General features: G+C 38.3%; 1 protein-coding gene and 1 long non-coding RNA gene across 3 annotated transcripts; one reads left to right on the forward strand and one right to left on the reverse strand.

Moving 5' to 3' along the window:
• Positions 1 to 50,914: 50,914 nt before the first annotated feature.
• On the reverse strand, positions 50,915 to 80,717 carry LOC132686526 (uncharacterized). 2 transcript variants are annotated; one of them, XR_009613731.3, is made up of 7 exons: positions 80,362 to 80,717; positions 76,320 to 78,838; positions 74,575 to 74,743; positions 62,562 to 62,716; positions 59,981 to 60,168; positions 58,304 to 59,820; positions 50,915 to 53,668 (listed from the first exon to the last, which is right to left on the reverse strand). It is a non-coding gene; the product is annotated as an uncharacterized LOC132686526 (long non-coding RNA). The 2 variants fall into 2 exon arrangements; XR_013553039.2 differs by lacking the exon at positions 50,915 to 53,668 and having other exon boundaries at positions 56,813 to 59,820.
• Positions 80,718 to 81,852: 1,135 nt separating this feature from the next.
• On the forward strand, positions 81,853 to 121,294 carry RRP15 (ribosomal RNA processing 15 homolog). Its single transcript, XM_060644377.3, has 5 exons — positions 81,853 to 82,032; positions 93,969 to 94,243; positions 96,726 to 96,823; positions 99,210 to 99,411; positions 120,787 to 121,294. The coding sequence occupies exons 1-5, from the start codon at positions 81,888 to 81,890 to the stop codon at positions 120,928 to 120,930; spliced, it is 864 nt and encodes a 287-aa protein (XP_060500360.2). The 5' UTR covers positions 81,853 to 81,887; the 3' UTR covers positions 120,931 to 121,294.
• The last annotated feature ends 602 nt before the right edge of the window (positions 121,295 to 121,896 follow it).

Consider the following 121,896-nt stretch of genomic DNA (forward strand, 5'->3'; position numbering starts at 1 on the left):
CAGCGTTAAGCGACCTGACCATATTGCTAAGTCTACCCTAGCAAAAATGAAGCAAAGTTGAAACACCTATTCATAATATTTAAAACACTGAAACTTTGCCTCAATTATTTTGAACATAGCATTGATTTCATGAGATACATATATACATCTTTATATATATATAAAGATGTTATAGATTAAACAGATATTTATATATGTATATATGACTTACATGTATATAGTTTATTCTCAATTTTTTTAACCTAGTTTACTTAATAGACCATTTTGTCAAGATGGTGAGATCAGATTATTAGCCAAGAATTTTTAAAATATTCTTATTGAGTGTGGGCATTTGGGGTACTTAGGTATAATTGGATAATTATTTCTATGACTCCATTCAACCACCAGGGTAGAAAAGTCCACAAAAAAATGCTTTTTATTGTTAGAAAGAGGGAGGGAGAGAGAGAGGAGAAAGACTATTTCTCCTTCATCTCTCTAAATATTCTCTTCTGCAAACATAAAATAAAGAAGCAGATGTGCACATTTGCAAGCCTCCATTATTCCCTAAAAGCTGGTTTTGTGATGATGAGACATCCTGATATGTACAATTGCAAATGTGGAATACGAGCCCATATGTCAGTGGTACCATATTCCTACCACTTTTGTGAATTACTAACTCTTAAGCAATTATGTCAAATGTTCTATTCTTTAAAGACTTAGGTGTAATACAAGCTGCATCCAAGGACGTAAGGACATGGAGCGCATACCTCACTGTTTTTAAGGGATTAATTTAAAAATTCATTACAAGTGTGAAAATACAAAAACCTAAAAGCATAATTAAAAGTGAGTAATAGTTTCATGGGGCACCTGAGTTAAGCGTCCGACTTCAGCTCAGGTCATGATCTCATGGTCCGTGGGTTCGAGCCCCGCGTCGGGCTCTGTGCTGACAGCTCAGAGCCTGGAGCCTGTTTCAGATTCTGTGTCTCCCTCTCTCTGTGACCCTCCCCTGTTCATGCTCTGTCTCTCTCTGTCTCAAAAATAAATAAACGTTAAAAAAAAAATTAAAAAAAAAAAAAAATAAATAAAATAAGCCCAATAAGGCAACATGTATAAACATCTACAACTTACTCTGAAATGCTTCTAAAGAAAAAGGTGAACATGGTCAAATGTTACTTGTAGAATCTAGGTAGAAGGTATATATATCCACCTACCTATTTTTTACTGTACAATTCTTTAAACTTGTCTATATGTTTGAATACCTGAAGATTACTTTTGTAATAATATGTTGAAAAAATAAATTCAAGAATATATCATTGATTTCTTTTCTCCCAAGTAACAAAAATCAATGTTGGAAAAGAGTTACAATCTTGGTATTTGACCTGTTTTCCGGAACTATAAAAACTGTAATAGTTCACCCCTAAAGTAATAAGTTCAGGCAGTTGGAGATACCCAACAGATGATGGTAACAGGCCATTTGAAATCATAGGACATGGGGGTGCCTGGGTGGCTCAGTCGGTTGAGCGACCGACTACAGCTCAGGTCATGATCTCACGGTTTGTGAGTTCGAGCCCCGCGTCTGACTCTGTACTGACAGCTCGGAGCCTGGAACCTGCTTCGGATTCTGTGTCTCCCTCTCTCTCTGCCCCTCCCCGACTCACGCTCTGTCTCTCTCTGTCTCAGAAATAAATAAACATTTTTAAAAAAAAGAAAAAAAAAAGAAATCACAGGGCAAACTCTGATGGTATCAATGATGTCATGAAGAAAATGTTTTCTCTTTTACCAGATCACAAAATCTCCCATAAGCACCTTCCTCTCTAGAGCCCAGGTATGTTTATATGGAGAAGGTGAGGTATATTTTTTCCCCTTCTACTCACTTAGTGACTGCAAACTAACTACAGTCTCAGTTTTCCCTGTTTCTTTCATTTTAAATTAAGATCAGGGAGTATATTGTTTATTTCTATCTGTTCTGTGTAAATAAAATGGAGTGTGGATTTGCATGAAACGATAACCTCTCATATTCTCCGCATTGCCTTTTCCCGTTTACAGCAGTTTTTAAAAAACGGCCATGGATTCATTCACAGCTTTCTCATCCAGAGTTGAGGTCTAAGTGCCCTGTCCTTGAATCTGGGCTAAACAGCACTTGCTTGTAACCAGTGCGATGGGTGGATGTGAAACCATACGATTTTGAAGGCTAAATCAGAAAGGCCGTGGAGTGTCCCCTGAGTCTCTTGGGACAATTGCTCTGGGAGAATCCAGTTGTCTTAGTACCTCAAGAATGTCATGCTATAGAGGCCACGGGGGGGTACTATGGCTGACAGTCTCCCAGCCACCCCACCAAGGTGCCTGGAAGGGGAATGAGGCCTTTGTGGATCTTCTGGGCTAGCCCATCTATCAATTAAGTATCACTACACGATCTTTGTCACTAAGACAAAGACCGGAAGAATTGCCCAGCTGAATTCCTAACCTATGCAACATAATTGACTGGCTGTTGTTTTAAGCCTCTATGTTTTGGGATAGATTGTTATGCAGCAATAGTAACTAAAACACTAGAGAGAGCTGTTCCGTCAGTTCTGATGCCAATTCATCTTTTCTAGTAAACATGAGGGCTCATAAAACATGAGCCCTCACAAAACATGAGGGCTCACCAACTAAAAGCCAAAGTCTCCAACATGAGCTTTCACTAATCATCGGAGAAAAAAATAAATCTCTTTTCGGTCATTCTATACGTCATACGTGCCTGAGAGTAGTTCTATTCAACGTTAAACTGAAATATCTGACAGTCTTAATAACTGCAAAGTATGGCATTGAGATTAAGCGATATTCAACAGTTGAGTTTGATGAAGTAATTTTTACCAAAGAATTCATTCAGCTTTCTCTTTGAATGTATTTATCATTAATATTGTGGCTGAATTTATAAAATTATCTGGAAAAGTTCAATTTAATTACCAGAGACCACTGAGCTTCTTTGTGTGTGTGTGTGGGGGGGGGGGGGGGGGGGAGGGGCGGGGGAGTAGAATTGTTATAACTTTTGCTTCTTTCATACAACACAACTGGAATAATCTTTGTTTACTATGAAAAAAGGCAAGAAAGTGAGTCTTGTTCCTGGGTGTGTGTCCAACAGTGACCAGAAAATGCAAGGAACTTTTGATAGTCAAAAAGAATATTGTGAAGAACTTACGTTGGCTGTAAGGAAGAACAACCTGACATGGAGAATATTTCAACATGATGCTGGAATCCATAATAAATTTTGATCAAATTTCAGCCAATTGGATTAAGAAGAAAAAAAACAACCAAGCCATTTACATGGTGGTACTAGATCTAGAAAGCCTGTTAATGATTTACTGAATTCTTTATTGACCTGATTAAATTTACCACACAGTTTGATATCAACATGGGTGTCATTAAGTACTAAAGAGAATCTATAATCTCATTCCATGGAGATGTTGAAAAATGTAACACCTGCCCTCCTGTCTCAAAGAAAGAGGCTCTTTTGAAAGAGAAAACAATAAACAACGTTGATGCATTCAGTTTTTTCTTGTTCTTCTAGGAGCACCTGGGTGGCTCAGTCGGTTAAGTGACTGACTACGGCTCAGGTCATGATCTCACAGTTTGTGAGTTCGAGCCTCACATCAGGCTCTGTGCTGACAGCTCGGACCCTGGAGCCTGCTTCAGATTCTGTGTCTCCCTCTCCCTCTGCCCCTTCCCCACTCACACTCTGTCTCTCTCTCTCTCTCAAAAATAAACATTAGTGGCACGTGGGTGGCTCAGTGGATTAAGGGGTTGACTTCGGCAGAGGTCATGATCTCACAGTTTGTGAGTTCAAGCCCCAAGTCAGGCTTTGTGCTGACAGCTCAGAGCCTGGAGCCTGCTTCGGATTTTGTGTCTCCCTCTCCCTCTGCCTCTCCCCGACTTGTGCTCTGTCTCTGTCAAAAAAAAATGAATAATCATTAAAAAAAATTTTTTAATACAAAAACATTTTTAAAAATTAAAATAAATAAACATTAAAAAAAATTAAAAACCAAAATTTTTCTAGTTCTTCTAACCAATAACTAAATACATACGTAAAAATTGTTACTATATGTGTATACATATATATTTCCAGGTTAACAGAAGCAGATATATTGAACTTTTTCTCCTTAACTAGTATAATGATTAAAAAATTCAACACACATTTATTTCAAGCCTACTGTGTGTCTAGTGTTATAAATAGGGACTTCTATGTTCTCTATCTTATTTAACATTGCTATTAAATAGTCATTTTCATTTTCCTTGTAAAAAAATAAAATCTAATTCCTCTGTTGCCTGAGGGAAACCACTTAACCTTTATTTTTCAATTTTATTTAAAATTAAGATGATAATATTTACCTCCCAAGGTACCGTGAATACTGATTAACTAATGTTGGCAAAAGATCTTGATCAAAAAATATTGAAGCCCTAAACCTAATATTATTATGTTTTTCTTCTTCACAGTCCTCTTAATATTATTTTTCTTTTTTATTCCATTTCCTATCAGTAAATTACATTTAACTCAAAACAATTTGGCATTGGCTATACCTACTAGCTATTATCAAGTTCACTTGGCTAGAGATATTTATGCTCATGTTTGTATATACATACCAAAGTGTATGTACTTGTTCACAAAACATAGGTGTATTTAAGTGAAAATGATATGATGAAATTCTTAAAATATTTAGGATAGCCCCAAAGCACTGCAGATGTTTTAGAAATACTCAGAATAGTATTGTTCTTACCTTTCTGTGGTTTACTTCATAATAATTAAGCAACAATTTTATATTCTTAATCCAAGATCAAAGCTCTTTCAAGGCTATAATTGAATTGGGTTCTTGTCTGAAAATAATATTAAAGTTTTCAAATATAGTATATTTTATATGGCATTCATTTGGTACATGCTACTGTTTGAGTCCTAATGCCTGTAGCAATGAAAGAACCTCAGAAGTTCTGAAATAAAAAGGAAGTAGTTTGCAAGTAAACAGAATGAGTGTATCCATGAACTTGTAGTATGCTTCTCTTTAGGTACTGTTATATGTTATATATTTTTTTAATTAAAAAAAAATTTTAATGTTTATTTATTTTTGAGACAGAGAGAGACAGAGCATGAACGGGGGAGGGTCAGAGAGAGGGAGACACAGAATCCGAAACAGGCTCCAGGCTCTGAGCTGTCAGCACAGAGCCCGACGCGGGGCTCGAACTCACGGGCTGTGAGATCATGACCTGAGCCAAAGTCGGCCCCTTAACCGACTGAGCCACCCAGGCGCCCCATTAATTTTTTTAAGTTTATTTATTTATTTTGAAAGAGACAGAGACAGCACGAGCAGAGGAGGGGGAAAGAGAGAGGGAGAAAGAGGGAGAGAGAGAACTCCAAGCAGGCTCCATGCTGCTAGCACAGAGCCAGACACGGGGCTCAAACTCACAAAACTGTGAGATCATGACCCGAGCCAAAACCAAGAGTCAGACACTCAACCAACTGAGCCACCCAGGCACCCCATATGTTATATTTTAAGTGAAAAAGAAATGAAAAAAAAAAAAAAACCCTCTCTTTTAACTTCAATGTCAATGTCAACCTCAGTCCCTTCCCTTCCCTTTCTTTTCTATTTCTAGCTTAAAGATCTATGAATTGTGAGGTGATATTGCAAAAGCACTATCTTTCAATATAAAGCAACATATGTGCCTTGATTTCTACCGTATTCTGAGATGTAAAAAATTAATTCAGAAATGTGCCTGCTTTATCAGACTCAAAGCAATTCTGTCACTACTGTTAATATAACAAAATATTGTATATATAAATCCTTATGAATCCTCTAAGATACAGTACAATACTAACACAGTAGACAAAATCTGTAAGGAGCTTGCAACCTATATTAAAGTTATAGAACATATATAGGAAGCAAAATACTATTAGAATCAAAATGGGTTGATGTATTATAGCATAGGTTCAAAATTAGGACAAAAGAGGGATGTTTGTATGACCTTGGACAATTGATGAAGCCATCTTAAATCAAGGCAGTGATATTATATTAGAAATAGAAAATGAGACAACAGAAGTGAAATTGTTTTAAACCTCTATACAAATGGTAGATGTTACTATAATTATATAAATCAACGTGAACTTAGGGGAAAACCTGTATGTTAAACTACTCCATGTTTCAAAAGGATGGGATATGGGGAAATGATGCAAGTCTCTATTCCAGATGGGAAAGTTTTCATAGAGGGACATTACAGTGCTTCAGACCTAGCATATTGCATACTTCATGTCCATGTTTAATATGCATGCACAGGAATATCTCATGCTTTCAGGGCAACATCTCCAGAATGGGAATAGAAGGACTACCATGGAGGAAGCTCGGGAGGATCTTGGTACTGCAGGAAGCCATGTTCATGAATGAGAGGGGTGGTTTGTAACCCAAGGGTTCCTCCAATTTCGGGGGCCCACCCTTGTCTATGACTTTAGAACAAACACTTCTGCACAATGATATTTAATCAACTAATGTGGAATCTAAAATAGTCAAACTCATAGGAGCAGAGAGTAAAATGGTGGCTTCCAGGAGCTTAGACGAGAGGAAATCAGGAGAATGGACAGAAAGGTACAAAGTTTCAGTTATGCAAGATAAATAAGTTCTGGAAATCTACTATATACCATAATACATATCGCTAACAATACTGTATTGTGCATTTAAAATTTCCTAATGATGGAATGATGATCACTTAATATAATATTATATCTGAATGGTGAAATATTTTAGCAATAGTTATTTTTGTCTTTGTAATGAGATTTCTTCTAAAAGGCATGTATATTTTGTGAAAAATCATAATTTTCCAAACAATTTGGGAAACTAAGCACATAGTAAAGAAAACTTGGCTAGGATTAAAATGAGTGAAAACTTTAAAAATGGGCTGTCATTCTTCACTTCCATAAATTAAAAATAGTAAAATCTGATAATATTATTAAATATTATGAGGGTTCAATGAGATAGGGATCTTCATACATTGCTAGGAAGACTTTTACATGACTGATCTGGAAAGCAAATGGGCAATATGATCTAAAAAGGTACAGCCCTACACCCTGTAATATGGGTTCTGGAACTCTATCTTAAAAAAAAAAAATCGGAGTTTTATTATATAAGTAACAGTAAAATTTTGGAAACAGGCTAAAATTCAACAACAAAGAAATGACTAATGAGTAATCGTATACCCATTAAAAATCATATTTGAAAGCTAATAACCTGAGAAAATGCTGATTACTCAATATGAAATTTAAAGAAAAGCAGAATTCTAATTTGTATACACAAGGTTTCAATTTTATAAATCATATACTGAGCGTGTGTGTGTGTGTGTGTGTGTGTGTGTGTCTATGCATGCATAGGGAAAAAGACCATTGGTATAAACATATCAGTAACTATTTCTCTATTTTGTAGGATTGTGCTTAATTATTATTTTCATCTTCATACTTTTCTGTATTTTCAAGGTTTTCTACAACTAGAATGGGTTAAAAATCTCTCAAAAATTAAGATTTTTTTTTTCTCATTAGGAAGTAACATGTTTTGTCAAAATTTATTCTAAGAACTAATACTGAATTTGTGGGAAAAATTATGTACTAAGAAACTTATCACAGAATAATTTATAATCTTAAAAAATGAAAAAAATATATATCTGTGATGCCCATGAACAAAAAGGATTACAAGTTATGTGCGACATCTCCAAAGAGAAGGTACTGCATGAATTTACACCAAGGACCATGATAATTAGCTAAAAACAAGGAGAATGCTTAACTGGAAAAAATAATCATCAAATGGCATGCAAAGTTTAATTAAAATTGTTAAATAAGTACAAATATATATGCACACAAAATATTAGACGAAAACTTGCAAACGCTAATTGTTATGCTATTTTTGTGTTCAATAATGAGTGAACTTTTTACTTGTTTACCTTCTTTTCAAACTTTTCTGTATTATGCTTATTTCTTTCATTATGATAACACCTATTTAGAAGACAAGCCATGACGTCTGAACCAGGGAAGAACGACGAGCATAGTCATTCACTTCAATTCTGGTTCTTCTTCTTAATCTCTCACCATGTGGACGAACTCACATTTTCAGCCTCACTTTGAGAAATGATGTTTGTCGGTGTAGGATTGTGGACTTTAATATTGAGTTTACAAGGTATTGAGTTAACGTGACTCATTTACTTCACATTTCAAGATGTGTGTATGGTAGCCTCCTTCCAACCTTCTCTTATCCTCTTGAATCAAATATACTGATGTTCCAAATGTCTGTGGAGCCTGCCTTTTGTAGGAATCCTGCATCAGAAACCATTTTTAAGGATAACACACATGGGGCTAACCTTAAAAATCTCCATCATTTATAATAACATCTCATATATGTTAACATGATGAGATACAGAGTCAATATTTTGTGAGATAATTTTATTCTATGGTTAGGTTCTTATTTAAGTTATCAAATAATTAACCTTCACAATAAAGTACATGTATGTACTATCTTTTTCTTCTATAGAATTCAGGCTCTATTGAATAAGCAAAGTTACCATCTTATTAAAAGGAGATTTTCTCTGACACTTGGTTTTATTTCTTCACTTAAGATAATGAAATTGTTTTGAGAGTGTTCCACTGGTTGGGGTGGAGAGTGACAGGGAAAGAGAAAAAAATAAATAAAAGAAAGCAACACATATTTTGGGAATTTTCCCATATTTTGGGGATTTTCCCAAATCCCTCTTTGCAGGATTTTCTATATCCTGCAAAGAGTCCATAGAATGGGTGAGTTGCTCAAGCGAGGCTTTGGATCAAGTCCTTTCTTTGCCAGGTTCATACACATTCTCCATTTCACTTCACCTATTGCCAAAAAAATGGGGGAAGGAAATAAGAGAGCACAAGAGTGACAAATTGAAGATGAAATATACTTTATATGTAATCTCATTGGATAAAATATATATAAATAGTTGGAAACGTCATGTTAATTACTACCTTGTGAGTACAAAAGTATTTGACTCAACACTAATGGTCTTGATACTCTCACTGAACCATAACTAATGTCAAAAATTTGCAAAATTTCAAAGAAGAATATCACCTATAATATCCATGTGTCCTAACATCAAGGTCATTCTCTAATGATGAGGATTTTATCCACTTACATAATTTATGTGTAAATGAAGAATATGGATGCTTTATGTTTCTGAAGGAAAAAAAAAAACCCACTTCTACCAATTCCAAGTTTATGATCCCAGGCAGTGCTCCCATTAATAGAATTCCAAATGATATCACATTTCCAAAAACATCTCCTTAGAGTGACTTGAGGGCTGTGCCACTCTTTCTAAGAATTACCGATTACTGTCTTGCATTTCCTCCGGAGCTGGATAAAAATTACCCATCTCCAATTTATCAGCAGATACATTATGGTTCTGTGGCCGAGAGTAAAAGAAGCTTTTCCTTAAATTGCCAGCTCTCGGGAGACTGGCCTTTTCTACTGGTTAGAAGATGTAGCCCCTGTTACCTTGGCCTTCATCAGTTTGAAGACTTTATCTGAGGAAGCAGTCCATACAACGTCCTCTTTACCTAGGGGGACAGGGTCAGTTTCCTGGTTCGGGTCAAGGGAAAATCCCTGTCTTTCCAACCCGTGTCAAGACGCGCCAATGGGATCTTGGGAGGGTGTAAAATGGAGTCACCCAGACTGGTGCCACGGGGCTTCAGAAGCCTGTTCAGTGAGGATTGCTGTAAACTTTACACCAGACTTCCAGACTCATGAGTTGAGTGAGTGAGCCCTCTCAGCTTCTGCTTTTATTCCATCTGGTATTTTAGGACCCTTTGCAAAGCTGTAGGAGCCCTAACAGCGGATTGACGCTAACAGCAAGTGCGAGGGGCAAAGCCTCCTGGTTAAATGACCAGCATAAAGGAAACCTAAGTTCCATGTGCTGAGGCACCTGTGCTATGGTAGGTCAGTCCAAATTAGGCTCAGAGAGGTTGGACAACTAACCCTGGGTCGCAAAGTTTCTAAATGGCAGAGACAGGATTAAATCCTGAGTTGGTTTTTTACCAGGATCCTTGCTTTTTTAACCACGTACTTAAGAAGGAATGATATTCTAGCATGTGAAATTGTGTGTTCTCACTGGGTGGTCAGAGAATAAAGAAATCACTGAACCCCTGAATTCAAAAGCTCAACCAGGGTCATTATTGTGAAGAACGGAGGAAGTTATATCCTGCAATGAATAGTTCTGTGCATTGTGGTTTTCTAATGGGAGGCACACAGGCAGAGCAGAGGTGAAATACGGGGGGTGGGGAGGGCTGTTGGAAATAAAGATCAGAGTCTAAGAGAAGCAGAAATAATCCAGTAATACGGCGGAAGACGAATAGCTTAGGATGTACTATAAACAGGTAAGTGCAGACCAGCTCAGAACTGTGTTTTCAGCTCTTGTGTGAAGCAGCGGGTTTCAGGCTGCAGGTAGTAACGGCCAAGTTTTCACCTTCACATTACACCCAGCTCTTCCCCCAGAAGATCATTCTTTGAGCTGAAAGAAATAGGAGTCAGGAGCTGTGCAGTGGCGCATGCCTGCTCAGCTTATTAAAACATGGGAAGAAGGCAATATTTCACCCCCCAGAAATAAAAAAAGATAGACAAGTGCGAGCAGCTAATCCATCGGAAGAAATTAGCAGGCAGAGTATGTAGCTGTTTGAAATGATGAACGAGGCTGAAATAGCTACACAGGCTAACATCCAGTGGGATAATTACTCCAAGCTCTCAGGCTAAAATCTGTCTGGAAGGAACTGGGAGGCTTTGATGACTCAATTTCAATGGGCATGCTTATGAAATACATAGTAAAACCTATTAAAATTGAAATTGTTCTTGGTAGGTATTCTGTGACTGGGCTGCTGACCCTGTCAGGCGGCTTTTAATAAGGTACACACTATTTTTATTCTCAAAAGTGGCATGTACTTTAGCTGCCCACATACTCAGTTTTAACCCTATAGTAACCTGCTCTCTGATTTTTCCATATACGTGTGTCGGGCACACTCGTGTTCTTCTTCTACCAAAAAAAAGTGGGTCTCCCAATGAATGCAGACATTGCTGGCTTTCGCTGTAACAAAAGCTGCTCCTTTATTATTCTGTCAACCAGTTTTCCAGCTTCAGGAACAGCACCCATCAAGCTTCATATCCACATCCAAGCAAATGTTGCCGTAATACATACCTGCTGATTTAAAACAATTTTGTTTTTCCCTTAGATAGAGTCTATTACGTGATGCCACAACCATCATTAGGCTATTCATGTGGAATATACCCAAGTATAATCCCAAATAATCCCCACATTCTGAAATATGGGGTGCCTGGGTGGCTCAGTTGATTAAGCATCTGACTTTGGCTCAGGTCACGATCTCACGGTTTGTGAGTTCGAGCCCCCACGTCGGGCTCTGTACTGGGCTCTGTGCTGACAGCTGGGAGGCTGGAGCCTGCTTTGGATTCTGTGTCTCCCTCTCTCTCTGCCCCTCCCCCACTCATGCTCTGTCTCTCAAAAATGAATAAACGTTAAAAAAAAATAAAAATTAAACATACATTGAAATAAGTAGACCCCCCAACTCACATGCCTGGGCAGAATTGTTTTAAGGAAATCCTCAAAGGTAAGAAAGAAACTGGAAGCTAGAGAATTGCTAAGGCCATGCTACTTACTGGAAGTGTGCCCTTGCGAGCAGTTGGAGAAGACATCTGGGAGCTTGACGGCGACGCTGGATCTCACGCTCCGCCTCGGACCTGCTAAATTAGAATCTGCATTTTAACAAGATTCCTCAGGTAATATGCATATACATTAAAGTTTGAGAACTGCGCTTCTCCTGCACACCTGGTTTTAGATTTCAACGACCGTTCATCATTGAAGCAGCTCTGTGCTCAGCCACACCTTTCTCAGATAAAGCCTATTTGGAAGGGAAACAACTACAAAGAAATAGGGAAAATCCACTCACACTCCTGGTATTTCTAAAATCTTCCTCCGTTCAAATATATTAAAAGACAGGGGCGTCTGGGTGACTGAGTCGGTTAAGCCTCCGACTTTGGCTCAGGTCATGATCTCACAGTTTGTGAGTTCAAGCCCCACGTTGGGCTCTGTGCTGACAGCTCAGAGCCTGGAGCCTGTTTCGGATTCTGTCTCTCTCTCTCTCTCTCTGCCCCTCCCCTGCTCATGTTCTGTGTCTCTCTGTCTCAAAACTAAATAAAAAAATTAAAATAAAAAATTAAAATTAAAAAAAAAAAGGAAATGCAGAGTCAAGGTGATGAGGAGAAGAAGGAGGAGGAGGAGCAGAAGAGGAAGAAGAGGAAGAAGGAAAAGAAGATTCATGTAAGATCAGCTCAGACACCTTTTTCTCTCATTTACTTCTAGATTAGGGTTACACCAGTTGGTAAATATAAAGGCACTAGGAGTTGTTAGTTGATCTCTCATACATTGTGTTTGTAGTTCTGGGGGTGGGGCACAGGTCCATTCATGCTTCGTGATATTTGCTAATACTTTTATGAAGCCCACAGTCATAGAATCCCTTCAGGTATCTTTAAGGATACGTATATCTTTCCCATCCTGCTTTGATATTCTGTCATCCTGTATATTCCACACTAATACTGATCATCCCTCAACCTGCCTCTATGTTACTCACTCTCTATTCTACAGACTGGTTCATCCATTACTACCTCCAATTGTCAATGACCTTCACCCAGCCTCCTCTTTAATTATAAGTTCCTATGGCCACTCTATGAAGCTGGTTTTTGTTTTGTTTTGTTTTGTTTTGTTTTGTTTTGTTTTGTTTTTCTTCCAGCAGGTCCAGAACCCTGGAAGTCTTAAATTCTTCCTGCTCTCTCTTCCTGTTGAACCCAACTTGGACTCAATTTCCTTTTTTTATTGGTATGTCTAGCATCTACCACCCAACCCATCACTCGATCCAGGTACCTGCATAATGTTTAAGAAAAATCAAGCAGTCATGAAACCCCTGCAAGTATGTAATTTCAGATCTCTGCTGACCCTTAACCTACTCTCATCGCCCTTAACATACTTCAGCTCTTCATCATTGTCCTCAAACTCTCTTTTCAACTCCTGCCTCCTCCCAGTCGTCAAGACACAGGAAGCCTCCTGTTTCATACATAGAATTAAGGCATTATCTCTCAAATGCTACCACCGGTTTAATGGTGTCTTTCTATTCATGCTCATTCCTAACTTCCTTCCTTTCGATCTTAGAGAAAAGGAGATCTGCACTGACTCCAGCCCGGTCTGTGCCCTTAATTCCTTTACCTGCCAACACCGTGACTTTGCCCCTCAATCATCTCTTCTCACGTTCTCTGTTGAATCTTCAATGGCTCTCCCCCTCCTCTCTCTGCTAATTCATTGTCCCCAACTTGGAAGCAGAGCCCAGTGTCTCCCAGACCAAAAAGACCTGGCTTTCGCCTCATAGCTCTCTAGCTTCAGGCCAGCTCTCCCTTTGTATTAACGTTCCTCTAACGTGTCGTTTTATTAATTTCATATTCTCAGTGCACGTCGACCCACTGCGTATTGGAATTCTGTTTCCTGGCTGCACTTGCCGAAATGTCAGTCACCTTCTGATTGCCAAATCCAGATTGACACTTGATCATTTTTCTGTATGGTATTTGACACCTACATCTATTTTTTTAGCCTCCAAACTCTCCATTCTGCTGGCCGTTCCCACATCTCTGGCCATTTCCTTCACTCTTTCTTACTCAAGCGTTCCTCTGCTTTCTCCCACCTTTAAATGTTCCTACATTTATCCCAAGACTTTACTAACTTGTTTATATGTTTTTTCCTGAGAGATTAGATTGACCCACTACTGCTTATGGTTTCGGCAACTATTTGTATGCAGATGACTAACAGATTCACACCCTGAGATCATACCTCTCTTCAGGTTCAGGCTCATTTATTCAAACCCTCTGTCGGATAGCTCAGTCTAGGTTTTACTCAAGCACCTAAAGTTTGGAAAGCACTAAGTTGCTTTTTTTTTTTTTAAGTTTATTTATTTATTTTGAGAGAGACATAGAACGTGCAAGTAGGGGAGAGGCAGAGAGAGAGAGAGGGAGAGAGAGAGATGTCTGCACGGCGCCGGATATGGGGCTTGAACCCACAAACCGTGAGATCCCGACCTGAGCCGAAGTCGGATGCTTAACTGACTGAGACACCCAGGTGCCACTTTACTCAAGCACCTAAAACTTAGTATGTCTAATATGAACCCATCCTTCCACCAACCTGCTCCTTCTCCCATGTTCCTAGTCTTCGTGGTACCACATCCCCGAAACCCCCAAAATTAGAGCTTACCCTTGACTCCTCCCCCAACAATGGATTATAAAGGCTCAGTGATACAAATTTCCTGAATATCTCTGGGCTCTAATTTTTATTTGCCCTTCCTTCTTGTTCAGGCCATTAGTTTGTCTCATGAGGATTATTACAAAACCTCCTGCTTCTAGTATTAACCTCGCAGATTCAGCCACCACACAGCAGAGGCTTATGTTCATTCATTCATTTCACAAATATTTATTGACAGCAAATGTTTATTTACAATATACAGTATAGAGGGAACAGCTGTTATGTTAACGACTAGATAAGGATGATAGCAATGTAAAATTAAATGCTGTAAAGCAGGGGTCAGTCACCTGTTTTTGTACAGCCCATTGTCCTATGAATGAATTTCATGTTTTTATGTGGTTGGAAAAATAAAAACAGAAGAAAAATAATATTTTGTGACACATGAAAATTGCACGAAATTCAAACTTTGTATGCCAAAATAAAGTTTTCTTGGAACACAGCCATGCTCAGTAATTTATGTTTGTTCTATGGCTGCTTTTATGTCACGGAAACAGAGTTGATTAGTTGTGATAGATGTATGAAAATTCAGACATCTGAAAATACTCACTATCTGGCCCTTCACAGGAAAAGATTACTGATACCTGCAATATGGCATTTTAAAATTTTAATCATAACATTACCAAAATAATATCCTGGGGAAATGGATTAGACACGCTTATTACATCTTAAAGATTCTAAAAAGCTTATTTAATATTACATATGTTCAAATAACATTAGTTTAATAGACATTAAATGTAAAAATGATCTCTCTGGTTAGTTTAATAAAGAGTTGTTGAGTATTATGCATCAAGTATTTTTCGAGACACTGAACATACAAAGATAATAAAAACAGGCCACTGAGGGGCGCCTCAGTGGCTCAGCTGGTTGAGCGTCTGCCTCGAGTTTTGCCTCACAGTCCTGAGATCGAGCCCGAGAGTCCTGAGTGTGGAGCCTGCTTGGGATTCTCTCTCTCCCTCGCTCTGCTCCTCCCCTGCTCACATTCTCTCTCAAAATAAATAAACATTAAAAAAACAAAAACAAAAAAACAGGCCACTGAGCTAAAAGAAATAGATATTTCTGTAAAATTAATCAGACTGAGAACAGCCTTACAAAGGATTATAGGTTATGAAAGAGGAGGGGCCATCAGTCAAGCAGGAATGTTCAGGAAAGTCTTTCTGGTAGGAAGCACTGCTCAGCTAGAACAAGACACAGTGTGATCTTACCCAATCCAGTCCCCGGATGCAACATTCTTCTGTTACAATCGTTGATTCTTACATTCTTAGTGATAAGAATGATTCATGTATTTTTAAAGTTTTAATTATTTTTTTTTCAGTTTTTATTATTGAAGGACAATTGACATACAACGTGTATCTTTTAAAGTAACCGTATTTTAAATTCTCCGTTACTATTTCCAAACCTGCTGTATCTGAAAGCTTTCATCATCACACAACTGCTTGCATACCAGTGTCTTCACCGGTTTAATGCCATTGCCATTTGAGCCTGCAATCATAATGAACATGGAAAATAGCATAAATCTGATGGATGGCGCATAATGCAAATATTTTATACTTGTTAGCTGTGTATGTGTGTCAGATAATTGTACATTTACTACTCTTGGATCTCAATTAATTCATTCAGGATGATTGGATATTAGTGAAAATCAAAAAAAAAAAAATGCAAACACCATAATAATGTTACCTGAAAGGGTATTTCATTACCTATAGAAAGTGGGAGACATTTTTCTCATTAGCATCTTCTACTGAATTAGGGTTTTATGCTGTTAGAGTATTTGTGGCTTAGTCAAAGCTCATAAAATAGACAGTAGCCAATAATGGAGAAGAATGATTTACTGGCAAGGAGCCATGTCTCTAAGTCTTTTTTTTTTTTACATTTATGTAGTCAGACATTACTTGGACTCATTTTTTCACATCTCCTTCAGGAAGAAAGAGAGAATAGATATATTTTAACATCACTGACTTTTTAAAAAGAATAGATATACATTTAAAGACCTTCATCCTTTTATACTGGCCACTAAAATTTCATTTGCATCGTTCCAAGTACCAACTGGAGGTAGATATATAACATGGTTTTTTGAAAACGTCATTTTTCATTTGTTCCTCCTGTTATATTTTCCAATTCTACCATCTAGATAAGGAAATAATTTAAGATGGGCTGCATTAGTGACTTGGGTATGTACTAGCAAACAAGATCAGAAACAGGACTCACTTTTGGGGTGCCAGGGTGGCTCCACTGGTTGAGTGTCTGACTCTTGATTTCAGCTCAGGCCGAGATCTTGAGGTTGCGGACAGAGCACCGCATGGGGCTCTGTGATGAATGTGGAGCCTGCTTTGGATTCTCTCTCTCTCTCTCTCTCTCTCTCTCTCTCTCTCTTTCTCTCTCTGCCCCTCCCCTGCTAGGGCATGCATGCTGTCTCTCTCTCTCTCTCTCTCTCCTTCTCTCTCAAAATAAATTTAAAAACATTAAAAAAAAAAAAGAAACAGGAATTAGCTTTAATAAATCATACAGGATATTGTGCTAAAAAAGCCAAAAAATTAATAGGTCTTAGGGTTGCACAGCCCTTTTTCCTGGGGCTTTCTATATTTTTACAGATGAGTTTATTTACATTTTATCACAAGATGATAGTCTCATTTTAAATATAATGTAGAATACAATGAGGTATAAAAGATTGTATTCTTATTTGTATTTATTTTATTTTATTTATTTTTTATTATTTTTATATGTAGTTTTTATTTGAGAGAGAGAGACAGGTGAGCAGGTGAGCGGGGGGTGGGGGGGGGGGAGAGAGAGAGAGAGAGAGAGAGAGAGAGAATCCCAAGCAGTCCCCATGCTCGGCACAGAGCCCAACACAGAGCTCCATCTCAGGACCCTGGGATCATAACCTGAGCCAAAGTCAAGAGTCAGACACTTACTCGACTGAGCCACCCAGGTGCCCCCCAAAATACATTTTTAAAACACTTTCCCTTCTTAGAAGTAGTATTAAGTAGCATATGCCCCGGCCATAATAATGGTTGGCATATGTATCATTTAGTAAAAAAATCTCAGAATGCTATGACATTTATAACAAACTGTTTAATTACATATTTTTAATGTACATGGACAATGTTGGCCTCAATTCATGTAATTTAAGTTGAAAACTAGATTTTCAATTTTAGAATGTCTAAGATCTTACAAGTATCCACTGGAAGAATCATACTTTGAATTGAAAATATTTATTCAGTGATTTTTATAAGTAAAACACTGTGACAAGTAATTGAGTATACAGAAGTGTTCTCACACCGCTTATCCTCAATGATGGAAACAACAAAGTAAATAGGATATATCATACCAAAGAAACAAAAACAAAAAGAATGAGCTAGGCTTTTTCTCTGGTAGAATAATAGAACTTCTTGCATGATTACTTAATTATGCACTGTCTTAAAATTAATTTCCTATGTAATACATTATCAAAAATATTTATAACCTAAAAAGTACTGTTTTGCTTCATACAAGAATGTGCTATTTTGATATTCTATGATGGTAGAGTTTCAAAGGTTTAGGAAATATAAAAATTAAGAAAATGCCTTTCCAAATAAAGTTTAGTCACTATAGCTGGTTTAATTCATAAGTGTCTTTTTATGTTTTAATGACAGGATGACTTTCTGATAGCGTCAATATCAGCAATTCTGACGCCTTCTTCAGTTTTTAAAATCTAGTTCTCTAGTCTGCCTCTCATAGCCTCACAGCCACTTTGGTATTGAAAATCTTTCCTGCCTTTGCCTTTTTTCACATAATGAAAATTTACTCAGTTCTTTGGAACCTGTTAGCAGAAACAAAATAACTCTTTTCCTTATATGTACATAAATAAAAATTGCCTGGTTCGTCCACTTGTATATACACAATCCCAAATCTTACAACGTTAGCATTTAGATACTCAGTGGATGCTTCACTGATACCCCTATTGTCCAAACCTACAAGAATAAACATTATTGGTATTTTCTTAATGTTCGGTCATAATTTGGGTTAGTGAAATCCCAAAGTAACAAACAGTTTTCCGAAGAGAACTATTTCACAAAGTCCAATTTAATTTGCTAGCAAAGTAATATTCAGACTGAACGTAGCAACAATAGAGAAATAGGATGTTCAATTTTTTCCTTAGCTAATAAAAAATGCTATATTTTCAGTTTGAATGGATTCTCTCCTCTACGTACAGATGTCATTTTTCACACTGCTTGTGGAAACAGCGTTTAACATTCCTGCCATTCACCTGTTTCAAAACACACCGTTTCATAGATCAGGATTATTTCTTTGTACAAATAAATGAGTGCCGTTAAAAGAATCCTGTTTTTGGACTTCAAAGCGATCAAACTTGACAAGCAGTGCAGCTCCTGGCTGTCTGTAGCTAACCCTATAACGGTAGGTGTTAATGTGCAGCATTTAATGGACTTCTAATTTCCCTGTAATTTAGGGAGCTAAAAGGAGCAAAATATGGCAGGTAAAGAATTACAGTGTTCCAGATTTTAGGAAAAAGGTGCATTATTAAGTGGGAAACATTCAGTTATAAGAAAGAGTAGAATTGCATTTCCTAAAAATGTTAAATATAAATTTTCTCACTTCAACATTTTAATACGAACTCCTGAAGCTTTGGGGGAGGATCATATTTCTTTGCTTTTATTTTTTTAACCTCTCTGCCTTGGAGGAATTTAACTACATTTTTAAGCAATGGTCCATAGACATTATAAACATAATTTCAGTTCTCGGAAAGTTATCTTGCAAAGTGCAGTTGTTAGTCAGAAATCCTCCACCAAAAACCTATCAGATGTAACAAGATAATTCAGAAAGGTGACTGGTTGCAAAATAAATCTCAAAACCAGCAACATTTCCATAGACGAGCACTAATCAGAAAAGTCAATGGGAACATTACGATTCCGTTGGCATTAACAACAAATAAATGTGGACGAGTAAGACGTAAATACAAGCAAGGTACAGGCTTTCTTTCACAAAGCAAATCAGAACATTTTCCTGTGGGATACGAAAGAAGACTTGAAAACAATGGACTTATTTCTAGCTAGTAAGATCTAACGGCCAATTTCTCCTAAATTAGTTTGTGAGTTAATATACATTCTTTCAGAATTCAATGGGATTTTCTTTTTTGCCTTTATAAAACGATTCCATGTTCACCACAAGGAACTATAAGCCTCTGTATGCACATGTACATACACACCGTGTGTGTATATGCAGTTGAACTTTGAACAATGTGGGATGCCGACCCCCACGCAGTCAAAAATCCACGTATAACTATTGACTCTCCCAAAACTTAACTACTAATACCTCCCGTTGACCAGAACCCTCACCAATGAGACAGTCGATTAATGCATATTTTGTATGTTATGTGTATTGTACTCTGTACTTTCACAATCAAGTAAGCTAAAGAGAAGAAAATGTTATTAAGAAAACCATAATGAAGAGAAAATATGTCTATAGCATTATACTGTAAAAAATCTGCATACAACTGAACCCAGGCAGTTCAAACTGAGTTGTTCAAGGATCAGCTGTAATATAGAGAATGATGAGGGGAGAGTTGAATTTTTATGTATTTCAGGTTATGTGTTATAAAGCTACAACATTTAGGGGCGCCTCGGTGGCTCACTCGATTGTGCATCCGACTTCGGCTCAGGTCGTGATCTCGCGGTTTGTTAGTTCGAGCCCCGCGGTGGGCTCTGTGCTGGGAGCCTGGAGCCTGCTTCAGATTCTGTGTCTCCCTCTCTTTCTGCCCTTCCCCTGCTTGTGCTCTGTCTCTTTCTGTCCCTCAAAAATGAATAAATGTAAAAAAAAATTTTTTATAAAGCTAAAACATTTAATAAAATATCATTATCAGTTCAACGGTTAAGAGACAAAACAATGATTAGAAAGTCCCAAATCTACCTAATTTATGTTGGAGTTTAATATATGATAAAGGAGGTATTTTTGAACCAGTGAAGAGATGCCAAACTATTCATTAAAATTTTCTGGCACAATTAAAGCAGGTTGTCATTATCCTCATTTTACCGATGAGGAAACTGGAGCACAGAGAGGTTAGGTAAGGTGCCCATAGTCAAACAGCTTGGAGGCAATAATAGGTGTAGGACTCAAACTCAGGCAGGCTTACTCCAAAGTCTGAGCCTTTACCATTACACTGTCTCTTCCTAAGTTTTTACAACAATCTTATTTTACAAGTAGAAAAACTGAATGACAGAAAAGTTAAATAACTTCCTAAGATTACATAATCAAGTAATTCAGGCCATCAGAGTAGTCATCTGATTTTTAAAAATACGGTTTGTCTATTAAATCTGAATTTACAAAAATCTAAATCTTTTGATGTAGGCACATTATTTTTATAAGACAGTCTCATCAATTATTATTAACTACCTAATACAGTGTTATTTCTAGTATTTGGGTAAACTGCGAGAAGAGATATCTAACATAATCAACTATGGCCCTCCAATTTAATAGAAACATGGATAAAAATTATTTACATACTGTATCAAATTTTCCAAAATAGGCTGTGTTCAGATTTCACCACCTTTGAGAATATTTGGGGGGCTTTATTTCACTTCCTTTCCCAACCTAATGATAAAATAAGTTGTTTCCCCCTTCACTGTGCTATGTTTTTCTTTCTTTTATTTCCTTCTATCTCTGGTTGAGCACATACCCCACTGGATGGTAGTTACCTGTAAAAATGTTTTTGTGTCAAGATACCAGGAGTGAAGCAAGAATTATTTGTATTCTCAGAGCATATTACAGTGCCTATCATATATTAGAGACTCAATAAATATTTTGCGTTATCCTGAAACTGTTCATCTATATTACAGTATAATATATATAATATATATACATATGTTATATAATACAGTGTAAAATATAGAGTATCTTTCTCTACAGTACAAAGCTGGAGGCTCCTTGGAAATAGACAAGAACATTTGTCATAATCTCCGTAATCTCTGGAAGATGTAAGAGAGCTAATAAAACATCAGAAATAAGAATTTTAAAATCTGGTTTCAGACCCTGGGTCTACAACTGTTTATTGATTACCGAGCTTCCTTCAATCCTGGAAAGATTCCAGGGTGTTTGTGAACTATAATAGAGAACAGTTTAGTAGAAATATCGATTATGATGCCTACTTGTACTATCAGTCAATGTTGTTTATCCTTTTAACATTAACATAGCCGGAGCATCTGGGTGACTTAGTTGGCTAAGCGTCCAACTCTTGACTTTGGTTAAGAGCATGACCTCATATTTCGTGGGATCGAGCCCCGTGTGGGGCTCCACACTGATAGCACAGAGCCTGCTTGGGATTTTCTCTCTTCCTCTCTCTCTCTACCCCTCCCCTGCTCACATGCCCTTTCCCTCTCTCTCTCTTTTTCTCTCTCTCAACATAAATAAAGAAACATTTAAAAAATCTTTAATATAGCCATTTATTAAGCTATTATAACACGTCATCTCTTCTGTCAACCACTTCATGTACTGTATCATCTAATCTCATGACAACGCTTCAGATGAGCTAATGATATCCTCACTTCACAGGTGAGGAAACTAGGAGGGTCAAGCTGCCAAGGTCACACAGCTAGAGAGTAAGAAAGTTGGAATTCAAACTCAGAAGTGCCTGATTACAACTGCTGATCATGGCCACTATAATTTTTTCTATAATGCAATACCTTAAAAAATTGCAAATTGCAATACTCTAAGAAAGCTATATTCTGAAACATAGACAACTAAGAGATATAGATTCAGATGTAGATAAAGACTTCTTAGATGACTTACATTTCACAGAACATTTTGGAACTGAAAAAGAACATGTACTACCAGAGTCAGGCTTCAGAGCATGCCCAATGGTTTCCAATTTCTTTCTCTAGCCCAAATTTTGTTTCTAATCTAGAAACTACTGAATATTTTCACTTGAGTGTCTCAGAGACTCCGCAAACTTAACAGATACAGGCATTTATTTATTTACTTATTTAGTGAAAGCATGAGCATGGGAGGGGCAGAGAAAGAGAGACAGAAAGAGAATCCCAAACAGGCTCCGCACTGTCAGCAGCACGAGCCTGATGCAGGGCTCGAACTCATGACAGCAAGATCCTGACCTGAGCTGAAATGAAGAGTCAGACGTTTAATTGACTGAGCCGCCCAGGGGCCCCTAGATTAGGCTTTTGTCTTTAGAGTTCTTATGACTGGATTGTATGACACACACCCCCCCCCCCCACCGCCTCCAGTTCACTCCTCTCCCATCTACTTGACATGAATTAAAAGAAGTGTTTACTGTCTGCTTCCAGACTGAGGAGGTTGTGAATGCACTGATGGCAGAAAATTTATCTTCTTCAAATTCTGTGTTATACTTTGCAGTACCTAGCTTGGTGCCTGGCTCCTAATTAAAACAAAACAAAACAAAACAAAACAAAACAAAACAAAACAAAACAAACTTCTTTATATGCATGTATGTGCCTACCAACCTATCTAATTGGTCAATTGAACACAAAAACTAACCAATTTAAAGACAGTTAATTATTTGACCATGGGTAAAGTATTCCGTTTTTCTAGTTTTAGTTCATTTATAGCTCGCCTCAAAGAAATACCCCAAACCTTCTACCTAACTGCTGGTTAATTTTTATACTAAATAACACTTTACTACAAATGTAATCTGTAGGCAAAATGTATTCCTCTCATCTCAACCCCTTCCCAATTTAAAAATACTGTCTACTTCTAAAACACTATGGAATTTTGGTGTGACCACATGAGGAAAAAAATTCTGTAGGTTATTCCTTTGTTTTTGCCTTCTCCAAAGTATTAAATACTTTGGAATTCAAATTCTCTGCCCAAAAGTTAAATGTTAATTTTTCATTAAAATTTTTTAGAAGTTAATTTTTTTTTAAAGCTAACTACCTATATTTATATTTGTCTAACAGAAAGATTTTGAAGACCTATCACATGGAAGGCACTTTACTAGTCCAAAGGATAGATTTGTAAAGCAAGATCTCTGAACTCCAGAAGCTCACAGGGTATGAAGGCTGATAATGTTCACGTTCAGGGAGGCAACATAGAGTCTCCAGTTAAGTGTTTTTGCAACATAGAAAGTACTCGATCAATTTGTTGAAAGAAATAATCAGAATATGATATAGTAATTACCACCTTATTGGTTTATACAGAAATCACATTTAGCATACTCTCTGCAGCTGAAATTATTTTACAGAACACAAAATTCCAATAGATTTACTAAAGAGGTCTTGATTTAAAAAAAAATAATATCTCTAAGTCTGCCTACACCTGACATATACAACAATTTTAATAAATCATAACACATTGGGTCGGGGGGAAGCAATTAATGCCAAATTAAATAAAAGGTAACTGATAGAAGCGAATTCACAACCTGAGTAACTGCAATTATTTTAGATATTTCATTTTTACCCTAAACCTAATGTCACTGAATTGTTTTAAATGGCCTTACCGAAGCAAGGTGATTGTTTTGCCACAGATTAGGGAAATCATGGTTTATTGGCCAAGTCACTGACCTTCCAAGATCCTGAGCTGAAATCCCGTTAGCACAAGTTGTTTTAATGTGAACTTGATACAGAAACTCAGAGCCTGAGAAAGGAGATCTGAAAGGCACCTTTCTAAAAAACAATTGATTTGCTTCATTTCATTGAAATGGCTAATGCTTTGATGGTTCATATTTACAATGGCTTGTCCTGCTCTTCAATGGAGTTGATATGTTGGAGTCTTTAACACCATAAACTTGATCAGAACTTCCTTAGTAATAAACAGACTGGATTTCAGGGGTGTGCCCCTCCTCCTCGGGCCTCTGGAGCCCATTTGCTTACCAATTTGTAGCTAAAGACATCGAGAATGGTGTTCTTCATGCTCAACTGCTCCAGGTAGTTGAAAATAGTTCTGGGAAGCTCAGTATGCAAACTGGCTTGGGAGCCTGAAAGGCTTCAAAGAGAAGAAAATTTGACCTTCCTTAGAGAAAGGCTGTTGCTCAGTGCAATTCACTTCTAAGTATGGAATTTCTGTAGCATTCCTAAAACACATGAAGAATGTCTATTTTCCCTGGAAGCCACTCCCTAAATGACTGAGAAAATTAAAAGCGGGGATTCTTGTTTGTACAGTTTTCTTAAATACCGAAGATGTTTCGAATTTCACAGTGATTCATGTTGAGGCCCATGGTTGAAACACGTGGCCTGTTAAACAGCTAGGGACACATGTCTCTCCTACACATTAATGCCCATAATGTCGAGGCTGAAACTTAACAGCTACTGAAGGGCCAGGGGTCGATAGGCTTGTTTTTCCTTTTTAAATCCACTCCTTTGGAGGTGTTCTAGGTGTATTTTCTCTCTTTACTTTTGAACCACAGGTCCAATTCAAGCATGAACGTGTTGGAACCAAGCTATTACATTAGTACAAAAATGCTGATTCTCTCTGCCCCCACCTTTTCCTTTTTGTAATGTTCGAAGGTTTTCACTGAATGCGTATTTCTTATGCCAAGGTGCAGAATCTCACCCAGATTACTTTTCTATCTGTTTGCAAAGCAATTTTGCCATAGCAGCACTAGCTAGGGTCTGTTATGGTGAGTTCAGGGTTAACCTAACAGTCACCAACCAAAATCCTAAAAGATAAAAGAAGTCCATGGGAGTCATACTTCAGTAATCATGAATAGAAAATTATCCTCTGCTGCTCTGTCGAAAATCCTTGACAACTAATGCCATCCCAACCTCTCTACACATATATCCTGCCTACAAAAAGAATTCCGTGAATGCTTTATGGAAAAAAAAAAATCTCGGGCCCCAAATTAAAGGATCTATTTGTACCCATTAGTGGACTCTAACTCAGCATCTCACCCAGATTTCAACATAATCCTTCCATGATTCCCAACTCTATTTTTAGTGTATGTCTCCTGTATTTAACTTGTTTCTCTTCATGGGGAAAAAGAAAAAAACCCAACTCATTGGGTCTTCATTAATACGATGGCAATCATAACAGCGTGATTAATGGTAAAAGTCATCGCAGGAAACAAACGCAAGATGACATGATTTTATGTCAGGATTTCTTAAGTGTTGTTAATTTGACTGAAAATAAGCAGCTTGGGAATTGTTTAAATCATTTTTGAAAACAAATCCAAACCTGAAGGTGGATCAGAAAGCTTTTCCGTAAGGGTGTTCATGAGCTAGGGAACATTCCCAAGGAGGAGCTGAGCCAATTAAAAAGCAAAATCACATTTTAAATCAAATTAAAGCACAAAATTGTAAAGTTGTTTTATTATTTTTACTGTATATTAGGTATGGGTATGTGAGTATGTATATATGGGAATAGCATATGCTTCTTCTTTTTTTAAATTTTTTAATGTTTTTATTTATTTTTGAGAGAGAGAGAGAGAGAGAGAGAGAGACAGACAGAGTGCGAGCGGGGGAAGGGCAGAGAAAAAGGGAGACACAGAATGGGAAGCAGTCTCCAGGCTCTGAGCTGTCAGCACGGAGCCAGACGCTGGGCTCGAACTCACCAACAGTGAGATCCTGACCTGGGCCAAAGTCAGAGGCTTAACTGACTAAGCCACCCAGGTCTCCCACTTATACTGCTTTCTTATGTCTCAGTTATATAAATTACACAGCAATTAATAAAAACAAAAAATTTAAAATGTCCTTATTTCCTTCTGTTTTACTGTTTATTGTTCTAATAATAAAACATGCAAATAATTTTTTTTCTCATGTTTTTCTTTAGGAGCTTAGTTGCCAGTTAAATGAGAGAGTATCTACATAAAGTAAAAGTGAAGAGGATAATTAATTAAAGCTAAAGTATACATACGCATTTAATAATCTGAGTATTTCAGGCTCTGTAGATATAAATATTATCAACAAAGATGGAAAATTAATTTAATGTCTCCAAATATTTGTATACATATACATATGTGTATTTATGTCTTTATATAATATCTCAACTCAATCAATAAATAATGGCCTGGCAAAAATATCATGAAACCTTTTGCGTTTCAACTATGGTTCCTAATCTCAACAAAAATACTCAAGGAAATTTTAAATCTCCTCCTGACTATCTCACCGGATTGCTAATTTACACTTCAGAAGTCACTTATCTTTCCTGTGTCTGTCTCAACTACAAAACTGGGCCAAAATCTTTCCTTCTCTGTAGATAACTTCTATAAAATCCTCAAAGTAAAAATTATGTATCAGGTACAAAATGAGGTTGTCAATTCTCCTATTTCTTTGAAGAAGAGTTAATGTGAAATACAACTTGCACAGTTACAAATGAAAGGTGGAAGTTGAAAGAAAGCAATAATCGATAGCTGTGAAATCCCAAAAGCTACCGAATCCAATCGACAAGGGAAGAGTTAAAATATGAGAACTCCCAAAAGCTTAGATGACTTTGGAAACACAGATCAAAAACAAAGAGACGGAAAGTATAATTAACTCCATTACTGCTCAGTCAAATGAAAACAGCCATGACATCCTTTCTTATTTATGACACCAGCAAATAGCTCAATTCCACTCCTGGATATTGCTGTAGGACAGCACTGGCTCCACAGTGGGTGAAAACAGAAACAAGCTGCTAAAATTTATGTCACTAGATCACATTAGAGATGTAAGATTTATGCAGAAGTCCCATAAAGAATAAGTAGCTTTTATATCTTATAACAATTCTTGTTCTCCAGCAAACAAAAGTCTGGATGTAGAAATATCCATGGAGACCTAGAATTTTCCAAAGTGCACTAGAATAATTGAGAGTTATTTACCTAAATCTACATTTTATCTCAGATATTGGAACTTGCCAATAATAATAAAAAATCTTAAGTAATCAAGCCATTTATTACCACTTATGAAATATTTTTATTTATGAGCCGTTCTTAGTGACGGGAGAATTCATCAACGTGGTACATATTCACCATTGTATAGAAGGGACAATAGAAATAGCAAAGGGACTATTCAGGTCACACACAGCGTTTCTTCCTGGGATGTTTTCGATTATTACCTACCTCTGTTCTCATCTTTCTGGTCAAATTTTGCCTTCTTAACCATTTTGGTAATCCTACTGCCTGGCACAGTACCTAGCAGGTAGTAGTTACTCAGTTAATGTATTTCCCCATAAAGAATCCCATTGTGCATACATGTTCTATTACTATTTCTTTGCACCTATTATCAATGCCTAGAACAGGCACTTCATTCACAGTAGGTGTTCAATAAGTATTATTTGTTTGCCTGATTTTCTGAGTTAAATAAGTAGTTTTACAGTGATTTAAAACCTCTTCATCACAGCTGGTGGAAACATGAATTGGTACAACCATCTGAATGGCAACCTGTTTTCCATACTTCCGGTCAAGAATGTTCATAGCAGTATAGTTCCTGAGAACAAAAACGGAAGGATGGATAAAGAGTGGTATATTCCTATAAGACAAGGTCATAGGATAGTGGAAAAGTATCAGTTACCCCCGCACAGCTTATCGTGAATGACTCTCCCAAATAAGATGTTGAGAAAACAAAACCAAATTGTACATCATTAATTATGTAAAGTTTTGAAGCATGAAAGCAATACTATACTATATTATATACTACATGTTATAATTATTTATTTTAAATGCATAGAGGTAAAAAGCACTGCATCCTGCAAAATGGTTGCCTTGGCACAAGGAAGGATACTGCGGTCATGGAGAGCTTCAGGAACCCAGGACACTGGGGAGTCCAAATGTATTTGTAGCATTTTACTTTTTTTTTTTTAATGTTTATTTATTTTTGAGAGAGAGAGAGACAGAGTGTGAGTAGGGGAGGAGCAGACAGAGAGGGAGACACAGAATCTGAAGCAGGCTCCAGGCTCTGAGCTGTCAGCACAGAGCCCAACGTGGGGCTTGAACCCACGAACTGCAAGATCATGACCTGAGCCGAAGTCGGATGCTTAACTGACAGCCATCCAGGCGCCCCAGTGACGTTTTACTTTTTAAGCTGGGTGGTAAGAAAACGAGATTTTTAACTACTCTTATTCTCTTCACCTTTCAGTAGCTCTGTAATAGTTTTCAAAGGAAGAAGAAAATAACATTAACAAGATAGTAGTTACTCTTCCATGGGATAAACATCTTAACTAGATTCTTCTTACCATCCCCAAATTGTTAAGGATAATACCACCTTGAATAGAATGGCGTGTTGACATGAGGGGCACCTTTCAGATCATTCTTGGCAAAGAGATGCGAACCTCAAATACGGAACCCGGAAGAAGAGAGACAAAACTGCAGAAAACAAAGGAAGCCACTCTCTTGAGTCACTCAAGAATAATATGAATAGAGACCATCGTGGCCAAGAAGCCGTCAGATGCCAGTTCTGCCAGCGATCTCCATCTTGAGAAAGACCCCCTCTGCTCACATTCCTTCTATAAATTGGGTGAACACAGAGCATCATCCAAATAACATAGTTTGAAAATAACTAGGGACACTGTTAAAGACTACACTGGGACAAAACATGTAAACCAGAACTATCCTGGGCAAACTGGGCTGAAGAGGCCCACTGACCAGCAGGTTTACCTACGTGAGCGAATTCTACAGAGGCAACTGTGGAAAAGAGGAAGTGTTGCTAGACTAGGTTTCTAACAACATAGACACTTGATTTGAAGTGCTATTTTTAGATAAACTGGAAAATAAGCTAACAAAATCCAGGTGGACCTAGAGAGAAGGGAAGAGAAATCGTTCTCTTTCACGGTGGCCTGTCTGGAGATTCTGTCTAAAATTGACATTTGAGAATGGCATGTGAAGGCATTGAACTTAGAGTTATGGTGACAGTTTTAAAAGTGTTAAGTGGTTATTCTGGGGACTGGAATAGCAGACGAAGGAGGAATAATCATGTCCATATCCATTGACATAGTTTGAGACTTTCTTTCCTATATATATGCATTATTTTTATAATATAAAATATTATATAATATAATATATAATATATAATATATAATATATAATATATAATATATAATATATAATATATAATATATAATATATAATATATAATATATAATATATAATATATATAATATAATATAATATAATATAATATAATATAATATATAATATAAAATATAATATAAAATAATGCATATATATAATCCATATAATATAATAAAAATATTAAAAATTTAGAAAAGTGATAATACGCAGTACTGACCAATGGATGGGGTAAATATAGTAATACCTAATATTTATTGTGCATTTAAATGCCATGTGTTAAATGTTTAATATAGCTTATGTCATTTAATCTTCAAAACAACCCCGTAGATGATCATGCCCACATTCTAGATGAGGAAACAGATGTTGGGAGGTAATGCAACTTGTCCACAGTCACATAGCTCGTGAGTGCTGGACCTGAGTTTTGACCAAACTCCAAAGCCAGCCCTCTGATACTGTTCTTCTGTTCTGCTCCGCACTTGAACTTGAGGTTGCAGAGAGTATATACTAGTACAGATTTTCACGTGGTATTTTGACATATGTATCAAAACATTTAGTGTTGAGAAATTTAGAAATTATATTTCTATATGTTTGTGCTAAGAAAGCATGGTAAAATGCACCAATGGATTATCAAAGGAAGCACACCTCAGCAATGCTTGTGAAAGAAAAAAAAGTCAAACCCATCAAAAGGAGATTGAGTTGTAAAAATTATAATGTCTTCACACTGTATAATATTCACAATCCGTATTTATTTACCTGGAAGATTTACATTAACAGTGTTATATTGAGAAGGCAAGTTGTAAAACAGTATGTGTCTATAGTTTTGTAAAAAATAAAAATGTCTGAACACAAACATTGCAAACAGTTTAGAAGTCTCTTGCTCTCCCTTGCAAGGCCGCTCCCTCAGAGAGACTGTCTTTAGCAGCCTGACCTAGGTAATGCCTCTTCTGTTGATTTTCCACCATGATTCTCTGTTCTCAGCCTTCATAAGAGTGTAATATATACTCATTTGTTTGCTTTCTTGTTTATTATTTGTGTCTTTGACCGATTTTATGCCGGCCAAGTGTAGGAACCACATCTGTACTGGTCACCACTGTTTACCCAGGCCCGAATGCGATGGAATCTGTGCTCGGAAATAATGCCCAATAAACTCATTTGGAAGTGATTTTCACTTTCTACTCTATGCCTCCATCCATTGTTTCAGCTTTTACAAGAAGAATGGTGAGTACTGCAATGGGCAGGGGGGTGGGGTGAGGGGTGGGGGGGGTGGAGAATAGTAAAGCTATTTTATTGTGGCTAACCGATCAATCGATTAATCAGTCTAGCAATGCAGAGGCAGTCTTGATGAAATTTAAACCCCTACTAGATTTGCATCCACAAGACTTTCCTACAGGTTTTTTTCCTGCTCTGGCACTTTCCAGGTGGGAGCATTATTCCCTACCCCCACATTATTCCCCCACATACTCTTTTCTTTTTAAAGTTTCTTTTTAAATTTTTTTAAATGTTTATTTATTTATTTATTTATTTATTTATTTATTTACTTACTTATTTGAGAGAGAGAGAGAGACAGAGTGAAGCAGGGGAGGGGCAGAAAGAGAGGGAGACCCAGAATCGGAAGCAGGCTCCAGGCTCCGAGCTGCCAGCACAGAGCCCTATGCGGGGCTTGAACCCACAGTCTGCAAGATCATGACCTGAGCTGAAGTCAGTTGCTTAACTGACTGAGCCACCCAGGCACCCCGTCTTTTTAAAGTTTTAAAGCACAGGTCTGTTACTCTCATTGAAACATGTATGTCATTGTTCATTTGCAGGGCAAAAAACAAAAAACAAAAAAGAAACGCTACCTGCCCACGGGAAACAAGAGAATCTTCCAATCCTCATGGCCCTGAGTGGACCAGGGAGAGTCAAGGGTCAAAACCTGTACCACTCAGGCCACTGAGGATTTGTTTTGGGTTTTGTTGTTACTTGTTTTGCTTTTGGCGGGCCATCAGGAGGTAGAGGCCATCATTGAAAGGGCTGCTTTGCCTTGAATTCTTCTGGAAGAGAACAGGCTGACCTCGCCCCAGCCTTCTCCTGTCAAAAGAATAGTCATTCCATAAATATCTGCTGCAAAAAAGAATGAAATAGTGAACGTGTAAAACATTCTTTTCATTGGTCTTGCTGTGGCAGTAAAAGCCATAAAAACCATAACTGAAAAATATAAGATTTGATAAATATTGAGTTTGGGGAAGAAAAAAATGTATTTATAAATTAATTTGTTTTCAATATAAGACCTTGTATGTAAGGTTCCAACACAGTGAATTTTTACAGTGAAGCTATAAACTCTAAAATGGGGATTATGAGTGTGGACAATATAATTTATAATACTTGCATAGCTTTCAATTATTCAGGTGCTCAAAGCCCAACAAATTGAATAATGAACAGGGGTAATGAATTGAACCCGGAGAAGAAGATAACAGAAAACACGGGGTAGCCACCACTAGGAATTCACATACAGAAGTCGCCCTGAAAGAAATAAACTTGTTTGAAGGACACATTTTCTCTTTCAAGCCAAAACATTTACGGAATAGTAATGCAAGTAGGAATTGCTTTTAAGAAATACCTGTGAAAGGTATAAAGCTGCTAAAATAGTATATTTCAGATGACCAAACAGAGAATTAGAATCATAAATTGGCCTGTTACCTTCTCTGAGAGTGTCGGTCCTCTATTTCATTATTTTTAACAACATTGGGGGCGGGGGCGGAGTGGGGGAAATGCGGTCATATAAATTATTAAGCAGCATCGCTTGAGATTTAGGCTTGGAAGTGTGTTGATATTCCACAGACCCTGAAGCACAGAGTTCCTAACGGTATTTCATACAACGCTGCAGATCTGAAATTTAAATAATGAAATGGCTTCTGAACTCACTGTTCGGACCTGGGTTGGATGATGCATGTATGTGTCTGTTACTGAAGGTTCTGAAGGAAGGGTGCATACTAAGTGTTGCATCAACTCCTCTGCTTCAAGGGATACTGCAGACCAGCAAACTGTGCACTCGGCCAAAATCAGGGAAAGATTCAAATGGAGTACAATTAGCTAAAGGCAATAAAAATTAACCATTCGCCCCTCCCCCCCTCCCCACCGCCCCCACCGCCACGCACAGCCCCGAACCTGCACGCACAGCATTCTGCTACATGAAGTGTATTTATCGAAGCAACTTAAAAATAATCTTTTTTGTAGAATGTTGCAAGCCAGAAGGCGATACTGTATAGTAATCAGTGTATTGCCCCTGAGGTCAAACTAACTGGTTTCAAACCTCAGTTTTATTGTTTTCTAGATGTGTCTTAGGCAAACTACTTAATTTTCTTCTTTTTTTAAAGTTTATTTTTATTTATTTTGAGAGAGAGAGAGAGAGAGAGAGAGAAAGCACAGGAGGGACAAAGAGACAGGGAGACAGAATCCCAAGCTGCTCTATGCCATCAACACAGAGCCTGACACAGGGCTCGAACTCACATACTGTGAGATCATGATCTGAGCCGAAATCAAGAGACAGACGCTTAACCCAGTGAGCCACCCAGGCACCCCAACCTACTTACCTTTCTAATCTCCAGTTTCTTTATCTGAATAATGTAGATAATAACAATACCTACCTCATATGATTACTGAGGGTATTAAATGAGATAATACGTGCAAAACACTTCGTATAGTTCCTGGTCCACAGTTGGCATTCAAACAGTATTGGTTCACACCACTGGGCAGCAGCTGCATTGGCCAAGGTTGTTTGAATGTATTTGAGACACTGGTATCTAATACCTGTACATACGAGCTCTAGCATTCACAAGAACTAGTTAAACGATTACTGTTGGCTTGGGGCTATCAGTGGTGACTAATGCTACTGTGCCCTTCGTAACAATTTTGTAGCAGCAAACACAGGATAGTTTACGGGGACACCCCGTGCTTATTTACCTTTGACAATTATGCTGAGGCAGACAAAAGGGACTCAACAGTCTGATAAGAATCGTCAAATATGTGTTACATCTGTTAAACTGCTATGCATGTGTAACTTGAGTTTGATTGTTCTGATCCTAAAATACGGTTCTACCCAGCGGGCTTCATGATAATTAACCCGAATCTGTCCTGGAAGTACAAGGTCGACAGTGCACGGCTCCAAAAGCAGTGAGTCTAGTGGGAGAATTTCATAGAAAATTCTCAGCGGTATTTCACCACTCAGACAATAATTTAAAAGGACTGAGGTGCATCCAGACTTTTCTCAGATCCAAATGTAAATCTGCTAGAACATCTGGAGTGTTTTGCATTTTGTTTTTGGTCATTCATTAATCAAGGGAGCATAGAAGGTGAAAACGTGTAGTGACCTTAAAGATCATCTGATCTGACCACTTTATATCAGAGAGGAGAGAACCGGGATCGAGGGGAAGCTGTGCTTCAAAGAGCCGAGATTCAAATAGATTTTGTTCCTGGGTCCTAAGCATATTCTCAATGATGTGAATGGCCCCTGAACTATCCAGAAAACTTCAGTGGTGTAGATCATAAGGTATCAAACCTTATTTCACACTTTTATCTCACAATACCTAATACATTGATGGCCCTCCACATATTTATACAAATCCCTGGCCATGAATTTCTTTTTTTTTTTTAATTTTTTTTTTAACATTTATTTATTTTTGAGACAGAGAGAGAGCATGAACAGGGGAGGGTCAGAGAAAAAGGGAGACACAGAATCTCAAACAGGCTCCAGGCTCTGAGCTGTCAGCACAGAGCCCGACGCGGGCTCGAACCCACCGACTGCGAGATCATGACCTGAGCCGAAGTCGGACGCTCAACCGACTGAGCCACCCAGGCGCCCCCCTGGCCATGAATTTCTTTAAAATAAAGCTTAAGATGTCTGTTCACTAGAATTCTCTTCACATTCAGCATTTACGTACATACATCAGGCATTTCATTTCTCCTGTTGATATTTATGCTTCTTAAATCTCCAATTAAGATGTAAGATATTTAAGTGCAGGCACCTTTTTTAAATCACTTATAAGTGTGGCGTACATTCATTGTGCGTTCCCATCACATACCTCCGAATGCAATGAGTTCTAAAGGGAAGCATTTCAAACTATTATAACTGATGGGTTATGAACTCTGAACTCTAAGAAACCTTGAGAAAAGATTTTGTTTAAGAGTGACCTGGAACAACAGAAGGACAATAATTCACAACATGACCTTGGATAAGTCAATTAACCTCTTTGGACCTGGGGGTTTTTTTCACCTGTAAAGTGAAGGGGTTGGCCAGTATGACGTCTAAGGAGCCCTCCGCATCTACTACCCCACGATTCTGTTACTTCATTACCATGGTTTCTCAGTACAGTGTTAGGTTATACCCGTCACCCCTTCTAATAGCTATTCAATCTTACTTCTAAAAGCCAGGTCCCACTGGTGTCGGAGGGTGTGATTCCTGTTTCTAGTGCACAGTGGAGAATTCAGTGGTGGGGAACAGATGAGGATCGATGCCCCTGTTATGGCCACAGCTGGGAAGCAATTTCAACCCTCGTGCAGAGGGGCGCTTTGCTCTGGGGCTGGGAGCCTTTGAGACTGGAGGGGAATGACCACTGGTAGTATAATCCCAACAGAAGAGCTTTGTGTTTGGGGATGTTTTTGCCAGGATGTCACTCTCCTCTAGTGAGTATGTGATCTGAAGGAAAAAAACAAAAAAATAAAAAACAAAACTGATCTGTTGATCTGTGTTAGCGTGTGGAAGCTTCCACCCTGTTCCGCAGAGTACAGAGATGGACCCTGTAAAATCACAGAAGAGTAGAAACGCTCCCCTTTGCCCTCTATCTCTAGCTTTTCCCTCAAACTGAGATTTATGGACAGAATCAGGAGGCTTTGCCCTGCCCCCCTGGAGTCCCTCAGAGTGTGCAGAGATTTATAAAGAACCAAAACTCCTCCCCAAATCATAACACTGGCATGAAGAGAAGGCATCTACAGAGGGGATTAAAAGGAAGAAAGAAAACGGGTTTGGGTAAGAGTAGTGTGACTATGCTACTCGAATAAATCTTGTTAGATAAGAATGTCACAAAAGAAAGAGCCAGAGGCAAGAAAAATAGGACAATTCTACAGCAATATTAAAGGAGTAAAATGCTACGTGCTTTTTCAGTTGAAGTTAAGTTTGAAGGTTTGAATACAACAGGTGTCATTGACAAAGTAAGGTTGCAAATACCAGTTGCCTCCTTGGACAAAGCTATGACTCACCCAAAAGTCTAGAGAAAAAAGAATAGACATAGACAATGTGAAATGACCATCTCCTCTTCATTACCACAAACCACTCAAACATGGTTTTTCCCAAACTGCCCACGGTTCTCCATTCATACCATAGTAATGTTGAGAAATGGGCTTCAAGAACAAGCAAGCTCTCAGAAAAGTAAGCCTATTTGAGAGAGAAGGATAAAACAAAATCTCTTAGAGAAGGAAGTTTCCAAACTGCACACTTCCAAACTGTGCCATTCATTCCCTCAATAAAAACTTGAGGAGACAGCGATAATTATGAATGTAAAATTCCTATCTTTAACTGGATTGTCAAGTCTCTATCTGACTCGGACGGCAGAAGGCTGGAACACTGGGCCAACTGTGGACAAGGAACTTAATCTCTTCAAGTCTCAGCTTCCTCATCTGTAAAATGAAAATAATAGAATATTTTTTTTAATGTCCAATCATTTTTGAGAGAGAGAGAGAGAACACAGACACAGACCCAGACACACACACACACACACACACACACACACACGCGTGTGCGTGTGTGTGAGTCAGGAAGGGCAGGGGGGGAGAGGGAGACAGAGGATCTGAAGCAGGCTCCATGCTGACAACAGACAGACAGCCCCATGTAGGGCTCAAATTCATGGACCATGAGATTATGACCTGAGCCAAAGTTGGATGCTTAACCAACTGAGCCACCCAGGTGCCCCAGAAAATAGTAGAATATTTTTAATAGACTGCCATGGTACTGAAGCCAGATACTGGACATAAATGGCTGGAACAGTGCTTGCAACATAGTGGGATCTCAGTAAATGACAGCGAGAATCATTATTATCATTGCCATCATTATTTCTCTGACATACCCTATGTCCTGTTAGCTACCTTCCAGTTGTGTACTGATAGTTCCACTTTGATACAGGTTTCAAGCACAAGGGTAATTCTATTACCTCAAGAGTAAATCATCTTCTTTTCTTATCAGTTTCAACACAGGGAGATCATAGAAACAGGAAGGGTCATACTCAGCCAAAACTAGGGGCCGTCCACTCAAGTAGTCTACCTCTAAAAAACACTATCAACAAATTGTTAGTAATAGTGCTAATTGTTGCCATTTATTGAGCCCTCAGTGTATACAAGGCTTGCTAAGGACTTTTATGGGTTGTTTCATTTAATCCTTACCAAAACCCCTATGAAGGTGGTATTTTTGTCTGCATTTTCCAGATGAAGGATGGAGTAACAGTGGGGAGTTGCTTGAGAAGAATGTATGACCTTACCCAAAGTTGACACAGCTAGTCCCTCTTCTGAGAAAGTTTTATGCTTTAAAAAGTATTGAAGGTCTAGTTCTTTTCTGAAAAATCATACCATTTTTTGAAATCTAGAGAAGGTTGGAATTTGGGGGGTTTAGTGCAAAACCATCATCTGAGAAGGTTGGGACCTGAAGTGTTCTAAACACTTAAACAGTAAAATCCCTGGGTTTGGAGCCCAAGATATATATGCTTCAAAGTTCCCCAAATGATTTTGATGATTTTTGGAAACGATTGCTCATCTTAATCCCATTTATAGTTCTAACATACATGAATTTTTTACATTCTTTCTTGATCAATTTGTATTTCATTCCAGGGCTTCCTCATAGAATACTGAACCCCTCGAATTAATTATTAGGTAACTGAAATTATAAATCATAATTTAAAAAATTTGTTTGAAATTTATTTAGACTTAGTTTCAAATGGTGGCTTCTCTTTACAGTATTTCTGGCTTTATAAAGATGGTCAGATTTATTTACCCACATTCTTGTCTTCAAGTTCCTTTTCAGAGGCAAAATTTTAACACTCTTATTACAGGTACTTTCCTCCCATCTCATGTCTCCAACCATTTTAGTTACTTTGACGCTCGTTCAGTTTTGTAGATTATATATGAATGACCCCCAATGAATCACACCTCCCAATACCCAGACCTGTGTTAGTTCCTTTCTATGTTGTTTCTAGACTTGGCCATGACTTCCTTTGGCCAGTAAGACATGAGCAAACATGAGGACAAGAGCAGTGTAGTAAACAAAACTTGGGTTTTGGGGTCAGCAAGACCCAGGTTCAGTTCACAGATCTGCGATATGTTAGCTGAGGCAGTGAAAAAATGATTTGATTCCTCTGGTCTTCATTTTGAGAAGGACGTTGCAGTGATAGAATGGGACCCGACTTTGAGTCCTTGTTCTATCATTGTGGACTTGTGCAAATCAGGTTCCCTGATTTCACGTTTCTTAACACTAAAATGGATATAGTAAAACTTACCCTGTAAGTGTTAATATTATTCACTTAGCACCTCACAGGCAGTAGGCACTCAAGAAATTGCAATACTTGTTGAATGATTCTTTCCTATTAATTCTCATTCTATTTTTTAAAGAGAACAAAATGTTCACAAATAATCCACTAAAATTTTCAGTGGCTCATCACAGTGTTCGTTGCATTTATGTATTACAGCTTGATTCAGCACGTCTTTCATAAGTGAGAGATATGTTGTTTTCACTTCATAGAAATGAGGACATTTTTAAAAACACACAAAATGAAAATTTCCCATCTCCTACCAACTTAATTTTTTTTTCTTAATGTTTATTTATTTTTGAAGGACAGAGAGAGACAGAGTGTAAGCGGGTGAGGGGTAGACAGAGAGGGAGATACAGAATCCATCAGAAGCGGGCTCCAGGCTCCCAGCTGTCAGCACAGAGCCAGGCATGAAGGTCAAACTCACCAAGCTGTGAGGTCATGACCTGAGTCGAAGTCAGACGCTTAACTGACTGAGCCACCCGGCGGCCCCTCCTACCACCTTAAAATTAACAATCATTAACACTTTTGTTCCTAGACATTCAGACGTTTTTCTGAAAACCTGGAACCATACTGCTTCACAAATTCGCCCTTTTTTCACTTAAGAACACGGTGAACAGCTTTACATGTCTATAAATATATTCCCAAGACAGCTTTATCAATGGCTGGCACATATTCTATCATATGGCTATAATTTCTTTAACCAATCCTGATGTTCACCTTAAAAAGTAGCTACATTTTGTTTATTTGCCATATACAAATCAAGTCAATCATCAGACTTCAACAGAAAAAGATTTCGTGTTGACTTTAATAGAAAAAAAATCTTCAATTGATAGATGTCATATTGGAAACTAAAATTATGGACTCAGTCATTAAATACACATTTGGCTTGTATCTTACCACTACCCAGGTCCCTGGCTGGGGATGTTTGTTGACTAGGGAAGTATATCAGTACAGTTGCACTAATGGCCCTCCTATTGCTCTGGAAAACAAGTAACCTGTCTTTGTCCCAGAGAGAGACACTCCTGGGACTTTGAGGAAAACTAAGTCTATTTTTTCCCTTTCTATGGACTTGTAGAAAAAAATATTTTCCAAAGCCAATTTATAGGTTGGAGGCAAGGAGAATTGGATTGAAAGGGAGAGATGCTGGTATACTGAGGCAACTTGACCCAAGCCAAGAGAAAGTTGGAGGAAATGCTGCTTGGCCTTCTGGCCAACTCCTGCCTTGAGAAAGAAGCAAGTGACCTACAGAACCGGCCTGATGGTGAACATCTGTTTTTATAATAAACCTCTTCTTCAAGCCTGACTAAAACATGAGGGCTCCCTAACAATTCTTTAGAGATAAAACCAAAAATAGGAGGACAGTATGCCTCAGCAGAGTATAGGCAGGAGATTTAGAGCCGCAGCACCAATGACACATCAGACACTAATTGACTCGCTGTGGGTCAGGCACCATACTTCGTGCTTCATGCACATCTACCTCATTTGGTTCTCACAACCACCCAGGAAGTAGGGACTGATATTATCATCATTTTTCGGAAGAAGAAACTGAAGCTCAAAAAACTTAGTGGCTTGCCTTCCATGTCATAGGGGTCAGAGATAGCTGGAAGTCTGGTGCCTGAATCGATGTGCATACTCTCTGCTAGCCTGACTTTCCAGAGCATGAGCCATTCTTCTCCGAGACAAGGCTTCCATTTCACCTTCATCCCTCGATGGGATTACTGTGTATTTCAACCTCACCCTTCCCTGGAGGCACAGTGCATGTCTTGTTCAAAACTGCCTATGTGTGCGGCACCTGGGTGGTTCAGTTGGTTGAGTGTCTGACTTCTGCTCAGGTCATGATCTCATGGTCCAGGAGTTCAAGCCCCAAATGGGGCTCTGTGCTGACAGCTCAGAGCCGGGATCCTACTTTGGATTCTGTGTCTCAATCTCTCTCTCTCTGCCCTTCTCTCCCCCCCACCCCGGCCCCCACTGCTCATGGTCTGTCTCTGTCTCAAAAATAAATAAACATTAAGATTTTTTTTTAAATCACCTATGTATGCTAAACCAACACCATATGCATATTTATTCTATCATATCCCAAGATTTCCTCCAGAAAAATCTTTTCCTGAAGATCAGTAGCTTTATTTGAAGGGAGCTTTAGCAATAATAATATGATAGCAAATCCTTGAAAATATTATGGCAAATCTGTCCTGCATAATGCATGTATTCATCCTTTCATTCATTCAGAAGACATTTATTGCAGGATAATTTAGTGATCAGGAGTGCAGGCTCCAAACCACACGACTTGTGTTGCAGCATCAGCATTACCCTTCTCTATTTGGATGGTCTTCCACAGTTGGCAGGGTCTATACACACAAGGGGACAATTAGATGAGAGCTTCAAGTCAATTGCCTAATCTGAATTATTCAGTCACTTATCTATCAGCTTTTGTTGTTATTGTTGTTCGTTCTTTTTGGAGAAGGTATATGCCTCAATTCTCCACTGCATTCTGAAGTTATAGGCAGTACCTCAACAAAAATTCACATGGAGTTCTGTTTCCAAACTTCATGTCTCTAGCTGCCTGGGGGTAGTTCGGTTCTTCACTTGAGTTTACTCATGTCTTTTGTGTTGAGACTGCATGAGGATAAATGAAAATTAGGCATATGTGAAATGATCATCAAGATTGGAAACAGAGAGAATTTGGAATGGAATGCTGTTCACTTTATCCATTCCCCTTGTGAGAACACATCATCCTTTTCAACAATTCAGAGCTTCAGCAGAGAGAGGGTCTGTAACGCTGCTAAGAAGAACTGGTCTGCCATCTGTAGAATCCTGGCGCTCAAGGCAAGTGTGAGATTTCTCCTCTCAGTGATTTCCTCACTGATCAGACATCACATTGAAGGGACCTTTGTAGACCTACTGAAACCCCCCTCCCTTGACTATGGTTTTCATAGCCATGAAAATATAATTAACATGTGGAGATACTTGTTTTATATTTTCCGTATCAGGGGAATATACATGTGGATGCACTCTGTTCAATAGAAATAAAATGGGAGCCACATGGGATAATTAAACATTTTCCAGCAACCATGTTGAGAAAACTAAGAAGAAACAGGTAAAACTCACTTTAATATTATATTTTATTGAACTCCATGTATCTCCAATATTATAATTTCATTTTGTAATCAATATGAAAGTTATTAATAGGGTATTTTACATTTTTTTATATTAAATCTCAATTCTGACCAGCCATCTTTCAGGTGGCTAATGGCTATCTTATTGGGCAGTATAGGTCGAGATCATCAGAAAGGGGCTGCAGATCATTAAGAGTAAGTTAAAATAAAGTGCCTTCTGAAGAGAAACCAATTTCATTTGACTCAAAACTGGTTAGTTTCTACTGAGAGACCTGTATAACTGGAGTTATACACTTACACTAAAGATAAAGGTTTTATGTAAACAGGAATCTACTCTCAGCTGATGGAGTCAAACTATAATGAAAGTTTTTTTTCACAAGGTCCAAGGTCAAGGATATTTCTGTAGACCACAAAACTTTTCAGTATTTCTGTACTATAAATAACAAATGTTCCATAAAAAGTTACAACTGAGTAACAAGGATTAATTGTAGAATAGTATGTTCAAGTTTGCTTGCTCCCTGTATAAAAATAATTTGTCAAGCAAAAGCCTTTATTATGGATACCTATTAATTGTACAATTCTATTTATAGAAAGTTATCCTAAGGGAAAAATTTAAGATGTATATAATTATCTGTCTATAGGGAAGTTTACTTCATCACTCTATATAAGAAAATACAATTGTAGGCAATATAAATGCCCAACAGTATGAGGTCGGTTATATAAATATGACACAATATAGTATTGCTCAAATATTTAAAATTATTTTGTAGATAATACTGACTACAGAGACATTTTTATATTTTGGTAATAAATAGATTATTTTGTAAATAGTTACTGTTTTTAAAAAGTATATACATGTATACACATATGCATAAAAAACTGAAAAGATATTCACTGTGATATTAATGACTGTGTGTGGCAGAATTACAACTAGTTTTTCTTTTTTGCATATTTGCATTTTCTAATTTTTCTGCAATAAATACCTATTCTCTAATAAAACAAAATCAGTGAACTTTTAACATAAAAAGATACGTTTATCTATTGATTATCCTTTTAAAACAATCTCTCTTGGCCTAAGAAACCCAAATGTACAATTTATCAAGGAAAAAACTAGCATAGGATTTAGAAGAAATGCCCATAAAATATTAGTAAGTCAATTGTTAATAGAAAGTATCTCCCTAGACTCAAGGATCTCAGGAATTCACACCCCCAAGTCAGAAGAAGTTTATAATAAGAAATCTGGTGTGGGAAAAATTTTTTTTTTCATGGGACCTCACTTAACTGCAATCAACTATGCTGAAAATGTTAAAGGAAGATCTGGGATCTTCATCATTTGGACCAGCTATCTTGCAGTCTAAAGCAAAGAGAAACAATATTTTCTAACGCTCTTTGGTAATTTGTTGCAGACTCCGGGTGCTAATGATCAGAATTATCGCCCTCTGCCACATACATATTTCCTTAATGTACAAAGTCACAGGTGGCCTCTTCTGAAATATTCATCTTAATTTGATTGCCAGTTCGTGTGTTGGTGGGTTTTTCCCTTATTTTCTCTAACAAGCCAAACCCCAAAGAACCATATTGATTCACATTTACCTAAACATGAAATAAAAGCAATAATCTGTCGATTTTGAATGGGGAGGAAGGGACTTCTCTGTCAAATCACCAAAATGAAAAGTTCTACATCTACAGAGAGAAGCAAATCACCATTACAATTCTAAACACACTTGCAGCGTTCACTACATTGAATATTATTCACTGAATACTTTTATCTTTCCAAGCTAAAAGAAAGGGATGTTAGCTCATTCACAACAACACCAAAAGTGAAGCTATTGGCCATTTCTCCTCAAGTGAAACAGGCAAGTATTATAATGACCCAATGATGCCACTCTTAGATATTTACTCAATAGTAATGAGACCATGTATTCAACACAGAATTACAAAAGAACGTTCATAGCTTGGGTAATATAATAAAGAACTAGAAACAACCCACACCGCCATCAACAGGTGACTGGTCCTTCATACAACGGAATAGTACAACTGTAAAAATCTGCAAACTGTCAAGTGCAAACACCCAAGTAAATATAAAAAAATAATGTGATAAGCAAAAGAAGCTGTACGGTTACATCTACATGATGTTGTAACACAAGCAAAAGGAAGTTGTGGGAAAGAAAGCAGGTGGAAGTCTGACAGCTAATTGCCTGACGGAGACGGTGGTTACGTGGGTGTACATTTCTGTCAAATCTCATTGAACTGAGTGCTAAAAGCTGCTGCATATACAACAAAATAAATAAACAAATAACATAAATTCAAAATTAAATAAAAACTTTTAAAAGGAAGAAAAGTAAAATGGTCACCTTTATTCAGACTCTAGTTATCCATGTTCTTGTGTGACAGCATTCTGTCTCTTTCACCTATTTCACAGACATTGTAACTGCCCCTTACCCCCAGCAAGTCATGCTAAGGATGAACAACGAATGGTCTCTTGATGACCATTTTCACTAAGCAGCTAATATTAACTGAAAATATGGATGGGCATTTGTAAGCCACTCACACTTCTCTGTCATTTCTATAATAGTTTTTTTTTTTCCTTGCAGGCATTCAATGATGACAAATGATTTTTCAAAGGGTAAACAATTAGTATATAAGATTCAGCACATTAAGCAGACTTCATGGTCTCTTTATGAATCTTGAACTTGACAATTTCTGGAAATTTTGAATCAATGGGTTTCTGGTTAGTTTCCAATGACATTTAACAGTTAGACTTAAAAATACAGAAGAAAGCATTATAAGTTTTATCCAAAATGATTATGGCCATCATTTGAATAAAATACAGATTTTGCAAGCTGTAAAGCATATCATTACTACACACTGGCCTAAGTAAGGTTTGGTTCACAAACTACAGAGCTCGAACCAAGTCATTAAATCTATCTAAAAGGGCCTCATTTGAGAAGCAATAAAATTTTTAATCATTTTATTATTAAAAGAGTGTTTAATATGTAGCTAATTAAATGCCAAAGGCAGGTTATCTGAGTTTAACCTTCAAAAAGAAAATGATGTATCAAAGTCTGCCTCTGGCATCATGGGATAGAAATGTCATCCTCATAATCATTGCGTGACAACTAGCTGGTGGCCTTTTCTAGAGCTATAGTTAAATTACCTGATTAAATTAATAGCCATTTAGATGTTTTAGGAACTGCACAGACCTATACTAAATGAAAATTAGGTCCATTACATTTTCTGAGTGGGCTAGATAGACCCTAAAATAAAACACGTATGCCATTGCCCACATTACTTAGATTAGGCAATTAAAAGCTCTTTCTAAAAAGCGACTAATTCCCTATAATGTACAGACAACTGGATTTACACTAACGACCAGAAGTAAGTTTTTTTCTCCTTATTTCTCCCCATCCTTGAACAAACTCTCTGTTTGTTTATCCTAAAATAAAAGATTAAAACTTCAACATATCACCTAAATGGGTAGCTAGCTAAAACTATTTGTTATTATATTTCTAGAAGACAACGAACAGTGATTCTAGGAAAGTAAAACAGCAAATTACAAAGCACAGTAGAAAATCGTCCTAACTGGGAATTCACCAAACCATCACTGAAGCTTCCTAGGAAACAGCTTTCAAACTATTCAGTCTCAGCTACCTGGAATGAATACAAAAGGAACTCATGCGTTCTTTCTTTCTTATGAAATCCAGATAATCACATAAACATATCAGAAAAATGCAAACAGTATATTAAACTATTAACTTATTTAGGAACCAAACTGTTACTTGGTTCTTATTCCTCCAGCTGCAAATGAATATAGATTTAGTGTAAGTTTTAAGAACAGAAGTTTTGGTCACTGCTATGTCCCAAGAACCTAGAATAGTGTCTAATACATAATAAATATTCAACAAATATTTATTGAATTGAAGGCAAGTCTGAAATTTTTTCTCAGCTTTAATTAATAACTTATTTGAAAGTCAGATTGGAATGTCAAAATCCTTCATTTGGACAGTATGTTATAAAATTAAACATTTGGCAAAGAAGTTTTAGTCCAGTGCCATTTCATATACAACTATGGAGTAAATGAAATGCCACCAGTGTGGGGGCTTCCTTTATTTATAATTAAGATTTTGCCTAACTTCATTTCTTCTCCCTTCATTTCACACTTAGCAAGGATATAAAGTTCTATCTTATTCATGAACTTTAAGGGGTTCAAGACAAACACAAGCTCTTAAGAATACTTATTCTCAGAATCCTCCCCGTGGCTCCAAAACTTAGATCCACTCTAAGTTCTGGTGTTATTTAAAGATACATTCCACCTATGACATGTTCATGATGCTTCTAACATTAAACAGAAAGAACCAAAGCAGCATTGATAAGGAAATTGATAAACAGCATTGATAAGAAAAAGAATGCAGATTTTTGGAAATCTGCAATACCTATGGCATAATCTGGTTTGATGTGTGTCAGTCTTTATCCATTGAATCAACATTAACTGGGGGGTTTATGGTATGTCTGCATTGCACTAAGCTGTAGAAATACAAAGATTATTAAAACAACCCCTGTCTTCAGTCTAGTGTAAATAAATATTCGACATTGATTATGAAAGAATGTACATGAGCAGTTTCGTAATATGCAGAAAGCACAGTGGTTATAGTGAGGCAGAAATGATGAACTGAACTGTCTTGGGGACAGTTGGGGCAAGTTGGGAAAGAAGTTATAAGAGAGAAGATTTTCTGAATTGTCACAGGGCAAAATAATAAAGGTTTTACATGAGGATGTCAGATCTAAAATATACCATTAAAATGATGAGTAAGAAACTAGATAAAATTTAGTGTAGACTAATGTCAGAATCTGATTTAATAGATTGAGCTTTTAAAGAGTTTTTGAATGGTATGTCAAAAAAAAATATTCCAACTGTAATGCATTCCAAGCACTGTGTGACTTTTCAATGTTATCATGGAAGAAAATTCCTACAAAGCAACACCATGGGACAATTCCATAATTGAGAAGACAAAGGAATGTATGTTTATAGGAATGCACAGAAATAAAAATTGCAGACTTTCAGGAGTCCACAGGCTTTAGAATGTATTTTGTTGATAGCACGCAATGCCCCACAGACCCCAAAGCCAAAGTGTCCTGGGAAGACAGGTGTGAAGGACAAGACCCAAAGTTTGTGAGGATCTCGGTTCATGGTAACATAAGGAGGAAAGAGGGGAATAGAATATCCAGATGACCATAAGAGCTCCAAAACAGAACATATTGGAAAATGAAGCTTTGAAAACTATTTTCAATTTTATTTTCAGACTACGCCTTTCTTGCTCTAGTTGTCTTGCATATCAAGGGTTTTTCTGTTTGACATACAATAATATTGACAGGAAAATTCCTTTATGCATGCACAGAAGTCTGTTTCAGCCTAGATCCATTTTGAATGTCACTGGAGCTATTGAGAATAGTTTTTAAGTATGTAATTGATTATGTACATCTCCAAGGAAATCTTGGAGTTAATTCATTATAAAGGCTAGAGAAATATTTAGTCTATTCACTCTACACACACAATGTTTTTACATTAGATCTAGTTTTGAAATATTGCAGGTAATAGTAATAACCATCACCTCCTGTCCAGCTGCTATGTGCTCTGTACATATTCAAGTTTTCTGCCCTCCACACTGTTGACACTTAGGCCAGATAATTCTTTGTTGTGAGGAATGTTTTATGCATTATAGGTTATTTAGCAGCATCTTGACCTCTTCTCTAGTTGCGTAAACCAAAAATGTCACTAACCTTTGCCAAATGCCCCTTGGTGGAAGGGGGTGAGTAAGGGGACACAAAATCATCTCCAGTTTAGAACTACTGGTATAAATAACAATTTATCGGTTACCTATTTATTCTCGTAACAATCCTGCATGGTAGGCATTATTATGCCTATTTTAAAAATGGGAAGACTAGGATTTATAGAAGGATTTACGCCTGGGTCTTTTAACCACAATCTTCTGCTATATTATCTCTATTCTCTTCACTATATGAAGATACTATACTATACTATTTTATACTATACTATATTATCTCCACCTTTAAGGAGTTGGTACTCTGAATTTTCTAAAGGTTTAACATTCATTCCAGAAGCATCCTTATGATATAACTCTAGGATTATAGTATACTATACAACCACATTGAGTATGTGAAGGACAGTGGGTCAAGATTTTCTCTTAGGGTTGCTCTGCCCCACGGATTCTACTCCTATTCTACTGTTCTATTCTGTTACAGCCTCAGGACAATGACTGGATGGCAAATAAAGGCATCAAAACCTTTGAGTGACTTTGATTATTGGCCAATTTTCAGAAGAAAGGATGATTTGTATGTGTTATATGGGGGAAAGAGGAGGAATTCAAATAAATCTTTGTAATTTATAAAAACATTGTTTTGTGTTCCTACTGAATAGTAAGCTTCGTCTAATCTTACAATTGTGAATCAGTTTGCATACTTGTGAATCTGGCAAAAGATTTAGGGATTCTCAGTGATTTTACAAATGGATTAACATGGGAAATGATGGAAGAACTGTGTTATCTCTTTTTCCTTTTGTGGCCTGCTTCCTCATATCATGCTCCAAATTGCCTTTGAAAAGTCCTGGCTGTCTGATAGAAGAGTTTCTTCCCTATGTTCACCAAAGGCAATGGTTTGGTTTTATATTATACACATTTTTACCTGATTACCTAGCACAGAAGCCAAGGGTCAAAAATTTCTGTTGAATGAATGAATAAGTAAATAAATGAACCAATGTCAGATGAATGAATAATTGGCATTTTCTTGAATTCTGACTACGAATAAAACATGTTTCACTGATATTGGTTGCAATGATTCATCTGCAGAATGGAATAGAATATTAGAGATGATCATTTCTTCAATTTCTAAACTTCAGCCCCCTACTCCCCACCGCCCCCAATTTATGTGTGTGGGTGGGGGGTGGTGGTGAGGAAGAAGGTAATATCAATTCTTTTTAAAAGAAGAATAGGTATTTGGGAAGTTTGGGTTTTCACATTTAAAATATTCATTATCTGGAGAAAAAAAAAAGCATACAGTATAAAGAAAGAGGGAATGATTACTTTTTACCTGCTCTTCTAAAATAAAAGAAAGTCTGAAGTTTACTTGTGGATGTTATAATATGGCTTTTTAATCTGTAGAAATCACCCATATTTATTATTATCCAATTTTTAAAAGACTTGTGTATACAAATTATCAGAATGAACAGCAATTTAAAAAACAGTTATTTGGTATGATTTGACAAAACAGAATAAAGCTTCACTTTACAACTGATTGTGTTGCCCAAGAATTTTGAATTTCTTATAATTACGAAATATTAGCATTAGTGTTAGTATTTAATTTGCTGGCATTTCCCTTATTCCTTCTACAAATATATTATGATTTAAAAATTATAGAATGCCATGTTTTTGGAGCTGAAAGTGGCCCAGTATTATCCACTCCAAACCACATCCCCTTCTTTAAAACAAAACAAAACAAAACAAAACAAAAAAACCAACAACAGTTGAAGAAACAATGAAACGCAAGTAAAGCAGTTAGGTTTTACCTTTTTCAACTAAATAGAAATTTAATTGAAATTTTAACATTTTAATTTGTAAAATAGGTTTTTATTCTGATGCTTTGGGTCCAGGGAGCACTCCTAGCATTATCAGAATTTCTAGAAAAGATTCTTCCTCTATATTTGTCATTCAGATAACAGGGGCTGAGATTTCTGCCAATTAAGGCAGGGAGCCTTGGGTTAACTTCTTAGTCATTCTCTGCCTCAGTTTACTCTCCTAGCAAATATGTGCTTCAGCTATGATGCTCTGAAATTCCTTCTAGCCTTATTTCTCTAATTCTGATTCATATTAAATATTCTTTTTATAAAAAGCAAGTGTCTTTTCTTAACCTCAAGGTGAGTAAGGGTTAAAGTCTATTATAAATATTTCTTTTGGAAGGTTTTTGTCCATTGTACTGCTATTTGATTATCCAAGAGAAAGTTTCTATGAATACCTCTCTTTAAAATGACTTTTGAAGTGGAGAGTTCAAATCTATAATGAATACCAGGAATGAAAGAGTTTCACACCCTAAAAGGAACAGGTCATGACCATCAAAGGAGACATACTGGTAGTAAATTTCCCAGGTAAGACACCACAAACAGCAAATATTTATTTGTCACCCACTCTGTGCCCAGTTCTCATTTTCTTTTACTTTATCTCTTTAGTGATCGAATCAGCATCTTGACTTTGAACTATCTGTGTGTCCTTATTTCATTAAATAAAATCTCTCTTCTCAGATCTAGAGCTTCACCGACAATAATTTCCACACATTTGTCCCATGGACACCTCACATAGAGAAAGTCTCAGATTCTCCTTTCCACCCACCTTATAATTGTACTTTCTTCCAACACTTCCCACCCATGTGCAGAGTGGCTGCTCTCAGTCTTGTAATTCAACACACCTGGAAGATCCTGAGAGCAGATGAAGGACAATGGGATTGGAAAAGAAGAAGTGAACACACAAGATGGAGAAAGAGAAGGTGAGAAAACAAGCAAAAGATGGTTATAATTGTCCGGGCATGACGGGATAAAGGTTTGGAACAGGGAACATGCGTGACCACTCTGTAAACGAATGAACGAATGACTAAGTGACTATGTGTATGCAGTTTGTCTGTTTGGTTTACCAAGAAAAATAATAGGACAGGGGTGCCCAGGTGCCTTAGTCAGTTGAGAGTCTGACTCTTGATTTTGGGTCAGGTCATGATCTCAGGGTTGAGGTGTTGAGCCCCCCGTTGGGCCCTGCGCTGAGCGTGGAGTCTGCTTGAGATTCTCTCTCTCTCCTGCTCTTCGCCGCTCATGCTCTCTCTCTAAAATATAAATAAATAAATAAATAAATAAATAAAATCTTTAGAAAATAAAAATAATAGGGCAAAGAAGAGACATTGAAAGGAATAGAACTGATGCGTTAGCTCTTATTTAAAATACATGGTATCATCAGTTTTTATTTTTTGTTAAGAAGTCACAGAGTGTGCTCATTTCTATTAAAAGCAAATGTAAAATCTGAAAATCATGACCATTTTCAAACTAATTGCGGTTTGGCTCCATGTGGTTTGCAGCAAGGAAGATGAGTGCTGCTGTTTCGGTGTGGACTCCACTCTGAGCCACGCTTTGGAAACATCAGCAACTTATTCTTCACTGTGTGGCTCTTGAGAATGTCTTTCCTAGGCTTGGCCTATCACCCTCAATTCCTATTCCTTTATAAAAGCACGTGGCGACATGTCCAAAGATGGAATGTCGACACAGTGATACTTTTCTAGAAAATTAAAGATATTTCTGGGCCAGCTGATGGGCACACATGAATTTTAAATTGCATCTTATGCTTAGCTATTAAAATATGCCAGTAACATAAATTCCCCTTTGAAGCTATTCTCCTATTTCTTTGAAAATAAAATGTTGGGGTGTCTGGGTGGCTCAGTCAGTTAAGTGACTGACTTTGGCTCCGGTCATGATCTCATGGTTCCTATGTTCAAGCCCCACATCTGGCTCTGTGCTGACAGCTCAGAGCCCGGAGCCTACTTCAGATTCTATGTCTCCTTAGCTCTCTGCCCCTCCCCCACTCACACTCTGTCTCTCTTGCAAAAATAAGTAAACACTAAACTTTTTTTTTTTAAAGAAACAAAATGTTAAAGAAAAGACAATGTTACAATTGTAATGCAGAAAAAAGATAAGGTTCTCAGAAGAGTGTCTTGTTCTGGATCAATCGTAACTAAAAAATATCTGTCACAATGCCTTAAAACTTCTTACATGATAGGGGCACCTGAGCGGTTCAATTGGTTAAGCTCTTGATTTTGGCTCAGGTCGAGATTAGCCCTCATGGGGCTCTGTGCTGACAGCTTGGAACCTTCTTGGGATTCTCTCTCTCTCCCTCCCTCTACCCCTCCCCTGCTCATTCTCTCTCTCTCTCTCTTTCAAAAATAAACTTAAAAAAACATATGGGATTAATAAATCCTGAGACATTTCAATGTAATCTCTCAAATATTATGTCACACAGAAAGTCAACAGTGGTGAGACGAGGATTCAGTACTCCTGACCCAAATCCTCTCCCTCTTTCATGCTTACCAAATGAGGTTTCCAAGACCTTATAAAATCACCAAAAGATGTCCTTCCCTGGTGTCTCCCATACAAAATAGCTGTTGAGGTCAATGAGAGTTCTTTGTCTATAGCAATCTCAGAGATGGCTTAGAGGTTTTATTCCACCGGGAAAAACAACATGTTCGCCAATCTGATCTGGGTTCATTTGCTCTACTTTTGGAGGAAAAAAAGGAGAATAAAAATATACGTTCTTTCTGTGATTTTTCTCCCAGACATTTCCCTTTTTATTTCTCAGGCCAAGTAGGCTGCCATCTGAATGGGAATATGAGGCGTCATGACCTTTTTCACCCACCCGTTATGCAGAGTCAGTTTTCCACCATTTAGAATTTAGTGCATCTTTGGTGAAGCCTGACAGGTACATGGAGGGTCGGTGGAGGAGGTTGGAGGAAGGTAAGAAGGCTAAGAAAGCAACCACATAATTTACAATCCTCATGCCCGTAAGAGCACAGCAAGCAGGTAAGGTCGAGCATGCTGTCACAGAGGCACCAGCCAGGCCTCCAAAAGCTACAGGATCTCATTTCATTATCCCATGACCTGCACTGCAGTGCACAGACATCTCACTCTAGGACCATAGCTAATCTACTGTGACAGAATGGGACAACAAGAGCAAAATCGTATACCTTCACTTCCCAGTAACAAGGAGGCTGAATGCAAACCACAGAACCAACATTGCCTGGGGGCCAACATTCTTTTGGAGAACAGCCATGAAGAGTTAGAATCTGTAGAACTTAATGATCAAACTCTGATTCGGTGACTTCACAGTTGTGACCACAGTGCTACATAGCTCTTAAGGGCATTGGCTCTGGGTTCAAATTCTGCCATCTGTGAGCTCCATAACCTTCACTTTGACATGTCTCATTTCAGCTTCCTTAATTATAACGTGGTGATCAGAATAGAGCCAAATGCTTAGGGTTGTTAAGAGAAACGAAGAGACTAATCCATGTAAAATGCATAGCACAGGACATGGTCTCTAGTAAGCACACACTAAATACTAGCCTTTAGGATTATGACAGATACTTCATCAGTGTGTCTTTGATATGCCTCCCTATTTCTTTAGGTCAAGCTACGTATTTTTTGGCTATTCATCTTTCGCTACTAAAGAGAGTCTCTTCAATTTCTATAGATTGGCCTAATCAACTTGCCAAGTCACAACAATGAAAAGCTCACATCTTGACCAATGCCATCACAATTATCTGAATAACTGAGGAAATAGTTACAAGTGTGGTTCTGAAAAGGAGAGATTAATCAAATGTTCCCAGCGTGCTCCAAACATTCTGCCTTCATTGCTTATAATCAGTTCTTACCCAGCTCACCTTGGGATAGTGTAAAATCACAGTACAGAAACAACTGAAGGAAAATAATTAATCTCATGTGCTGCTTTGCCATTTAGAAAACACAATATCGCAGCAGATCATAAATAATATCTTATAGTAAAGAGTCCCATTAACATTAGAGAACGCTGCAGATTCTGAAACTCCTCATTCAGATCGGGCTTTGTATCAGAGATTCCTTTTGTTACCGGACAGGGAAATAAAGGGGGTAGCAGTCAACATTCACTCTTTCCCTTTTAGATTTGAAAAGAAAATGATCCACAGGGATATTTTTGATCTACAGTGAAATGTAATATTCTGTTCAGGAGGTGACATAAGTATCACTATTTTGGGCGTGGGGAGGTGGCGGCAGAGAGGACCCTGCATATTTTTTGCTTGTTTCCTCTCTCATCAACTGGAAACATGACAGTGTTAGTAGCAAACCTTCTATCCAGTGTATAAAAACCCAGCAATTAGGCATTTTTGAGTGATAATTCAATAGGATTAAATTACACTCATGTGACAGGTCAACCTCACTAATGAGGTACATTTCAGTAAACTGTTGACAGAACTGTCTGGAAGGTTTCTTTAATTTACCAACATGTAAGAACATGGGAAAAGCATTAGTCAACTAGATGAAGATGAATAAGTAGTGAGGTCTAGGGGTATTTTACATTAATATCTGACAACCTGAAAGGGTTTTTGTCACCTGCTCTGCTTAGCCCAAGGCAGGCACAGAAAAACTGGTACCTGTTAGTGTGAATGACTTACCAAAGCAATGAAAGGAATTATCCTAAAGAGGGCTGAGTGGAAAATATGTTAGAGAGATTTCTTTTCCTTCCAGTTAACAGGAAGAGTGTTCCTCACAACGTGGGCGATGGTTGCAATAAAGTTAAAAGACTGTTTCAAACCTCTTCAGACAGCTACACCAACACTTTCATTCTTGGGATCCTTTGAGTTTGTCCTTACAGAGGAAAACACCTATCTTTATATAGTCATGTATTGACTGGGAATAATGTAAGGTTATTCTTGTCCAACTAAGTAATTTATTCCAAGCCAAGGAAAGAGAGAAAATATAGGAAACACGGAAGAACAATAAGAAAGACAAGGAAATCTGCTCATTAAGGTATCAGATACTTACAGAAAAGCTTTCATAGCTGAGATCACACTGGCCAATAAGAAGAGGGCCATGTAATCATTTGCGTCCTTTGGAAAATATTCTGAAACTATTGTTTCTCTAGTGGCAAGCAATATGGCTGAAGAGAAAAAGCAGATTAACTTCAGGTTAATGGATGAACATGGTAACCAACCAGTAGGGGTGTTAACAGATTCCAAAATAGACATCTGGGTTCCAAGATCTACCCGTTTCAACAGTTACTCTCTAGGAGCACCTGGGTGGCTCAGTTGGTTAAGCATCCGACTTCAGCTTAGATCATGATCTCACAGTCTGTGAGTTTGAGCCCCGCGTCTGGCTCTGTGCTGACAGCTCGGAGCCTGGAGCCTGCTTCCCATTCTGTGTCTCCCTCTCTCTCTGCTTCTCCCCTGCTGGTGCTCTTTCTCTCAAAAATAAATAAATGTTAAAAAATTTAAAAAATAGTTATTCTCTATATCTAATCATACTAAAAATCTTAATTTACAGATGTCTTCATAAGACAAGTTATGCTATGACGGAAAGGTGGGAGCAAAGATGGAAATACTATCTGACTGCATCTATTGGTCAGAAATTATTCTAAACAACTGAGCGCTTTAGAAGGATTAAGAGAAAAAAAGAATTAAGGCAGTAATGTCGCCTATAACTCTTGAGTATCAAACATATTACAGGAGACTATGAATTTAGCTACTCCATGCCATCAGCCAATTTAGAAAGCACACCTATTTAGCTTTGAAAGCAGAATAAGCTTCATAGCATTTCCTTGTAGCAAGTTACATTTCTCATTTCACCTTGATATGGCTCTTGCTCTAATGATTTAGCATTTCCAGAATACACAGTGATTTGTTGGAGGTCCCTGGGAGACAGGCTAGGAGAGAGAAGATGGAAAGATTTAAAGAGTAAGAAACCAAACTTTTACACTGGGCCAGCTAGAAGTACACTACCTGAGTGGTAAGAAAGGTGAGGAAATCATTCAGTGTTGTTGTCAACACACACACACACACACACACACACACACACATAAACCTTCAAGCTGGACCCTGGAGTAAGAGAGAAATTCTGCCAACAGAAAAACTCTAAGAGGTCTGAAAACACTGATAAGGTGTTTGCCAAACAGAAGGGAACTATCACAAAAGGGATACTGCACCAACAGGGTAAAACTTACTTTTCTGGTCTCAGATACGATTTCTGACTCTGAACATTATTTTTGGTATCAGTAATGATCATAATGATAATAATTACTAACATAATGACAATAATATTACTAATAATAATTACTAACAATAATTACTCTGCTATTCACAAAGAACTTGCATCACCTCACTTGTTCCTGTGAGGTAAGTAGGGTCAGTTTTTTTTTTATAACACCTGACAGGTGAAGAAATTGACTTCAGCAATTCCCATTTCGGGGCGCAAAGCTGCCGAGTAAAACAGAAACTCAGGTCCTCTGCCTCCAAATCCAAGTACTTTTTTCACTGTGCTAAACTATACCAAAATATCAATTGGTAGAATATCCGGAGGCAACGTTGCAGATTCTGATGAGGGCTGATACAACCCAAGTGGGAATCAAATATCCCAGAGGGCATTTGATCTGAGTAGTCCTTATAGAGAATTCTAGAGGAAGGACTCCAGATCCCTACACCCAGGCTAGGTGTCTGGGAGAAAAGCAACTTGATTCTTTTACTTTCCCCTGACTATGTAAAAGAAATAAAGAAGGGGGCAATTTCCAATGTACAATACAATTTTCATTTCCAATGAACAATATAAGATTAAAATAAAGACAAACTAGCAGCAAAGAAAATAATTTAGAGCAGTTTAGAATTCACACCTATAAAATATTTTAGTAAAAAGGTCTTAATTGAAAATATTCACTTTAACAGTGATACTTTTACACAGAATGTGTATATAGGCGTTGGTAAATCTTGGGCCATACTTACATATAATATGGTTCTGGGGTGCCTGATGGCTTGGTTGTTTGAGTGTCCAACTCTTAGTTTTGGCTCAGGTCATGATTTCATGGACACGGGGTCAAGCTCCGAGTTGGGCTCTGCACTGAGCGTGGAGTCTGGTTGGGATTCTCTCCCCCCCCCCCTCTCCTTCTGCCCCCCTCCCCTGCTCATGCTCTCTCTCGCTCTCACTCTCTCTTAATAATAATAATAATAATAATAATAATAATAATAATAATATGGTTCTAAACAGTTTTAGGTTAAAAAGGCTGTTCTGGCTGTTACTCTGACCATGTAACCCTCAACTGTCAAATAATAGCTTGATGTAAATAGTTTTAAAATTAAAAATAGACAACCAAACTTTGTGTAATATTGACTCAGCTAGCTAATCAATGATTCTGGAAAGCTTTGATAACACTCAAAGGTGATAATAGATTTTTTGACTGCTTACTATGAGTTAGAAACTGTGCACTTATAAGCATTATGTAATTTCATCCCCCCATAATTCTGTGGAGGTTGGTGCTGTCATTAGCCACACAGAATATGCAAAAAGCCTGCTGAGGGCATAGGTACACTGTCCACACTGCACAGCTAGTCATCAGCAGGGCCACCACTTGAATCCAGGTCTGTATTATTCCAGAGTCCAGCCCCTTGACCATGCTGGCTTGGCTTTACTTTGGCCACATCCTGCTTCTCAGTGAACGTTCTAATGTTTTGCTATATTACTCATTCTGGCTATCTAACCTAAAGATAGCTTAGTTTGGAAAGACAGAACGAAGTTCAATCAACTGGAAGCAAAATGGAATATACAATAGATAATTTAAAAAGTCTACTTTCTGATCAATGGGGAAAGTTGGTGCCAAGCTGAGGAACCAGTACATGGCCAGGAATAGTACCAGAAGTGGTTCCCTTTTAATCTTCTAGATAAACTTGAATTTGTATGCCAATATGTATTACAAAGATTTTAATCCTGTTTATAATAGGAAAAAACACTTGTATGGAACCAAAGGAATAAATACATTCTGACAATTATATGTAATAGAATATATATAACCATGAAAAGAAATTAAGTAGATTCATATGTGCTAATACAGATCAATTACTAAGATGTATTGTTAAGTTCAAAATCCAGGTGTTAAGTAGTATGTCTGGTAATGTTACAAATATTTCTTAAAGGATAGATACCCAAACTTACATGAAATATAATATCATTGGAAGGATCTACAAGATTCTGACATTAATTGTCTCTGTAGGGGGTGTCTGATTCAGAGAAAAGGGAAAGGCTCCTTTTTTTGAGAGAGAGAGAGACAGAGAGAGAGACAGAGAGCAAGTGGGGTAGAGGCAGAGAGAGAAGGAGACACAGAATCTGAAGCAGGCTCCACGCTGCATCTCAGGCTCCAAGCTGTCTGCACAGAGCCCTATGTGGGGTTTGAGCCCACAAGCCACAAGAACGTGACCTGAGCTGAAGTCGGGTATTTAACTGACTGAGCCACCCAGGCACCCCAAAACTACTTTTTAATGTATAATTATTGGTATTGTTCCTTGTGTCATGTGCATGAATTACTTAAAATTATTTTAACATTAATAAAAAATAACAGGTTCAATGTTTATTGACCTGAACAATGGTTAGAGCACATGGGCCAGGTTCATCCAGAAACACTGGCCTTGGAAACAGATAAAAATGTTAAATTTGGTTCTATCAGAAGCTAGCAGGGCAGAGTTTTTGTACAAGGTATTTAATCTCTCTTTCAGTAACGATTTCATTTATGAGAAATTGGTATCACGGTATCCACTCTACATCTACAAGTTCCTGAGAGATAATACACAGTAAAGCAGTCTCCAAAGTATAAAAAATTGTTGTCGTTGCTGCTGTTGTGGTTACGTGGTGAGGTAGGTTCTGGTCCTGTCTGGACAGACACGCAGTCAGGAAGGCGAGACTTACCATGGGTAGCTTGATGGGCTACGTTGAGGGGTCAACCAAATACTTGCCAAATACTCACTGTACTTAGTACCATATTCCTATTGTTTTGCAACTAGATGTGAAAATATTCATGACTTCCCTTTTAGAGGAAAATATTTGTTTGGAGAAATACTTGAATGAGTCTTTGGGGTAGAACCAAACCTGAGAGGGACCTTGGCGAGACAGAGAGAAACAGTCTTGCTCCTTTGAAAAAGGTGAAGAGGAGAGAGAGAAGGATGAAGGTTGAGACCAACAAAAGGTCGGGGGCTCAGCAATGTGACCCCGCCACACCGTATGTCACTGAAACCACAAAATGGCGAAGGTGAGCAGAGTTTGGGGGAAGCCAGTAAAAAGGCTAACTATAACATTCACAGGTTCTCTCAAGACAACGGAGGCAGGGAGCATGAGAGGGAGACCCAGAGGGAGAAGCACAAGGAAGTAAAAACCCAAGGACGCCCATGGATTGAGATCCGGATCAGGTTTATCTTAGAAGAGTCAGGGGCAGGGGCCCCAGCCGACTTCAGGGTGAATGCTATTTCCCCAAACAGGTACTTGGCCATTAAAGTTCAATACGCCCTAATGTTAGACTGAGTTTACAGAGCACAACTCCGGGAGAGTCGGCCCAGAGGATTGATTATCCACAATCAGCAGCAGCATTTGTAGGTGAAGCGCAAATTGCCTTCCCTGGTGCTTGACCCTTCCAAACCATAATGATAATTGCCACTGTGTTGCAAGCTGGACTTATGAACAACTCAGGGGTTAGTGCCCTCCCCTCAGGAAGGCTACCAAGTAGTAGGGACTGCATACATCTGATTGTGACAAATTACTAGTTTACCTGCTAATCAGTGCACAGTAGGAGGTATTTTGTAATATCACCAAAGCAGGAAACACCACCAGTCTCACCTCAATAAAATGAAATGAGATGAAATGAAATAAAATAAAATCTACTGCTTCTATATACTTCTAGTAAGAAATGAAACAGGCTCAATTTTAATCACGCGAGCAATAAATCAAATATCAAATTTAAAACAATGAACTGCAAAGAGCCTCCTCAAAGTCACTTAGCATTGATAAATTAGTAATGTATTATTAAATTATTCATATCTTTTTTTTTTTCCTTTGGACTATAATGATATACTGTACACAGCACTGATAATTTACTTAGGCTGAGTCCATTCATTTAATTATGCTGCTAAACTTGGTAGGCCAATTGGTCATCATGAGAGTTTCCAGGCAAGCTAATCACAAATATATAGAACATGTCCCTTATTGTCCCCAGCGGCTAAGTGCTAAAATGCTATTTAGTGCTCAGAAGGTTAATGTCCTGCTTATGTAAATTGTCCAATTTAGCATTCGGCAGCAGTATCATAAATTCTGGCTCCAGGATTTCATTAAACGTATGTTCAAACTAGTTGACCTTAAAGGTTAACAAGCACAAGTTAAACAGGACAATTATTTAACTCACTTCTTATCAAGAGACTGAAGCGTACTCGCCATTTAATGGCTCTGCATACTTCACAATTAGAATTCTTACAAGGTCTCCGATAAAAGTGCAGGTCATGAATTTTCATAAGGGTGTCAGATAATAACTATTTATCTGCACTTGTTTTTCTTTCTTATAAACTTAAACTTTGATCTTAACATGCAATTAGAAATGATTCCACAGAGAAGGACTAGGTGACTCTAGGAGCTAGTGTTCGCTTTCATCCGGGTCTGCACGAGGATTTAAAACACGGGATCTGCGTGGCCATTCGTGGAAATTAATGTAAAAGTCAGAGACTCACTGTGAAGTGTGCAGAGCTCAGATGAAGCATTTGGCCCAACACTGAGTTACAGTATCTCCTACTGTTTGGGGGCATTAGATCAAACATTATTCTTTTCTTAAAAGGCCCTCAAATGCCTATTAATCTCCTGGAGAAATTGCATTGTCCTTTACACTTATATTATTATGGGTTGTAATATGACGTAACTGAAAGTTAGATTATTCCAGGCATCCTTTTCCCTGATTCTTGTTTTCTCTCCTCGCTCTCCTTGGGCATTTTGAAAAATGAGCAAAGCTTGGGGAGACTGCTATCCGGGGCCGTGGTGACGCAGAGACTCGGCCATGGGCTGACATTTCCTCACACTTCCCTATGTGGCAGGATCGGGCAGTGACTTCAGGCACACATTGCATCGGTAACCTCACACGAAGATTCTCAACAGTAGCCAGCCGCTGTACTCCAGGAAAGGCACAGGAACACCCTCTCCTTGCAGGCTCAACTGTTCCTACTACGTACTCTTTGGGAGATAAAACAATGACTCAGAGCAAACAGGGTCTTATTAATAAATCATGCGCTGAATTTCTGTTAGGAGCTGAAATGGAGCAAAATAGGTCAAAATTGCCTATGGGCACATCTACTGGGGGCATAATAAATAATTTTTTTAATTTGGTAATACTCATAAAAATATAATTAAATGTAATGAGAGGAAAGGGACAGACGGGTGGGTAGGTGGGTGGATAGATATTAAATACCTGTGCTTGGCCCGGTTCTTCTTTTTGGACTTGTTATTCCCCGAGGTTGCTTATTGTGAAGAGCTATTTAAAGAAATAATACGAGGAAGAAATATTTGCTGGCATGAAAAAATGTGACAGTGTTTTATACCCTCTTGTGTTGCTCTTCATCCAAACTTCATCTTGTGAATATTGGCTTCAAATCCTGCCTGAAAGGGGACATAAATAAAGCGAAATGGCTAATGGACTAAAAACACTTATGATCAGGTTTTCATAACTAACATTATTGATAGCTTCTTTTGCACATGCACTCACACATAGCACAATATCCATTCCTAAAGTAAGATTTAGAGCCCTATTTGCAATAAAAAGGCTAGCACATGCAAATAAAGAATGCGAAAGTGAGGCCAGCAGATGGCATTCCCCCAGAAAGGGAGAAAAATGCCCCCCCCCCCCCAAGGCAAAGCTGACCACAGGGGAAACAGAACCCTTCAGATTTCAGCCGTGCCTGGGCTTTTCACCGCATCCTGGAATGGTCTTCAGGGACAGAGAGTTCTTTAGTCCTTAATTTGGAAACGACCACTCCTTTCTACTTTATGGCATTAGTATTTGAACTTGGCCAGGTAAATAGGTATGTGTGTCTGTCCGTTAAAACAATAGCAAGATTGTCATGCAGGAAATGTGACAGTAGAAATCAGGATGGTGGCAAGATGGGAATTATTTTCATAGGATCTGGTGCATTCCATGTCAATTTTAACACGGTCTTCCTGGGTTTTCTCCTCATTAATTTCTCCATTTTAGCAAACGCTGTTGAAGAAAAACTTTCCCAATGCCTAGAAATTCATTTGATGTTGAAAAATTTCTCACCAATAATTATTTAAAAATATTTTAGCTGTAGTTACAATTAGAAGATGCTAACAAGGCAGAAAGCATTTTATCTGTCTCTTGCTATTTAGATACAGTTTTGGGGGCATGACTTTTTTTCTGTTTTAGTTTGTATCATTCCTATGTCAGCAGAAAAAACTTCTCCTTCCAAATCTGGACTTTATTATTATACTATTAAAAATTAAGTCTAGGGGCACCTGGGTGTCTCAGTCGGTTAAGCGGCTACTTCGGCTCAGGTCATGATCTCGCGGTCCGTGAGTTCGAGTCCCGCGTCGGGCTCTGTGCTGACAGCTCAGAGCCTGGAGCCTGTTTCGGATTCTGTGTCTCCCTCTCTCTCTCTCTGACCCTCCTCCGTTCATGCTCTGTCTCTCTGTCTCAAAAAAATAAATAAACGTTAAAAAAAAAATTAAAAAAAAAATTAAGTCTAGATTACATAGCAAACTGTAAATTAGGGATTTATTAAATTAAATCAATTAGAAAGAACATTTAAGGAATTGGTATAGTTACTCAGGCATACAGTTTCTATTACACTAGAGTCCCCTCCTTCAATTACATTGAAAACATGAAAACAGTGGAATCTTGGTGTACTGTCCCCTTTGGGGGGAACTCTACATTAATATTGGAGTTTGTCTAATATTAGGTACAGCATAAGGAATATAGTCAATGATATTGTTATAGCATTGTATGGTCACAGATTGTAGCTAAACTTGTGGTGAGCACAGCATAATGTATAGAGTTGGGGAATCACTATGTTGTACACCAGACACTAATGTAACATTCCGTGTAAACTACACACACACACACACACACACACACACACACATATATATATATAAATATAGGAGCACCTGGGTAGCTTAGTCAGTTAAGTGTCCAACTCCTGATTTCAGCTCAGGTCATGATCTCGTGGTTCCTGGAGCCAAGCCCCAGGTCAGGTTCTGCACTGACAGCACAAAGTCTGCTTTGGAGTCTCTCTCTCTCTCTCTCTCTGCCCCTTCCCTGTTCATGCTCTTTCTCACTCAAAATAAATAAATAAACAAAAAATTTTAAATATATATATAAATATATATGTATTTGAATTCTTCATCTCTGCACTCTAAAGAATAGTGATAAGTCCAAAGTTATACAGCAATCAAGAACAAAACCTAAGGCACCTGAGTGGCTCAGTCAGTTGAGTGTCCGACTCTTGATTTCAACTCAGGTCATGATCTCACTGCTGGTGAGATTGAGCACCCCTTGGGCTTTGCGCTCATGGCACGGAGCCTGCTTGGGATTCTCTCACTCCCTCTCTCTCTGTCGTTCTCTCTCAACACAAATAAATGAACATTAAAAAAAAAAAGAACAACAAAATCTTCCTCCCTTTCAGAATCTGATGGTCCCCCAAAGTATTACTACTGAGAGAAAAAAAAGTGTTTTATACAGGGAATTGCAACCGGGACTTCAAGCATGATACTGTCAGGATTTAGGTGCAAGTACTTACTTTTGTCCTTTCTTTTGTCTGAGTTTGAGTGTGATAGAGAACAAAGAAAAGCTTGTCAAGAGGGGTGTGATATGACTACAGATTTGTCATAAGTGGAATAGCCGTTGCGCAGAGCTATGTGTAGGCCTCACTTCCAACAGCAAACACAAGTGTAATCAACAACATCTGCAGGGGAGCTGGAAACTGTGAGACTCGTGTGGCCCTGCTCCCGCAGCCCCTCATTCTGCCCACTCTCACCTCCTAACAAAGAAGGGCCAGCAGCCCAAATCCCGAAGCTGCGGGTTAGCATCGATCCAAACAGCGTCCACTCCAGGAGAGGCAGCTCAAATGTATTCCAAGTCGTGCAACATTTAGGAGAGTGAATCCTGGTCGACATCAAGAATGGCTGCCAGCTGGGTAAAGACAGACGGAAGATGTGGTGCCTGGTGGTTCAGTCGGTTGTGCTCTCGCTCTCTCTCGCTCTCTCTCGAAAATAAATGAATAAACTTTAAAGGATGGAAGACACACTGGAACAAGAGAGGGGAGGCGGTTCTTGTAAGTTGACTTGTCTCCCCCAGAAACAGATGTTGAAATCTTAATCTCTGGTGCCTGTGAATGTGATCTTACTTGGAAATAGGATCTTTTCTATACTGGCCACCCATTATGTGCCGGATACTGGAGTTACAAGTCAGACACAGAAACTTTACTCAAGAAGTGTCATTCTCCTCCAAATCTCAGTTTCCTCCTCTATTAATTTGGGGCTAATTAATTTGGGGCTGATTAGGTTAACACCTAATCCATGGGGGAAAGTATAAGGAATGGGTAAGATATAATACATGTGAAGGGCGTTGAAAAGCCCAGTAATATTAGCTACTATTTCCACTGGATTGGAAATTCCTTAAGAGTAAAAACAATTTGCTATTTACCTTTGTATCCCTGCATCTTGCACAATGTTTGGCATTCAGCAAATACTTAATAAATATTTATTGTGTGATTATGAACACCAGTACAGATCAAATTAGTCACATCCTGGTCTGCTCGTCTTCATTCAACTAGTATAGCACTTTGAACATTAAACCGTACGATGTGAGAGTGTATCATGGGCATCTTTGTAATCCTCTGCCCCTCACCTGACACAATCCCCGGAACATAGAAGGTACTTGGTATTTATCAGAGTAAAAAGCTTGTCAGTTAATAATCATTCTAAATAGAAAACGTAAGGTTGGAAGCAGCAGCAGCACTTAGATATGTCTTCTTCGACCCTTCCAGAACTGGTGTCCATATGGCTGCAAATACTGAAGATTTTAAGTTTGTAGACTCTTCCCTCCTCAGGCTTTGAAATAACCCTAGCCATGCTTGTTAGTGTATAAGAGGCTGGGTGGACATCAGGCAAGATTTCCATGAAAAAGGGACTTTTCAAGTAACATTTAGATGAGTAGGAGTTGTAAGACTACAAAGACCTAGAAACGGGAGATAAGATAGCATACTTGTAAAACTAATAGAAACCCAGCAAGCCTGAAGCATAGTGAGGAGGAGAGTAGTCCAAGATAAGGCTGAGAGGTAGGCGGGGGTGTGGCCAAGATTTTCAACCTCGGCACTATTGACATTTGGGGTCAGATAATCCTTTGTTGCGGGGGCTTGTCCTTGCTTGGCAGGATGTTTAGCAGCATAATCACTAGATGCCAATAGTACACCCCAGTGTAACAACCAAAAGGTCTCCAGGTACTGCCAAAAGGCCCCTTAAGGAACATACTCTCTGGGATGGAGAACCACTTGCAGGCCACGTGAAAAAGGACAGGAGGTCACTACGATCGACTTGCATTTTGAAAAAAATAAAAATAAAAATAAATCACTCTGCTTAGCGCATGCACGGAGACCAACGGGGAGGCCATTGCAAGAGGTCCACAGGAGGGATTTTGGAGGTTTTGACCAAGATAGTGGCAGTAGGATGGAAAGAAGCTGATAGATTCAAGAGGAATTAGGAAGCAAAATATGAATAGTATTGATAATCTTGCCAGGCATTTTGTAAATGACCATTTCACTGTTTTATCTGACCCTGCTCAAGACCTAGGAAAGAACCAGCAGAGCCAGGACTTCCTGTTAGTGTCTGATTCAATTGGTTGCATCCTTTTTTCAGATCCAGGAACCTTCTTTGCTTATCAGTTATTGCTTATTCCTGTAATTTCTAACTCTACACTTTTTATTAAGGTTGACCTTGGAACCGTGATCTGACGGACACTGTTTGATTTCCACTTGAGGTGAAACTCAAGCAACACATGCCCTTTTCGATTACCTACCTGTTTGTCCCGGAAGCAGGATTACTAGAAGCTTGTCAAAGCTGTTAGCGTCTTTACGTTGATCTTTATTTTACAAGAAAAACTCAGGAATAATCTCAGTTTTAAAGGAAAAGAAACATAATTGTTAAGTGTGCCATGGCCTAAGCATCTGCTGAAGGCCACAGTATGGTCTTTTGGTTATCTCACAGAAAAATCAACAGTCGTCAGAATATATTTATTACCCTACTTAGTGGATTTCAGTAACAATCTCATTATGCCCACCCTCACACAGTACAAGCCTTTCTCCATTAGAAGAAGGAACAAAAGGTCATAGCTTTCCTGCAATTTCTATACACTAATTACAGAGACCCTTTACTAGGTAAGCCTGAACATAATTGGGCCATTACTGAATCCCACCATGAAATTAAAAATATACAATCTTATTCTTATTGGTTTTCCTGTGAGTGAGACACAGATCATCAATGGATATTCAAAGGGTAGCAAGAATTTTATTGATGGGTTTTCCAGCTACGAAATTCCAGCTCCAGGGATTCTATTAATATTCCTCGTATTAAAGAACCTCGTGGACAGGTGGCCATTTGCGACCTCCTCCTGATCCAAAGCAATTCTAAATATCTAGTTTTATAGTTGTGAACCTTATTCAATGGCAAGTTCAGGAAATAATATTGATGCCTATAAGAAAACTTTTTCCTTCAGAAAGTCATCAAAGTGTCCTTAAAGCCAGCAGTGTTCCAGGAACAATTTAATAAGACCCCTTCAAAACTGTGTGTAAATATACATAACGAAAAGGCAGTACCGTTTCAACCTAGAGCTATATGTAAATGTCTGAATTAGGACATCTGAATCTGGTCTCAAGTCACTAAGAGAATCACTTGCTTCATGGACACACTTCTACTCTGGAAGTGAAGCTAGCTACTAACTCCTATTGCAAAGCTTAACATTCTTCATCCAATTATCTTTCTTCCAGTGCAATGACAAGGTCCTAGTGCAATGAGTTTGGTGAAGTCAAGGCCCAATGTTGTCTAGTTTCCTTCTTAAGAAAATTAAGTTTTGTGGTGTCTGGGTGGTTTAGTCAGTTGGGCAACCGACTTGATTTTGGCTCAGGTCATGATCTCACAGTTTGTGACTGCATCAGGCTCTGCACTGACAGCTTGGAGCCTGCTTGGGAGTCTCTCTTTCCCTCTCACTCTGCCCCTCCCCTACTCATGCCTTATCTTTCTCCCAAAATAAGTAAATAAACTTTAAAAAAAAAGAAAATTAAATTTCACGTTTTCCACTTTTATATAAATAAATCCATTTGAAATGACAAAATGAAAAGAACTTGAAAGAAAAATCAGAAAAGCCAAGGAGGCAATGTCCTTAGAAGGTATTTGTTACGATAATGGCCATTTTTTTTCTTTCTTGTGATAATGACTAAAATTGGGCTTGATCAAACACATGACCACACCCAATTCTTTTTTTAAAGAAAAGTTCTATCAATACCACAACAGCACCCCGAGGCAGCAGAGTACAAGAAATTGGAAAGTTAATATTTCATTAGAGCCTGAAAAAGCCAATCTTGTTATCTATGGAGAGGCAACATGGCACAGAAGGAAGAACACAGAGCTGGGAGTCAAGCACATGAGTGCTGGAATGTTCCTCCTCCTGTGTGGCCTTGGGAGTATCTCAACCAAACTCAGTCTCTTCTATTGAAGGATTGCAAGCATTAAAATTCTATGAGTAAAAAGAAATAAAATCTACAAGATTGCCTGTTGTTGTTTTTTAACCCTCTATGACTTTATATGGCCATGAGAGGCAACAGAAACATAAATTCCTTTGCCCACAAATGAATGATTTGTCTTTTGGTGATTTGTTCCTGAATCTCTTTCTCAACTTGGGAGCTCCGTCACCTGACTCAGTGCATATTGTGATCCTTTTCTGTCCAGGTGCAGGATCATTCTGAAAATAGAAATGTTTTTCTCACACCACTAGGCAGCAAATATTCAGACCAAGATTGGCAGGGTAGACAAATCTCTCCATTGTCTAAACTTCGAGCTTCCTGTTATTAACCATCTGTGAAGCAGAGATTCCAAAAACAAAAATCCCTGTTTTTTTGGACAAAGAAGACTGAGGGTGTGGAATGGCGCACTGTGCCACATGCTGGGCCCATGTTTTGATCCCAGGAAGTGTAACCAATACCCATAAATTCAATAAGAAATAATTCCTGAAAAACCTGTAGGGTAACAACATCGGTGCTCAGTGCTGAGCTTCCCTTCCAGGTACTGAAAGGAAAGAATATTTCGGTGCTAGCAATATTGTAATTAGATGGCAGAAAATCTGATGACAAAAATCCTCATGTCATAATATTTAGTAGAGAAGTACTATACACAGCTTATGATGCAAATTATATTTAAATATAAGTAAATATATTTTTCTTTATATACATCTTTTAAAAACTCTTACAGTGAAAATTTATCAATTTGTTGTAAAGAATACAACAAATTAAAATGTTTTTATTAATTTTGAAAAAGAATACAGCAAATTTAATTTTGAAAAAATAGAAATATTTGGGAAATCTACATAAGTCGAGAAGTCACTTGAGTTTTTATTTTTACTTATTTTACAACTTATTATTTATTTATTTTAAAATCGTATCCATATATTGATGACTTTGTCCTGATGTGCCAAAAATTTACAGGCTTTGGCTAAGCACGGAAGAGATGGGTATTACTGCATTCAAATGCTCACTTGCTTTCTTTTCTTTTTCTTTCTTTCTTTCTTTCTTTCTTTCTTTCTTTCTTTCTTTCTTTCTTGCTTGCTTTCTTTCTTGCTTTCTTGCTTTTTTGCTTTCTTGCTTTCTTTCTTGCTTTCTTTTTTTCTTTTTTTTGGAAGGGGTAGGGAGATTTTGTGACACATATGGTCAATTAGAAGCAAGAAACTCAATATCCCTGCCATCGATCTCATAGCACTTGGTATTATATGAGCATTTGTCTACAGTGCTTTATTGTGCAATTAACAAAAATGAGGGGGATGGCTTTAAAGTAACTAGTTTGGAAACATTCTATCTTTGTAGATAAAGCTGAATGTGTTATCTTTCCTGAATCAATGAGATGGTGCTCATGAAATGACAACTACGTAGTCAATAAAAATAGAACTTAAAGGGGCGCCTGGGTGGCTCAGTCAGTTGAGCATCCAACTCTTCATTCAGGCTCAGGTCACGATCCCAGGTTGCACATGATCCCTCAGTGCACAGCCTCCTTGGGATTCTCTCTGTGTCCCTCTGTCCCTCTCCCTTGCTCTCTCTCTCTGTCTAAAAAAACTTTTTTAATTAAATGTTAAAAAAGGAAACAATATAGAACTTAAATACAAAAGTCTACATACTGTATAATTCTATTCATAGGAAATTCTAGAAAAGGCAACATTCTTGTGTCAGAAAGTGTATCAGTTGTTGCCAGGCGCTGATGGTGGGCTGTGGAAATCTAATACAAAGGGACACAAGGGAATTCAGGGAGCGGAGATTTTTTCTATATCCTGATGATTGTGGTGGTTACACAGGTTTATAAAATTACAAGCATTCAACAAACTATGCATCTCAAATTGTTCATATTTTAGTGTATGTAAATGATACCTTAATAAACATAAAAGAGGGAGAGAATGGGCAAGACTTGTCCAGACCTATTTATTTGAGGCAAGACCTAAGTAAGTTTCTGGCAAGAAGGCAAATGGCGGTATTTACCATACATGGTAAGAGTTCTGTGAGAGAATCCCTCAGAGGATCATTACTTGACATTTTTCTGGTTTATTTCTTGGTTGGTTGATAGGATTTATGTCTACCCACTCCTACAAAAATATAATCTCTAAAAGAAGAATGCCCTCTTTGGTCTTGTTCTTAGCTATATCATAAGCATACAGAATACTGTCTAAGAAAGGTAGCCCAAAGTACTTTTTGACTGAATGAAATAAATGAATATATAAGATAATTTCAGATCCCCGTAGGACAATGGAGATTCCTTATGATAACTATGATTTTCAGTTAACATTTGCCCGAACTAAATATTTCCTGTAAGGTGAGTATGGATAATAATTTTGAGACATTAATTTGTCTTTTGCTTTCTAATCTCTCCTTCCTTTCCAGCTGTGAGCAGACACCTAGGCTTTTGCAGTTACATTGATCATGGGACTGTTGCAGAGTGATAAGCAAGCTGTTTGAAATCCGTTGCTCTTCAAGTCTTTGTAAAATCATGTGTTTTTTCCTAAGAGATTGTGTGTCCCAGTGGTGTTAGAAAGAGTAGGGAATACTTTTAAGAATAACAAAGGGGAGGGGTGCTTGGGTGGCTCGGTCAGTTGAGCATCTGACTCTTGATTTCAGCTTAGGTCATGATCCCAAGGTCATGGGATCAAGCCCTGCATCAGGCTCTGCATTGAGTGTGGAGCCTGCTTAAGATTCTTTCTCTCTCTCCTTCTGCCCCTCTCCCCCACTTGGGCATGTGTGCTCTCTCTCTCTCTCTAAAATTAAAAAAAAAAGAATAAAAGAATAACAGAGGAGGGCAGAGGCATTTCCTGGGAACCAGAACAAGGAGTGGTGGGTTACCCTAAGGCGGCAGTATAGGGAAGCCATACTGAGTGGAAAACAGTCACCACCAGACGATCAGACCAACTTTCCCAGTTGAGATCATCCCTCCTAGATTGCCATGGGATTTCATACTTGTACGGTGAGCTCAGATCCACCAAAGACTGGACTCTGGACTGTATGTGACTTTTGCTCATCTTCCAATATTGATGATCAGATGAACTCCATCGTTACTGCATCTCCTTGTTTCCCTCAGTCACCACTTCTGGATCATCCATTTTCATCCAGAAACTTGTCCAGTGCTCCTTCAAAGATTCCTTACCTGATCCAGTCTCTCTACTTCCTGTCCTTTCAAACCCCTTTACTGCGCTCTACATCAACCAGAATTGCCATCAGCAAACCCTCTACATCTTTAACCTCTTCTTTCAGGATTCTTTTCACACCCTTGTTTAGATGGAAGTTGGCTGACCTTGGAAGTTCCTCATAGGAAGGCTTGTTTATCTTTTCCACCTGTACCTAAAGTAGCTCAAGTATTCTTCATGTTCTTCTCTGCTAATCTTGCTTCTCCTCTTCTAAAACCACATTTTCCTGAAATGTCTGCTCCCTACTCACCTTACTGTGTTGGCCTCAATCTCAGCACTGTATTTACTAAGGATAGTAGCACCTGCTACCATCATTGGTTACTTCAGCCTTCACATTGACTTGTGGCACTCTCACTGTGCATCAGATTCAGCCGGGACAGAGGGCTTTTAAAAAATACCAGTGCTGACACCCCATCCCCAGAGTGTTTGGATTTACTTATTCTGGAATAGGACTTGACTCTTAGCAGGAAGGAGATCTTCCACCTCAACCCACTCCCATCCATCCCACAGAAGGAGGCAAAAGTGCTCCAATTCTCCTGCCCAATGAGATGGAAAGCAGATTTAACTTCAGACCTGAGTTTTTAATGAAATCATAAGGGTTGCCAAAAAAGGGGGTTGGGGCATTAGATACTGTGTTTATTTTGGGCCATCTGGGAGAGCCTAGAGTCATTCATTTATTCACTTAATAAGTAGTTATTAAGCATCTAAAATAACCTAAGCAATTATTTTTAGGTTCTCCATACCAGAAGGCATTTCTCTGCACATATGGTCTGCCATCTTGCTGAAAACCAGAGTCTTTTATTTGCTAGCTCCCTCTGCCAGGGCTTTCTTTCCAGTCATTCCACTGAACTCTTGACAAATTCCCTAGTAATCTCCTCTTTGGATACATTCCCGTCCTCACCTAGCTTGACCTCACAACAGTATCTATGAAAGATGATGCTTGCTTCCTTTTTGAAACACTTTCCTCTCTCGCTTTCCTAATTTCCCAATTCTTTCTACTTTCTGGCTATATGTTTAAAGCTCCTTGTCTCTAAATACCAGAGTTCCTGTCCACTGGATTGTGGCCTTCCTTTTTTCTCATTTGTTCCTGGGCATTAATAACCACCAAATTGATGCTGTCAAATTTTATACCTCATATCTCTAGCCCTGGCCTCTCCTTTGGCATCCAATTATTTAGTCAACATTTTTACTTAGATATCAAGATCTTAAACCTAACAAGTCCAGATAGAAACAATCTTTTCTGCAAAGCTGCTCTTCCCCAGCCTTCCCTATATCAACAAATGGCATCATCATCCACCTAGATGTTAAGTAAGAAATCTAGGCATTATATTTTATTCCCTTACTTCCTGTATGCATCCAATCCATCAACAACTGTTTGTTTCCACCTCTAAAATTAACTCCTTATATGTCCATTTAAATTTATTTCCACCCTATTCCAAGCCACCATGATCTCTCACATAGAATTTTACAGTAACCTCCTCTCTGGCCTGAGCATTTATACTCTGACTCCGACAATTTCCAACAGAACTAAAAAAGTGTCATTGAGAAATGAGTTCTGATCCTATTATCACTGTGTTAAAATCATACCAAGGCTCCTCATTTCTCTTTGGATAAAGTTGAGTGTCTGCCATAGATATGCTTGATCTGGCCCCTTCTGACCCCTGTCACCTCTGCATGAGCTACATCTCCCCTGATCACTATGTTTTACTCCTGCAGGCTTCTGTTTCCCAAAGGAGCTTGTTGTCTTCTTCTGAAAGAATTTCCCCCAGATTGTCACATGGCCGTCTCAATCCCACCACTCATATCCCAGCTCAAATGACATCTCCTTAAGAGTTTCTCTGACCTCTCTCCAAAGTATCTCACTCCAGCCACCCCTCTTTCCAAACCATTCTCTATTATATTATCACATTTTACTACCTTTCTGACACTTATCACTAGCTGTAGCTATTTATTTTTATTTACTTATTACTTATGTTTCACTCACATAGAATGCAAGCACCATAAGTACAAGGATCTTGTCTGTTTTGTTAGGAATCCCTAGTGCCTAATGTAGAACCTGGTGCATAGTAAGAGCTCATTAAATATTTGAGGAATAAATGACCTGCCTAGGAAGCCTTAACCCTGGGACTTTACCATTGCACAAATAGTCACCTGCCTTGGATGATGTGGCTGTTCAACTTTGGAAGGATGGAATAAAAATGCCCAGCTTTAATGCCTCTTTCACTTGTGTCATTGATCTAATAGGGACACACAGGTCAAGTTTACCTGTCACAATGAGAAAGAAGTTCCTTGTATACAATTAGGATGCACTTTCTTAGAAGAAATGAGAACCTAAAAGTCTGGAGGGATCAAAGTAGCCCACTTTTTCTTTTGTTTGCTTGATCATTCAGAAATGCTGGGCAAATCTTGTCGTTGTTGATGGATACTGCCTAAGAGACTGTTAAATCCCATAGCGAGGTGAATTTTTAATGGAAAGGTTTTATGCAAGGTGGAATATGTCTCCTTGATGCATGATAGTACCTGTCTCACTAATGCAGGCTCTGAGACCAGGAGTCCAAGAGTAATTTGTTCAAATGAAATAAAGCCTATTCGTCTTGCCAGTACTCACCTGTTCTGTTGTTTAACACCAACCAGATGATGTAATCTGTCCCTTTCTTGTTTACAGGGATGTTTCTAAAAAGACAATCAAACATTGCCTCAGTCTGGTTAGAAATAATGAGGCTACTGCCTGGGCCTTAATTAAAGCAGAAGTTCAGTGTTGGGGGAGAATAAAGAAAGGAAAGTTATCCTCTTTTTAAGGATGTTCCAAAGGATTCGGAGACATGTATCCTTAAAAATAAAGATTGTGAGATTCAGAAACAGCCTTATGAACCAAAGGAGTCTACAATACTTGAACTTTGGAGGTAGTTCCACTTTTCCTTAAGAGAGCAAGATTCCCCAGTCTGTGAGAAAATGGAGTTCTAGTTACTTGCCTCTTAATGGATTTCAAAAGTCTTAAGACACACGTGAAAAATTATTACTAGTAATTTCTTCTGTCCAAAGGGTCAATGTCCTGAGGAGACGCAGAACGCCATACACTTGTAGGCATCTAAATCTATGAGTCCCTGTCCCCCACAAAGGAAGGCTACTAGCTGCTGTGTTCAGAACCTGTCGACACACGAGGATTTAGGTTCATCTTGATACTCTCTGCACTCTGTGACTACTTTCAAACTAGAGTCTGGGAAAAAAACCCCACATTATATTGTTTGTATTAGTATTCTTAATGTCAGATTACTGCTATTAACTATTTTTGCAGAGGTTTGCATTTTAGTCTTGAAGCATGGATTTATTTTGATTTGATTTTATTGTTAATTAATTATTTATTTATTTTTAAATTTACATCCAAGTTAGTTAACATATTGTGCAACGATTTCAGGAGTAGATTCCTTAATGCCCCTCACCCATTTAGCCCACTCCACCCCCCAAAGCCCCTCCAGCAACCCTGTGTTTTTTTCTCCATATTTAAGAGTCTCTTATGTTTTTCACCCTCCCTGTTTTTATATTATTTTTGCTTCCCTTCCCTTATGTTCATCTGTGTTGAATCTTAAAGTCCTCATAGGAGTGAAGTCCTATGATATTTGTCTTTTTCCAACTGACTAATTTCGCTTAGCATAATACCCTCTAGTTCCATAGTTGCAAACGGCAAAATTTCATTTCTTTTGATTGCTGAGCAATACTCCATTGTATATATAAACCACATCTTCTTTATCCATTCATCCATTGATGGACATTTGGGCTCTTTCCATACTTTGGGCTATTGTCGATAGTGCTGCTATAAACATTGGGGTGCACGTACCCCTTCAAAATAGGATACCTGTATCCCTTTAATACCTAGGAGTAAAATTGCTGGGTCATGGGGAGGTTCTACTTTTAATTTTTTGAGGAACCTCCATACTGTTTTCCAGAGTGGCTGCACCAGTTTGCATTCCCACCAGCAGTGCAAAAGAGATCCTCTTTCTCCACATCCTCACCAACATCTGTTGTTGCCTGAGTTGTTAATGTCAGTCAATGAATCATGGATTAAAAAAATTTTTTTTAATGCTTATTTATTTTTGAGACAGAGCATGAATGGGGGAGAGTCAGAGAGAGAGGGAGACACAGAATCTGGAGCAGGCTCCAGGCTCTGAGCTGTCAGCACAGAGCCTGACGTGGGGCTCAAACTCACAGACCGTGAGATCATGACCTGAGCTAAAGTCAGAAGCTCAATAGACTGAGCCACCCGGGCGCCCCTTTTAAAATATCTTTTTAATGTTTATTTATTTTTGAGACAGAGAGAGAAACCCAGCGTGAGCAGGGGAGGGGCAGAGAGAGAGAGGAGACACAGAATCGGAAGCAGGCTCCAGGCTCTGAGCTGTTAGCACAGAGCCCAACGCCGGGCCCAAACTCACGGACCGTGAGATCATGACCTGAGCCGAAGTTGGATGCTTAACCAATTCAGCCACCCAGGTGCCCCAGTGAATCACGGATTTTAGATCAAGGGGGAATGATTTGGAAAAACAAAATCTACTTGTAAATTTATTCCACAATTGCATAGACATGTAGGCTGAAAATATTTTAAAAGTTTATTTAGTGTAGCCTCATCTTTTTTTTTTTTTTTCAAGTTTATTTATTTATTTTGAGAGAGAGAGGCAGAGAGAGAGGAAGAGAGAGAATCCCAAGCAGGCTGCATGCTGTCAGCGCAGAGCCCAGCCTGGGGCCCCAGCTCACGTACTGTGAGATCATGACCTGAGCTGAAATCAAGAGTGGGACTCTTAACCAACTGAGCCACCCAGGCATCCCCCACTCATCTTTAAATACAAGAAAACTGAAACACTTTTACCTTTTTCAAGGTAAAGCAAGTTGACAAAGGTCACATAGTATATTGTGTAATGATTTGGGGATGCAAGGAACGGAAAACCTGACTTATTACAAACTGAACGATGGTCTAATTTATCTTACTAATGGGAGGACAGATATAGGATGGGAATACTAGTTTTCTAAGTGTCATGACAAAATATCATGGACAGGCAGCTTAAACAACATACCTTTATTTTCTCACAGTTCTGGAGGCTGCAAAGTGCCAGCACGGTGGTTTCTCCTGAGGCATCTCTCTTTGACTTATCAATGGCCACCTTCTTATGTGTCCTCACATGGTCTTTTCTCCGCGTGCATGTATCCCTGGTGTCTCTTCCTCTTCTTTTAAAAACACCAGTCCTGTTGGATTGAGGCACCCATACGGTCTCATTTAACTTTAACTATCTTTTTTAAGGCCCTATCTCCAAATATAGTCACAGTGCAGGTAGGGCTTTAATGTAAGAGCTTTGGGGAACATGATTCAGCCTGTAACATGGGCTTTAGCCTCTGGTGATTTAGCAGCTCGATAAATTATTAAAGTTTAAGAAACTGCCAACTTTTTCCCCAAGTGGTCGGTCACTTTACATTCTCACAAGCAGTGCATGAGAGTGCCACTTTACACTTTCACCAAGATTTGGTGTGGTCAGTCTTCTTCATTTTAGTGACTCCAAAAGGAGTGTAATGGTATCTCATGGCGGCTCTGTTTACATTTCTTTAGTGACTAATGATGCCGAACAGCTCGTGTGTTTATTTGCTATTGTATATCATCTTTGATCAAGTGTCAGTTTAAAGAACTCCCAAAACTCAATCTTTTCCATTAAAAAAATTTTTTTTTTAAATAAAGGTTGAGTTTTGAGAGTTCTTTATATATTCTGGGCACAATCCTTTATCAGACATATGCATTTTAAATATTTTCTACAAGTGTGTGGCTTATCCTTTCTTCTTTCCTTCCTACCTTTCTTTCTTCCTTTTTAAATTTTAATTAGCTTTATTTTTAGAGCAGTTTTAGGTTCACAGAAAACTTGAGAAGGCACAGAGAGTTCCCACACATGGATAGCCTCCCTGTTACCAACCAGCCAGCAACAGAATTGCTACATTTGTTACAATTGATGAGCTACATGACACATCAAAATCACCCAAAGGCCATGGTTCACACTACTGTTCTTCATTTTTGGTGTTACACAGTCTACAGATTGGACAAAGGTATAATCACATGTATCCATATTTATGGCATCAAACAGAGTATTCTCACTACCCTAAGGATCCCCTGTGTTCTATTCATCTCCCTCCACCCTGCCCATCCCCAGTCCCTGGCAACCACTGATCTTTTTATTGTCTTCATAGTTTCCCCTTTTCCAGAATGTCATGAAGTTGGAATCACACAGTAGGTAAGTTTTTCCACAATGGCTTGTTCCTATGCTTTCTTATAGAAACTTCACAGTTGTATGTTCTACGTTTAGGTCTATTTCATTTTGAATCAATTTTTATGTATGGTGTGAGGTATGAATTGAAGTACAGCTGTTTTTGTGGGTTTTTTTTTTTTTTTTTTTTTTTTTTTGCATGTGGATATCCAATTATCAAAAACATTAGTTGGAAATACTATCCTTTCTCTGCTGAATTGATTTTCTTTCTACCTTTGTCAAGAATCAGTTTTCCATATATGTGTGTGTCTATTTCTTCACTCTCCATTCTGTTCAGTTGATCTATTGGTCTACCTTGATGGCAATACTACACTGCTTTGATTATTGTAGGGTTATAATATTAAGTCTTGAAAGCAGATAGTGCCGGTCCTTCAACTTTGGTCTTTTTTTTCAAGGTTTTTTTATTCTGCTCTTCTAGCTCCTTCGAATTTTCATATGAACTTTAAGATCAACTTGTCAATTTCTACAAATGAGTCTGCCAGAATTTTGATCAGGATTGTAGTGACTCAGCTGACCTGTGAACATGGTATACATCTTCACTTTGGAGGGTCTTCCTTAAATTTGTTCGGCAATGCTCAGTAGTCTTCAGTGCACAGGTAGATCTTTCACATGTTTTATCCTTAAGTGTTTCACACTTTTCGATGTTACCGGAAATAGCTCAAGTTTCTCTCCTATAAGGCAACCCACCACATGTGCAAGGCTCATCTAGCCTTCTTTGAGTCACCCTGGGGGAACTGGGACTCAGAGAATTGTTAGAAAAACAGCAGATACTCTTGCTACTGTGATTTCTCTAAATAATCAATACACTCCTCCTCTCATGCTTAGGAGTCTTGTGTCTTCCACCAGCCTTCATGGCTGCTTGTTGGCTTGCAAATAAAATAAAATCTCATATCCTGTTACAGTTTCTGACATGTGCTATAGCAAATGCTCTGTGAACAGTGAGGTTTTTCTAGTCTGGCTGGTGGGAATAAGCATCATTCCTAGTCCCCTATGTGCATAGGTAACTATCACCTCTAATTCTTTTGGGTGGGTCTTTCCCTGGTCTTGGGTATTTTCTCACATGCAAGCATTGATGGGTAGTCACCTAAATTCTTGCGGGAGCCTCTTTGCACATCTCCTGAGTTCTCTCTCTTCTCTTCGGTACTCTGCCCTGCCAGTTCCAGTTGCCTTGACTTCCCTGACTCTCAGCTACATCTTTTCAGCTTGGAAAGTTTTCCGGGGTGAGTTTAAATTTCCCCTCCCCATGCCAAGGTCTGGGAACTTTCTTGAAGAAGTATGCTGGGGTAAATTATGGGGCTCACCTAGGTTTGGGAAGAATTCTCACTTCTCAGTTATCATTACCTTTCATTATCTGATATCTAGTTCTCGCCAATCACCACTCCATGTATTTTGTCTATTGTTTGGTTGTTTCAAACGGGAGGATAAATTTGATTCTAGTTACTTCATCTTGACCAGATGCAGAAATCATATGAATTCTTCTAAGTAATCATCTTAAAATTAACTTTCTGTCTCGTTCACATCCAATTTGCTATTTTGGCTATTTTTTTTTTTTTAGATATATAGTTTTTTTTAAGTTTATTTATTTATTTTGAGAGAGACAGAGACAGCGTGAGTGGGGGAGGGGCAGAGAGCAAGGGAGAGAAAGAGAATCCCAAGCAGGCTTTGCACTGTTAGCACGGAGCCTGATGCGGGGTTCGAGCCCACGAAATCAAGAGATTAAGACCTGAGCCGAAAACAAGAGTCAGGTGCTTAACTGACTGAGCCAGCCAGGCGCCCCTATAGTTTTTGGTTTTTATATATTACATCTATTGTTCTTGTTTTTAGAACTCACTCTCATTGATTTTAAATTTGGAGAGTTGTTTGTACAATCCCAATAAATCAGTTATTTTTTCTTTTTTCCTTTTTTTTTTACATTTTGTTTCATATTTAATTCTGGAATTAATTTTAGTGTAAGATGTGAGCCTTTAATTTTATTTTTCTCTGTAAATTAATTTTACTGAAATAAGTGTTGCATAATGCCCCTTTTTTATTCATGATACTTCCTGTGTAATATTTTGTTTTTATATATTCTAGAATTTGTTTCATTTACCCTTGTTTTTTCTTTTGATTTGTACATTTTAATTACCATACCCTTGAGGCACCTGGGTGGCTCAGTCGGTTAAGCGTCCAACTTTGGCTCAGGTCATGATCACACAGTCTGTGACTTCAGGCCCCGTGTTGGGCTCTGTCCTGACAGCTCAGAGCCTGGATCCTGTTTCAGATTCTGTGTTTCTGTCTTTCTCTCTCCTACCCCGCTCATGCTCTCTCTCTTCTCGAAAGTAAGTAAACATCAAACAAAAATTGAATTACCATACACTTATAATATTCTAATATCTAAACAGAGAAGCTTCACCTCAAGTCTCGTCTTTTTAAAAAATATTATTCTCATTTACTTACTTTGAATCTTAGAATTATTTTATCAAGACATTACTCTCTGCCTCTTCTCTCCCAAAATTTATTCAAATGGGATTTTGGTTGGCATAAATAAATAACTTCACAACACTCGATCTCTCCTTTAGGAACACAATATATAATCTCAGTTTTTAAGAATTTTCCTTTATATCTCTCATTAAAGTGACACATCAATTAAATTTTGTGATTTCTTTTCCTTTGAGATCACAGTAGGATTTAACATCAGTGACAATCTCTTCTTTGGGGGAATTTGTCCCAGTGGTGCTCTTCCTTCTCCTAACTCTCTATCACCATCCCTCTTTCTTGTGCTTTCCCAAGTAGCAGTGTTGATAGTCACTAAGATATCTTCTCTCTCTTTATGGTCTCCCTTCATAGATTTTTCTCTGTATAGAGAGCCCCTGAACTATCACCCAGAATCTCTATCCACAGCCCCTGTCCAACCATTTTCGCATTCAGACCTTGACAGATAGCAGCGCCCTCTGCCCCAGATACGCTGTGCAATTACCTTTCCTTTGATCTGTTCTGTGTTCCTCAGTTTAGAGCACTTCAGTGTACTGACATCAGCCAAGCTGGAGCAAGTCACCTGGAAGAAATTATTTTATTTGTTTTCCTCCTATAAATATTGGTGTTTTAACAAGGAATCTTTAATTCCTCTGATTCTTCCAAAAATGACTAACCCTCTATGGAACTTTCTAATAGTGCTGTAGGCAGGCAGGGACAGTATGTGGGTGCTGATAATATTTCCATCACACCACTTATTCTAGCTTTGTATCAGTCAGGGCCAATCAGGAGATGAAAATTACTTAGCAATTTAAATAGGAATGTTTAATATAAAGAATGGTTAACTATAACAGAGCATTGGAGTAACAAGGGATTGGCTAGTCAGAAATGAAGAGAATTCTAAGGGGTATAGTAACAGCAGATAAAAGGAACAGAGAATACCCCCAGAGCTGAAATAAAGCACCCAAGGAAGAAGTCCCTCACCAAACTCACACACATAACTGAGGTTCAGATCTTGTTGGAAAGGGCACAGCAGTGGCTCACTGGGGCTGAGCCAGCAACACTTGCTGGAAATTTACCCTCCAGAACTTTCTGGAAATTGCTGCCCTTTAAGGTGCCAGAGAAAATTGTTCATGGGCAGGTGTCCTGCTGGAAGTATTCTGGTATGTGATGCATAAGGGGGTTGGACAGGGAAAGCTGCTGGCCACTAGGTACTGCTGACCACTGTGCATTGCAGAAACCAGATGCTGGAGAAGTTACCTGTACCACAGGAGTTTGGGGATAGAAAAGCTAAGGCAGGAGTCTGAACGGAGGATCATACTCATCCTGGGAAGAGGGCTCCTTCTTATAATGTCATGATAGTGCCCTCTACTGACAAAGCTTAACGTCCTGCTGGTAGGCAACAGAAAAATATTTAAAGGACCTGCCTGTTTTTTCAGAGAGCAGCCAAAAAGGGTGAATGCGGCACTGAGAGGTAACAAGCTGACAACTGTCATGGGTACGTTTATACAAAGATATAGGTAACTTTAGTCATTTCCACCATACAATGGATATTTTATTTGCAAACCTTTCAATTATCTTAGTTCATTATAAGGGCAGAAATTTGTCATTTTTTAAATTTATGAATTCCAGTGCTTGCCAGAAATTTCCATTGTCTGCTCTCAGTACCTACCTGTTAAATGCACAAGTGCAACGGTATGAATAGGCAGTATAGCTCCGTGGTTGAACAGACCCTGGAGCAGACTACTTAGGTTTGAATGCGATGCTGTCACTTCCTGGCTGCATGACCTTGAGCAATTATTTAATCTTCTCTGTGCCTCAGTTTCCTCATCTTCAAAACAGGAACAATAGTACCTAGCTCACTGGCTTATTGTGAAGATTAAATACGTTAATACAGGAATCTCCCACTTAGTAGTAGTAATCCCTTTCTGAAAATCACATTTCTGCAGGAAAATCTGGAGCCTATTTTGTGTCACTTTTAAAAAAGAAAAAAATTGAATGAATACCCATCAACCAATTCAAGCCCCCAAGCAACTTCAGTTGCAGCTAAACATAGTAAATCCCTACTTTTAAATAAACCATCACATTAAGATGTAAAACGCTGACCTTCAGTAATATTGGCAAATGGTACCTGGATGCCACACCGCCTCCTTTGCACTGTAATCATCTTTCTCTCTCAGGTTTGCTTCCTTGCCTGCAATTTTCTTCAAGGCTTTCCCAACTTTGTTTTGAACTCAATGTAGAACAGTAGGCAAAAGCAAGGGTTAAGTATGAAAGTCAGCAGGTCACAGGTGACTGACACTGAATGGCAGATGGACACTGACCAGGATTGGGCAACTTCTCTGTCCCAGCTATATCCTAAGGGGATGTACTTTTGGAGTTGACAGCAATTGCACTTTTCAAAAGATTGATGCTGGAATTTTATCCTTTTCACCAATTGTATTTGGAATGTAACACTTCCTGTGCTGTTAAAAACAAAACAGCGTTTTATTTTAAAACGTATTGAGTTTGGGGTTATGTAAATATAATCCCCCGTCCCCCCCCATAAACACCAGCTGGGATGTGCGGAAATGAGAAATCTGTACTCCTTTACAGATTTTAGGTATGAAAAACCAAGAAGAGAAGACTTCATTTGGAATGTATCTGGCCTACAGAATGTGATGCCAAGTTTTACTGTCTTGGTCTGACTTACCAACTTTGTCAATAGTTGTATTGTCATTCATTAATTCACCCCCTCCAAAGATGTTTTTTGAGCACCTACTCTGGGCCAGCTTTGCTAGCCTGAGGGATGGAATGGTGAATGAGCTACGGTCCCTACTTTGAAGGAGCCAACAATTTGGGGGGGGGGGGGGAGGGGAACGGCAGGGGCAGGGGCAGGGGCAGATTGCAGTAGCTGCCTGGAGGCGCTGCACGGGCAGAGGCTGGCCTTGGGGAGAAGCTGGCCGGGGAGGGAGGCAGGAGCACCGCGTGGAAGCAAGGGATCCGCACACCACGTCCGCTCTGCGCGGTCGGAGCCAGAACTAGGCCCGCAGGAGAGGGTGGCCTGGGCCCCGTGCCACCTCGAACCCAGGGGAAGAATGCGACATTCTATTCGTTACGCGATTGGAAGCCACGGCAAGGGTTAATCAGAGGGAGATTATGTGATTAAGTTTTTGAGACAGATCCGGTGTGTCGCGCTGTGAGTCTCTGGCGGTGGTGCCCGGGGAGAGGGGAGGATACAGATACTCTAATCGGCACCGCCGAGCACGCTTTTCTCGCTTCCCAGCTGTGGGCGCGGTTAGTAGGCCCGGAAGGGGCACTGGAGGAACCTCCTAAACCAACTTTCAATAAAGCGGCACAGAAGGGAAGCGGTGTAGGGAGGAAATTAAAGTGAACCGCTCCTGGTTGCGGCAGCGGTCCAGGGCAAGGGCGAGCTGGCCAAGGAGTCGGCTGAGAACGTACAGTCACCGATGGTTTTTCTCCTAGGAGCGGACCTCACCTGGACACTCACCAATTCACAAACTGAGGCCCCAGTCCCGGAACTCCGGGCTAGACGGCCCCGCCCCGGAACCTTGTGTTCCCGGAACTAAACGCGGAAGTCCTTTTTGTTACCACCGGTCGCAATTCTCACGGGTCGCTTCCGGTGAGGAAAGATGGCGGCGGCCGCTCGGGACTCACGTGTGGGTGCGGGGAAAAGGCTGAAAAATTCACTGAAGAAGAAAAAGAAGATGAAAATGGTAGCCCGGGCAGTGGCTTCGGAGTTGGAAGAAGAGGGCAAAGACGCTGCCGACAGTGGAGGTAACGTACTAGGGTTGAGCTTTGGCTACTGAAAAAGAAGGCCCGGTTGAACTTGAGCAAGGAGGGGATGCGAGTGGCTTTGCCGCTAGTTTTATCTCGGCGTGGCCTCGAAGGGGCGATTTGGGCCCAGTGAGAAGACGAGGAAGCGGTGTTCAGGGGACAGACGCTTTGAAACTCCACATTCTTTTGCTACACATTTCCATTGTCACTGTTATTAATGAAAACGGATGAAACTAGTGCTGATAGAAGCAAAAAGGTTACAGAGACGGAAGGCAAAAGGAAGGGGGGCCATTTGAAATTACGAGTGGGACAGGTTTCGTAGGGAAGGAGCAAAAGGCGAAAAGAGGTTAGAGGGAGGTAGGTGGTATACTTGACTTTTCTTGTGTGGTAGTTGCGTGACTCTGGGAGTTAGAGACCTGATAGCGATGAAGGAAACGAGTATGTGGTTGAAGTAGAATAAAAGTATCAGTTGAACTCTCAGAAACGCTTGCTATTGAAAGGAAGGAAAGATACTCTGAGGCCTTCAGCCCTGATGTGACCGTGCTGCACCTCTTTACCTTCGTCCTTGGCATTGAGTTCTTAGGTTACAAGAAATTACAGACAGCCCCTGACCTTCTGCGGTCCAGTTATTGCTCCTTTGTACTAGCTAGAGCTTTGCAATAGCCAGAGTTACTCTTTTACAATGTACAGGTCATGGGAGTTATCTCTGCTCAAGATGGTCCAGTGGCTCCCCATCTCAGAATAACATCCAGACTCCTTAGATTGTATGGTGACCTTCAGGCCATCTTCTCTCCTAATTTCCTACTCTGCCCCCCACTAACTACTAACTGTAATCTAGCCTCATCGATATCCTTGTGATTTAACACATCAGACAGGCTCGCACACCAGGGTTTCAGCGTTCCCTGGGGCTTCACTGCCTAGAGTATTTTTCAAATGCTTGTGTGTTTCTCCCTCACTTCCTTCCATCTCTGATTCAGTGTTTTATCTGCAAGACTTGTCCCTGATCACCCTCCGCAACGTACTGCCACTGCTCTTCCTTCATCTTGCCTCCCTGCCTTCATTTTTTGACTTCTCAGGCTTTCTTTTTCTGTCTTTCCCCAATCATCTGACATACTGTGTAATTGCTCTGCATCTCTCCGAGCTGGAATGTACGTTCCCTAAGAGTAGAGATTGCTGTTTCCTAGTACGTAAAACAGTGCCTGCTGCATACTGGATTTTTCGCAGAAATTTAAGTAAATGAATGGATAAACCTGGACTTCCCAAGACCAAGAAGAAGAAACTGCCATTTACTACTGCAGTCTCTAGGTAATTACACTCCTCATCCCCTTTCAAAGGAGTTGAGGAAAACGGTCCATTTGTTGAGCAGGAATTAGAAGTTGTGGTTCTGATATTTCTTGTACTCAACAGACTAGTTCATGTGGGGTAGTCAGAGAAAGAAACCCTGCATTTGAAGCAGAATGTCAGTACTGCTTACAAATTTGGGTGTCAGTCAGATTTGTCTGTTCAAGTACTGAATAATTCCAAGTTAGAGCTGTTCTGACTTCTCAGTGCAGTATTGTCAATGCTGATTAGGTCCTGAGGTTCTCTCACTACTGTAGATCCTTTACATTGTGGATTAAGAAAGGTCTGGGGTAATGTGGAAACCTAATTATCTAATGTAGTTGGATAACTTCATGTTGAGGATACAAAAGATGAATAAACTTCTGCTCTAGAATTATAGTCTTAGGGAAGACAGATATTAAACACAGGACTGCAATATGTTTTGAGTATTATTAAAAAGTAGTTGTTACAGGGGCGCCTGGGTGGCGCAGTCGGTTAAGCGTCCGACTTCAGCCAGGTCACGATCTCGCGGTCCGTGAGTTCGAGCCCCGCGTCAGGCTCTGGGCTGATGGCTCGGAGCCTGGAGCCTGTTTCCGATTCTGTGTCTCCCTCTCTCTCTGCCCCTCCCCCGTTCATGCTCTGTCTCTCTCTGTCCCAAAAATAAAATAAAAAACGTTGAAAAAAAAAATTAAAAAAAAAAAAAAGTAGTTGTTACAATCACGGTCCAATTAAAATGGTATAAGGATGGAAACAGAAACCCATATCCTGTAGAACCCAGCTTAGGCATTGCTTCCTGTCTTACACGTATTACTCAGAGTATACTCTGTTATTATTTTAACATGTCTTTCTCCTTATAGATATAGGTTCCCCAAATGCTGGAACTATGTCCTATTTATTTTCATAGGGCCTTCCTTGCATATTTTAGTATTAGGTAGATTTTCTTGTTGAATAAATGGATAAGGTGGCATTTCATCTAGGCCTTAGAAGGATGAATAATTTCGTAAGTCTGGGGGTGGAGATGACGGTTTCCTCAGGCCTACAGGAAAAAGCAAGTACGATGGCACGCAGTCTCTTAAGATGCGTGGGCTAGTTAGGACACAATGAATTGTCTGCTATGGCTGTAGCTATTCAAAGAAGTTAAACAAGTGAAACTGGGAACAGAGGGTGAAGCCAGATTGTAAAGAGCCTTGTGTGTCGCATGGAGGAGACTGGACTCTCCATTTGTAGGGAGTAGGGAGCTATTGAGAACTTTTAAGGTAGAGGATGACACATGTTTATAAATACCACTGCCGCTCTATGGCGACTGACATGGAGTGCCAGAACCATTGATTGGCAGTTGCAAACCTGAGTCAGGGCTTGCACTAGCAGGACTCTGAAGAGAGAGAAGGGACCCACTTGAAATGTTTTTCAGAAGGAAAACATTCAGTTTTCCAAATAACCAACTTACCAAAAAACTCATAGCACCATAAATTTCAGGTGTACTCTACTGGCAGAGCAATTACATAATAACAGCTGTATTTTTTGAGCATTTCTATGTACTGTTCTGTGCTCCTCATAGGTGCATCAGTGCAGTTAATTCTGACAACAGCCCTATGAAATAGATATTATTTTTACTTTACTTATGGGAAACTGAGACCCAGAGAAATTATAACTTGCTTATCCCAATACATAAGCTGATCATCGGGTTGATAAATGACAGCCATTATTGAAGTTTGGCTTTAGTGTCTACACTCTTGACCACTACTTCTTTTCTCTTCACTTTCTGGTCTGTACCCTGTAAGTTTTGACTTCGTTGTCTCCATCAGGATTTCCTTCAGGATTTACACTGTACCTCTGCAACAGAGGTAAATTATAAAAAGCCTTTTATTTAATAATACATTGAGTAATGTAGGTCCATTGGTTATAAGATGGCACGTCCTCCCTTTGCCTAATTCAGAATTTGTTATTTAATATAACGATTCGCTGTTTTCCTTTCATGAAATCAGTTGTTTCTGGAAAGGTGACCCATCTTTTGTAGTTCGGTTATTTATGTACGTGTGGCCTTAGCAGAACTAGTAAGATTTCAAAAAATTTCAGCTAATGGACGCTGAGAAACTTTAAAAGCAGAAGATTGAATTTGGCTTCAGACACATCAATGAATCAGTGTGCAAATTATAGGCTTATTAAAGTGAAGTGTACCGACTCATTTTATCAGGAAACTGAATCAGAGGCTTCTCTTTGAACTTTAATTGGATCCTAAAAATTGATAAAGATGTGCCTTATCATGAATATTTGAAAGCAGATTCATTTAGCAAGATGCTACTTAAATTCCGTAGAAAACACACAGGTATAACCCATGCATTGTTTGAACTTTTCCCTCTGGCTTTAATTTGTTTTGACACATTATGTAAGAAACATAAAAGTGTATATATACATAGATGCTTTTTACCAGTGTAAAACTCTTAAGTATTGTTTGTGAGACTTTGCAGAAGTTTCCTGGTTCTGATAAGAGAGTTTGTCAGCTTTGGTAACAGCAGTATCAGAATTTGGCATAGAACCTGATACATGATATAGTACTTAATATCCATTTAGTTAGTCACTGAATAAATTGGAAGTTTCACTTACTGTGATTTTTTACACTCTTCTCTTGTAGTAGGTTTTGTTGAGGGTAAAATTAACAAAGTGTATATAATGTAAACTTTCATGATAGCAAAATGATTCAGACTGAATTTTAGTAAATTGTAATACTTTTCGGTAGGGTTTGGAATTTGATCATAGTAGTATCACAAGTGATTACAAATCAGAGCTATGTGGGAGGTAAAATATCAAGCATTATAAAGGGGATGATGACAACTGTATCTGAGTTAACCTTAAACTGCTCAAATTTATTGAACTGATACCTTCTTGCAGGTTCTGATACAGTGTATAGTTGGTTCTTAAGTTTGTATTCTTAAAACACACACAGGCACACATAGCCTCCCTAGTTAGTAAAACAAGTCAGGTGAAGACGTAAAAACAATGGTTGATGATATCAAGTATCATGCAGGGGAGGTTAATAACCTCCACCTCTGTGTTATCCTGGAACTACTCAGATTTATTGAATTGATGCAGTGTTGGAGGTTTAGACACAATGCTAACTTTATTCTTAAGCTTGTAGTCTGTTTGAAAAAAAAGATTCTGTAGTCAGTAAATTAACCCAGGTGAAAAAAGCCTCGGTCATTATCCAGCGCAATGATGCAATCAACCCCTCCCTCATAGCATGGGCCCATGTGACTGTAACCTGGTAGAGAAGAATGGTAATTTCATGTTTTCTAAATTGTTCTGGTCACATATGTGAAAAATGGCCATATACGTCTGACACAAGACTTGATAACAATCCAGTTTAGAAGGTCCTAAGAGCTATCGCTTCATTTTTGATAAACTATAAAGCTGTATTTTAGATATAATAACCTAGCAGATAAATGTGCTTTTCACCAAACTGTAGCTTATAGCTTCCTTCATCATGTAAGTTACTTAAAAATAGCAAAGGAGCACATCTAAGAAATGAAATATATCGTAGTCCTACTTGAGTAGTTTAGCAATTTATAGGACAGACTCAGGAAACAGACTACCTCCAGGCCCTATGCTTTGGCTTGCCTAGATAGCACATCTTTTAATTTGTCTTATAGTAGAACTTTAATTTTAATTTTGGTTATTTTTATGGAAACCTGGGATGACTTCATTTTTTTCAAAGATAAGTGCTTTAAAATTTTTAAAACATCGATTTTGAATATTCTAAATTCAGTAGTATTTGGCAGGAAAGATCATGTGGCTTGAGCAGAACAAATGATTTACAACTAGAATGGGGAGCAGTAGTTTCAAAACTCTTGATAACTAGGGCAATGTGCATTCTTAGGCAGACTCAGAATGGGGATGAGGAAGGGACTCTTCTGGTTACTGAGGCTTAGAAAAAATTTTTTTTAGTGTTTAGTTATTTATTTTGAGGGAGAGGGAGAGGGAGAGTGAGAGGGAGAGCGTGAGCATGAGCATGTGAGGTGGGGAGGATCAAAGAGAAAGGGAGAGAGAGAGAATCCCAAGCCTGCAGAGCCCAGCAAGGGGCTTAATCTCAAGACTGCAAGGTCAGGATCTGAGCTGAGATCAAGAATCAGATGCTTAAAGAGTTGGGCCACCCAGCTGCCCCTAGAAATTTCTTTTTAATTCAAGCTTTCTTAAATTATTTAATGAATATTTTCTGTTTTAGCTCAGTACAGATTAGTCTGAGTTGAATCTTTGATTCAAAGCTTTCTAGGGCCTCAGGAATCAAACAGTTGTATTTCTCTGTCCCGTTAACTTTGTAACTTTGGACAAATTTTTAACTTTTCTAAACTTTGGAATCATCCCCTGTGTAAATAGAAGAATAAGAGCAACTCATAGAGTGTTTTGAAGATGAAATGGTAATCATAAAAAGTGTTTATTTAAATAGTATCTTGCTCCATCCGGATGCCTGGGTGGCTCAGTTGGTTGCTTAAGCATCGAACTTTTGGTTTTGGCCCAGGTCATGATCTCAGTTTGTGAGATCAAGCCCCACATCAGGCTCTGTGCTGACATCAGAGTCTGCTTGGATTCTCTGTCTCTCTCTCTCTCTGTCCCTTCCTGGTGCGTTCTCTCTCTCTCTCTCTCTCAAAATAAATACACTTTAAAAACAATAAAAATAGTGTCTTGCTCTAAATATATGTTAGCTAGTTAGAATTGTCAGTATTTTAGAGTACTTTGAAAAGTTGTGGCACATGGTGCGCCTGGCTGGCTCAGTTGGTAGAGCATCCAGCTCTTGACCGTGGGGTCGTTAGTTCAAGCCCCACTTTGGGTGTAGAGCTTACTTAAAAAAAAAAAAAAAAAAAGTCATGGGACAGTGACGTTGATCACTTCTAAAATAAAGTCAAAATTAGTCTTCACTTGATAATTCCCTGGCACGTGCCTTATAGGCTGTAACTGAGACAGTAGATAGAATTGTAATGGAAGCAAAATTCATTTTACCCTCTGTTTTTTGACATCCTTTTCTTTTTTTAAATTTTTAAAAATGTTTATTTTTGAGAGAGAGAGAGAGACAGAGACAGAGACAGACAAAGCATGAGCGGGGAGGGGTAGAGAGAGAGGGAGACACAGAATCTGAAGCAGGCCCCAGGCTCTGAGCTGTCAGCACAGAGCCCTACGCAGGGCTTGAACCCACCAACTGCAAGATCAGGAACTGAGCCGGAGTCTGTCACTCAACTGGCTGAGCCACCCAGGCGCCCCTTTTGGCAACCTTAAAGCTTTTGCTATCTCTCATCTCTGGTCTGTCTTCCAGGTTTTCAGTGTCCTTGTTTGCCTGGTTACTCTCTGTTATTTATTTCATGTTGACTACCAGATCTGTAGGAAGTGCTTTTCATGTGTTATCTCATTTAATCAACATAACAAATCAATGAGGTAAATCCTGTTTTCATGCCTGTTTTGCTACAAAGAAACTGAGACAAAGAGGAGACAATACTGTTGGGAAGTAATGGAATCAGGACTTAATGCCAAGTCTGTCTGATTTTATAACCTGAGCTTGTCATCCTTGAGCTGTATAACTAACTGGTCGTCCAAAGATTCCCATTCAGCTCTTCACATGTCTTGTAGATTCCGGCTACCAGCGGTGTTCCTTGCTTGTTCATTTCTCCTTCTCCACAACCACATTAAAATTCTTATCATGTGTGTCTAATGTGTGTGGTATGTAATCAACACTTAAATGTTTACTATGGGCTAGGCATTCTCTTAAGGACTTTATATATATTAACTCTTAATCGTCATAAACGGTATCAGATATTGAAGTAGATACTATTTTATTGTCATTTTTACAAGTGAGGACACTAAGGCAGAGAACTTAATAACCGTCAGAGAAGTCACATAGATTTATATCTGGAGTTGAGGTTGAATTCAGGCAGCCAGACTTCTGTTTTCATACTTTTAACTACCACTAGCTGATGTCTACCAAGTTTTTATGAGGGATTCTGTTTGATTTAGAGTAAATTCTAAAGGTGTGAAGTAAGTTAAATGTTAACCAATAGCCTTAATGCTCCCAGATGGTATTTGTATTTTAAAAGAACAACCTTCTTAATCCAATAGAGAAACTGTTTAAAAATAAAGTCCTAAGGTAAGTACCAAAAGGAAAAAAACACGAGAAATTTGGCCTCTTACTGGAACACACGTATAGTGCTGTAATTTTAAACTGCTTGGTTTTAATTTGGGGGTTAATGTGCATATTTTATTTCTTGGATCGTAAATCAGACCAGCTTTTTTATAAACCAGCCAGCTTTTTATACTCAGTCCTTACTTTCCAGTTCCCAGATCCGGTTTCAGCTGGTCTGAACTTGTTGTCATTTCATAAACATTTCACCTTTAACATTCCCGTGCTTTTGGACGTGCTGGTTTATGCTGCCTGGAATGCCCATAATAATGATTATAATAATTTTAATTTTTATATAGGGCATTGATTCAGATCTAGGACATTTTTGGTTCTAGATTTAGTGATCATGCCCCCTGCCTCTTTCATTTCCCCTGGGTTGTGGAATCTTACTTCCTTGGCCTCCTCCCTTCTCTTGTCATTGAAACCCTTGCTTAACCTAACAAGTGACTTTAATATCCTTTGTAAAAGATATCCCCAAACAGTCACCCTTTCCTCATTACCTTTTCTTTTTCAAAAGAACACTTACGAATTTTACAAATTGTAAAACCAAATTTTGCAGTTGGTTAATGGATTTATCGACCCTACTAAAACATGTGACTTCTTCAAGGAGAGAAACCTACATCTAGATTTTTCACTTTCCCTTTCCTTCCCCATCATTCATGAATGCCCAATAAATATCGAAGGACTGAGTCTTCTTAAAACTTTATCCCATTTCCAAAGGCTAAGGAAAGTAGCTCACTAAATCTGGGATCAGAGACAGATGGTAAATTTGAAAGGGAGCTGGAAGTTTGGGGAGAAGGCAGCAGGAGATGGAAATGCCCATGCCTACCACAGTACCGCAGAGCTCTAACCCTGGCCTGCCAGTATGGTAGGTAGTAACCGCTAGCCACACGTGGCTTTTTAAATGTAAAGGGATTGAAAATTCAGTTCCTCAGGTGTCCTGGACTCATTGGAAGAACTTCAGTAGATTCTAATACCTGGTGGTTAGTGGGCAGCTCCGATAGAATATTTCCATGAATGCAGAAAGTTACATTGGAACCTTTAGTTATTACTTCCAGTAAGCATTCTTTGTAGCCCTTCCTTAATTTCCAGATTTTAAAAATAGGATGTAAATTTAGAGTTAATGTTTAAGGTAACACACAAGACTTCAAAGGAGGTTTTACTTATATGGTGCTGTGGATATATTCACTTAACTTCTGTTGTTAAAGATCAGTTAGTAGAAAATTCAAAAAAAATCTCATTTTCATAGTGTACAGTGAAATTTTAAGAACCAGTTCTACTTTGTGATTTGCTTTATCTTCGGTATCCTTGACGTAAATCCTGTTTTTTAGTATGCTGGAGGACCTCATTACATTGGCATTTTTTTATTTATATAAAACCTGATTATTTCCATTTTTGCAGTGAATGCCTGACACCTCTGAGTTAGAACTTCTTTTTAGAGATCAAAATTTATGAATCATGTGGATATTTTGGGATTTTTTAATTGGTTTATATGGGTTGTATAAAATGGTGTTATAAAACTTTTCATGGATTTATTGTGTGCCTAGAATATGCATATTGCGATAGTCTGAGTAAGAAACGTCAAGAAAATTAACTAAAGTTTAGAAATAGAGAATTGGAGTAGCTTATTACAGTCGTAAAGTCTTTTGGCTGCCTTTACAGTGCAACTGAAAATGTGAAATTTGTTGCAGTTTGTGTGTGAATTCATCAGGACAAAACACTAGATGTCAGTATTGTAGTTTTGACATTTTACCAGGAGCTGGTACAGACTTCTGTTTTTCATCACCCAGCTCTTCTTCATCAACACAAACTTTTAAGCTGTTATGCCTCTTTACATTTAGATTCCTTTCTTACTAGGAGAAGCACTTGTCACAGAATTGTTTATTTTGCTTTTAATATCCGTGCAGTGCTACTAACTCAGGAATAAAACATGTATATTTTTTTTCGTCCAATTACATTCTCTAAACTTTGTTTCTCAGTGTACTTTCCAGGGAACACTGGTCCTAGGAGATGCTTCTCAGGGAAAAATTGTGTGACTCTGAAATCTGGTATATAGTAGACACTCAGATTCATTGAATTGAATGATGGTGCTAAAAGCTTTTGTTTGGCAAAATCTAAGTACTTTTTAAAATGTTTTATAAATAATAAAGTTCTTAAATCACCTGTATTTGCTTGTCAAGGCTTACAGTCACACTTTGTTAGGTTTTGTACATTTACCCAGCATGCAGGATACAGAGAAAGCTTCCGATTAAATATGTGGCAAATGAGTATCTACTTAAATTTTTTTTCTCTTTATAAAGAAATGTGCAGAATGTCCTGACTCCTTATTTCAGCTCAGGCCATGATCTCAAGGTTGTGTGGGGCTCCTCACTGGGCTCTGTGCCTGCTTAAGACTCTCTCTGTCTCTCTCTCTGTCTCTCCTCCCCTCCCCCCCTTTCTGTGTCTGTCCCACTCGTGCTCGCTCTCTCTCAAAAAAAAAAAAAGGAAAAGAAATGTGCAGCATAGCATAATAGGGCAGTAGAATTATTAGCAATTTCTTCCATTCTCATTTACTTTTTGATAACGTTGACACACTTATCACGCTTTGAAGATACTTTATTTTTGCTCATGTGCTTGAGGTTCATTTTTTTCTATACGTGTAAAATGTTTCATATGTTTTTATATTCCGTTTCCTTATGTTAGAAATTTTCATCTGAAATGTATTAAATAATTTGGTTTTACATCTTTTTCATTTCATAAATTCCCAATACTTAAATAAAGGTATTAATGGCAGAATTGCAGGTATTACAATGACTAGCAAAGTCGGATCTTTCTGGCACATGTCTCTTAATTCATGACCTACAAGGGAGATAGAGAGGATCACCCAGAAGTTAACAGCTGACTATACGTTCAGCTCCTTTTATTTTTGTCATGACAATAAGCTGAATTAAGGAAGGAAAAAGAAAGGATATTTAAAACAATATGCACATTTAAATGAGATTACTTAAGGAAGGGGGGAGTTGAGTCGAGGGGCAGGCAGGTTATTTTGAAGTAAGAACGAAAAACAATGAGACTTCTCAGAGGTAGGAGCAGACGTCCTGGTTATGATGCTTCGCTCTGATGCGGGGAGATAGACCCAGCACAGACTCCCCAGAACGCGGTGCTTTTTCTAGCTCCTCTTCTGCTTATGAAGAAATATTCCAAGTTACTAAGCTGTCGGATGATTGTCTCCTTTGAAGGATTTCCTAATAAGCTCCATAGGCTTCTGAAGAACAAAACGGAAGCTGTCCAGAAGGCTGTGGCTCCTGCCGATGTAGGCATACCATGCTGGTGGTCCTGTTGGTCAAGTGCATTGAGCTCTGGAAGTTGAGAAAGCATGCAAAACTTCAAGTTCAAGAGCTTCTCAGCAACTTGATTTTTAGGCAAGGCCACTGATTAGACCCTTCTTTCTGCCGACCTTCTGATCCCAGCTATTTGAGTCTTAAAAGATGAACAAGCTGGCAGGAGTGCCTGGGTGGCTCAGTCAGTTAAGCGTCTGACTTCCCCTCAAGTCGTGATCTCATGGTTTGTGAGTTCGAGCCCCACATGGGGCTCTGTGCTGTTAGCATGGAGCCTGCTTAGGATCCTCTGTCCCCACTTCTCTCTTTCCCTCTCCCACTTGCATTCCCTTTTTCTCTCTCTCAAAAATAAATAAACATTAAAAAAAAAAACCCAGATGGACAGGTGGCAAATAACCCATCTGTACTTTTCGTGGAGATTGTGCATGATAAAATTCCAGCAGTCCACTTTCATAGCCGCGGCTCAGAACTTGATGTTATCATTCAGTTGCCATTTAATCTTCAGTATCTTGGGTGGATGTTACTTTATTAGATTATTTTTCAGAAATGTTAAAACTCCTAACTTTATAATGTTATGTGCAAATTCTATAAAAGAAGGCTGTGTTTTTATGTTTGTTTTATAGATTTTCACACACACAAATTGAGAATTTTAAATCTCTGGGTCAAATCTCCAGAGAGGTTATTCTGACTTCCTGTACCATGGAGACATTATGCCATTTTCTTGATGATTAAAGTTGTTTGCTAATCGTTTTAAAAATATAATCTTCATTAGTCTCTTTGAGTAGTTTAATGACACAATTAAGGCCCATGGACTTGACCGCAGCCTACACTGCCCCCATGTCAGTACCTGCTGCTACCTCGATGGCTGAGCGGTGGTGTGGGCTGTCAGATTTGTTTCTCCTACCTGGGTCCTGGGTGCTGAGGCCCAGCATGACTGGGCCAGGTCTTTGGGGCCTGATGACTGCAGGGTGGAGGGTCCTTTTGCCCTCTGCTGGCATTGAGCTGCGGGACTTGGAAAGCCCCCTCTTGCAGGAACAGAGGCAGATGGAGGACTGTCAGCTTTAGAAAGGCCCTGGGGGTCGGCATGGCCTTGGCAGCCTCTTCCTCAGGTGTTAGAGTTAACTTGTTTCTACTCTTAGGTTCTGTAAGAAGCTGTGGGCCAGAAAAGGATCACTTTTCTTCTGATGATGAAGCAGCGGAAGCTGATAATGAAGATGAAGTTGAACCCAGCGGCAATGAAAATGGAAATGCACCCGGAGCTAGTGTTGGAACTAATGTGGGCTGGGCGGATGCCATGGCCAAAATTCTTAACAAAAAAACTCCTAAAAGCAAACCCACGATTCTGGTCAAAAACCGAGAGCTGGAAAGGGAAAAAGAAAAGTTAAAACAAGAGAGACTGGAGAAAAGAAAACAGGTGTGTCTTACTGGCTGTTTTGTAGATCAGACTGTTTGCCTCGTCTGGTTACTATCTGCACCGAATCCTTCCTGGCAGTGTTGGTCCAGTTCCCATTCTGGCTGTTAACTGGCTTCTGACACAGGGGTGAATAACCACAGTTTTGTTCAGAAACCTCATCTAAATTACTCCATTGAGCACATTCACTTTTTAAGCATCTAAGCAAAGAAATAGAAATTAAACTCCCAAGCAATTTATCCTTTTAAAAGCAAGTAAGTTATACATGTGGCAGTGACTCCTAGGGCTAAGTATTTCATTCAGTTTTGCTGTTTGTATCATCATCATTAGGTTCTGAAGCAATATAATCCTGTTAGTTACTTTTTGCTAAAAACCTATTTTATAATATAAATCTATGAAGATGTCATCCTCAGGGACTGGTTGCAGTTCTGCAAACGGACTATTTCAGTGCTAGATAAACTTGAATTCATTATAACTTTGGTTAAAGCACTGATGATAGAAGTTAGACTCACACTGTCTGCTGATTAGAGGGCAGAAGTTGGACTTGAGTTTGCCATTGTATATTATAAAAATAAAGAAACAATAAGATTTTTAAATCTCTTGTACTTGATGATGTATTTTTATGTCTAAAATACTTTTTAATGAAAGAAAAATAACTTTCTATAATCGTACTGACAATGTAGAAGTACTGATTTCCAAGAGGTACTTCCTAGGTAAAAAAAGAAAAATAGATTTGAATTGGCATATATTTCCTTTTAAGTTCATCATCCCCCTTCCCTTGTTTCAAGGGAATTGTTTTCTTTGTTTCTAATGCTAGTTATTCTGTGCAGAAGGCTATATGAAGATGAGCTTTTTCAAGTGTTGCATTTAGAAACAGTTATTAATTCAGTATTCTCATTTTACTTTAAGATAAATTTTATCTCTAGATCTTACTAATAGCTTTTCAACTGAAAATTTGAATCTTTATTTTCTGACAAAAGCTGGAGGAAGCTTTAAAAATAAGATCCTTAATTACTTCTAGCCCCAGTGTTCTAGTGAAGGTAAGAACATTTTGAAGCCAAGAGAAATGGGTCTCTTCACTCTGCTCCAGGCCAGTGCTTTGTAAGCTAGAGATGATACTGTTCACATAACATATGAAAACATTGGGGCGCCTGGGTGGCTCAGTTGGTTAAGCATCCGACTTCGGCTCAGGTTATGATCTCACGGTTCGTGGTTCCAGCCTTGCCTCAGGCTCTGTGCTGACAGCTCAGAGCCTGGAGCCTTCTTCGGGTTCTGTGTCTCCCTCTCACTCTGCCCCGGCCCTGATCACACTCTGTCTCTGTCTCTCAAAAAAGTGAATAAACGCTAAAAAATATACATTTACAAAGGGGGGAAAAGAAAAGAAAACACACCTATTGATACCAGAAACAGGACACAATAGATACAAACGCTCTTATATATTTCTGAGTAGAGTCTATGCAAATCATCATTGTTTTTTACTGTTAAATATTGTCAGTTTCTGGAATATCAAGTACTTATTTCTAATCATAAGTATAAAAATATACTTCCAATTTTTTAAAAAGTATTTGGGGATTATGCATGCCTTGGGTACTACAGATAATTAAGACTCAGCTGTTTTAAACTTACAAGTAAGATTTTTAAATTTCTGGCATAATCTGCTACTGAATTTCATGACAGTTAAAGTAAATTATCTGATCTGGGAAGGAATCTATTCCCTTAGAAAGGAATCTGGCTAATCTTTTATAGCGAGAGCAGGAATTTGATTTTACTGTGATTAGACGTTTTCATTAATACAAAATGAGACATTACACAGATGGAGAAAAGGAACAGATAAAAGGAGATTTTTTCCTACTGGTTCTAATTATGCCTTTGATGCTCACCAGCTTCTTGGGGATGAGCTCATCGTATTTGGTGTATTTGATATTAGGTGATACGTTGGCCCGAGACGGCAGTATATGCCAATGGAGTGTGCTGATGTGTCACGTCAGGTGCCTGGGACCAGAGTACTAATGGATATGATGCTCTGCTTTTAAAAGCTGATACAAATTCTTAACAATTCTGACTACTGAGAAAGACAGTTTCTGAAAAATAAAGAATGTTTAAACTTGTGGTTACCAAAGACGGTAGTTTGGGGTCTGCCTGATGCTTAACCTCCGATGATCTGGTGGTGGCAGGTCAGGTAGGTGGCTCTCTCACACCCACCTTGTCCTGCCTGGCTCGGTCAGGCCCCTGCTCTGGCAGTTCTCCAGGCCCCTGCTGTCAGAGAGCCTGACGGAAACTCACTTTGTGCTTCTCACATGACATGCTGAGTGCTAACCACAGGCCCCCTGAGCTGAACCCCCCAAATGTGGGTTTTTTCAGTCCTTGTGACAAACTAAGCCAGAATGATTTATTACCTTTGTCCTTTCACAGAGTATCATATCAAAGTATGCTGCACTTTCAAAAATGCCTAATATTCTTTCACATAACAATATTTATAACACAGCTCGATAAGAAGCGGGAATGGGAAATGATGTGCAGAGTAAAGCCAGATGTTGTCAAAGACAAAGAAACAGAGAGAAATCTTCAGAGAATTGCAACAAGGTAAGACTGTTCTTGCCCTTTAAAAAATAAGTATACTAAAGCTTTGATAGTGATCCATTTCTGACTAGACCTGGTTCTTAAGCTCTGCCTTCTCAGAGCCATGTGATTTATATCAAAACCTGCCTACTTAATACTGAATTCAGCCAAAGGTTTTGCAGGTCTCATGAGGCAAGAATATCATGTCCTCAGTGTATATTTGGTTTGAACCAATTTGAGATCATCTTGTTTTTATAGTCACGAGAACAGTGTAATTAGACATGCATTTCTCTTATGATGATTGTCTGAATTTATGGCACTAGATGACTGTTTTTGTTGTCTTGCATTGTACTTGAGGTGTAAGGAATTCTGCATTATAGCAGCTTTATGCAGGGCCTTTCACTCTGCATTTTTTATCATTGGCACCAGATGTTTACTTGATGCCCTCTGTGTCCAAAGATGAATAGAACCTGGTGGCTGCTGGGTGGTCCTTGCCTACTCACCTGTAGGAATTCTAGTCTCTTTGAGACCAGAGGTATATCCTGTGTGTTAGGAACATACAGCAGCAGATTGTCAGGGCAGTGGGGAAGACTTCACAGAGGAGAGAACATTTGAGCTGCTACTTGAAGAATATAGCAATTATATGTAACGGAATTACTTTTAATTTTCTAGTTACCTACATTATTTGGGTCATTTTTTAAATCCATCTGACTGTTCTACAGTGAGATAAGAGTTTGAACAGTAGAGCCAGACTGCTGGGTTCAGATCCCAGTGCCGTAAACTTAATCATCTGTGTGTCCTTGTGCATGCTACCTAATTTTTCTCCATCTCGGCTTATTTACTTGTAAAAACGGTAGAATATTGTGTCCACCCTGCAGGATTTCTCTGAGAATTAAATAAATTAATAACATAAAAAGAATTTAGAAAAGTGTATGGTTGGTGCACAAGAATAAGTACCTCCTTAGATTTTATACCCCAGGTACGTCACTTCCCTCACTTTGGTCCCAGCCCTGCTTGGGAGGCTATGGATTTTTATCCTCCTTATAAGCTAATAAGCTAGCCTGTTAGTTCCCTGGATACTGGCAGAAGACAGGAGACTTTGGGTCAGAGACGAAGGACTGTTGGCAAAGCAGTGGCCAGAGCGTCACGTTCCCACTGGTTCCCATCGTCCCTCAGGGGCAACACAGGTGCCGTGTATGGATGCTTGAGTGTGCGATGGGTTGTGTTACAGGAGAACACTGTTCTTGGGAATCTGTTGCTTTTATGGTGAATGGTAACAAGCCTGCTCTTTGTCTTGGGGAGATGTTACCTCTTCCCTCGAGGTTGCATACCGTAAACTAACTCTCAGAAGTGACCTGTGTAAGGAACAGTCAGGGCCTTGCATCCTTGAAAAACTTAGCAAGAATGTACAGAGATGCTCAGGGTCCATGGCAGAGTACCTCTCCCAGTGATAGAATTCTAGAGCTGGAAAGGATGTTAAGAGTTTAAATCAGTGTTGTCCAATAGGAATATAATGTGAGCCACATATATATTTTAAAATTATTTGGTAGCCACATTGAAAACAGTTAAAAAAGAGAGAGGGGTGAAATTAACTTGAGTAATGTATTTTATTTAACCCATTATAGCCAAGTCATTTTTATTTTATCATATAGTCAGTAGAAAACAATTATTAATGAGATTTTAAAATCCTCTTTTTTCATACTGAGTCTTCAGAATTGAGTGTGTGTCGTAAACCTAGAGTATATTGCAATTTGGACTAGCCAGTTCTATTTCATGGCTCACTAGCTCTGTGTGGCTCATGGCTACTGTAATGGACACTGCAGGTCCTAACCTTCAGAATTCATCTTGGAATGAACTTAACTACAGAACAAAGTTTTTTAAGTAAGTATTTCTTAAAACTGGATTTTAAAATCAGTTTTATATTAGAAGAATTGCAGATAATATAACTGAATATTTTTTAAGCTACTTGAGTATAATTTTTCCCATTTATATAACAAATTGAGATCTAGAAAACCTTCTAGATGTTACAGTCAGATGGTTAGACAGCTAACTGTGAAGGCTGCTCTCTTTCCATCACATAATGATGCCTTCAGTTATTGTAGAATTCTATTTTGAGAAATAAATGTTTTGTTAAAAGTAATTTTTAGTTCTAATTGCACAGAAGTTGATTGAGAAAGATGAAAGCTGAAAAGAAAAATCACCTATAAATTCACGTATATTTATTCTCTGTTCAGAAATTTATATTCCTTTGTTGAGATGTATGTTCCTTTTTCAGATTCAGCTGTTTTCATTTGAGTGCCTATTAAATGCCTGCCTCTTTCCTAAGTGGTAAAAATACATTGTTTTCATCCTCCACGTTTGTACTCTAGTGTAACTGTATTTAATGTTCTGGTCATTTTCTGTTCTGTAGGGGTGTGGTACAGCTATTCAATGCTGTTCAGAAGCATCAAAAGAACGTTGACGAAAAGGTTAAGGAAGCCGGAAGCTCAATTAGAAAACGTGCTAAATTGATATCGACTGTTTCCAAGAAAGATTTCATCAGCGTTCTGAGAGGGATGGATGCAGGTACAAGTGAGAAAAGTTCGAGTGGAAAGAACTTGAAAGCCAAACAGGTAAGACTTTTATGTAGGATTCAGTACATCTGACTTTTAGCTCCTAAACTAAAGTTTTGGGGTGAAAAAGCACACTACAGATGTAAAGGTTTGGATTCTTAAGCTTCATGATGACTTATCCAGTATGGAAGTTGCCAGTTTAAAGTGACATACGTACCCCTGCTGTTAGCGGTCGGGAACCGGGGGAGTCAGAGATGGAGCGGGATCTCCGTATCTGAAACCCTGCCCTTCGTGCCTTTTGGAGAATAGAAACCTGAGTGAGGGATACGGCTTCGGTTTGAGATGCTCACTCACAGAGGTAACCGTGATGGTGTGTAACTTCAAAATGTGAAGGGTCGGAGCTTTGGGGAACACGGTGGAGACGAGCTTTGGGGAACACCGTGGAGAGTCATCCTTGTGCCGAGGCCGCTTGGTGATGTCTGACCGGTTGGAAGATAAGAGTATAAATACCGTTTGTAACATCTGGCACCGTAACGTTGCTTCTCCAGTTCTTTCCACCTGTGGGCCCCAATAGTTTCCTTCTTAATGTGCCAGGTGAGAGGTTCTGAAATGTGCTGCACTCTCGGTAGGGCTGTTTGTTTTGTTTTTCAATGAAAGCGAAGTACAGGTTACTTGATGGCTTCATTTCTGTTGCATCGGGCAACGGAGTCTGTGTTAGAAGTTGTTTGCTTGTCTTTTGGTTTGCCATTTGAACCTCTGGCAAGAAGGGCATTCAGGAATTTCATGCTAGCCTAGGGGCTCAAGTATTTTTTCAAGTTATTTGACTAAGTTGCCATTTTACCTAATTTTGACAAAAGTTTTCTAGGCCGTTTAACTTTATCTCTTGCATATTAAGGGGCCCCAATTTTTTTTTAATTATCTGTATGATACTGATGCTCACCGGTGCTGCTATTTTAAAGTGTTTGTCAGAATTACGTATAAACACATGAATACTGTATTTGGGGATGTATGCTTTTTAGTTAAAAAAATCTAACCTTCTTTGTTCTCACAAGGGACATTTTACTCTAAAAATTAGAGAAAGACCCAGCAGCATTGAGCAAGAAAGAGCTAGCGGGAAGACGGAAAAAGAAAGATCTTTGTTTTTTTTCTTTTTTTCTGTTCATTTCAAAATAATTTTTAATAGAAGCATTTGTTTTGCTTTGGGATTATTTTTTCCATGAGTTGTGAAACTACATAAAGGGTTCTTTCCAGTGCCATTGTTTCTTCTTTCTTACCATTTGCATTTTTGCCCTTGACTTTCTTTTATTCTACTTCACTGTCAAACCAGTGGCTTTGCTCTCAAAATAATTTGTTTCTAAAACTTCTTACCCCATACTAACAACACTTTGGCACATTTATTTTTAAAATGTTGCTTTCACTGTGATTTCATTTTTATGGGAAAACCACCAGAGTCATTATTTTTATTGGGCTTGGTTTTGCATGTGAATAACGTAAAAAAAGTAATATAGTATTTCTGATAGGGTCATTTATTAATATCAGAAATATTTACCTAAGTGCCTGTTTGTACCTGGTGCTATCCTTGTATCTTTTAAAGTCTTACAATTCAGACAGACAGATGACTTAAGGTAAATAAGATTAACAGATTCTACATTAGTATGTCTAGACTGCACATTATCAGTTACACTAGGCATAGTAAGAGGTAAATTCAGTGACTGCCCTTTTTGTGGGAGAAGTTTTGACTTAACTGTAATATGCATTTAGGACGTAGGTCAGCAAACCTATGAAGTTACTTGAAATAGATGGGCTTTTTAAGAGAGAGAGAGAATCCCAAGCAGGCTCCACATCATCAGCACGGAGCCCATCGCGGGGCTCGATCCTGCAAACTGTGAGGTCATCACCTGAGCTGATATCAAGAGTCAGACGCTTGACTGAGCCACCCAGGTGCCCCAAAATGGGTGGATTTTAAAACAGTTGAAGAGAAGGAGACAAGTTAAAGGTGGGAATGGTGGGCCAAAATGCTATTCAGAAATTAGAAATAGATTAATGAAATGGATAAAGGAGGATATTAATTAAGTAAAAAATAAGATTTTCCGTTTTTTCTCATATTTTGCCTTTTCTTAGCACCATTGCTATTGCTGTTGCACATTTTCCTAATAGATGCCCCTTCCCTTCTCAGTCTTAACAGAAGAGCTTTTGTGAAAGTTCTCATTGTCCCTTTCCTGGGCATAATGGGTCGGAACCCAGGCTTTTCATCCTGTATTCCTAATGTTAGGAAATCTTTAAAATTTAGAGTCAGTCCATGTATAAACTGCGTTCACTGGCAGCTATCTATCAGAATACCAATCTGGAAATACCTGCTTTATGTCTTCAGTTCCTTAACCCTGTCCTGTTATTCGTAGTTGTGGCATTAAAGTCTTACGTTCAAAAACAAAAAAAAGCCAGCAGTTTCATGTTAAGAAAGCCGGATAGAATTATAGTAATATAAACTAGAGATTGGATCCATTATACGAACATACATTAGGAGTGCGTTTGTTTTTGTTTTGTTTTGCTTTATTTTATTCTTCAGAAACACTTAGAACTTGGGCTGATGTGTTGGCTGATTATATGTAGTGGGTGGCATGGTGGCTCCTTAAATGATAAGTCCATGTTCTGATTCCCAGAACCTGTGAATGTACTTTATTTAGAAAAGGGGTCTTTGCAGATATAATTAACTTCAGGATCTTGAGGTGAAGAGATCATTCTGAATTGTCTGGGTGGGTTCTAAATCCAGTGTTAAGTATCCTTACAAGAGATGCACAGGGGAGATTTGCCAGACAGAAGTAGGAGGAGGCAAAGTAACCACAGAGGCAGAGATGGGGGTGATGTGGCCCACAAGGCAGACAGCATTCAGTATGTAGACTTGTTCAGTACAGTCTCCTGTGTTAATCAGTGTTCCTGAGTTCAAGACTTTTCTGGTTCAGTATCTTCAGAGACTAAACTACCTGTCCATGTTAGGGTCTGTCACCAGCCTCCATCTGCCAGGGAGGGAACTTAGAAGCCCAACTGCTTCTTAACACAGATTGTCAGCCAATCTTGTATTTTTATCACACCGTCTCACCTCCACTTGCCCCCTCGCGTCCAGTTCCTAAGCATGGATCCAATTTCTCACTTAAACGTTAGCTTTTTCTTCTTTCTAATTGGTTACCACTACTCTATCCAGTTTTCATTTATATCCCAAAACTTGTTGGCATATTGTCTCTATAATTATTTCCCCTTCTGTGTTGTTTCCTTGTTTGTTTATAACTTTAATACTTTTGATTTCAGTTGGCTTTCCATAAGAATTAGAGATAAATACGTGTCTGCTATTTAATTGGAAGATTTCCTTTTTATTTTAAAAGCAAAGAGGTTAATCTTGTAACTTCCTGTTGCTTTGATGGAATTATTGGTAGTCTTTAATTTTAAGGGGTGCCTGGGTCGCTCAGTCGGTTAAGTATCTAACTCTTGGTTTCAGCTCGGGTCATGATCTCACAGTTCGTGAGTTCAAGCCCCATGAGTTCAAGCCCCGCGTTGGGCTCTGTGCTGACAGCCTGCTTGGCGTTCTCTCTCCCTCTTTTTCTGCCCCTCCTCCACTTGCACACGTATGCACTGTCAAAAAATAGAATAAAAACTTTTTAAAAAGTAAACAAAAAAAATTAATTGTAAAAATATTTCACTAACAGTAAATCTTTAAATATTTGATAATAGAGAATTTTAAAAATTTTTGTTTATTTTTATTTTTGAGAGAGACAGTGAGTGGGGGAGGGGCAGAGAGAGAGAGAGACTCTGAATCTGAAGCAGGCACCGAATCTGAGCTGTCAGCACAGAGCCCAGTGTGGGGCTCAATGTGGGGCTCGAACTCAGGAGCTGTGAGATAATGACCCGAGCTGAAGTCGGATGCTCAACTGACTGAGCTACCCAGGCGCTCTGATAATAGAGATTTGTTAATGTTTTGAAGTGGATTATTTAAAAACTACTTGTTTATAAACATTTTTCTAAAGTTTTAACCTTATGGAGGGGAAAATGTCCATGTAAAGCACATACGCGCATTTACTGCATTTTTCTGGGTCTGCATCTTCTTGGAGGCAAGCTTTATGAACATCCCATATTCCTTTTAGGATCTTTAGATATCTAAATTCATGCTCTGGCCTGTGTGTGGTTAACGTTTCTTAGAAAATAAAGAAAAGAGAGGGTATGATTTAAAATATATATATATATAGTGTATTGATTTTGTTTTTTAATCTGATAAGCAGAATTAGTAAATCATCTCTTTACCGTCACATAGCTGTGACCTTCCTTTAAATCTGTTTGAAGGGTCATTTGTATTATGCAGCATACATCTACATTTGATTTATTTCATTTTATATTTTTATATTTATTATTTTCGTGAGTTACAACTTTAACTGTTAAAAGTCTGCTTGTTAATGGTTGAAAACCATAATCTTTTTCAAAGGCTTTTGATTTCTAGATAGGAGCATATTTTTTATATGTTCCAAAGACTGCCTTTCATATCATTAGCTATTTATCAAGGTATTTTTAATCTTCTGATTCTGCTGACTTGGAGAATATTGTTGCCCTTGAATTTTTTAAATCTGTTTTTTCTTAATTTTATTATATGCCGTCATTATTTCTGGAGTAAAGGCTTTCTGGGAAAGCCTTCCTTAGAGGCCAAAAAGGTATAATTGCTTTTTAAAGATCATTTTTAGGGCAAGGGAGTTTGAAAAGACATAAGTTAAAAGATGTCAAACTGATATATTAAATTACATTTGAGTCCTTAATTACTATACTTTATTTCTTGGAGCTGAGCCTGGATCCTGCAAAGTAAAACAAAAAGGTACTTGATGGGCTCATTTTAGAAGAGATAACAGCTAATATCTGTAAATCAAAAAGCCTTCAGTAGAACTTAGGGTAAGTAGTATTCTAAGTATTTTTCATCTATTAAACAAATGAGTTGTTTCTTCTGTTACATATGAAAGGGTTAACTTTTTTTTCTTAATAACAATTGCACATCTTTTTCATTATGTTAACTCAGGCCATTTGTACAGTGCATATCCATCACTTTAATCAATGTAGATTTACATGTACATGTAATAAATGTAGATTACATCTCTGTCATTTACAAATGTAGCATCTATTTTTTTTTCTTTCAAATTCCTTATATTACAAAGCTTATGTGCAGAAGTAAGTCACTTGTGTTTGTGACTTCAGCGCCCTATGTCTACTTCTCAGTAATGCCCAGTGTTTTCTTGATTCACTAGCATGTCATGTCACAAAAATTCTTGTTAAATCAATAGTAGAGACTTAGATAATTTTTGTTTTTTGTTTTTATTTCATGTATATTTTTCTGAGATAGGGCCATGAGAAAGAACACTGTTAGTGGAAGTGAGAGAACCTAAGAAAAGAGGGATTCATATCCAAACGGTAGAAATTTTGGGTAAGGTACTGAGTGTTAAATTCAGTGGAGGTTGGGTTCTTTGGGATAAATCAGTCCACCAGACATCTTATAAGGAAGCAAGAAGAGAAGCCATTTGCAAATTGTTTAAGCAAGTGTTCCAGGCAATACACGTGATATGTTGCTTATGAAATTAGAAGGTTTGGAAGTCAGAAAAATGATGATGGGAGGATGTTCACAGAAAACAGGACTCTCAAGAGGAATGTGCTTCCAGAGAATACAGGACACTTAGCTTTTAAATAATTTTAAAATGTCAAGAAGCAAGCATAGCAAGGCACTAGTTGTTCATTGGACTAACTAGTCTGTAGATAAAGCTGCTTTGAGTATCTGAAGAAGCATTTTCCTTTCTGTGATGTGAATTCTGATGATAACAGGAAAGGAAGCACCAGTGAGTGGTATTTCTGTTGAAATGTTTGCCTGTAAGCTAAAGAATTTCATTTAAAAAGTCATAAATTAGAGCCAGTGTTCAATGCTGTTGAAACTAGTCTGTATTGAAACAGCGTCTTTGAAAACATTGAAAAGAAGTGAAATAAGTGTCAAAGAATGAAGTCATAATGAATAGACATTTTCAGCAGTAGTAATCCAAGGAAAAGCAACTGGCAGTCATCGTGCTACTATGGGGGAAGAAAGCCTACCAGTTCTCCAATTTTTCACATCCTTTATAATTTCCATTCTTTCCTCTTTTTTTCTTTCATAGAGGTTGGAAGTGCAGGGTGTTTGCTGATGGGTGGGAAGCCGAAAAAGGGATTCTGAAGAAGTAGGTTGGGGTCAGATTTTTAAGTCTTCTGTCTTCTGTTAGGGAATTTGGACTTTATTCCGTAGGGATTTGGGAGCCAGCTGTAAATTTTCATCAGTAAGCAACCTGATCGGATTTGATTCTTTGTAAGGAAGAGAAGGCTGAAGGGTGGAAAGACTGTCAGAAGACCAGCCGGTGGCTGGCTGTTGCCATAAAGCAAGAGGGAGACCTGAACTAAGGTGTAGTGAGGTGGGGGTTGGTGGAAGAGAGGAGCCAGGTTGGAGAGGTAGTTTCGAGGAATAGGTTGACTTGATTTGGGACTGACCTGATTCGGGACAGTTGTGAGGACCATGAGGTTTATGCCTTGGGAGAGTCAAAAGTGGTGACTGCTTCACAAAATCAAAACTATAAAAGGTGGAACATGTTTGAGAGATGAAGCCTTTATTTATTTACTTTATTGTATTTTAAATTCCAGTGTAGTTAACATACAGTATTCTATTAGCTTTCCATGTACAATAGAGCGAATCAGCACTTCCATACATCACACGGTGCTCGTCACGAGAAGTGGGCTTTTTAATCCCACCTCCAGTTTCACCCATTCCCCTCCCACCCTCCCCTCTAGAGCTGAAGACTTTTATGGGACCAAGTCTGCTCCAGGTTGTAGTCAGAATGAGAAGAATGACCCTAAAGAGCAGGTTAAAAACAGGAAGTGTAGGGAGAGCGCTGGCTTAGTGCAGGAAACATGAGCACAGAGGAGCAGACAGCCAGAATAGCAATGGACCTTGAGGCCCCTCGTTGCAGAAATTCATGAGTCCGGTATGTCTCTCTAGGGCCCTGAAATTTTAAGAACAACTGAACCCGTTTACCTAGTCAGGGAAGATGCCTACTGTACTTTAGAGAGTTTTTCACATGATTAGGTTTAAATGTTTTAGGTTTAAAGAATTGTCAGTTATTTGGAGAGAGTTCTATAATCCAGGACCTAAAGATCCCACTCTTGAACCAAATAAATGAAACCCCATATCAGCCACATACCAACATGTGAGAAGGCACATTGACTGATTCCTTGATTTTGACCCTGAGTGGTTTTTAAAAAGATTGTATTGAGGACGCTCTGTTTAAGGAAGCAACAAAATTTACATTTTGTATAAGAAAGGTTTTCATTAAAACTTTAAGTTTTAATCCCTTAGGGAATATCTCTTTCCTTCCTGCATTCAGAACACGTACCTATCTAGAGTGTTGTGCTTTCCCAATATATTGAATAGTCAAGATTTTAATAATCTGGAGCTGTTATTTTTTTTTCACATACTCTCCAAATTTGTGGTTATTCCTTTTGCTCGTTTCTTGAAAAGTTGACTAAATTTAGTCAAATTTCTTAGAATTTAAGGGTCTATTTCCTTAAAGGTGGGCCTGAAGCAACTATGTATATGATTAATTTTAAGTCTGTGAATCTTAAAAGAATAATATATTGGCTGCTGTTACAGGAAAGCATTGGCTGACTGTATGGGACTCAAACTCTTGAATTACACACTTGTGTGGTTTTCATTTATTCGAAGTTGCCAATATATCACGTTCACCTATGTTTATGATGAAGCCACGACAATAATTTTTGTTATAGTAAGGGAAAATGTTAGCTAGTTTTTTGTTAAAATGTAATTTTCTTTGTGATGGCTGGACAACAAATTTCTATAAAAAAGTCCCTTGGAGAAAAAATTACTGGGGGAGAAAAGGTTTTGTTTTTGTTCTTTTTTTTTTTTTTTTTTTCCTGATTTTTGTGATACGAACACTTGACATGTCAAACACAGAGGTAAGTTTGGGGGCTGTGTCTCTCATACATTTGTCATTAATGGCAGTCACATTGCCTTCATAGCTAGGTAATTAGTGATGGGAATACTTTTCAAATACCTGGCTTCTTTGGAATCTTAGTAACTTAGACCTAGACTCTGCACTGCTGTATTCTGTTAAAACTGGTTCAGAGACCTACTAAATTCCTGCTTTTGAAGTAAGAAACCTAGGAATGGAGGGACCCCTCACCAGCTCCCTAGGTGGTCCCCCAGAAGTTTTTAGGATTTAATTTCTTGGGGGAATGGAAGGCAGGCAAGCTGATAGAGAAGGATGCTGCCCTTAAATTGCCCCCGCATCACACGGCAACAGTGTTTTACTTGCACATGAAAGCAGCCCCGGCTGGAATGTGTGGAATGCTAACTTTGTAAATAATTCAGCTTCATGTTTGTTTACTGAAAATGCCTAAATGGATGAGAGTTTAGACAAAAGAGAGACTGCAAAGTTTGAAATGAGAATGAGCATGATTGTACATATTGCTGTTGATGGGAACAGCTTAAAGCCAGTTTCTCAACTCCTTTTAAAATAGGCTGTTTAGCTTGAACGTAGTGTGGTTTCAGATTTGGACAGCAGTTGTAATCAAAGCGAACTTATGTTTGGCACAGTGGTACGAGCAGCATGTTCACACGGGGGATGTATGGGTATGAGGGAAGAAAAGAACTAATTACGTAGCTTGTGCAGAAATCTTTAGTTACCATTAAAGTAAAAATTACTAACGGTGCCATATGTCTCCTGGCCCTGTTTTAAGAAATGTTCTATTTGAAGTTGAAGTGGATGCTTGTTTAGGATTTGCATCGGCGAGGTTGAAGCTTTTTTTAATTTTTAATTGTCCTGTGCATGGTGAGTCTTATGCTACATGCTTACCCTTAGATGGTGCATTTTTAAAAATCTAAAGAATATTTTGCTGTTTCTTGCTGAAAATCATCTATGGGTTTGTTGGGGGTTTTTGTTTTAGGGTTTGATTTGGCTTTTTTGTTTGTTTTGTTTTTTTGTTTTGAGTTGTAGGCAGCTGAGAATGTTTATGGGGATGCATGACGAATTAGATGGTAGCAAAGGCCTGGAACCTGACTGCCTGGGTTGAAACCCTTTGGTCTGCCATTTACTGTGTATGCATTACTTACCCAAACCAAGCCTCAGGTTTCTTGTGTGTTTAAGATAATCATTCTAGTAGTAGTAAACATCTCCTAGAGATAACAGAGAGTCAACTGAGTTAGTATAGGTAAAGTGCTTAGAACAGTGCTTAAATAAATGCTGGCAGTCTTTCTTTAAATTTTGTGTTCCTTGTATTTACTTCTTATTTTTCCTAACAGATAGTAGTCAAAAATGAATTTCAGTTGGAAACCAATTTGAAAAGAAACTGTTACTGCTTATGAATTTTTGGATTATCCAATAATTTAATAAAAATTATGTTTAGATTTGGAAAGTTCTCTCTCATTTTAAGTGTATCTACTCTAGTAATGTATAATTCTTACAAAATAATAAAACTCGGTTTTGAGGACCTAGAAATTTGTCTACTTTTTCTTCCACATTTTAAGCTATGCTTAAGCTAACTCTGTTACTGACAAGATTTTTCTTGCCAAGGAAAGTTTGGTTTCTAAACGGGTGTTTTCGTCCTATGGTATTTGAAGGCTCTCATCTTTGTGAACACTGTGAACATCATTAGAAGATTACACATGTCCCTAGTTGGGGATTCTGTTCATATATGTGATGATTAGGGGCATTACTAAATAGGAAAGGTGGTAGAGGGACCAGGAGGGGGCTTGTTAGTGTTTGTTTTGTTCCAGGTACTGAAAGTGGTTTTTATATAATTACCATTTGAAGAAGTACTGGAATTCTCATTTTACAGGTGAGAAACCCCAAATCAGAAATATTAAGTGACTTGCCCCAGGTCACATTGATAGTAATTGGTAGAATCTGGATTAAAACTTTGTCTGTATTGCCCCAGAATCATTTCAGTCATTTGTGCCTGCCACTATTAAGAAGATTTGAGGTACTTCTGTTTAGAAGCAGAACTGAAAACTGTGTCCTCCCCTCTCTCACCTGAATGAGCTAGAAGAGATGGGTCTGGCTAGTGAGCAACATGGTCCCTCCCCCACCCCCGCCCCAGCCCCAGCCCCAGCCCAGAAGGAGGATGATGGGAGAGATGGTTTGCAGTCTGTTTTTTTCCCTGGGTCTCACATCCCCTTTGTTGGATGGGTAACAGCACATGCAGACTGATAGGTTTAAAAAAAACCAATTTTAATGTTTATTCATTTTTGAGAGAGAGCACGAGCAGGGGAGAGGCAGAAAGAGGGGAGACACAGACTCTGAAGCAGGTTCTAGGCTCCAAGCTGTCAGCACAGAGCCTAACATGCGGGGCTCAAACTCTTGAACCGTGAGATGGTGACCTGAGCTGAAGTCAGACGCTTAACTGAATTGTTAAGGAAGATAAAAATATTACCACGGTAGAACATTTCAGAATTATAAAACAAACTCATTAAACTCGTTTAAGGAATTCTTCATAAGTTTACTGTTAGACTTGACTTTCTATTCTTTTATCAAGGAATTAATTAAAATTTACTGGGTATCAAATGCATTCTGTATTTAATCACTGTTTGCCTAATAGAAATTTTAGAATCTTTTTTCCCCCCTATTACTTTATAGAAATTTTCAAACAGGAAGAAAGTAAGGAAAGACCAGTGTTTCTCTCACGAGGTTCTAAATTTGTTGACACTTGTCTGTGTGTTTGTTTTATAGAGCTATCTGCCTGTCTTTATTCCCGTCTAGTTTTTGTTTGGGGTGATTATTGGAAGGTAATACCCATACTGTCCTAGAAATTCTCTCTTTTTCACAGCTTTATTGGGATAAAATTCATATATCATACAATTCAGAAGTTTCATTTATAACTAAACCAGGTGTCTTGAACAAGGAATCCAGGTTCTAAATCTGTCTGTCACATCATGTCTTTCAGCTTTCTCCTCTGTGCCCTTTCACTGTAAGTGGAAAGTTAGGACCAAAGGTCAGGATTTAAGTTAAACTTTTTTTGGCATAACTGTTTCATAGGTGTGATACTTAAATGTATAGTTAGTATGCTGTCACATCAGGAGCCAGATTATCAGAATGTCCCATATTAGTGATTGTCCTGTTTCATTTGGTTCAAGTGGTAATAAATTTTTCCTTATTAAAGGTGCATTTTCCCCTCTACAGTTAGAGAGTAATTTCTGGGGATGAATAATATGAAAGGAGCAAATATACCTTTCCCCATCTATCTTTTGTCGTTTAGCGCCAAGTGATGACCCCTGCTTAAAACAGGTATGTTACTGGAATTTGCAGAATGGTGATTTTCTCATTTATTTCTACTTACTTTTTTAGGAATATGTTTTAAGTTCCAAAAGATGAGGGTTAATGTTCCTTTCCTTTTAATTATTGCTTTCCAGAGTAAGGTGTTGGCTTAACTGTCATCTCCAGTAGAAGCAAGTGAACCTTCTCCCCGCCCCCACCTTTTTTCTTTGCCTTTGTTTAATATCACAGACATAAGAATGAGTGTCTAGTTTTTCAGTATTTTAGTATCATTATGCGTCTTTTGATGTTTAAATTCACAAATGTAACAATGAGAACCAGTGCAAACTAGCTTCTTGTGCCGTTCTGACATGACCTCATTTTTCTTGGCATACTTTCTTGGTTTCTGGGACAATAAGCTCTTAGATTACAGACCCAGAATCACATGCTTTTCCGGGAGTTTGAGTGAGGACTGTCCATATATTTTTAAATCTTTTGTTGATTTCAGTAGGTAGATTGGGAGTGTGCATATTTCTACTAGATATTACTTACTTTTATTTATATTTCATAGTTTTACAAAGAACTTTTACAGTGTTTTCTCACTTAAACCTTTTAACAAATTTATGATATTAAAACATCAGTGTCTGTTTTCTAGATGAATACTAGGCTTTCCTAATTAGTTTATAAATCTGAATTCTCATCTATGTACTATGTAGTATAGCTAGTAAAAGAATGGGCTTTAAGAGACTAATTGGCAGAGTGTATTCTGAATGTTTCAAGCTCCTAACTGAGTCTAAAAATACATAGAGCACTTGTGTCAAAAAGGCTCCTTGAGGTGTTAAACATTTGTCTTCCTGGCAGTTTAGTCAACTTCAACTTAACAATTCTTAAGATATTATAAACAATGAGGAGATGCTCCATTGCATGGATGTTTTCTCAGATTTAACTCTGAAGTGAGGTGTTTAGATAGCAATTTAGAATAGAAGCCACCAAATAGAATCACTTTGAGCAAAGGCATATGTATTGCGTACATAGTAAAACCAAGGGCAGCAAATGAAGTTAAAATAAAAAAGAATGCAGCACAATGAAAAAAAAAAACTGCATCAAAGAAACTTTTTTTTTTTTAAGGAATAGGAGTCCTGAATTCTTGGCAAGCTACACAGAATTAGGTTTTCTTAGAGAACTTTATACATTTAACATGTGCTTGGACTATACCTAAAGGTGACATAGTTTTAGCATCTTGATCTTTTCTAGTTTGCTTGGATTTTATTAGTGACCTGTTTAAATTTGTAAACTGTACAAGAACCTGGAAGCTATATAATAGCTAACAAAAACAAAGCACAAATGGGCTTGTTGCCTGGAATACCATTCTAGTAATATAGTTAAGGCGAATTAAAATAAGTTTGTGAAGGAATGAAGAAGGCACAAATTGGTCAAGACAATTAGAAATTGCTTATAAAAAATTCTTTGAGAATCAGAGAAAAGTTGAGTGTGTACGGATATGGGATCTTCCCTGTAAGCTTGACTCCACTAGAACTGTTACACATTCTAGATTGAAAATTTTAATGCTTCATGATGAAATTTCCAATCCTTTATGGTTAGTGGGATGTTTTAATATCTGACATGATGAGAAAATCATTGATGTCCTTATTCAAATTATAAACATTTGGGGCTGTATTTCACTTTTGTTAATTTCTGCCAGAGTATATCTTTCGTGTCAGGGATCTCCCATATATCCTTCATTTCTCCAGCAGAACTTTTGGATAAGTGGTAGTCAGTAATCAGGAGATTACTAACTACAGCTATAAACAGCTTACAGAAAATTTGTAACAACAAAGGTATTAAGGTGAATTTAGCCAGTGTGTTAAGAATCTTTTTTAATTTAGGTGAAACTAAATTAAAATGAAAACTGAACTTTCTTCTCAGGGAAAGCAATGAAATCACAACTATTGCTGATTGCTAAATATAGATGTGATTATACTGTTTATTGTTTTAGGATTTGACTTTAATTTTCCCCTTCAAAATTGAAATGAGGTTAAGCTCTTAATTATTTGGTATTAGACTAATGAATAATTCCAAACCTCTGTTTTCAGTTTTCTTTTCATTAGCTGCCAATGTATGTTTGAACCTTGAAATGGAAGCTGATTAACGTTTTTAAGGGTTGTCATCATCAAAATTGACACAGACTGCTTCTGTATGATCTTGATTAAATATTTGTATAAAACCAGGCCAATGAGAGAAGGGACTATTTTGTTTCCTTGTATCATGTGGTTTTCATTAAGTTTTTGCATTTAATCAGTTCTCTTTTTCAGTTGATGTAGGCCCAGAGAGTTATCTCGTAGGTTGCTTTTGGTTATTGAATTAGTACTGCCTGCAGCAACACTGACAGGCTTTACAAGCTGCTAAATTTTGATCCTTCCAGTCTACATGTTTAATGTTAATACAATGTCCATCTGATGATAGTAAATATATACATATATATGTAGTGAATATATATAGTATAGTGAATACATATAGATATGCACTATATACCAAGGTTAAGGGAATTATCTTTAATTTCTTTCAAGTCCTAGATGTCTAAACCCTCTGATTTTCAGTGTTGTAATCAATAGTTCACTGTGATTCAAATCCAGAACTCTTTGGTTTTCATTCCTGGTGTGAAAATAATGCATCAGATTACCTCTACCTCTGTTTTATAAGCAAAAAACCCAAAAACAAACGAAAAACCTAATTCTCATGTCGTCTTAACACATAATGAAATCTACTTACAAATCACTTTAGGCAAGTTTTTCCAATGAATGACACATACAGGATTTCCCTTGGCGTCCTTATTTTCTTATATTTATCTCTGATGCATCTTTTCTTTGTGGATGCTCTAGATATTCAGGAATTTTTTATACTTAATGGCAGATCATCTTTATGGAAAAAAAAAGTAAATTGACAGTATGTAAATCTATTGTGTAAGATAATTTTCCCAAGTTTTGACTTTTATAGATGGCATTTTCAGTGTATTTTAGTACTTATTCTACTATGTAATGTATAGGTTATAACAGGTAATATGGTAATATAGAGAGTTGTTATCAATTAAGTTGTAGAGCAGTATAGCATTACAGAAAGAGCTTGGACTTGGAATCCTGGATTTTGGTTTGAGTATTGACTCAGCCATTTATTAACTGAACTTGAGTAAGTTGCTTCACTTCTTTGAGCCTTAACTTCCTTATAGAAGATGTGAGAAAGACAATCGCTGTCTGGCTAGGAATCTTAAGAGACTTAGAAAAAAGGCAATATTATGTAAGCTGTCCGGCATATAATAGCTTCCTAGTATAATTCATGTTTTTAATATTTTTTTTTTTCATTTGAAAAAGTTGGAAAGGAAAACAGAATCATATGGTTAATAAAACCAGAGGGTGCCTTAGGGGAGATTTTTGGGAAAGATCTTAGCGGACGGAGGCTTGTAAAACTTCTATTTGTGAAAATGATTGAGGGATAGTTCGTTTTCTCCTTTCTTGCTGTCCTGTTTTTTTCTGTTTAAATTGATTTTTACTTATCCATGTGGTTTAAAAGGCCTCATTTTGCCAAAAGGGTTATTTATTATAAAACAGTTTTCTGCCTCCTTCTGCCTACTTTCTACGACTCCTACCCTAGGACAACCACTTGTTACTCTTTTAGCTGTTATATTGGCTTTTACACATCTCTGTATTCTTTTTTTTTTTTTTAATATGAAATTTATTGTCAAATTGGTTTCCATACAACACCCAGTGCTCCTCCCAATAGGTGCCCTCCTAACCCTCCCCTCCCTCCCACCCTCAATCAACCCTCAGTTTATTCTCAGTTTTTAAGAGTCTCTTATGGTTTGGCTCCTTCCCTCTCTCTCTCTTTTTTTTTTCCCTTCCCCTCCCCAATGGTCTTCTGTTAAGTTTCTCAGGATCCACATAAGAGTGAAAACATATGGTATCTGTCTTTCTCTGTATGACTTATTTCACTTAGCATAACACTCTCCAGTTCCATCCATGTTGCTACAAAAGGCCATATTTCATTCTTTCTCGTTGCCACATAGTATTCCATTGTGTATATAAACCATAATTTCTTTATCCATTCATCAGTTGATGGACATTTAGGCTCCTTCCATAATTTGGCTATTGTTGAAAGTGCTGCTATAAACATTGGGGTACAGGTGCCCCTATGCGTCAACACTCCTATATCCCTTGGGTAAATTCCTAGTAGTGCTGTTGCTGGGTCATTAGGGTAGATCTATTTTTAATTTTTTGAGGAACCTCCACACTGTTTTCCAGAGTGGCTGCACCAATTTGCATTCCCACCAACAGTGCAAGAGGGTTCCCGTTTCTCCACATCCTCTCCAGCATCTGTAGTCTCCTGATTTGTTCATTTTAGCCACTCTGACTGGCGTGAGGTGATATCTCATTGTGGTTTTGATTTGTATTTCCCTGATGAGGAGTGACGTTGAGCATCTTTTCATGTGCCTGTTGGCCATCTGGATGTCTTCTTTATCATGTGTTCTGCCCATTTCTTCACTGGATTATTTGTTTTTCGGGTGTGGAGTTTGGTGAGTTCTTTATAGATTTTGGAAACTAGCCCCTTGTCTGATATGTCATTTGCAAATATCTTTTCCCATTCCATCGGGTTGCCTTTTAGTTTTGCTGATTGTTTCCTTTGCAGTGCAGGTTTTTATCTTCATGAGGTCCCAATAGTTCATTTTTGCTTTTAATTCCCTTGCCTTTGTGTCAAGTAAGAAATTGCTGCAGCTGAGGTCAGAGAGGTTTTTTCCTGCTTTCTCCTCTAGGGTTTTGATGGTTTCCTGTCTCACATTCAGGTCCTTCATCCATTTTGAGTTTATTTTTGTGAATGGTGTAAGAAAGTGGTCTAGTTTCATTCTGCATGTTGCTATCCAGTTCTCCCAGCACCATTTGTTAAAGAGAATGCCTTTTTTCCATTGGATATTCTTTCCTGCTTTGTCAAAGATTAGTTGGCCATACTTTTGTGGGTCCAATTCTGGAGTCTCTATTCCATTCCATTGGTCTATGTGTCTGTTTTTGTGCCAATACCATACTATCTTGATTACAGCTTTGTAGTAGAGGCTAACGTCTGGGATTGTGATGCCTTCCACTTTGGTCTTCTTCAAAATGACTTTGGCTATTCGGGGTCTTTTGTGATTCCATACAAATTTTAGGATTGCTTGTTCTAGCTTCAAGAAGAATGCTTGGTGCAATTTTGATTGGAATTGCATTGAATACACATCTCTATTCTTAACTCGTTTCTTTTCTGTTTTTTCCTGAAGTTAATTATTGTCTTGGTCTTGGTATGTAACTTTCTTAGTTTAGGTTTTCATAATCAATCTACCTCAGGTAATACATCTATTTTAATTATTTTCTTTGAGATATTCTCTCCTGGAGTCTTCCGTTCTTTCTCTGGGCTGATTGTGCTCTGAGGCTGCTTCACAGTTGTCATCCTGGGACTTAAGTTTTTTGTGATCCTTAGAGTTTTCTGGATTGGATTCCATATTTCCTGGATCTCATTCCTTCTTCTTTCTTGGTTTACTCCCACTGTTTTGATAAAGCATATCCTCCATGTTTTTGTCAGGTTAAAATGATGGTCATGCTCCAGATTGTCTGCCTGATGCTTAGTTACCATTCTGGAGTCTCCATTTTCTCTCATCCTGCAGTTTCTCTTCTCCTTCCTGTGTTGGATCTCCTAGTTTTTCTATCCTGTGTCTTTCTCTTCTTGGTTTACCCCACCTTTTTGTGGAGGACATTCTCAGTAGTTTCCTGAGAACTACTAGAAGTAAACTTTTGGGTAACTTGTATGTCTGAAAGTACCTCTGTTCTGTCCTCATACTTGAATAACAATGTATCTAGGTATCAAATTTTAAATTGGAATTTATTTTCCTTCAGCATTTTGAAAGAATTTGTCTCTTTCCTGCATCCAGGATTGCTATAGGAAGATCTGTATCTATTTTGATTCCTGATCATCTCTAAGTATGTGACTTGTTTTCCTTCTGAAAGCTTATAGGATATTCTTTTAGTATCTGTAATTCTGAAATTTTACAGATGACCTTGATGTGGCTTGGTTTTTCTTTTGTATTTTGGACCTTCAGGAAGGCTCTTTTCGTTCTGGAAATGTGTGTCCTTTACTTTTGGGAAATTTTTCTGGAAGTGTTTCATTGATTTTCCTCCCCTCCTTTTTGGCATTCTTTCTGTATAATTGTTATTTTGTATGTTGAACCCCCTGAACTCATCCTCCTGTTTTCCACTACTTTTTTTCTTTTTACACTATTTTCCTCACTTTTATCTTCTCACCCTTGTATTCATTTTTTATTTCTTCCATCACATTTTTAATTTCAAGGTCTTTGTTATTCTGTTAATGTTTCTTTTTAAATAGCAAACTACTTTTGTTTTGTGGGTGCACTGTAATCTCCTAACTTTGAGGATATTAATGGTATTTTCCCCTAAACTTTCTTCTCTCTGAACAGTGTTGCTTTCCTACAAGTTGCTTTCGAAACATTTGTGTTTGTTATACTCTGTTTTCTTTCTGATAATCCTAAAATGTCTATTCATGATTAGAACAAATACTCCCAGAGGCGATTGAAGTTCTGAACCATGTGGGTGTTACCCATGTGACATGAACTTTAGTATAACATTCTCTCGATTATTTATTAGCAACTGGCTAGATTTTCTCTAGAGCCTTCCTGATCTTCTGTCTGAAGGAAAGGGTCTGCCTCCCAGTATTTCAGGAGCCCAATGTGAGAAGGGGGCTGGGACTCATTATTGGGGGGCAGGGGATATAACTGAATCCCCTGTTTCTGGTATGTACATGTGCCTTCATCTGTGCCCACCTGTGACCTCTCCAGAGGTTGAACAGTCTTCCACCAAGCTTGTGTGAGACTGGGAGGAGATCCAGAGATCTGATTCCTCTCAACATCACGTTTGCCCAGTTCTTTTTATTTTGATCCTTCCATTCCTACCCTCACTTCCAAAAGTATCCAGTCAATGCCAGTTCCTGGGGGTTTTGTTGGTTGGTTGGTTGGTTTTTGAAGATCCTACAGTGTAAACTGGGTTGGTTGCAGCTTGACAATTGCAGTGTTAGGAGTCAGCTTTCTTGGGTTTGCCGGGGTAGTCCCGTCTTGCTTCCACCTTCTAAAATTGTGTTGCTGTTGTCTATTTGGACCTTCTCCTTGTGGATTATATCTTCAAAACAACAAATCACTCTTCTGTTGTTTTATTGAGTTTTGCAGTTGAGCAAGACTGGTTGTTTCTGTTTAAACTATCCCCTTATGTGCCCCCCCTGCCTTTTTTCTTGCTGTGTATTTCTTTAGCAAGTGTAGGCATAGAGAGTAAAGGGTTATCCTTTTGTTTTTAAGACAGAGTTTTCTTTCTTGAACTGCCATCATGACAGATACTATAGGAAAAAGTCTGTTTTTAAAATGTATTAACCCATACTTGTTTATACTGAGTTTTCTATTGTCTGGTTTTTTTTTTCCTCTCCATATTTTTGCTTCACAGAATAAAAATACAACTGTAATATGAAATCTTGAATGATGGCAATTTATAAAATATCCAGTGATGTGTCTAACATTGGATTTCCAAAACTTAAAATCTTTTCTCTCTAGCTATAAAGTGTACTTGGTTTTGTAGCAGTGAGTGAAACTCACTAAGAAATATTTGTTCTTTATAGACTGGTGATTCTCAGACTTTAGCAAGTGTCAGAAGCACCGGATGGCTTATGAAAGAGACTGCAGGCTCCAACCTCTAGTTTCTGAGTCAGTAGACTTGGAGTGGGGTCTGAGGTTTTCAATTTCTAACGAGTGATACTGATGCTAATGCTGCTGGTCTGGGGACCACACTTGGAAAATTACTGATATAGATGATACTGAATGCTTAAAAAACAAAACAGTACCACCAGAATTCCCCAGTAAAGCTTTACTTCATTGTTATTTTTCAAATTGATCAATTGAGAGATGCTTTGAATTTATTGTTGTTGTTCTCCTTGCCTAAAATACATGTTCACATAATTGTCTTTCAAGACAAGCATGGTCTCACCATTTTAATTAAGGAGTCCTTTCCTTTGGTCCACTATTGTTTCTTTCTTTCTGAACTACGGGTTTGAGGCTTTGTCCCTTCCCACCCTTCCTGCCTCCCTCATTTCTTCAGGTGCTAAGAGCTTTAGTGGCACCGCCTGGTAGAGGAGTAACTCAGTCCAGCAGAAGTTGGCTGTCAGGATGAGCTCTCATGTAGGAACAGTCTGGATTGAGCTCAGTCATGTGAGATCTGCCTTCTGGTTGGTAACATGTTGATAGCATGTTGGGTGCATTTGTCTGAACACGGAAGCTTACCGTTGAGATTGCATATTTATACGTAAACACGAACGTCAACGTCAGGGTAAGTCTTTACTAGTCAGTAACTTGCATGTGGCTATACCAGGAAGCATACATTTTTTAGAATTTACTTGAAAACTGAATGATTAATTTGGCAGGGAGGTGTTTTAATTGTTGTGTCAAAGTAGGTCCCTTCATGGGAACAACTCTTTCTCGTAATTAAGGTGAGGAGATTAGCAAACAAAACTTCAGTTGAAGCAAAGAAAATAAAAATAGCCTTTTTTCCGGTTAAGTAACTTAATCTAACAGAAGCAAAAATAGTTTTAGGAAAGTAGGTTTGATATTGTAGAAACGAGGGATGGGAAGGTGTTAGCATACTCCATGAGGAGAGTTACAGATTTCCTTCTTACTTGATTGCTCCCCTATGGGTGTGGCAGGAGAGCCTTTAGAACTGTTTTACTGTTGGTTTTTAACCAGCACAGATATTTTTTGTTCTTTACGTTGGTTAAATTATAGTACAAGTATGCCTTTTGACATACTAAGTCAATTCTGAAATTTTTGCTCACATTTATTTATATGCTCTCCAGTCTTCCCATTATATTTGGGTACAAGCTCTGCTTGATTCTTTGATCCCAGGAAGACACGAGTAATCCAGTAGGACATGTTTTCTGGTTTGTAATAGTGTCCTTTTCTTTCTTTCTTTTTTTTTTTTTTCCCCCTAAATGGAGTGACTGTTTCAGGGCTATGTTTTTTAAAATAAAAGGTAGCTTCAGAATTAGATAAGTAGTCTCTTGTAACCTAGAAAATGTCTTTAATATCTTTTCTCTTAAAAATTGCATAGCCCCAATAAAGATAACACTATTTTCTAACCAAATATCCTGGGTTCTTACATGTTTAGGGAGATTTTTCCAACATTGTGTATTTTTGTAAATGGTATAAATAGAAAGGCATAGACTGTTAGCTCCAGGAAGACAGGGACTTTGTTTTGTTCATCAGTGTATTTCCAACATGAAGAACAGTGCTTGATACACAGTTTTCAGTAAATGTTTGTGGAATGAAGGAAAGAAATCCCAGAGCTTGAGTTCCGCATATATTGTATTACTTAATTAATACCACAAGGTGGTACTGTTGTACCATGAAATGAAAGGCTGTAATTCTCAGGCCGTCATACAGTTGTACGTAAATCCTGTAAATAAGTAAAATGAATTGACTTCCTATTATGTTTATTGCCTGTTTCAGTTATTTATCATTTTAGCATGTGATTAGTCTTTTGATTACATAATTAGGTCAGGCAATGAGATCATAACTTAAATAAAGAACATTTGGTTCAAATTTTTATCAAGTGTTAAATGAGATAACATCTATAAAAATCTAGCACAGAACCAAGTTACTTTTCCTTTTATTTCTTGTTTTGGGGGGTTAGAAGCCTTTGTTAAATTTCTGTTTGTTTTAAAATAATTTGCCAACATTTTTCTAATAGTCACTGAATGTTAAGTAATATTTGTTGGTTTTGATTGCCAGATTTTAAAAAATTGGCAATAAACCTAGATTTTACTATATTCCCTCCCCCTGCAAAAAAATTATTTTGCTTTCATTGTTCCTTTATGGGGTTAAAATACTAACGTATAGCTCTATTACATATTTATGCATATATTATAGTATATAAATTAAATCAGTCTATAATTTGTCTTGTTTTCATTCCTATTGTAAAAGTAAGTGTTGATAAGTTTGTTTTGTAGCTTGGGTTTTATTATTTCCTTATAATTAAATTGCCTTTTGATATTTTGGTTCTGTAATTGCCTTCAGACTGAAGGGAAATCAGAAGAGGGCCCTGGATGGACAATCCTACGAGATGATTTCATGATGGGAGCGTCCATGAAAGACTGGGACAAAGAAAGCGATGGCGCGGATAACAGCAGACCGGGGTCTGGAAGCGACTCCGACACATAGGCTGTAGAGGAAACGCATATACCGTCGTTGTATTTTTCCTAGAAAAATACCTCATGCTCTCTGAGTTGGACATTTATAAAGCTAAAATTTGTAAGAAATCCAGAAGACTTTTACTATTACCAACTTGGTGTTTTTCCTTTTCATGAAAACTTTGTGAAAATTAGGTTTTCGGACTGTGTATACTTTTAAGCATTGTTGCTCAAAACATTTGTGAAAAGAAGTGTTCCTTATTGATCAGCGAGATGGCACAATTTGCCAGGACATTGTAAGTTTTACACGCTGGTCTGGACATTGGTGTTTTGTTCCAGTTTCACTAGTTTCTAGAAATACAGTGCTCCTCATAATTAAAAATGAACTCCTTGAAGTCAGTATGTTTCAGCTTTCCAACTTCTTAGACCTGTGTGTGTGTGTTTGCAGCAGGGGGTGGATTTGGGGTATTGGTTAGGGTGAGCTATTGAGCAAACCCGTGTAGTGACATTCAAAGTGATACAGTATTTCTGATTCAGGGTGATGATTTCATTTTTAGATCTTCTGGTTAGTAAGATTTAAGGAGCACACCAAATCTTTACTTTTATATTACGGCCCTTTATATGCTGAGTAATACATATATAATGGTTTAGGTTTATCTTAAGTGTTAGGTTATTTTTGTGTGAGAGACTTACTGGGGCGGAAATTCTCATGTTTAACTTATGCGGTGAGGCCTAATTTCTTAGAAAGCATATTTGACATGTTTTAGCTCCCCCCACCCCCTTTTCCCTGTTTTTGGGTTAGCTTAAGTTCTCTTTTATGGTCTGACTGAAACCAGTGAAATGGCAGTTAGACTGCTGGCAGTCTGCTTCAGAATCCTCTATGGGATTGGAGATTCAGGTCTTTATTGTTGCCTTAAAAGTGATTACATTGGGTGACTTAGTATCTAGCTGTTAAACAAAAAGAAAAGAGAAAGCAAGACTGTTGAATATCATTCCA

The sequence above is a fragment of the Panthera onca genome, chromosome F1 (genome assembly GCF_046562875.1).
Source record: "Panthera onca isolate mPanOnc1 chromosome F1, mPanOnc1 haplotype 2, whole genome shotgun sequence".
In the NCBI taxonomy this organism is placed as follows: domain Eukaryota; kingdom Metazoa; phylum Chordata; class Mammalia; order Carnivora; family Felidae; genus Panthera; species Panthera onca.

Excerpts from the sequence above, each read along its gene's own strand:
- RRP15 (XM_060644377.3), top strand. The coding sequence starts at position 81,888 with ATGGCGGCGGCCGCTCGGGACTCACGTGTGGGTGCGGGGAAAAGGCTG. Across the intron at positions 94,244-96,725 it reads GACTGGAGAAAAGAAAACAG|CTCGATAAGAAGCGGGAATG; the intron begins GTGTGTCTTACT and ends TTTATAACACAG. Across the intron at positions 99,412-120,786 it reads AGAACTTGAAAGCCAAACAG|ACTGAAGGGAAATCAGAAGA; the intron begins GTAAGACTTTTA and ends AATTGCCTTCAG.